General features: G+C 42.1%; 2 protein-coding genes across 4 annotated transcripts; both read right to left on the bottom strand.

Annotated features, from left to right (window-relative positions):
- Nucleotides 1-5,782: 5,782 nt before the first annotated feature.
- LOC136951830 (dentin sialophosphoprotein) lies at nt 5,783-20,252 on the bottom strand. The gene is made up of 2 exons (XM_067246446.1): nt 17,521-20,252; nt 5,783-6,396 (listed from the first exon to the last, which is right to left on the bottom strand). Exons 1-2 carry the CDS (start codon nt 19,516-19,518, stop codon nt 6,196-6,198), a joined length of 2,199 nt encoding a protein of 732 aa, XP_067102547.1. The 5' UTR covers nt 19,519-20,252; the 3' UTR covers nt 5,783-6,195.
- An 8,480-nt stretch (nt 20,253-28,732) lies between these two features.
- Nucleotides 28,733-132,355, bottom strand: pik3c2b (phosphatidylinositol-4-phosphate 3-kinase, catalytic subunit type 2 beta). 3 transcript variants are annotated; one of them, XR_010877788.1, is made up of 35 exons: nt 132,136-132,355; nt 117,432-118,272; nt 116,985-117,085; nt 116,402-116,562; nt 115,353-115,473; nt 104,379-104,490; nt 103,956-104,035; nt 103,041-103,104; nt 102,711-102,857; nt 102,507-102,540; nt 101,419-101,614; nt 97,816-97,938; nt 94,835-95,002; nt 80,960-81,071; nt 78,803-78,945; nt 72,239-72,427; nt 71,681-71,774; nt 71,211-71,305; nt 70,624-70,804; nt 70,337-70,444; nt 68,907-68,999; nt 50,348-50,477; nt 50,054-50,190; nt 49,698-49,867; nt 45,896-46,052; nt 45,602-45,711; nt 44,868-45,069; nt 44,602-44,726; nt 44,334-44,451; nt 33,259-33,346; nt 32,658-32,764; nt 32,427-32,555; nt 31,280-32,078; nt 29,980-31,119; nt 28,733-29,724 (listed from the first exon to the last, which is right to left on the bottom strand). XR_010877788.1 is itself a non-coding variant. In XM_067246430.1 (33 exons), exons 2-33 carry the CDS (start codon nt 118,242-118,244, stop codon nt 31,887-31,889), a joined length of 4,800 nt encoding a protein of 1,599 aa, XP_067102531.1. In that variant the 5' UTR covers nt 118,245-118,272; nt 132,136-132,355; the 3' UTR covers nt 31,232-31,886. The 3 variants fall into 3 exon arrangements, 1 of the variants encoding a protein (XP_067102531.1); XR_010877790.1 differs by having other exon boundaries at nt 68,907-68,948; XM_067246430.1 differs by lacking the exons at nt 28,733-29,724; nt 29,980-31,119 and having other exon boundaries at nt 31,232-32,078.
- Nucleotides 132,356-144,179: the final 11,824 nt, after the last annotated feature.

Raw genomic sequence — 144,179 nt, 5'->3', positions numbered from 1 at the left:
GCCCTAGTCCTAGTCCAAGTCCCAACCCAGTACCAGTCTCAGCCACAGGTCACCAGCCCCAACCCCAGGCCCCTGCCCAGCGCAGTTCCAGTTCCCAAGCCCCAGTCCAGTTCAGTCCCAAAAACACACCATTAGTTGACATTAGTAGCATGACACAGTTAACGGCATCACATCAGAGCATGTTCTGAAACATAAATGTCAGATCAATAGCCAGACAGACAAGACGACACATGCAAGTTTATCTGCCAGCCCAACAAACATATTCATCCACTGCATACACACACACATACGTGTCACCTACCAGCCACCCACTGACGCCGATTCTCACCATCCAGTGTGTGTGTGTCAGACAGCCTGACGTCCAGATATCAGAAAGCCAGGTTGGAAGCAGACTGGAAGCAAAAACAGAACGACGACTCTATCCTCCTCTTCTTCTCCCCACCACTAACAAGGAGAAACAACCACCTCCTACAACCCAGACAGAGGGATAGAGAGACACAGAAGGAGACTGGAAAGAGGTTGAGGGAGGCTGCACAGCTCCTAGCACTGTCAGTGACTGGGAAGAGGAGACAGGATAACACTAGCCATCCCTGTGTCAGGAAGGGACAGATAAAGGAGGGAGGAAGAGAGGGAGAGGGTGGGTGGGGGAGCGTGATGCTACGGAGCATGCTCAGTAGCACCAGAATATTTAAATGTCACATGACCACTCTTGCCTGTCAGTCACACTGTAAGCAGTAGAGATGGAGGAAGAGACAGAAAGAGGGGGGAAGGGAGGTGGGGGAAGGGAGTGATGGAGAGTGCACCGTGACTGGAGGGTGGAGACATAACAGCTGGTCCTCACCATTTTCATTAGAGAGAGATAGGAAGACCTGTAATCGCCCTCAGGGCACACAGTCAGCCAATGGCAGGGCCGTAATGGCCAGTAGCTGATTAACCCTTTCCAGGAAGGCGTGTACCTGCAAGAATAGCACAATACCACAGAGGAAGAATACAACACAAACAAGAGAAGAAGTCTGGACAACAGCCCTTACTGCACAACAGGGGAACAACAACTTTAGATTTACAAGTTTTTGTCCCAAATAACGTGAAGGCAAATAATTTTGGTAGTATGTAAATCATGTTTTGTCTTTACAGTAATACAAATTAATAATTAAAAAAATACATGGGTAGAAAGCCTTTGCAACCAAGCAAAATAAACAGCTGTTTTGGAAATACCGTCTTCAGATTATTATGTAAACATTTTTATTTATTTATAATCCGTACAAAAATACCATTAAAATCTAAATACATATAGAGACAGAGAAATAAAGAATATATGAGATATATACCTTAAATACATTCTTCCACAGCTGCAGTACACTACCTTTTGGCCAAAAGTCAAGTCATTACTAGAGCAAAGCATTTACACAGCTGTAAGACTTAAAATAACACCATTTGATTGCAAGGCCCCTGCACTAACAGTACAAGGCCTCTACTCTTCTGAAGTGTAGATCTGTACATAGGGTTAGGGTTAGCGCATATGAAACGGTCATAGCTGTTTACCACAGACCGAGGAGTGCTACAGAGACCGATCTAGCAGGTTGGATCTCGATATATACAAACCGTCTGCCATTCAATGTGAGCCAACAGCACACCCTAGTTGTGACATTGGAAAAATACAAAAAAAGAATATTGAAGTCAGCATCCCTCTGTGGCCATTTAACAAATACTGTTTTTCAATGTATTTTAACACCAGGGAACCAACCAACACACAGCAGATACTGGTTTAAGGATTACTACTGTTGAAACTGTAGACCCAGGATGTCAAAGACATTTACATTTATGCATTTAGAAACACGCTTTTATCCAAAGCGACTTCCAAGAGAGTTTTACAAACGTGCATATGTCACTGACCATAACAACGAGATAGCCCCAAACATTGCGGGTAGCCAAACATGAAGCATACATTGTGAAAACCAAATAAGTCCCAAAGGGAAGAACAATAAGAGCATGTAGTTAGACAAGTTACAATTAAACAGCAAGAACCTCAAAAGTGCAAGAGTGTACCTGTGGAAAAAAAAGCAAGCAACAATGATATATTTCACGGCGAGTACAATAATTTTAAGACAGTTACAACAAACCAACAAGTCTCTCAATAAGAGACATTGTGATCCTGGAGGAAACTAACATCAGGTCCAGCCAATCATTCCTAAGTGCCGTTATACTCCCGGAACAAGTGTGTCTTGAGCCTTTTCTTGAAGGTGGGGAGACAGTCAGTGTCCCTGATGGAGGTGGGGAGTTGATTCCACCATTGGGGGGCCAGACAGGAGAAAAGCTTGTGTTGGGACCGAGCGCTCTTGAGCAGTAGGACCACCAGACGGTTGTCAGAAGAAGACGGTAGGTGGTGGGTGGGGGTGTAAGGCTGAAGGAGAGACTTGATGTAGTCGGGTGCAGTCCCGTTCACCGCTCAGAAGGTCAGTACGGAGTCTTGAATCTGATACGGGCCGTGATGGGAAGCCAGTGGCGGGAGATGAGGAGCGGGGTAACATGGGAGCGTCTGGGTAGATTGAAGACCAGGCGGGCTGCCGCGTTTTGAATCCTCTGGAGGGCGGGTTGCGCATGCTGGGAGACCGGCGAGCAGCGAGTTGCAGTAGTCCAACTTTGACAAACAACAAAGACAAACTCAACATCTATTTATTGAGTTTCTTGAAGACTGTAAGATAAACTCTTTTGATAGTGCTTCTGAATAGGATAGTCCAAGGTTAGTGTATGGACCTCACTTTGTGCATAGGAACCAAAACAGGAAAATACCTTCCCCAAAATGTTGCCACAAAGTTTGAAGCACAGAATTGTCTAGAGTAACAATTTATGCTTCAGCATGAATACATCCATCAGTAGATCTAAGGCACTTCCCCCCCCAAAAAAAAATTTGCTTAATTTGAACAAAATGAACAAAGCGAGGTCCGAACAGTAATGTTTAGTTGACTTTGGTGTGGAAAAACTTTATTGGCCTGCACAGACCCCTGACCTAAACACCATCAAACACATTTAGGATGAATTCTAACGCCATCTGCAAGCCAGGTGTAATCACCCAGTGCACAAACTCCTTAAACACACACCAAAATCTTGTAGACAGCCTTCACTGAAGAGAGGCAGCTGTTATAGCCACATGGGCAACAACTCCATATTATTGCCAATGCCTATGGATCTAGAATGGGATGTCATAAAATGTCCTCAAGGTGTAATGTCTACATGTCCCAATACGTGTCTATATAGTATATAGTCACTATATAATATGTATATCGGTATTCATTTGGAGATGTTGAGATTAACAGATGTTCAAATCCTCAAAAGAAGACAGAAACAAGTCATTTCCCAATAGTGATTTAATTCCACAGAATACTTATTCCATTTTGTGAGGCGCAGCTATCAAACAGGACAACTAACCCAACCTAAAATGTTTTTACAAAAATAAAACAATTTTGTTGTTAATTGCATTGATTAAAATAACACAGAACGATATTTATATATATGTGGATGTTGTTTAACAATCTGAGCACATCTTAGCACCTCAGTCACATGCATCCCTGCTTTTCTTTTCAGCCACCTCGATACGGTAACTCCATGGCCACTACCTAGTCTGTAGAAGGGGTTAATGAGGAAGAAGGGTCTAGGGCGGGGGTACTCAATAGGCGGACTCCGGTCCAGATCCGGACCCAGACGCAATACAATTTGGACCGAAGACAAAATCAACATTCTAATATAGTCATGATCCAAGCGAGTTTTCATTGGTGCGGGATTTTGTGCTATAGCCTATATATTTTTTTCCTACTAGATGTGGTTTCTATCTTCCGTGTCCAATCCAAAGGTCCAATCAGGAGCTGTAATAACTGTGGGCCACGCAGGTTGTGTGTGTCATTCGCAACAACGCAGGCTAACGATTTGCTAACGGTACCCGTTTCTTCCTTAGCGAAAATCATGGCGTGACAAAACCCATGATTCCGAAAATCGCAAATTTCAGACAGAGTGGACTGACAAGTATGTATTTGTGCTGCCGGTGGGGAGCACAAAACCGATGTTTAATCTGCAATGAGACGGTTGCCCTTGTCAAAAGTGGTAACGTGAAACGTCACTATGACACAAAGCATAGACACTTTGAACAAAATTCCCACCCCCAGAACTCTGAGGTAAGGGCCAGAAAAATAAACCATCACTGTTCCGGACCCTGGACTGAATGGAAATTTGGTGAGTGGACCTTTTGGGTTTCTAATTGAGTACCCCTGTTCTAGGGTCTATAATTAGACATGGGCCCTGTAGTCCCCACAGATTCAGCAAGCTTCCTTCCCTGTCTGCTTCCCTGGATGGCCTCTAATCATCCTGGATGTGGACCAGGTGACAGCATCTAGGAGAATGGACCAGGTGACGGCGCATCGAGAGGGGACCAAGGTACAGAGCGTCTAGGAGGGACCAGGTGACAGCGCGTCTACAGGGGACCAGGTGTTGAATGTTAGGACACATGTTAGAGTAACACAAACACTTACACTCAAAACCCATGCCCATAATCCTTTGCTTCAGACCAGAAATACAACTGGCGAGGGAGGAGCTTGGTTGTTTCGGTAAAAAATACCTGGACAGCTTGAAATATAGAAAGGGAACAGACTGGTAGACTGGTTAGGTGTGTGGTGGTAGACTGGTTAGATGTGTTTATACTGCTGACCCACACTTTGTGGGAGGGTGGTGCTCCTATTTATAATACTGCTGCAGAACTGGGTCCGTTCTCTGTACGTCGCTAACTCAGTTAGCTGAGTTGTGCTGCGACAACTTTACCCAATACAAAAACAAATAAAAAGCATTTTCTTTTAACCATGCGCTTCGGGGGGTGTGAGACGGTCCGACGGTTAAAATATATATTTTTTTTTTGTATGAGGTAAAGTTGTCGCAATACGTGGGGGGGGTTCACAATGACCCGAAGATAACACAAGGGTTAAATCGTCAAATTTGGAGTAACGAAGCAACAGCAAAGCAGGTTGGGGAACTCATATTACAGAGCAACAGCAAGCTGTTGGCTCTGTTGCAGACAAAAACGGGTCGCTGTTTTTGGCCACGGTGAGCAGCCAATAGCGGCGTTGCTGATCAAGGTTTCTAATATCAATACATACCCCCTTTTAGACCAACGCATAACTCAATCCAGCTTGACTAATTATAAACAACATGGGTGTTCGAAGAACCAAATTAGCCAGATCATGATTAGCAAGATGATGTCATCTTGGATGTGTCATTTGATCTTGGATGTAATAAGCGACATACGGAGAACCGGCCCCTTGACTAGATAGTCCAGGACCACAGCTGGCTTATCTTTGGTGTTAGCAAACACAGGAGTTGGCAGAAGACCCGGTTCAAGGGGCTGAACCCTTGTTATACAAAAGAAATGAGTGAGGAGTCTTTTTAGACTAGACAAGGTTTCTGGGTAAACCACAAGCATTCAACGACTAAAGGCCTTTCCAAACCTTTGTTTCTGCAATTAAAAATAACAAATCGAATACAGGAGAAGGTAGTTTGTCAGTATTTTCCTTGTGAGGGTTTCCTGGAGTCTGGTCCTGTTGGAACTTTACCATGAGAGGGGGAGGTGCAAGAATGTGTGTTCTGAAACTGTCTGTGAGCCAACACCAGATGGTATGCAGATGCTCTTGTAGCTCAGCTGCTTGCTGAGTCTGTGTGTGTGAGACAATGTATGTGTGTGTGTGTGTGTGTGTGTGAGGGAGGAATCACCAGCAGCGCTGCATTAAAAGGAGCAGACATTGGGGAAATGAAAAACATTTAAAACAAAACTGTATAGCCAGTTCTTCCTGAACAAATCAGACCATGGAGCCCATAGGGTCCCTCTCTATGACTATGTCTCTTCAGAGGAACATTCCTGTTTGATTTAATGATTAGACTGGCTCATGTTATAACTGAGGTTTCACCACAGTACTGTAGGTTCAAACACACAACAGCAAAACAAGGTGGAGAACATGGGGTTTGTATGAGTCTGGGTGAACACTGAAATATTTCATCTCACGAACACAAAGGGGAAAGGGGGGGGGAATCTCCTCTCTGCAGTATCGATGCAGTCTGCTGTGACCCAACCAGGAGGGTCCTGAGGGCCGAATGGAGATGAGCTCAGAGGAGGAGCTGGGCTACAAGTCAGAAGTGAAGCAGTCTGGATCCTCCTGCTCCTCAACTGTGCTCACGCTGCTGCTGGCCCAGTCTCTGATAGGCCAGCAAGCGGGAGGCGGGCACCAACACATGACCGATGGCCTCCTCCACTTCTTGTACGCGGCGCAGAAAGCGGCAACGGTCACGGGCCAGCTGCTCCCAGGGGCTGCGCCGGTCCTCCGGGCCGCTGTAGAACTCCTCCACCTGCTCGCAGAAACGCACCTGGAGAGGCGACACCAGGGTCAGGGTTGGGAGGTCCAGTCACTCAAACACACTGCACAGATCCTGCTGTTAACACTACCGTGAAACACTTTGCCTTCAACCATAGCTGTTCTGCAGAGCAGCCGAGACCTGCTAAAGCTTTTGCAGTTACACACAAGCATCTACTTGGACATCTTTTACTTTAATTCAAGAACCACTCAATTAGATATACACAGTAATTGGTTAATGATGTGTCTATTGGTTATTCAACCTGGTAATAGTTAGGATGTATGGAAAACAAGATCACCGCTGTTATATCAAAAGCTGGCAGACCATTGTCAGTTTGCAGGTGAAGAAATTGAGTGCATAGTTGTATTAAATCCTGTGTTTTCACCAATGATGTGGGTTGGTTGACTGCAGCTTGTGTTGTACGGTCTGGAGTTTATGATACTTGAAATAAATTTTCCATCATAAGATGGGTTTGAGACAACAGGGCTGTGTGTTTCATGTTCAGAAATGTTTTTCTACCAAGTCCTGAAAAATTGTAATGTAAACATCAAACAGATGAATTTTCATCCGTTTCATCCATTTACCCAGATGTTAGAACGGTTTCATTAATTCACCAACAACCATGAAATTAATGTGGGGTGTAACCAAGTCCGCTCAATGCAATGACAACGTGGCTTAATTAAAGCGGGGGTTGGTAGCTGGTTCCGAGTATGCCTGTGGAGCTCAGCAACACTGAGGGCCCTGGATTAAGGGAACGTAATGAGATTATTGCAAAAGCACTGAGACTAAACACTCGGAGGCAGAAAGTGTCATGGAAAAGTCCGTCTGTGAAATTTTATTTTCTTCCCTCTCAAGGCCGAAATATGCTTCTGCGTCTCCGTTTACGGATGGGCGGGCGCACGGATAGACTTCGTTTATGGTTCTCCGTAGGCTGTGAGTGCTGAAAACAATTCACCGGCAGAAGAGTAGGTGGTGCAACGTTTTTTTGTAAGTCGTTGTCGAGTGTTTATTTATCTAGGTTATCGAGAAGTCAGAGCAAATTGAAAAATTAGCCGTTTCATCAATAAAATACGCACATTTTCAGCAACTACACTGCCCATTTCTCGTCACATTTTTATTCAGATGTTGATTTACATGTACTGTACCTAATCCCACTTAGTACTGCTAGTTTATGTACCCTTAGTATAGATAGTCACATATTTAAATTTTAGGTATATGTTTATTGTATGCACCTTCCTGCCAAAGCAAATTCCTTGTCTGTGCAAACTGTCATGGCGAATAAATCCCATTCTGATTCTGATTCTTCTGTTTAGCTGAAATATGAATTCTAAAAACTTACAGCAATGGCGGTCAAAGGATTCTGTTGGTCCTGTTTATCACGGCAACCCCGCCCCCGACGCAAGTGGTTCTTAATACTGACCAATCACAGCTCCGTAGCTCTCCGAAATTACGACGGACAGTTAGAAAATTCAGGAGGTGCACGTCAAGGTGTCCGAGGGCTGACGGAGAGCTCGTAGAGGGCGTTCCACGGAGACGAGGGCGTTCCCATGTGTCCGTTTTTCGAAAAACGCAGAAGCATATATTGGACTTCAGTCTTTCTTCTCCCAGGTCATTGTCTGTTGCTAAGTAACAGAAGCGGGTGTGTACTGGGGGCTGTGATGCAGGAGGCTGGTTGGCTCAAATGACTCTGAATGACACCGCACACTGGAGAATTCTCTTTCCATTTCAGTGGAAGTGAAATGCCTCATATTTCTACCAAACAGACTGCCAAATCTGACAGCTACACTAAGTTGACCTTTTTCATGCGTGCTCTTGAGAATCAGTTTTGGGGGGGGGGGGGGAAATGTATCCTGTGTACAATGCAATGTCCGAGATTAGCCGATTCATTCTATTTAGTCCGTGGATGTAGGCTAAAAGGAACGTATGACAAAAATGTACGGCAAACACGCAGAAGGCATGCTTGGAAGTTGACACAACTACATATGAAACATTATATTTAAAGATACTTTACAGACAAACATAGCCTACATACGGCTGCACATTATGCAAATTATGAGTATTTAGTGATCCTTAACATGTTGTTTATTATATTGAGTGGCTTCTTCAACAATACGGGATGCCGACAACGTACCCTTTTGACTGGACTGTCACATATGACGCAACAATTTTGATTGGCTTCATCGGACAAACTCTTTCGAAAATCAAAAAACCATGTGATAACTTCAGTGAGGCTTGGTCTGAAGATAATCTCTCCCAAATTTGGTGAACATTGGACATACTTTGTAGGAGTAGTGAAAAACAGTTTGTGAATTCTAAATTGCGGCCGCATCAATTCGGCTGGTATCACAAGTTATCATGTGTCAGACATGGGATCTCCCAAGATATCACGAGACAAAGGAATCACTTAATAAAAGGCTAACAAATCAACAATTATTGGCCAAAACGCATTTTCGCTTTCTGCGGACAGTTTGGTGGTAGCCAAAGCCATATGCCAAAACCTGTAATTTAGCGTTTGTGTTAAGACGACACATCTGTCCGTTTTAGGATGAAAGAAATTGCCGTCTTAACACGGCCGTTTCAAATGTCTTAAGACGTTTGGACCATCTATGCTTCCAATTGGTTGCCGTCTTTTCTTTCCATATTCCACAGATGTGTCCCTTAGTACACGCATACACACTCACACACAGTATAAATATTCACATGTAGACTGGAGAATAGTTTCTTCCCAAGGGCCATCAGGCTTCTGAATGGAAACTGATACATTCTCGCCACTTTCTCACTTGCCACTTTACACACTGTCACTTTCAGCTACTGTTTGCACTATCTGCATTATTGCACTAATTGCTCCCCACTTGTCTTTAGGTCACTTGTCTTTAGGTTAGTATAGGTCAGGAGTGGCTAACCAGTCCAGCATAAAGATCCCCCCCAAAAAAAACGCACCATAGGAAAGAGCCACACATGCACGCCCGCACTACAACAGCGGCTTACATATCTAATGACAGTCATACTACAAAGCATAACAGTTTTTATACGACCGCCCAGGGCCTTGTGCCACTGGGGGCCTCGTGCCTGCTAGGTTTGCAATCACAAAGTTTTTGTATTTTTTCTACTTTCAAACATTTTTTTATTCCTGTTCTTGACTGGATATGCTCTAAAATGACATTCCCGTTTGTTAAAAAACCATATATATATATTTTTTTTTTTTGTGCTGTCAGTTAAATGCGTTATTAACGGCGTTAACGCAAACCCATTTTAACGGCGTATATTTTTTTTGCGCAAGATTAATGTTCTTTTTGGCCTAGCAAACTCAGTTGTTTTTTTCACATGCTGTTGCAACGACTACTGAAGTTAGAAAAACTACAACACCACACCGGATCTAGCTAGACCGGAAACAAAACAACAGGCACACACTTGTTTGGGCTTGCGAGCCGGCTAAAGAGTAGTAGCAGAGCCTGTTTAAAGATCCTGTAAAGTGGACCTGGAAACGAGTTTTAAGTTCGCCACACCACAGAATAATGTGTTATTAACTACCCATCCAAATTTGAATGAAAAAATAACACCGACAAGTATGTTAAATTAGGCTTTGAAATCGTGAAAAAAAATCAGCAGTCTTCTCTGCTTGAGACTGGGGGGGGTGTGTCGCCTGAAGGAGCTGAAGCTCCGCCCCTCGCTGCCTAGTGCCTACCTCCGACCCAGATAATGGACTATGTCAAGCCGAACCAAAACGTATAGAATTAGAATTTATTTGTTCAATGAGTGAAACATACAGATGCATATAAATGAAATGTTCCCCTGAGCTGTAACAGAAAAATGGACACCAGAGACAGCAGACAGTGAGCTCTCCAACTAGGCTACTTTAACACATTAGCTACCATTTCACCAAAATATCATTCTACACTGAGTAGCCTAATATCAATTTAGTGGTTTGCACTAACTCATAGCAGAGATACCTATGGAAAAATTATCTAGTTTAATTATAACAAGCACACAGAACTGAGTGATGAACTGCTGTGGCGGTGGATGGTCCAGGTGCGACCGGAGGATGAACGGCCGGAGGGGCGATGCTCGGTACGGCTCCGCGCTGCAAGCGAAGCCGTGTGTTGGTGAACCCTGTCTGTCTCTGGTCCATGTTAAAACTGTCCGCCGTGAAATGGTCAGTGCAGAGGCGGCTGTTGGAGTTTATCCAAAGCTTTCCATGAGCGTGGCTCTTCACAAAATCTATCCACCTATTTTTCCTTTCATTATCAATAGGGAACTTAAATGGCGTTGCAGCGCAGCTGGAGTTCTTGCATCCAGGGAAGATGCAGTTGTGGGTGGTGGGAGACATCCTGAAGCTAGCTAGCTAGCTGATGTAGGCTACAATAACAGTACAGCAGGAGGAGCCAAGCAGTGATCTGACGTAGATAGGGGGAAATGACGTAGATAGGGCATTTTTTGGCTCCGCCCATTAATACCTGATCTGAAAACAGAAGAGAAACTGTTCTTCGGTTTACTCCACATTTCAGATTGACAAAGTTTTAGCGCTTTGCACATGCTTTCAGGAACTCATTTCACACGTATATAATGTACTTAGAAGCAAAACATGGAATTTACTTTACAGGATCTTTAAGGTATATTAGACATCAGGGCTCAACATTAACATTTTTTGGCACTGGCCCCACCGGGCCAGTGGGTTTGAAACTTACTGGCCCCAAGACAATTTTTACTGGCCCCCCCTCCAAAAGTTGTAATTGAGTGTGCTTTGCCTCCGGCAAGGGCACAACCTTTGTTTTCTCACATGTATCTTATTATTATTTTCCCATCCCTAAGGATCAGTCAATATTTGGACTACATAGACAACGTCGGTGTCAAAATGTTCGTCTTGGTCACGATTGCGTTGCTTTTATTGGGATTTACGTTCCGTTGCATGGTTTAGGCTGAACTTTGTGGCAAAAAGTGCCTTGTGTCAACAAAGGGTACTCAGTGCTAGCCTACGTCACAACGTCAGCACACGTTAGCAACGACGCATGGATACAACGTGCATAGATGTGCTGTTGCACAGCGAGTATCGTGCCGTGGTGTACTAGCAGCATCATACATGTACATTTAAGCAAATCAAGACTTGCATGTACAGTAAGTAATGTAACATTAAATAATGTATTTAAACTCAAGCTTGTGTGGTGTGTCGCTGGCTTCAGTGCCACAGCCTGAACTTTATGTCAAAAGAAACATTCTCATTTCCGGCACTTTCAAACAATCCCCTCACTCAGTGAAGTTTGGCTAGCCACCGCAACTAGCTTGCTCGTAGCAAACCTCTTTTGAATTAGCCAATTCTCCCTAAATAGATGTCAAGCTTATTTACGTTTTTGGGGGCATATTTTCAGTTAGCAGATGGTACTGTTTGAATCGCGATTCCATCTAAAATACTGCCGGTGACAATGTTGTTACAGTAGTTTGTTTCAAAGGGGGTTCTTAATGAATTGTGCAATATGAGTAGGCTAAATGCTTGAAAAGTTTCACTAGAAGAGAAAAACTTAAGGGGACGGACCCACCTGCAAACGACGCAAGCAAGCACACCCTACAATTTCCCCAGAAATTGTACCCTCTCTAGTTTATCAACCAAAGACTTATAAGTTGTGTTATTCTGTTAACATGTTTAACCATTTATTAAACACATCCTGGATATAAAAAGAACAAAAATGAAATCACATTTCTAGTGATAAAAAATAAAAAGGTAATAGTCAGCAAAACAATTGACTTTTAACCTCAAACGTGACGTGCTCTCTTCCCTGCTGACAGCCATCTCTGCACAACTGAAACCTCTGGTCCCTCAATGCTAATATATAAAAGCTTCCATAGCATTTCATCAGTATGATACTAAGTACCCAAGTCGACACCATTCTTCTGCTGCAGTTCAATAGCCTGGGGGAACGAGGCGAACGGCTGGCCCGTCTTAATTACGTGATATGCCGTTGTTATAAATCGTGCAACAACACGATGGGCATCTACATTTAAATTCCTGACCAGCATAGTCAACGGCCTGGAAGATGGATTGTCAACCATCCGCTTAGCTGTCACGCAAACCAGGTGCTGTCTGCTACTGCTTACATGGCTGGTCAGGTATTGTTTTCGAAAATTGTCGGTGCCTGTGTAAAATGTAAAAATATCCACTTTTGTCTGCTTTAGACGGGAACATACGACAAACGACACAGTGCATCTTCATTCCATAAAAAAAGTTGCTCCCGTTTGAGCTCGTAGCTCTACTTTGCTGCCATCTTAACTTTATTTTCTCGCACCAGTCTTGCGCCAGTTGTAAAAAAAAATATAGAGATTACAGAATTACAATTTGACAACCACTCGTCACTCCTCAACTCTTGATTTGCCAACTGTGCGCCCCACGAGCTGCAAAGTTATTTATGCATTTAGCAGATAGCAAAACATATGAAGGATGTTAACTTTTACAATGCGAATTTTTTTTTCAATCAATAATTTGCAGTGGCCCGATCGGGCCAGTGAGTTGCTAGTTTAACTGTCCCGACGTTACTTTTTACTGGCCCTGGGCCATAGTTTTGTCGAGCCCTGGACATTCTCTGGTGGTAGGCTAACGTTACGTTTTGAGTGGATAGCGAGCGCGAGACGCCGAAATGGATGCCAATAAGATTCTGAATGGAAAGGTTACTTTTAAAAAGTTGCCAAATGGTTCCATTGACAAGACCAAATTGATCTGTTTGTTTTGTCGTTGTGAACTGAGCCATCATCGCAGCACGTCCAGTCTGAAATACCACTTGATGGATACATTAAAATGATAATGCAAGGTTGCCGATGTCGTCAGTGTCCCTGGTGTGTTTTTATACTTTGAATTCAGTCTCGTCACATTAAGTGACTGTTCTGTGCCACTGCTAGCTCGCTATCCCAGCCGACACATGACTGGGTTGAGTGACCGGTGGCGTAACATGTACTGTAATCTTGCACTAGTAAAATATTGTGCATTTTTTACATAAATATTGTGTAAAAGTGGTATTTTGATCGATATTGTGAGTACATGAACCCAAGTCTGCACGATTGGCCATGACTACAACACTCAGTGACCTTAGAGAACTACAACTCTGTATTAACCTGTCGGACACGCCCCCGAGCGTGATGTACTGTGGGAAGGCAAGCGGTGCAGAGCGTTAAACGCTGTAGTGCACACGTACCGTTAGGCTGTCACTCATAATTCCACGCCCCTCTGAGTTGAAGCCACGCCCCCTACGCAAAATCGGGGCCAAAAGTCTGAAACTGAAAATAACTGATCTGAAACTGAAAAACAAATCTGACACTGAGAAAAAATGTTTTGAAGCCGTACAAAAATAAGCTTTGAATCTGAAAACATGAAATGTGGAACTGACAACAAATAAAGTTAAAAATGAAAATGTATAATTTATTCAAAATAATTCCAGAATTTTATCAAAGTTTTATTCAAACTGAAAGAAAAGTGTGTTTAGTTTGAATACAGGGTTTTATTTTTCAAGTTTTAGACCAAAACCTAAATATATATATTTCAAATTAACAAAACATTTGGCCCTGATTAAGATCCATAATATTAGAGGTTTAGTATACTGTATTGTATATTATTTTGTATATTTAGGAGGTTCATTATATTTTTGCTTATCATAGGTGTAATTTATGTTGTGTCATTTATGTTCTGAGTTCGTATTAGGGGTGGGCGATATGGCCAAAATCTATCACGGTATGAGTCATTTTATATCACGGTTACGGTATATATCACGGTATAGTAATTGTTCTGTAAATTCAATTAAGAAATGGTACAAAATAACCATACCATACTTCATCATCACACTCGATTATTTATTACAAACAACAACTGCCGCACATGAGACAACATGAGTTAAAAACAAAAAACTCCAAAAAGTTACGAGTACGAGCGTTCTGATTGGCTGATGCGCAGTCATGCCATCTGTGTGGTGACCTACTCACAGCTCAATACGGATCCGTAATGCCCTCCGACGAAAATTTGTAAATGAGCGAAAGCGATCAGTCTGAGTTTTACTATCCATATCTAACTTCGGTTTCGGCGTATCAACCTCGTTAAAGCTCGGTCGATATGTTAAAGCCTCAGTTTGATATTTCCCGGCATGACCTCACTCTCATTTAGTAAGTCTTCACTAGTCATCCTAGATCAAGAATGCTAGCAACGCCACCAGTGTAATTTTACAACAATAATTTTACAGCACGAGACATAAAACTTGAACAACAAATCGAATTGGTTACCTGCAGAATGGGTCATCAAATATATAATTAATTAGCATCGGCATGAATGTGGTCCGCTTAGACAAAATACTATAAATAATAGCCAAATCTCTCCCGGTAGACACATTTCTACCGTCGCACGGTATATACCGTCATACAGCCCAGCCCTAGTACCTATACGTTATAGTCTGACTTCATGCTGTTCTGTGCATCTGACAATAAAAGACTTGAACTAGTATGTTGGCTTGACAGTCAACGCAATCATCAATCAGGATTTTTTTTATTTTTTTATTTTTTTAAATGTTGAGAATTGATCGGATATAGTTTTTATTGGGGTAAACACCTGGTTGGCTGTTTGTTACCAGCGTAGTGAAGTTGGGTGTTAAGTGATAGGCTATAGCCTACAACTAACGTAATAAAATCTAAACGTTTGTTTATCCAAATAGATCATATAATATGGTGCATTTTATCATCTTGCAGCCGAATTTGCAAGCGGCTTGCGGATAAAATTGGCCAGCTGCCAAAACAATCTATACAGAGCGCGAGTTGTGTTGCGGCGCTTCACAGCCTGTGTGGCCGGTCCAATTGGATAACATGGGCGGCGAAAGGAAAAGTAGTCAGGCTGAAAAGTATTTCATGAGTTTGAGGAGTGACTTTTAAGGGAGGGGTGGGATATTTTGGTTTCAATCCATTCATTCTCTTGCTAAAATTGCTAGGTTCACAAAACTTGCCTATCCTGCCTTTTAGATCGTAGTGTATGTATGCATACATTTTTTCAGCCAACGAAGTAGGCTACATTTGAAAAAGTCTGTAAATGTGTAATAGAGTGAGTCATCCTAGTATAAAGCTGGAGACGTCTGTTCCTCATGGTTAACCTCCAGATACGGTTCCCTGATTACAGTCACAAGCAGGTGACCGTGTCCAAGGTCAGTATATTCATACAGTAAAGGAAAACTAGATCAAAAGTGAAACGGAGTACCCCTCAGGGCATTGAACTCAGCACAGAATAACTATATAACTAGTTCAATTTACAACAAATGAAGAAACCATAAACATAAGTTAACAGATATGTAGAATAATACTGATGCCTGCTTTCTTCTTCTGAGATCCTTATTCCAGTGTTTCCTATGCATTTTGCAGCAGCTACAAAATCATTGCAGCCGCTGCTTCAGAATTCTATGAAATATCACGAAGTCTAGGGCTGTCCCCACTCAGTCGACTAGTCGATTTTCTGGTCGATATGCTCTTGGTCGACTAAGATTTTTTTAGTCGAGCTGCCGTATGGCAGTGTGAGACCTGATTCCCGCTTGTGTCATCATTGCTGAATTAACGAAATGTTCTACAGAAATTGTAGATTATATTATTTAAGACAAATAAAGCAACTCTAAAAATATATAATTTAAAAGAAGGTGTTACTGTTTTCCCTTTCGTTAATCTGCGCTTTGTTTTGGTTTGGTATTTTGCACACGGCACGAGCACAATTGGCTGCCGAACTACAAACTCTGCCATAGCCTACTTTGTCGGTGTTATTAGTCAAAATGGCAAAGAAATCTGTGGTATGGCAGCATTTCATTAAAGTACATTTACATTTACAAAGTACCGGGTGACTCGAAAAACATTGAATGCAAACTCTGCCAACAACGGTTTATTTTTCATAGTTCAACGTCGAATATGATGTAGCCTACCACCTGAAAAACGTAAGTTGGCCTAGCCCTACTTCGCTCATGCTAACGCGCTGGGTTGAAAAATGAATATGCCTATTATAAGAATCACATCCAAATCGAATTACATTATCTTCTCCGGCCAAGACAACAAAATCTTTCTCTGTTGCACCGTTCCCCACTCAGCTTCTACGTAAGTTCGCATGCAGCAAGTTTTCAGGCAGTGATAAGCGCGCTCTGATGATTTGCATGTTAAACAAACAATATTTTTTATTTGTAGTACATTGTAAGAGATACTAAATACCATCGGCATTCGGTTACAACAGGACTGGTGATACGAGTCTTATTATTAGTAGGCTATTAGCGGCTGAATCTGCAATGTCCAGCAGCCATTGAGTCAGATCGAGAAAATGTTTAGACGTTTTTTTTGTGGGAAAAAAAGCGTTTCAAATTTAGATTAGTCGATTTTCAGACGTTTTAGTAGAGTCTTGGTCGACCAAAGAAAATCTTAGTCGGGGACAGCCCTAACGAAGTCGCAATTAAATGGTCTTTTGCTGCGCTCTCTCCCATTAGAGGATGAGCAGTGACGTCAATCACTCAAAAAGTAATGACAACTGAAAAAAACTACATAAAAAAACTAAAGTACAGCGGAGCACTTTCTCATCTCCACTCAGCCTGGCAGTGACAAACAGGGCAGAGGATAGATCCTTCAAATAGCGTAAGAGAAAACGCACATTTAATTAGCTAAATAACCTTACGTTAGATATATTTGAGTTTAAATTAATATTCGCAATGTAATGTTTGTGATGTTGTTGGCCAACTAATTATTAGGCTATTATTTAATTAATTGTGAAATAATGTTCCAGCTAGTCTAGTCACTTTAGCTAGAGCTAGATCTGTAGGCTACTCAAGCTAGCTAGACTAGCGAACTCAGTGAATATACCGGTAACGTAACTTCAGTAAAGAAAATACATTCCAAAAACGTTTAGGCCACTTAAGCTAGGTAGCCTATGTGTTAAAATATTCTTGATTGTATTGTCAGATAAGTTTGTTAGCTACAATGTTTTCTCCCAGAAGAGACAGATGCCTGATTGCTTCAATGAAGAAGATAGCACTAGTACATTACGATTCAGATAGCAGCCACACCCCCCAAAAGAAACACTGAGACACTTCTCTCTTTTGCTCTGGAAATGAGGTTCATGGCGCAGCCTGAGTATGTGTATCAATACCATCAGACCATACTGACCTTCTTCATAGCCACACAGCAGTGGCTGGTGATGGTGGTGGCTGGGAGTGCGTTGCCCAGGGTCTCAGAGAAGCCGCTGTCCAGTCTCTCCTCAGCCTCGCTGGTCTTGTCCTGGGGCGATGACGAGGGGCCATGACGGTGACCCATCCGGGCCTTCCTGCCCTGGCCCCCTTCCCCCTGGCGAGGCACTTGAGTCCTGAGGGGGGCCTGGAAGTTCAGGGGGCTGTAGGGGTCCGAGGAGGCGGTGAAGGAGTTCCACAGATGAAGACTCTCGGCATCGTCCATCTCGCTGGCACTGGACTCATCCCAGGACTCCAGAGGTGCTGGGGAGGGGGGGGAGGAGGACAGGGGCGAGGGGGAGAGGGGCTGGTTGAGGGGTGAGGCATGAGGCGAGCAGGTAGCGCTGCTGGAGGTGGGGGGGCGGACCGTCCTAGGTGGGCTGGCAGTGGTAGTTCTGATGGTGGCTGTGAAGTTGTGGAGGTTGTAGGGGTCTTTGTTTTGGCACAGCGAGTTCCACAGGCGTTCGGCCTCCGCCTGCTCCGAGTTGGATTCATCGTCTTGATCGTCATCTTCGTCGTCTAGGCCCTCTGAGTCCGATGAGTCAGAGCAGCCCTCGCTGTCAAAACCATCGTCGTCCTCTTCATCTTCGCTGAGAGAGTCATCTGATTGGTTGTCGTCGCTAAAGGTGCTGCCCATAATGTAGGCAATGGCCCTGTTTTGGCAGGTGGGGGTGGGGAGGGGACAGGCATGGGGGCCTGCTGGGGACGGAGGTTCCTCCTCATCTTCTGATTCAGAGAGGTCGGAGTTCACCCTCCCCTGCTCCTCTTCTCCTCCGTCCATGTCACCAGATGCTGCAGTTTCTCCCTGCTCCTCCCTTTCTCTCCCACCTGCACTCATCGTAGCAGAGCTAATACTGTCTCCATTCATCTTTACCATGTAAAGTCGACTGGTTGTGTGCTCTTCTTCCAGACTAGAATAGCCATGATCTTGGTCAGGGGTCAGAACTGCCACCTCACTGCAGGCAGTGGCAGCACCGGTGCTAACAAGTCGGCTACTGATAGCGGTAGCTGGCCAGTGTTCTAATGGGAGACCTTGTGAGCTCTGGAGCGATTCAGGACGGGTTGTTTGAAGGTTGGCATTGTACAGAAGTTCCTCTTTGTGGCGCGGTGGTCCAGCGCTTTCGCCGTGCATTGATTCTACATTATGCCACTGGGAAAACAGCTCCGTTGGTTTGGCAACAGCGGCCTTTGTGCCCATCTCCGACTGAATATAATGCTTGCTGCTGTTTTGAGCGCTGGTTCCCGTCACCTCTTTACTCCAAGACAAATTTGAAAGCCAACTTTGAGACTTATCTTCGCTGCCCCAAAACCCGCCCCACCAGTTGCTGGTACTCTTTGACGGGGAAGTCACAGCGGACGACCAAGTTTCCCCGCCGATTAATTGTCCTGTTTCAGCGTGTCTCATTTCCTGAGCCGACGCCGTATTCAACACAACTTGACTAAGCAAACTCCGTACGGTTTCCAAATACCCAACAGAAGTTTGTGGTTGAATGTTTACATTAATTTCTGCAGCATTTTCAATCCCTAACTCGCTCAAAGAATCGGCAGTTAACCAATTGAATGTGCCTGCACAGTCTGATTGTAGCTCTGCGGCACACTCCTGCTGACAATGCAGGTAAGCCATGTGAGTTGAACGCTGAGTTACGGGGATAATGTTGTCTAGCTGTCCTAAAAACACACTTTCTGCGTCAACTAGGTTCTGCTTAAAATCTCCACTAGAAAACCCTGAAATACAGTCTGAAAGGGCAGGGGTACGAGTGCGTCCGGGTAAAACCTTTTGAAGCAATGACAGTGCGGGCCTAGAGACCAAAGATAACATGCTAACCCACGAGCTACCCTGGCTGTCTTGCCCGAGAGAGGCCACATCATGACCGGTGGGAGAGACGGGAGGCGTCTTCGCCCCTAAGAAGTGATCCTCGTGATTCGCGTTCTTAAACATTTTACCAACACTTTATCAAATACTATATATATGTATCCAACACAATTGTGCAATAAATATTGAGATATATGTAATACAACTTCTACTAAAGGTGACACATTCACTACTTAGTGGAAATAGGCACCGGGTGCTAAATGCTATGCTAGTTTGACAGCTGCAGGCTTGGACAGCGCGGAATTTTAGTTCCGTTCCCTTGCAAGCTTGCAAATGCAGATACTCAAACGGTTCAGTTCAGTGCACTGTCCCTAGTTACTTGTGTAGACCTGTAAGCCATATTCCTTAAACCGAATGGCTAACATACCGGCAGTTTCTCCTTGGGATCCAGTGAATAGCATCGTCCATATTGTCCGCGACTCTCGCGGCGCTCATAGTGGTACCGGGGACATTTTGCTGAGAATGGTGATTCGACTTCTTACGGGCAGTAAGCTTCGTAAAAACGGGTGTCGTGAAGAGAGGAAATAAGTTACGTACTTCGAAATCCTGGTCAAACGTAGCCATTTTGTCTTCTCGGTGAACAAAAATGGTTAAACAGAAGAACCTTCCCACACGGTGAAGCTCGCCTTAGCTTAGCAATAAATACGAATACTGAAATTCGGCTTCTACAACCTTTCAAAAAGACTACAAATGCGAAACAAGTAGGCTAGTCAGTTAAAATGACTGACATGAAACGATCACAAGGATAAGTAGAACTAGCTTAAAAGGCTAGTGAAAATAACTAAGGTTCCCTCAATTAGATTTTTAGTCGTTTTGTTTCCTTGTACGGTATGAGTCGGTTAGTCTCGTTTTACAAGAGGAGGATTTCATCAGAAACTCAAGGGAGCGTTGTCAAAGAGTAGGCTATGTTGCGGACATAAATCGAGCTAGGGGGCGTCGTTTTTAATAATCTGGACAAAAACGTGTTCCTGTTATGTAATGGAAGTGAATTCAATTTCTGGACTGGACCCTTGAGTCACTGTAAAGGAAAATAGTGACATGTGTTTATCAGTTTATGCTTTCCCACTTAAAAGAATTAGACTAATTGTCACCACAATCCAGGGTCGGCTCCAAGGGGGGGCATTTGGGGTCAATGCCCCCCCAAATGGAATGTTGTGCCCCCTCAAAAAATAATTTTGTTAAAGTATAAATAAGAAATACTGGCATTGGTTATATAATAAATATCAAGATGGCTACACTTTCCTGCAGAATATGCAGGTCTGCTCTTATTTTGACTCTCATACATGCTTTGTAAATGCGTGCCCCCCTTGTGAAAAAAAATGCCACCCCATTTAATTTGTTTTGGAGCCGAGTCTGCACAATCAGCCTAAAGTCCCTAACACCAGACACTGTTCTTTAATCCTCAAAAAATACGTCAATTACTGTCTACTGGCTGATTTACTAATTTACAGCTGCTACATTTATTCCTGTATACAACCACGATAGAGCAGCCATTAATTTAGTATGCATGTGTCCTCCTTTTCTGTGTCTACTGCTGTATGAAATATCCATGAGAGGAGTACGTTCCATTTCCTCTTTTACAAACGAATCAAACAACGAGAGGCAGCCCTCTAGCTGTGGCTGCTCTCGGTGTGAGCAAAGAGTATTTGATATCTATATCTGCTTAAAGCGTCCAATTAGTTTGGTTGTTAATTCACAGTCTCCCTATCTTGGCCCTTAAAGGGGCGATTGATTGCAGAACCGAATTTACCTTGTCACAGTTGAATAACGACAGTTCAGTGGGTAAAATGGACATACAGTGAACCTCAAAGTCCATTGACACCTCTTTCCTATGTAAATCTCACAATAAAAAAATGTAGCTGTGAAACAGTAGTTCTTGAAAAATCCCCCGCTGTGACGTCACAACGGGGCTCCACCTTTTTTGGCTCTGGTTTGTACCCTTGTCACGCCCAAAAATTTGCTGCGCGCAGCAAATTCTTCTTTGTAGTTGTTCTTTGTAATTCTGTGGAAGAAATTCCACAGAATTACAAAGAAGAACGTTTTTCTAGCATATTAAAAATGGACTACGGGAATAAATGCAGTGTTCCAGACTGTACAGGGAATGCTGACACTTTTCAGAGTCTTCCTACTGAACCAAACACTCAATGGGCTGTGTCATGTTTGTCTATATGAGAAGATCCCTGTGCAGTTCGACCCTCAATTACACATTTGCTCGAACCATTTCACCGAGGACAGTTTTGAATGAAAACCTTGGACAATTTAAAGAAGGATTTGCCACGCCGCTGTTGCTGAAAAGAGGTGCTGTTCCAACCGTATGCTCATCACAAACGTAAGCTGTAAGTAAGTATGTAAGTATGATTTTGTCGCTAACAGTTACCCTATTAGCAATGCTAACATCTCCTGTATCTAGGCAGGTGCTAGATACAGGATACGTTAGCATTGCTAATAACCGTACCGACAAAATCATCTATACTGCGGTTGTGATGAACATAACTAAGGTTGGAACGCACCTCTTCTCAGCAACAGCTTCAAAGCAAATCCTGCTTTGCATTGTCCCAGTTTTCAAAACCGTCCTTGGTGAAAAGGTTCGAGCAAATGTGTAATTGAGGGTCGAACTGCACAGGGATCTTCTACACTAGAGCTACGGTATAGACAAACATTAGCCATGCCCGTCGAGTCAATGTTAGCGAAACTCTAGCTCATCTGCTTTTTATTAACTCTGATTTTCAAGGAATGCAAGAACAGCTCGATAGCAAAAACACTTAGCTAGACTGTGATCACGATGCATGTTTGTCCAGATCTTTGTCAGGTTATTTTTCAGCAAGATATCTAGAGCTAGCTAACTGAAGCTGAGTTGAATCACGATATAGTTTGGTTGCTAAGCTGTAACGTTCTACCCACCTAAGTCAATCCAGTTTGCTTCGACAACAGTGGAAACAACTAACGTTATCATTTCAAATGATGTCAATCTGTTGAAACCAGTGTTGTGTAGACACAATAGATTTATTTGCTCGTTTTTATGACAGGTCTCCACCTTCGGTGAGTGCTGTTAGCCGTGTTGCGTTTTTGCTCCGCAGCTTCACTCGTTGAAAACCAACCAATCAGCGCGCAGCTTATCTAAATATTAATGAGCATACCATAAAAGGAGAAAAGCTAGTGTTTTTTCCCGGGAACATTTCAGAGGATCTATCAGGGGGCATAGAACAACACCCAGGCCATTTTCAACCCAACCAATGTTACATACCCTATTCGGAGACCTTAAGGAACAGTGTGAAATACCCCAAAAACCCAGTCAATCACCCCTTTAAAGATGCTGTTTAGCAGAATGCTAGCGTGTTATGGGCAACAACGACTCACCCTGTAAGAAATCGAAAGGACATAATAGTAGTAATACTTCTGGAGTCAGGTGGCTGCGCGGTTAGGGAAGCGGGCTAGTAATCTGAAGGTTGCCAGTTCGATTCCCGGCCGTGCAAAATGACGTTGTGTCCTTGGGCAAGGCACTTCACCTACTTGCCTCGGGGAGAATGTCCCTGTACTTACTGCAAGTCGCTCTGGATAAGAGCGTCTGCTGAATGACTAAATGTAAGTACTCGTTCATTCAAATTTTGACCTATAATCCATGTTAAACATGCAAAAACTACAATAAAATCTGAGATTTATCAACGACAATCAGGTGAAAGAGACAAATTTAGCCGTTTAGCTCCATAGACTCCCATTCATTTTGCACTCGACCTCGATCACTCCCAGTGGAACTCTTGTGGAACTGCAACAAAATTCGGTACAATGGGGCTTAATAGGGAGTGGGCAGGCCTCCTTAAACAGGTTCTGATGCAACTGTCTATGATCTGACATAGATAGGTCGCTGTGACGTAGATAGAGGGGCGGACTTACCCATTAGGCAAAGTAGGCAACCGCCTGACCCCAGCTGCCAGGGTTGCCCTTGAAAGACTCCATAAAAATACTATATGATAAATAATAACTATATTAATAATTCAAATCGATTAAAAGTCATAACCTTCTCCAAAAGTATGAACAAAGATACCAACAGAGCGTTTATTCTATTTGTGTCAACGCAGGCTTCCCCTCCCACCCGATACTACTGTGGACTATTCCATCGATTGCAGCAACTGCGCAGCAAAGCACGTCATATCAGTTGGTTAAGAAAACATATTATGTTATTTTTATGTCAGTCGATCAGCTTTTCGTTTTTTCCTCTCACCTGATTGTCTGTCTCCCCCAGGGCTTACTGCTTTTCACATCAATGCCCCCTTTTTTGACAAAAATAAGTGTTTGTCAAAAATAATTCAAATAATACAACACTTATTACGGATGCAAAACTATTTCTGCTCCTGCAAGTCGGTCCAAATCGTTTTCTGCTCCTGCAAATTGTTTTCTGCTCATGCAAATTATTTTCTGCTCCTGCTAATCGTTTTCTGCGACTGTGAATCTTTTGCTGCGACTGCAAATTATTATTGACCCTAATTTGACTCCATACATTTCTCCTTAAATTAATGTGAAGCTTACCGGTATTTAGGTTTTTGGGGGCATATTTTCAGTTAGCAGATGGTACTGTTCAGGGGTGGAGCAAGGGTTGTGTCTCAGGGGGGGCGGAAACTGATTGGGGGCCCCCGTTATAACATTTTGCAGTGCAATAAAATATAACAATAAAAAGTAACCAATGGCAACCTCTATTGTGAACAGCACATATTAGCCTATATAATAAATGTGTTCAGTCATCATAGGCCCTAATGTGCGAACAAAATGTAGGCCTAGGCCATTAGCCTTGCATTCAGCATTCATTAGAATCTTTCACACACAGTAAGCCTACACAAATCCATGCATAACATGGGTTTAATGATCTGTCCATTTACCAAATACACTATATTCAAATTCAACTATAAGAGGTCATAAGCCCCCCAAAATGAAGTTAAAGACAGTTGCCTATAGTCATCCTAACAGTGACAACTAATAATAAACAAACAGGCCTATGTAACAATTCTTTCAGCAACAATTTGGGCAACCTATACGCGAAACCAAGCCCCCATGGAAAAAAAATTAGTGTGCAACTCACACACACGTGACGCGCACTGCAGTTGACCACCTACTGGCATGCTACGATTGAACTAAAATTCCACTAGACTATAATCATTTTCTTTTCCGAACTGACATGTATTGTGCATCTCTCAAAACCAGCAAACTCATAGCCTACACACAGGTCAAAACACAAACACATTATTTATAAATTTCAGACGGCTGAAAGTCCTCTCTGCCTTAGCACTGTTTATCGGAATTGTCAAATGCGATAAAGAATGGCAAGGTTGGGGAAAGCACGGTCCATGTTGTTGTCAATGAGAAATGGTAGGATGCTGTGTGTTTAGTTCATTATTTTCCATGCTCAGCTCACGGTACATAGTACGAAGTGTAACAAATTCATCAACCACATAATCGGCTTTAGACACATATTCCGAATAGAACTCCGCAAGCGCTCTAACTTTCCGAGCAGCATCAGGGTGACAAAAAAAATTCGGGTTCATCACAGCAAATTTCTCAGCCATTCTCCTGAAATCAGCAAAGCAAACTGCGAAAGTTTACTCAACGTCTATCCTGTCTACTACGTCATGTAAACAAATTGAAAATGTATATATATTTAGTAAAATTGTCTTTTAGTTAATCCCCATGCTTGATGCAGTAACAGGAATGAATGAGACACTAAAATCACCTGATGATCACGATAATACTTGTTCATACTACAACTAGCCCAGGAACACTGCGCCACAATAATAATCTCACCTACAAAGAAGGAATCTGATATATTTGCTAAGAGATTGCACACAACTATATGGAAAAACTATATTTTGTAAAATTGTCTACCATGGATACAATCAACGTTTTGTTGCCAAAGAGAAATTATGAAAAAAGAAAAACTAAATCATAGATCACGGGGCCCCCTCGGGTGCGGGGCCCGGGGTTTACGGTGCCCCCGCCCCCACCCCCCCTCCCCTCCGCTACTGGTACTGTTTGAATTGCGATTCCATCTGAAATACTGCCGGTGACAATTACAATAGCTTGTTTCAAAGGGGGTTCTTAATGAATTTATGTAATATGAGTAGGCTAAATGCTTGGAAATATCACTAGAAAGGAAAACCTTAAGGTGACAGAGTCATAGAGTTTAGGACCGTTTTACACCGGATTGCCCAATATCTTCGTTTGATCCAACTTTTCAACTGAGGCTGCTATACAGTTAGGTCCATAAATATTTGGACATTGACACAATTTTCATCATTTTGGCTCTGTATACCACCACAATGGATTTGAAATGAAACAATCAAGATGTGCTTTAAGTGCAGACTTTCAGCTTTAATTTCAGGGTATTTACATCCAAATCAGGTGAACGGTGTAGGAATTACAACACATTTGATATGTGGCCCCCCCCTTTTTAAGGGACCAAAAGTAATTGGACAATTGGCTGCTCAGCTGTTCCATGGCCAGGTGTATGTTATTCCCTCATGGGAGTTCGTTATTTCATTGACAAGGAGCAGATAAAAGGTTTAGAGTTCATTTCAAGTATGATATTTGTGTTTGGAATCTGTTGCTGTCAACTCTCAATATGAAGTCCAAAGAGCTGTCACCATCAGTGAAGCAAGCCATCGTTATGCTGAAAAATCAAAACAAACCTAGACAGATAGCAAAAACATTAGGTGTGGCAAAATCAACTGTTTGGTACAATCTTAAAAAGAAAGAACGCACTGGTGAGCTCAGCAACACCAAAAGACCCGGAAGACCACGGAAAACAACTGTGGTGGATGACAGAAGAATTATTTCCCTGGTGAAGAAAAACCCCTTCACAACAGTTGGCCAGATCAAGAACACTCTCCAGGAGGTAGGCGTATCTGTGTCAAAGTCAACAATTAAGAGAAGACTTCACCAGAGTAAATACAGAGGGTTCACCACAAGATGTAAACCATTGGTGAGTCTCAAAAACAGGAAGACCAGATTAGAGTTTGCCAAAAAACATCTAAAAGAGCCTGTACAGTTCTGGAACAACATCCTATGGACAAATGAGACCAAGATCAAGTTGTACCAGAATGATGGGAAGAGAAGAGTATGGAGAAGGGAAGGAACTGCTCATGATCCAAAGCATACCACCTCATCAGTGAAGCATGGTGGAGGTAGTGTTATGGCGTGGGCTTGTATGGCTGCCAATGGAACTGGTTCCCTTGTATTTATCGATGATGTGACTGCTGACAAAAGCAGTAGTATGAATTCTGAAGTGTTTCGGGCAATATTATCTGCTCAGATTCAGCCAAATGCTTCAGAACTCATAGGACGGCGCTTCACAGTGCAGATGGACAATGACCCGAAGCATACTGCGAAAGCAACCAAAGAGTTTTTTAAGGCAAAGAAGTGGAATGTTCTGCAATGGGCAAGTCAATCACCTGACCTAAATCCAATTGAGCATGCATGTCACTTGCTAAAGACAAAACTGAAGGGAAAATGCCCCAAGAACAAGCAGGAACTGAAGACAGTTGCAGTAGAGGCCTGGCAGAGCATCACCGGGGACGAAACCCAGCGTCTGGTGATGTCTATGGGTTCCAGACTTCAGGCTGTCATTGACTGCAAAGGATTTGCAACCAAGTATTAAAAGTGACAATTAGATTTATGATTATGTTAGTTTGTCCAATTATTTTTGGTCCCTTAAAAAGGGGGGGGGGGGCCACATATAAAATGTGTTGTAATTCCTACACCGTTCACCTGATTTGGATGTAAATACCCTGAAATTAAAGCTGAAAGTCTGCACTTATAGCACATCTTGATTGTTTCATTTCAAATCCATTGTGGTGGTATACAGAGCCAAAATGATGAAAATTGTGTCAATGTCCAAATATTTATGGACCTAACTGTAGCTATATCAATATTCCCTCTTGCAGGGTAAATGAAAACACAACCGTTTCATTCTACACTTCACTTTTTGAATTATATTTTTAATTGTAAATGAGCAGCAACATGTATGCTTTTTAATCTATGCAATCTTCATAAATAGTAAGTACGCATTTTAATATAAAATATAGGCTACAAAAATAGCCTATCAGTTGTAAAAATGACAGTTAATAAACGGACCTATCTGCATCCGACGCTAGCAAGCACCCTACAATTTACCCAGAAATTGTACCTAGTATCTAGTTATTATTTATAGGCTATATTATATATTAATAATTATTATATGGATTGAAAAGAGTGAGAATAGGAGTTAAGGGGCCCCCAAATCACTAGGTTGGGTTTTTGCCACGCCTATAAAAAACCTGAGCTGAAAACAGGAAAGAAACTTTTCAACGGTCTAACTATTTCACACATACCGGTATATAATGTACTGAGAAGCAAATCATGGAATTTGCTTCACAGCATCTTTAATATCTTTATCCAAATGTGTAAAAAATGACAATATACAATTTGTACATTGAAGAGTTTGTAAAACTGTGCATTATTTATATTAAATGATTACATTATTATAAATGCTACTTCATAAGCAAGACCACGCACAGATTATTACACACATCATCCCATAGCGTAGCCTATCCATAAAGTCTTCCACAATTGAACTGTGGTGTCTTGGTTGTCACGTTTGTTGAGTAACACACATGTGATACGATGAGCTTTGTTTCCAAAGTAGAGGCTGTGAACCCAGGGTAATGTAGCCTGATGCAAGTCTTACATGTAGATATTGCTTTGGGTGTGGCACACATTGTAGTCATAAAGGTACGCAGATAGTGTGGATGTGCGCACACACACACTTAAGAGGATTAGCAAGGACAATCTACATAGAGCTATAACAATGAGTTTAGCAGCATATACAGTAAGTCAGTTGAAACTGTTTTAAATCTGAAATGGGAAGCCAATCAGGACAATACCAGTATGTGTCTTCCTATGGATGAAGAATGCTTTCTGGTACAGGCTATATCAAGTTGTATCTGCTTATGTTGACTCCACAAACGCACTCGTAGGTCCAAAAGGGTGCCTATACATTTTTTACCTTTGTGTAGTGTTGTGTTACTTGCCCAGTGTTCCCAGGTCTGATGAACACACACTATTACTGGGGTTTTAAATAATACAATACAACACTTTCCCTAAACTAATACTACATTTGCACATTGTATATGAGTGTTTTTTCACAGCTATGGACTGTGTTCCAGAAAATGGATGGTGCAACAGTAAGACGTGATGACTAATGCATTTGCAATCTCAACATCTGACACAGTTCTTTCATAAGACACACAGATAACTTTAGATTCAAGTTTATTGTTATTATTTAGTGCAAATAATATTACAAAATCATGGATCAAAAAATTTAAGTAAAGTAACAGTAACAGCTTTTTTTAAATCACAAGCATCAAAAGTGGGGTCAAACTCTAATGAAGTGATTCATGAAAGTGAAAATCACATGAATGATATTCTCAGTATTTACAGTACTCAAGATTCAGTTCATTTTGAACTTACATTCTGTTTTATTTCCCCAACATCAGATCCCTAGTTGTCTCAGAGCCCAGTCCCATTCCTACTCGTCCTTGTCTCCTTTCCTGAGGGACACACCTTTCTGGGCTAACTTCATGAAAGGTCCTAGCAGAGTAATGCATTAAGCTTCTAAGTCAGATGAGCAGAAGCATATGATTGGTATGAGGATTTGACACAATCTCTGGAGGTCCTAAAGGTAAGGAGACCAGGGTAAGACATTGTAATATTTGGGACACAGAACCCATATTTCCCAGAATCGCCTGTAAATCAGACACTTTTACTTCAATGTCTCTCATAAGGTTAGCACGTAAACACAAACAGGGTGTAACTTCAACTATGTCTGTCTATTTTCATTGATATATTTCTGCCCTTTCAGCTGGGATTACCAGGCATCAAAACACACCTGATTGAAACAAAATGTCCCTAATATATATAGACGTGACAAGTCATGACCAGATACAACTGACATAAATCAGAAATAATTAATTAGTCGAATCACACTTCAGCCATGCCACAATGCAGGCAAACCAGACTAAATTGTTGGTCAAAATATGGTAGCCAATATTGTTAACCAGTCCTGTGGTCATGACAACCTGCCCCCCAGTGACTGTTGGAAAGATTCAAATCCAAGATATCCTTTCCCAATAACTTTTTAACCCTTGTGCTGCCTTCGGGTCACATGACCCAAAGGTTCACAACGAACCATCGTTGTGTTTAACCAATTTTACCCAATACAAAAACAATAAATAGCATTTTCTTTTAACCCTCGTGCTGCCTTCGGGTCACATGAACCAAAGGTTCATAACGAACCATTGTTGTGTTTACCCAATTTTACCCAATACAAAAACAAATACAAATAATTTTCTTTTAACCATTCCAATGTGGGGGGTCTGAGACAGCCCGACAGTTAAAAGAAAATGCTTCACTTTGTTTTTGTATGAGGTAAATTTGTCACAATACGACGGTGGGTCACAATGACTGATGGGTCAGAATGACCCGAAGATAACACAAGGGTTAAACTTCGCAATGTGGGGGGTCTGAGACAGCCCGACGGTTAAAAGAAAATTCCTCACTTTGTTTTTGTATGCAGTAAAGTTGTCGCAATACGACGGTGGGTCACAATGACTGATGGGTCAGAATGACCCGAAGATAACACAAGGGTTAAAGACTTTTCATTTACTTTGCTTGCGTAAACCAATTATCTCGATGAACTAGGACAAATCTAGATTGAATGTGGAAGTCACACACAAGAACGACAACAGTATGGATCGAGTCCCTTCAGGTAGTACAGCAGACAGTTTCATGATACTGTCAAATGTGTATAACTCCCACCCAGTAGTAACTAACTGCTTGCACTGTAACATTGTTGTGAGGAGCAGAACAAATGGAAGTACATGTTTGACTAGTAAAACTGTTCTCATAAGGTTACCACATAAACATAAAGTCTGTAACTACTATGTTGATGTCTTTTGAATGTGAACTTTACAAAACAATCTACACACGTTTTCTCCAGCACACACTCAACACATACACTCAGAGCTGTGGGAAGGCTCATGCAAAACAATATTAGTGGATGCATTTATGTTTTAAGCAAACATGTTTGCTTAAAAAGAACTATAATAAAATATGTCAATGTGTGGATTTTCCCCTAAAACGCAAAATGTGTTACACCTGTGTAATCTCAATGTACAATACTACATTTGAAACACAAACAACTAAGGGTTATAGCAACAGTGTCTGTGCTTGGATAGATCAGCTATTAGCATTAGCATCAAACTGGTAAGGGAGCTCAACTGTACAGCTGAAATGCAGTGACTATATGACAACAGGACACTCCTGTGTTCTCTAGGACACACGCTTCCTCTCCTGTATTCTCTAGGACACACACTCCTGTGTTCACATCTTGTCAGTCTGAATGGTCTCCACTCTAATGTTCGGTTCACTGAAATATCTGAGGTAATCCAGGTATTCCTAACTTCCTGTGTTCATCCGCCCAGCTCAATCTAGAACAGATCACCTCATACCAGCTAACTCTAGAGCAGATCACTTTAGACCAGCTAACTTTAGAGCCGATTACTTCCTATCGGGGGAAGAGAAGATAGAAGGAGGAGACAGTTCAGAGATGGAGATACTTGTGACCTCAAGGACAGACAGGAGACACTCAAAGACACCTGGGCCAGTGAACCAGGCCACTGTCTGTAATGTGATAGGCTAGGGCCATACCATAGGCAGGTCAGGTGACTAAATATCTACCATATCATACAAGGCAACTATTTCTTAGATCTTACCTTCTCTAAAAGCTTAAAGCAAGGACCCCAACCAATTAATCAAATGTAATATTAACATATAGTTGCATGTTTCTACAGCACATCAATGCGAGTAAGCCTACATACACAGTTATCAATTCATACACACACACCACAACCAGGCAATCCAACTGAGCTTGGCAATCTAGCCGCATTAAACAAAAGAAATAACTTATTATAAATGTTCTCTATAAAAAAAAATACATTTTCCATCAGACTTGTCGACGGACGGCTTGTGTGGTCCTAGGAAGGCCCCCACGAAGTAGGGAAGGTCCCATAGTCATGGTAACTAGCGAGGCATCTCTGTGCAACACAGTTTTCATACACGTCTTACCCTTTTTGTGCTGGTTTCAGATTGGTACATTTTATACTTCTGAAACTTCTAGAGGTTGAAACCCTATGGAATACAGTGTCCAGTACTAAACGTCTTCATCTTTGAAGCTGTCTATACACAAACACACCTCGCTCGGGATGAGTCACACACACACACAGACACACAGTCACATAGGCATCCACTCAGGAAACCCACACCCCCACTGGGAGAAAAGTCTGGAAAGACTGTGACACTGTCATGCTGACACAAACACACACTCCTTCTGTCTCACACATCCAAATACACTGTCAGCGGGGGACATCGGTGCCGGGCGTGCCCAGCGCGTGCCAGTCCACCCAGTGCTGGCCAGGCGCCAGGCTCTTCAGGGGGATGAAGGTCTCGCCCAGCAGCGTGTTCTCCCAGAACGCCCCGTCACCCAGAACGCGCAGGTGGATCACACGCTGCTGCAGGTCCCCCCGAGGAATACGTTCATACACCAGCTGTGAGAAGGAGGGGGAGAGGAGGTAGAGAGCGAGGAGGTAAAGAAAGGGGAAGAGGAGGTAGAGAGCAAGGAGGTAAAGAAAGAAGGGGAGGAGATAGAGTGAGGTAGAGAGAGGGAGAGACGAGGCAGGGAGAGGTGAGAAATGTAAAGAGCAAGGGGGAGGGGAGAACAAGGAGAATAAGGGAAAATATCAATGTTGTCCCCATTCTAGCGTACATGAACAGAAGTGCAGAAGTAGGTCTGCCTGGTGTTGTGTGAGTTTCGTTTAATGCGGATAGCTAGCTAGCTTAGCCCCACATGCATCTCTGCCAGGTGTAACTTGGCTGGTGACGGGAACCCTTCTCACCATCTCGTTGTATGTGGGGTTGCAGGTGCGTCGCGCCGCCTTGGTCTTCCTCTTGCTGGTCTTCTGGGGGTCGGGGAGGAGGTAAAGTTTCACGTAGGGGTCCGGGTCTGACCCGTCCTGCAACGGTTGCTGAACACACACACGGACAATCACCATGATAACACATACAAAAAGTGTTTATGAATCAAATCCCTTTAAACATACAAATCTCTCTCTGTCACACATGCTCACCAGGCCTCGGATATGCATCACCATGATGAAGAGCTTGTCACTCTTGAAGGAGATGGAGAGTTTGACCTCCCCCACCACCCTGCCTGAGACCGGAGCCCACAACATCTCTGGAGGGGGGGGTCAAACAGTGTTAATGTTTCCTTAGGCAGGTGGACAGAGACCGAACACCTGTGTGTGTGTGGCTGTGTGTGTGTGTGTGTGTGTGTGTGGCTGTGTGTGTGTGTGACATGCCATGTCACTTTAGACACGTTCAAACATATGATAAGAGTCTGCCCTGTGATTGGCTGTAGGGGTCGTAAAGTATCTCCGTTGTCAAGGACATGAGCTGGGCTGATGCTGGTGAATAAACTGGACTCTAACCCTGTGTGTGTGTGTTTGTGTGTGTGTGTGAACTTTGACCCTGCACCAACATGCTGTGTAGTGGGACTCATTCAGTGAGTTGTCTTGATGATCTGAATCGATTGCCTGAATAAGTCACGTGTATGTGTGCATGGTGTTCGTGTATATGTGTGCGTGTTTGTATCTGTGTTTGTGTGTGTATCGGTCCGTGTGTACAGTATGTGTGTGCGCCCATGTATATATGCTTGAGCGTGTGTGTTACCGGCAGGTCTGCTATGAAGTGCGTTCACCACTGTCCCTGGTCTCTCATCCCTTGGCAGAGGATGGAAGAAAGTGTAGATGAGGTCACACTGGAAAGAGAGGGAAAGAGAGAGAGAGTGTGGTTGAGTGAGAGTGTGTGTGTGCGTGCGAGAGAGAGAGAGAGAGAGAGAGAGAGAGAGAGAGAGAGAGAGAGAGAGAGAGAGAGAGAGAGAGAGAGAGAGAGAGAGAGAGAGAGAGAGAGAGAGAGAGAGAGAGAGAGAGAGAGAGAGAGAGAGAGAGAGAGAGAGAAAAGGGAATGAGAACCGTTATCAGTTATCAGAGAACGAGAGAATCACCAGGGGTCTCATTTATAAAACTGTGCGTAGGATTGTTACTAAAAGTGTACGTACGCCCAAAAGCCTAAAATGGCGTACGCACACACAAATTCAGATTTATAAAACCGTGCGTACGCACACCTGTACGCAATGTTCCCTTTATAAATCACAGATTACCCACAAGTGTGCGTACGTGAATCAGCATTGTACCCCGCCCTGAACACGCCCATTTTAACCATAAATAGTCAATGCAAAGCACCTCATGAATGCTAATCTAGTATCTCATCATGACCCTGGCATGCGATTGTTCTTTACGGTGAATCATAGCGCATGACAACTTCTCAGACACTGTTAGCCTATTGGTGGAGCCCGAAAACTCAGAGAATTTGGTGGCCGGTAGATCACCAATTAAAAAAAACTGTGCGAGTGGCGTCAACTGTGCCAGTGATACCACGAGTCGAGATACAATTTGAAAACAAGCGTTTTGTTATGAACAGTAATTTATTAAAGCCTGGACTGATAACGATGACGTGGAGTGTAGCGATTGCGCGGGAGCTTAACGACTGTATTTCCAGTTTTTGACATATGATGATATATGCACAGTATTAAATAAATATATTTAGTTATACACTGTATTCTGCAGTTATTTAAAGGTAGGATATGTGATGTTATCTGCATTCCATGCAGTCGGGCATTTCCCCCTCCTGCACTCCAGTAGTGGACAATATGATGGTGAGACAGCGCTGAATTAAAAAAATATAAAATTTGAGTTCGATTGTACAAGGTGTTTATGGAACAATTATCACTCAGTACAAACGCAAGTGACACTGCTGGATTTAATCTTCATGATAATGATGAAATCGAGTGAAAAAACGTGTGTGAGGAAAACAAAATATATAAATATTACGAGTAATCGTTCTTCCCACATTTACTTTCTGCAGTCTGACTACAGTACGGTCATCTGCGTCGCCGATTCCAACTGTTTCCAAAATGTGCGTAGGCCTACGGGAGGGTCAGCGTTTGCGTGGAGGACTGCACATTCTCCCATCAAGTTTGTTTTTTATAAATCACAACCTTTGCGTGGAAAGTGGCGTACGCACATTTTCAGCCCCGTTTTGTGCGTACGCAAGCTTTATAAATGAGACCCCAGGACTCCCAAGTCTGATGTTCTGGGGCTTCACAGTCAGTGGGGGCAGAGGTCATAGACTCAACAACTACCATCTCCAGAAGTGGCTGTGTGGTTTTATACAACACTGACCATGTATCCCCCAAAAAATAAGGGTAGCTTACAAGCTTGAACTAATTGTCAGAGTGTGACTCGTTTGTCAGTGTGAGAGTATTTATTAAAGTGCCTTGTTGGTGAGTGAGAGAGAAATATCCTGTTGAGGTTGGTGAAATATAACCACCCTGGTAGCAAGGCTGTAGCTGCTCAGATATCAGACTCTCTCCACCCTGAGAGAGAGAGAGAGAGAGAGAGAGAGAGAGAGAGAGAGAGAGAGAGAGAGAGAGAGAGAGAGAGAGAGAGAGAGAGAGAGAGAGAGAGAGAGAGAGAGAGAGAGAGAGAGAGAGAGAGAGAGAGAGAGAGAGAGAGAGAGAGAGAGAGAGAGAGAGGAGGGGGCGGAGGTAGGGAGACAGACACAGAGAGAAAAGCATAGAGAGAAAAAGGGAGAAAGACACAGAAAGAGGGAGAAGGGGGGAGAAAGGGAGAGAGAGACAGAGATACCACTCACCAAGGAGGGGCTCAATTCTAAGATTTTGGCCGAATCCCATTTCTCTGTTTTACCCCTTCCCCTGTCCCTCGAACCCGAGTAGTAAGGGCTAGGGGTGAAAATATACCCCTATGAAATGAGACACCACTTGGTTACGGTTACGTCATCATACATCGTCGTCTGCTGGCTGCTACAGTGGTGTGAAAAAGTTTTTGCCCCCTACAACCTAATAACTGGTTGGGCCACCCTTAGCAGCAACAACTGCAATCAAGCGTTTGCGATAACTTGCAATGAGTCTTGTACAGCGCTGTGGAGGAATTTTGGCCCACTCATCTTTGCAGAATTGTTGTATTCAGCCACATTGGAGGGTTTCAAGCATGAATTGCCTTTTTAAGGTCATGCCACAGCATCTCAATAGGATTCAGGTCAGGACTTTGACTAGGCCACTCCAAAGTCTTCATTTTGTTTTTATTGAGCCATTCCAGGGCTCAACATTAACATTTTTTGGCACTGGCCCGGTTTGAAACTTACTGGCCCCAAGACAATTTTTACTGGCCCCCCCTCCAAAAGTTGTAATTGGGTGTGCTTTGCCTCCGGCAAGGGCACAACCTTTGTTTTCTCACATTTATCTTATTATTATTTTCCCATCCCTAAGGATCAGTCAATATTTGGACTACATAGACAACGTCGGTGTCAAAATGTTCGTCTTGGTCACGATTGCGTTGCTTTTATTGGGATTTATGTTCCGTTGCACGGTTTAGGCTGAACTTAAGCTTTTGTGGCAAAAAGTGCCTTGTGTCAACAAAGGGTACTCAGTGCTAGCCTACTATGGAAGCAAATCGTTACCAAAATTCAAATGCAAATGCATTTCCAGAAATGCATTTGCATTTTAAGAATGTGGCTGCATTATTTGACTCATAAATGAAATTAGTAATCAATCATCCTATTTGCATTTTAATTTTCTTCTTCAAGAGTGCTCAATCTTTCACTTAATTAAAATGAAAAAGAAATAGACATTTGAGATTTAATTTTCAAAAAATGCCCCAGCAAATAGATACCAAAATTCAATTTGAAATGTAAAATTTGAAAATTAAAATGCATTTCCAGAAATGCATTTTCATTTTAAGAACGTGGCTGCAAAATCGTGACCACAATTCAAATTCAAATGCATTTCCAGAAATGCATTTTCATTTTAAGAATGTGGCTGCAAAATCGTGACAACAATTCAAATTAAAATGCATTTCCAGAAATGCATTTTCATTTTAAGAAAGTGGCTGCAAAATCGTAACCACAATTCAAATTCAAATGCATTTCCAGAAATGCATTTTCATTTTAAGAACGTGGCTGCAAAATCGTGACCACAATTCAAATTCAAATGCATTTTCATTTTAAGAACGTGGCTGCAAAATCGTGACCACAATTCAAATTCAAATGCATTTCCAGAAATGCATTTTCATTTTAAGAACGTGGCTGTAAAATCGTGACCACAATTCAAATTCAAATGCATTTGCAGAAATGCATTTTCATTTTAAGAACGTGGCTGCAAAATCGTGACCACAATTCAAATTAAAATGCATTTCCAGAAATGCATTTTCATTTTAAGAACGTGGCTGTAAAATCGTGACCACAATTCAAATTCAAATGCATTTGCAGAAATGCAAAATGAACGAAAAAGCATTCTGAGCGGCGCAGCAGAGTGACGTCAGTAGCCGTTCTTCTTCAATCTCTGCCGTCACAGATTTACACATTAATAGTAGCTCTGCCACTGTTTTAGTCATTGTTTGACATCAAGTTGCTCAGTCTGTGATGCGTCCTCTAAAGACCCGGCAATTCAATCAATTTGAATTGTGGTCACGATTTTGCAGCCACGTTCTTAAAATGAAAATGCATTTCTGGAAATGCATTTTAATTTTCAAATTTTACATTTCAAATAGAATTTTGGTATCTATTTGCTGGGGCATTTTTTGAAAATTAAATCTCAAATGTCTATTTCTTTTTCATTTTAATTAAGTGAAAGATTGAGCACTCAAGAAGAAAATTAAAATGCAAATAGGATGATTGATTACTAATTTCATTTATGAGTCAAATAATGCAGCCACATTCTTAAAATGCAAATGTATTTCTGGAAATGCATTTGCATTTGAATTTTGGTAACGATTTGCTTCCATAGCCTACGTCACAACGTCAGCACACGTTAGCAACGACGCATGGATACAACGTGCATAGATGTGCTGTTGCACAGCGAGTATCGTGCCGTGGTGTACTAGCAGCATGTACATTTAAGCAAATCAAGACTTGCATGTACAGTAAGTAATGTAACATTAAATAATGTATTTAAACTCAAGCTTGTGTGGTGTGTCGCTGGCTTCAGTGCCACAGCCTGAACTTTATGTCAAAAGAAACATTCTCATTTCCGGCGCTTTCAAACAATCCCCTCACTCAGTGAAGTTTGGCTAGCCACCGCAACTAGCTTGCTCGTAGCAAACCTCTTTTGAATTAGCCAATTCTCCCTAAATAGATGTCAAGCTTATTTACGTTTTTGGGGGCATATTTTCAGTTAGCAGATGGTACTGTTTGAATCGCGATTCAATCTAAAATACTGCCGGTGACAATGTTGTTACAGTAGTTTGTTTCAAAGGGGGTTCTTAATGAATTGCGCAATATGAGTAGGCTAAATGCTTGAAAAGTTTCACTAGAAGAGAAAAACTTAAGGGGACGGACCCACCTGCAAACGACGCAAGCAAGCACACCCTACAATTTCCCCAGAAATTGTACCCTCTCTAGTTTATCAACCAAAGACTTATAAGTTGTGTTATTCTGTCAACATGTTTAACCATTTATTAAACACATCCTGGATATAAAAAGACCAAAAATGAAATCACATTTCTAGTGATAAAAAATAAAAAGGTAATAGTCAGCAAAACAATTGACTTTTAACCTCAAACGTGACGTGCTCTCTTCCCTGCTGACAGCCATCTCTGTACAACTGAAACCTCTGGTCCCTCAATGCTAATATATAAAAGCTTCCATAGCATTTCATCAGTATGATACTAAGTACCCAAGTCGACACCATTCTTCTTGTGCAGTTCAATAGCCTGGGGGAATGAGGCGAACGGCTGGCCCGTCTTGATTACGTGATATGCCGTTGTTATAAATCGTGCAATAACACGATGGGCATCTACATTTAAATTCCTGACCAGCATAGTCAACGGCCTGGAAGATGGATTGTCAACCATCCGCTTAGCTGTCACGCAAACCAGGTGCTGTCTGCTACTGCTAACATGGCTGGTCAGGTATTGTTTTCGAAAATTGTCGGTGCCTGTGTAAAATGTAAAAATATCCACTTTTGTCTGCTTTAGACGGGAACATACGACAAACGACACAGTGCATCTTCGTTCCATTAAAAAAGTTGCTTCCGTTTGAGCTCGTAGCTCTACTTTGCTGCCATCTTCACTTTATTTTCTCGCGCTAGTCTCGCGCCAGTTGTTAAAATTTTTATTGAGATTAGAGAATTACAATTTGACAACCACTCGTCACTCCTCAACTCTTGATTTGCCAACTGTGCGCCCCACGAGCTGCAAAGTTATTTATGCATTTAGCAGATAGCAAAACATATGAAGGATGTTAACTTTTACAATGCGAATCTTTTGTTCAATCAATAATTTGCAGTGACCCGATCGGGCCAGTGAGTTGCTAGTTTAACTGTCCCGACGTTACTTTTTACTGGCCCCGGGCCATCGGGCCATCGTTATTGTCGAGCCCTGCATTCAGTGGTGGACTTGCTGGTGTGTTTTGGATCATTGTCCTGCTGCAGAACCCAAGTTCGCTTCAGCTTGAGGTCACAAACAGATGGACATTCTCCTTCAGGAATTTTTAGTAGACAGCAGAATTCATGGTTCCATTTATCACAGCAAGTCTTCCAGGTCCTGAAGCAGCAAAACAGCCCCAGACCATCACACTACCACCACCATATTTTACTATTGGTATGATGTTCTTTTTCTGAAATGCTGTTTCTTTTACGCCAGATGTAATGGGACACACACACTTTCCAACTGACTCGTCACTCCATAGAGTATTTACCCAAAAGTCTTGGGGATCATCAAGATGTTTTCTGGCAAAAATGAGACCAGCCTTAATGTTCTTTTTGCTCAGCAAACATGCAAAAAAAAAAAATCTGGAAGGGGGCAAACACTTTTTCACACCACTGTATGTCACCAGAGGCGACAAGTGTTGATCACAATACGATACGTGTGTTGATTACACACGTATCGATGTCTCCAAATAAAGTAGTGTTATGCACTGATATCAAACTAAATTAGCTGATAATGGAGTTTAGTTAAAAATGTATACATGCATGGAGTCCATTCAAGGCTAGTCAGAGAAATGCGCGACTGTTGTGCAAATCAGCAATGTAACGTTAGCGTAGCAAACTAGCGATTTTTTTTAAACGTTTCGATTAAGAACATAGTTGCAAATATATATGTACAGGACTGTGTAGAGCACAAAACAAAACTGTCGTAATCTTTAAATCAATTATATAAGCCGAAAATACATTTATGGGACTCTGGATGATCTGGCTGCCATTGTTGCCGGTTGCGCAGTGTATTCTGGGTACGTCATGGTTTCAAGTAAGCTCACGAAAATACTTGGTTTTAAGGGGTATCTACCCCTTCCCCTTAGCCCTACCCCTCGATCAAAACGAGAATTGGGATAGACCTTACTCTCACGTGAACGTACAAAACTAAGGGGAAGTGGTAAGGGGAAGGGGTAAGACAGAGAAATGGGATTCGGCCTTATCGTTGAGTCTGTGGAGGAAAATGGGATTTCCTGTGCACTAATTAACAGAGCTCTCACTAATCAATATAACTAGTCATTGGATACTAGCTAGTATGTTCTTATGCGAGTTTGCTGTTGATAAGAGTAGATTGTGAATATTTGTCAGGTTGAAAGAATGTTCAGGGTCAGGAGAAAGTACTGGGTAAATGTCCTTTGTGATGACTACGGGGAGTTCCATCTATGATCTCTCTCTGCCCTGAGAGTGGTCATGGGCTGGGAATCTCCTTTTCTGACTGTTGTAACACCATTACTGCCTGACTGTCACTATCTATGTTTACTTTCTTGTGCCCTATAAAAGATGGTCCTCCTGCCTTCAGAGCTGAGAGAGACATGATTGAGACTAGTGATGGGTCGTTCGCGAACGATCCGGCTCTAAGAGCTGGCTCTTGAAGGTGAACGTCGGGAGCTGGCTCGCATATCTGAAGAGCCGACTCTATTTTTAATAGATTAATACAGCCTATAAAAACTAAATGATTATGAAATAATGAATTTTAATTGTATTTAAAATAATTGACTAATTCAAAGAACAACAAAAAAATACTTGTAGGCTTAAAGGCGCACACAATCATCCTCACATTCTGTTCCTGTCAATCCTGCATGAGGGAGGGCCGAGCCAACTCACACACAGTCAGAGAGTAGTATATTATATATAATATATTATTATTATTCTTTTTGACCCCCTAAAACTCAGTCAATATTTGGCCTACATAGACAACCTATGTGTCAAAAGTTTCGTCTTGGTAGCGATTGAGTTGCTTCTATTGGGATTTACGTTCCGTTGTATGGTTTAAGTGGAAATTAAGTTTTTGTGGCGAAAAGTGAAGCTAACGGTGGCTAACTTGCTAGCCACAGTCAATGACGCTACTTACGTCACTAACGTCATGAAAACTCGCGTGACTACCTCTAGCAGAACATTAGTTTAGCAGCTCGTTAACTTCTGGGAGATAGCTAAGTTAACTGCTTTACTGCAAGGCAGCTGCAGAAACGCCACAAGCAAAGAGGCCAGGGTGATAACTATTTACTAATTTTACTTTGTGATATGACACACAATTGTGACGTGTAATGTACAATATAAGCTGATTTTATTAAGGAAGTACATCTACTTTCGGAAGTATTAGCATCATGACATTAGCCTCTGTTGCCCGGGCAACACATACTACAGTGGTCTATGATGCATCTGTTTTCAATCGTTAAAATAAACATTCCTCACAAATAAATTTTCGTTGTAGGATTTATTATGACATTACATTACAAGTAAACGATTTGTGGGTGAAATTATCATTACCCGTGGTTTCAAACCAGTGTTGCTCACTGCAACGCTGTAGCCTACGCGAGACACTACAAAAACATCGACACAGCTGTATGAAGTCAAACGGCGACAGAACATGTTCGGCAACTCCCCTTACTTAAACCAAAAGTCTATGTAACTACTAACCTTAACTTCATTGCCACAGCCTAAACTTTGTCAATCTGTTCATGAAAATAATTAATTTCAGCCTAAACCGTACAACGGAACGTTGAATCCAATTCAACCAACGCAATCGCTACCAAGACGAACGAACACAGCAGTAGTCGAGTACTATACCGTAGTAGTACAATTTACCGGGGAAGCTTCTCCACACAGGGCTATATCGCACTTGGCGTTGTTACTGACAATGATCGCTACCAGTGAGCTTTTTATGAAAGCGATTTTCCACTAAATAAATGTCAAGTTTATTTACGTTTTTGAGGGCATATTTTCAGTTAGCAGATGGTACTGTTTGAATCGCGATTCCATCTTCTACTGCCGGTAACGTCGTAGAATAATCTTCAAAGGGGGTTCTTTATTCATGAATGAATGCAATATGAGTAGGCTAAATTCCTTAAAATATCACGAGAAGGGAAACACTTAAAATGACGTTTAAGTCATAGAGATTAGGTAAATTTTTACACCGGTCTGCCAAATTTATTCGTTTTGATTCAACGATGAGGCTGCCTCTTGCAGGAGAAATGAGAAGACATTTATTTCATTCTACACTTCACTCGTATTTTCAGTTGTAAATGAGCAGCAAAAAAAAATGCTTTTAAATCTATGTAATCTTTATAAATAATAAGTATGCATTTTTATATAAAATATACAGAAATATCAGTTGTAAAAATGTCATTCAAAAACGGACCCCTGTGCAACCGACGCAAGCAAGCACACCCTACAATTTCCCCAGAAATTGTACCCTCTCTAGTTCAAATTGTTTTCACACCCATCATAGTCAAATTCATAGTTAAAACATGTCTTTTTTTAAGAGCCGTTCGGGAGCCAAAAGAGCCGGTTCTTTTTGGTGAGCTGAGCCATACGAGCCGGCTCACGAAAAAGAGCCGGAATGCCCATCACTAATTGAGACCTAAGCCTGGTGTTGTGTTACTTGTCAGAGGTCTGGTTCTCTCCCAATCTGCAGATTGATAATACTTAAATCCAGAACTCAACTGAACTTAGTCACAGGAGGCTGTTAAAGAATATATTGTGCTTATTAAAGTTATGCATTGTGCTTATTAAAGTTATGAACTTATAAGTGTGCTCAGGCTTAAACATTGGGTCTCACACTGGGTGTGGGAAGCAGGCTGTTCTTTGTGTCTCTATCTCTTCATTTCCAGAAACAACCTTGAAACCGGGTGGAGACGGTACCCGAGCAGGTGGGACGCGTAGGCAAGAACAACTCCCTGATGCACGAGAGAACAAGCTCAACCCTTTTTTGATACTTGTGTTTCAATTGCACTGTATAAATATATGCTGGGGAGGGACAGATAGCCAGTTGGACTTCGTGAACCAGCCAAAACTCTGTTGCGGGTAGGGAAACTTAGACAACCCCAGAGCTCTGTACTTGTTGATTTCCAACTGCTGCATTAAAGCTGATATTATCGGACCTCTGCGACTCCAGACCACTCTTTCTAGAATACAGATTTGTGTCATTGAATACCATCATTACATATTGGAATAGACACACAATATTTAAATCCTTCACTGTGTGTCACAGGAGGCTGTGGAGGAGTGTGTGTGTGTGTGAGAGAGAGAGAGGGAGGGTTGAGTGTGTGTGGAAGCAGGGCTGAGTGTGTGTGGAAGCAGGGCTGAGTGTGTGTGTGTGTGTGTGTGAGGGGAGGGTTGATTGTGTGTGTGTGTGACGGAAGGGTTGTGTGTGTGTGTGAGGGGAGGATTTAGTGTTTGTGTGAGAGGGGAGGATTGAGTGTGTGTGAGGGAAGGGTTGAGTGTGTGTGGGAGGAGAGTTGAGTGTGAGTTAGGGCTGGGCGGTATGACGGTATATACCGTGCGACGGTAGAAATGTGTCTACCGGGAGAGATTTGGCTATACCGTTTCAACCGCGGTATACTTTTATACTATATTTTTGTATTACATGTGTCAATTTAATGTCTGGTTGTTGTATTGTATATAAGCCATCATATAAATCGCATTCTTGCGATATTTAGAATTGTAGTTTAACTTTTATTTGATTTGCTATTTTCGTTTGACCTTGAAGCACATTTGCATTGGTCTGACGGAACGGAGTGTATTTTGTCTAAGCGGACCACATTCATACCGATGCTAATTAATTATATATTTGATGACCCATTCTGCAGGTAACCAATTTGATTTGTTGTTCAAGTTTTATGTCTCGTGCTGTAAAATTATTGTTGTAAAATTGCACTGGTGGCATTGCTAGCATTCTTGATCTAGGATGACTAGTGAAGACTTACTAACTGAGAGTGAGGTCATGCCGGGAAATATAAAACTGAGGCTTTAACATATCGACCGAGCTTTAACGAGGTTGATAAGCCGAAACCGAAGTTAGATATGGATAGTAAAACTCAGACTGATCGCTTTCGCTCATTTTGACATTTTTGTCGGAGGGCATTACGGATCCGTATTGAGCTGTGAGTAGGTCACCACACGGATGGCATGACTGCGCATCAGCCAATCAGAACGCTCGTACTCGTAACTTTTTGGAGTCTTTTGTTTTTAACTCAAGTGTTGTCTCATGTGAGGCAGTTGTTTTTGTTTGTAATAAATAATCGAGTGTGATGATGAAGTACGGTATGGTTATTTTGTACCATTTCTTAATTGAATTTACGGAACAATTACTATACCGTGATATATACCGTAACCGTGATATAAAATGACTCATACCGTGATAGAAGATTTTGGCCATATCGCCCACCCCTAGTGTGAGTGTGAAAGTACTGGGGGTTACCTGGGAGACGTCCGGGCTTGTGTGCACCAGATGCCAGACGTATCCATTCAGCTCATCTTTCCTCCGGTCAGCCATGGCCTCCCCCCGTCCACGGCCAATCACGAAGCGGCTGGGAAAGCTGAGGAGGGAGAAGGGAAGGGGAGAGGAGGAGGGAGGGGGAGGATGGAGGGCAGTGGTTAGCGGTGACACAGTGAGTGACTGTACAAGTGGTTGTATTGTATGTGCGTCTGTGTGTGTGTGTGTGTAAAAGTGAATGCGTGTGGATTACCTGGGGAGCTTGGAGGAGGGGAAGAGGAGGCGGAGTTTGCTGTGTAGCTCGTGGAACTCCTCGAAGCTCCTCTGGACCAACACTGCCACTTGCTGGCCCTCCCTCTCCACCTTCACCACGTACGCCTGCATGGCACACACACACACACACACACACGTGTCATGTCATACTACAAGGTAATGTCGCAGACAAGTATTGCGTTGCCACAAACACATTTAACACATTCAAACACATCCCCTGTGCTGGTCTGTGGAGGGACAGCGTACCGTGCCCTTGCTGGGTGTGTAGGTGCGGACGTGGCGACACACATAGAGGTTGCGGATGGCGCCGTCGCTCTTCAGCGTGTGGACACGCGGCGCGAAGGACAGCACGGGCCGCTCCTCAGATGAGGAGAACTTCATCTGGGCCAGGTTGTGGATGAAGAAGTTCAGCTTGGTGGCCACACTGCCTAGACTGGACTCTATCAGTCTGGGGGGGGGGGGGGGGGGGAGTGGGAGATCAGAGCAGAGGAAGAGAGGAAGGGGATAGAAGGAGAGACAGAGGGAGGAGGAGTAGAGGGAGAATGGGGCAGAGGGAGTGAGGAAGGGGAGAGGAGGAGAGACAGAGGGAGGAGGAGTAGAGGGAGAATAGGGATGAGGGAGTGAGGAAGGGGAGAGGGACAAAGAGGGAGGAGGTGTAAAATGGGAGAATGGGGCAAAGGGAGTGTGGAAAGGGAGAGAAGGGAGAGATAGGGAGTGTAAAATAAGAAAGAGGAAGATCTAGAATGTGCGTGTCTGTGAGTGTGTGTCAGTGTGTATGAGTGCATGTGTATGTGTAGTTTATGTATGTCTGTGTAGTTTCTGTGCATGTGAGTGTGTGTGTTTTGGGAGCATGTGTGACACAAGTGTGAAGTACATGGTGGCGTCTGCCTCAGATTCGTGGGGTTTTGAGTTTTTTGTGTGTGTGTGTGTTTGTGTAGATTGTGTGTGAGTGTAGTTTGTGTGTGTGTGTAGTGTGTTACCTGGTGAAATACATGGTGGCGTCTGCCTCTGACTCGTGAGGTCTCAGGGCGTCGTATACGTACTTCAGGTCGTCCAGGTCTGAGAGCTCCGGGATCCCACATGACAACATCTACACAGGGGTGAGGGGCATGTGTATGTTTGTGTGCGCTGACCAGTCCATACAGGTCTAGGAACAGGTATGTGTAGATGGTGTGTAGGTGTGTGTGTGTGTGTGTGTACGCTCACCAGTGCCAGCAGGTTGAGTAACAAGTGTATGTGTATGTGTGTAGAAGTGTGTGTTTGTGTATGCTCACCAGGCCCAGCAGATTGAGGAACAGGTGTGTGTGTTTGCGTATCAGGTTGTAGGCCTCACAGCAGAGGTCTACAAAGTCGTGGAAGCGGCTGGACGGCTTGTCTCCTCCATTGATCACGTACGCCATGTCAGAGGTGAACACAAACGGAGCCCGGTCCCTGCCAACCACAATACGCCGCACACACAGACCAATCAGATCACAGGACCAATCAGATTTCTTGGAGCAGGCCACTTCTGCTCATATTGACTTGTTAGTGAGAATTCAGTGAGAATTATTTTAAATGCAGTATAAATATACATATTAAAGTGTATTCATTATATTTTATGTCATCTATCTATAGGTCCAGTAATCTTTGCCTTTGTGTGTGTTCAAAGTTTTTGAGGCGTGCGGTGCCTTGAGTTACATTATTCGAATGAGCTGTTTGTGAAAAATAAATAGACCAATAAATATGAGCAAGTTCCTTCAAAGGATGTACCCATGGATCTTGCAAACCCCTCAGCCAATCAGTATCCTACAGGGCTCGACAATAACGATGGCCCGATGGCCCGGGGCCAGTAAAAAGTAACGTCGGGACAGTTAAACTAGCAACTCACTGGCCCGATCGGGCCACTGCAAATTATTGATTGGAAAAAAATATTCGCATTGTAAAAGTTAACATCCTTCATATGTTTTGCTATCTGCTAAATGCATAAATAACTTTGCAGCTCGTGGGGCGCACAGTTGGCAAATCAAGAGTTGAGGAGTGACGAGTGGTTGTCAAATTGTAATTCTGTAATCTCGATAAATTTTTTAACAACTGGCGCGAGGAAATAAAGTGAAGATGGCAGCAAAGTAGAGCTACGAGCTGAAACGGATGCAACTTTTTTAATGGAACGAAGATGCACTGTGTCGTTTGTCGTATGTTCCCGTCTAAAGCAGACAAAATATTGTGGATATTTTTACATTTTACAGATGCACCGACAATTTTCGAAAACAATACCTGACCAGCCATGCTAGCAGTAGCAGACAGCACCTGGTGTGCGTGACAGCTAAGCGGATGGTTGACAATCCATCTTCCAGACCATCTCCACACCCAATTACAACTTTTGGAGGGGGGGCCAGTAAAAATTGGCTTGGGGCCAGTAAGTTTCAAACCCACTGGCCCAGTGGGGCCAGTGCCAAAAAATGTTAATGTTGAGCCCTGACTCCTTAGTCTCAGCTCGCAATGGTGATAGAAAAGGCTGCTCAACATTAATGTGTGTAGTTATTTCTCGCAAACATTCACATGTGACATTGTATGAAGTTGAAATGGGGTAGGCCTAAGTGTATTGCTGATGAACGGTTTGCATTGAAATTATATAGGCCTATGAAGTGCAAAGCTTTCTACTCATTAAAGACCAGGTGGACTCTGCAAAAGATGGCCTCGTGAACAGTACAACAGGCCACCGGACTCCACACCCCCGGAATCAAATTCCGGGGGTTTTTCCCAAATTAGGCACTTTTCACTCGCATAAATGCTCCTAAATATATTTTGAGGTCGCACAGACACAGTTGATTACAGTCGGGAGGCAATTTCAAGCCCTGGCTCAGTAGAAACACTGTGAGGGCCCAGTAAGCTGAGTTAGTGTGTCTCCTCCAGGGAGTCTGGTGCACATCCATTTAGTTAGAGACATGACAACCCTGAGAAACTAACCTGCTTCCATATCTCTATCTCTCTGCCTAATTTGGTTGGCTACCTTAACAGCAAGACAATAAAAAGTGGTTAATTTAAACCAGTAATTATTCTTTGATTAGATATGTGTAGGGATATGTACAAGAGAAAACACATTCTGCCTGTTTATGTAGAATAACTAGCAACCAGTCACAGTCTGAAATAAATACCATGGGCCCTGCAATAGTATATAGGTAATTTCAAAATTACAAATCTATTCTGCTGAAACAAAATGCGTACTTTTTATTGTCATGTATTTTTATTAAACTGTCCTATCAGATTCTACATCTTGTTATAAGACCATGCATTCTTCTCAGTCCCCAACCACACAGTAATATATTGATTACAATATACAGTTAGGTCCATAAGTATTTGGACATTGACACAATTTTCATCATTTTGGCTCTGTATACCACCACAATGGATTTGAAATTAAACAATCAAAATGTGCTTTAAGTGCAGACTTTCAGCTTTAATTTCAGGGTATTTACATCCAAATCAGGTGAACGGTGTAGGAATTACAACACATTTTATATGTGGCCCCACCCTTTTTAAGGGACCAAAAATAATTGGACAAACTAACATAATCATAAATCTAATTGTCACTTTTAATACTTGGTTGCAAATCCTTTGCAGTCAATGACAGCCTGAAGTCTGGAACCCATAGACATCACCAGACGCTGGGTTTCGTCCCTGGTGATGGTCTGCCAGGCCTCTACTGCAACTGTCTTCAGTTCCTGCTTGTTCTTGGGGCATTTTCCCTTCAGTTTTGTCTTTAGCAAGTGAAATGCATGCTCAATTGGATTTAGGTCAGGTGATTGACTTGCCCATTGCAGAACATTCCACTTCTTTGCCTTAAAAAACTCTTTGGTTGCTTTCGCAGTATGCTTCGGGTCATTGTCCATCTGCACTGTGAAGCGCCGTCCTATGAGTTCTGAAGCATTTGGCTGAATCTGAGCAGATAATGTTACTCGAAACACTTCAGAATTCATCCTACTGCTTTTGTCAGCAGTCACATCATCGATAAATACAAGGGAACCAGTTCCATTGGCAGCCATACATGCCCGCGCCATAACACTACCTCCACCATGCTTCACTGATGAGGTGGTATGCTTTGGATCATGAGCAGTTCCTTCCCTTTTCCATACTCTTCTCTTCCCATCATTCTGGTACAAGTTGATCTTGATCTCATCTGTCCATAGGATGTTGTTCCAGAACTGTACAGGCTCTTTTAGATGTTTTTTGGCAAACTCTAATCTGGTCTTCCTGTTTTTGAGACTCACCAATGGTTTACATCTTGTGGTGAACCCTCTGTATTTACTCTGGTGAAGTCTTCTTTTAATTGTTGACTTTGACACAGATACGCCTACCTCCTGGAGAGTGTTCTTGATCTGGCCAACTGTTGTGAAGGGGTTTTTCTTCACCAGGGAAATAATTCTTCTGTCATCCACCACAGTTGTTTTCCGTGGTCTTCCGGGTCTTTTGGTGTTGCTGAGCTCACCAGTGCGTTCTTTCTTTTTAATAATGTACCAAACAGTTGATTTGGCCACACCTAATGTTTTTGCTATCTCTCTGATAGGTTTGTTTTGATTTTTCAGCCTAACGATGGCTTGCTTCACTGATGGTGACAGCTCTTTGGACTTCATATTGAGAGTTGACAGCAACAGATTCCAAACACAAATACCATACTTGAAATGAACTCTAGACCTTTTATCTGCTCCTTGTCAATGAAATAACGAACTCCCTTTATGAGGGAATAACATACACCTGGCCATGGAACAGCCAATTGTCCAATTACTTTTGGTCCCTTAAAAAGGGGGGGGGGGGCACATATAAAATGTATTGTAATTCCTACACCGTTCAACTGATTTGGATGTAAATACCCTGAAATTTAAGCTGAAAGTCTGCACTTAAAGCACATCTTGATTGTTTCATTTCAAATCCATTGTGGTGGTATACAGAGCCAAAATGATGAAAATTGTGTCAATGTCCAAATACTTATGGACCTAACTGTATATGTACGGCTAGGCCTACATTTCCCAGAATCCTATCTCCTAACCCTAACCTGCGAGCCTGAGAGGTGTCTGGGCATGTGTTTCCCAGGGTCCTTACCGTTTGATGTTGCCGAACATCTGAGCGTGGCCCAGGAACTTGCCAAAGTCAATGTGGAACATGTGTCCGCTGGTCCTGAGCATGATGTTGTCATTGTGGCGATCGCAGATCCCCAGGATGTATGTGGCCACGCAGCAGCCTGCACACGAGTAGATGAAGTTCTCCACCGCCTGACAGGATTCAAGTCAGAGTTCAGGGTTCAGAGTTTAGGGTCAGGGTTTAGGTTCAGGGTTTGGGATTCAGAGTTTAGGTTCGGGTTTATGATTCAGGCTTTGGGGTCAGGGTTTAGGATCAGGGTTCAGGATTCAGGTTTAGGGTTCAGGGTTTAGGTTCAGGGTTTGCTAGTGTTGTTGTACCTTCTCATACTCATCCTCGGTGGGGTTGTGTTTCTGCAGCCAGTCCGCCAGGGGGCGGTCCTTAAAGGAGCCCGTCACCCCATGCTCTCCCTGGATCTTCCTCAGGGTATCCGCCTGGGGGATCATCTCCACCATGCCTTAAAAGATGGATCCATCAATCCTACCATCCTCCTCTTCTTCCTTCCATCTCTCTACTATATCCCTCCCTCTCACTCCTACTCAGCTCCCCCTACACCCTCCCTCATCCTCCTCACTTTCCCTTCCTCCAGCCTCCCTCCTCCTCCCCCTCTTTACCTCGCCCCCTCCCAGTAGAGAAGCATCTGAAGATGACCATCCTCATGTCCAGTCCTTCCTGGATCCAGATCTTGTTCATCACACGGATGATCTGCAGTGTCAGCATGTCCTGCCGTAGGTCGTCCCCCGACTGGGGGAGGACAAAGGGAGAGAGATAGAGATATGGAAGCAGGTTAGTTTCTCAGGGTTGTCATGTCTCTAACTAAATGGATGTGCACCAGACTCCCTGGAGGAGACACACTAACTCAGCTTACTGGGCCCTCACAGTGTTTCTACTGAGTCAGGGCTTGAAATTGCGACCATTTTGGTCGCATATCCTCCCGACTGTAATCAACTGTGTCTGTGCGACCTCAAAATATATTTAGGAGCATTTATGCGAGTGAAAGTAATCAGTATGAAATTGCATAATTTCTTTACAAAACGCTCGCTAATTAGCCTACTGCACAGTATGTGCAGTAGGAGTCAGGTGGCTGAGCGGTGAGGGAATCGGGCTAGTAATCCGAAGGTTGCCTGTTCGATTCCCGGTCATGCCAACTGACGTTGTGTCCTTGGGCAAGCCACTTCACCCTACTTGCCTCGGGGGAATGTCCCTGTACTTACTGTAAGTCGCTCTGGATAAGAGCGTCTGCTAAATGACTAAATGTAATGTGCCTGCAGTGAGCTGATACAGTTTCAGTTTAAAGTTGAACGTTAGCAATAGGCATGCGTAAAGATGGTTTACATTGCGGGTAGCTGGATTTGATCTCTGACGAGTGATAAATGGGTTGCATAACTCAAAAAACCTCTTCACAGAGCCCCTTGAGTGTTTTTCTAGTTTAAGAAAATATAGCACATCTTCAATCTAGTGTGTAAAAGTGGGAGGATGGGGATCTTTCCACTTGAGTCAGATTTAAACGTCTGGCAATAAAATTCCCAAAAGCAATGCAATCTGACTGTGTTTTTGACCATTTAAGATGGTCTGGGGAGTAGTGTTGTTTTTGGCGGCCTGTTTTACTTATAGTTTTAGTCTAATCTTTGTGTCAAGCTGTCATTTGAGTTGTTATTCGTTTTAGTCACATTCATACTCTTTTTAGTCTAGTCAAGTTTCAGTCGACAAAAAGTCTGAGCATTTTAGTCTTATTTTAGTCAGAATTATCCCTAAAATACGAGTGAAGTGTAGAATTAAATAGATGTCTTCTCATTTCCCCTGCAAGAGGCAGCCTCATCGTTGACTCAAAACGAATACATTTGTCAGACCGGTGTAAAAATTTACCTAATCTCTATGACTTAAACGTCATTTTAAGTTTTTCCCTTCTCATGATATTTTCAGGCATTTAGCCACCTCATTGCATTCATTCATTAATAAACCCCCTTTGAAGATTATTCTACGACGTTAACCGGCAGTAGAAGATGGAATCGCGATTCAAACAGTACCATCTGCTAACTGAAAATATGCCCCCCAAAACGTAAATAAGCTTGACATTTATTTAGTGGAAAATCGCTCATTCATAAAAAGCTCACTGGTAGCGATCATTGTCAGTAACAACGCAAAATGCGATATAGCCCTGTGTGGAGAAGCTGCCCCGGTAAATTGTACTACTACGGTACAGTACTAGACTACTGCTGTGTTCGTCTTGGTAGCGATTGCGTTGCTTGAATTGGATTTAACGTTCCGTTGTACGGTTTAGGCTGAAATTAATTATTTTCATGAACAGATTGACAACGTTTAGGCTGTGGCAATGAAGTTCAGGTTAGTAGTTAGATAGACTTTTGATTTAAGTAAGGGGAGTGCCGAACATGTTCTGTCGCCGTTTGACTTCCTAAACAGCTGTGTAGATGTTTTTGTAGTGTGTCTCGCGTAGGCTACAGCGTTGCAATGAGCAACACTGGTTTGAAACCACAGGTAATGATAATTTCACCAACAAATCGTTTACTTGTAATGTAATGTCATAGTAAATCCTACAAAGAAAATGTATTTGTGAGGAATGTTTATTTTAACGATTGAAAACAGATGCATCATAGACCACTGTGGTATGTGTTGCCCGGGCAACAGAGGCTAATGTCATGCTAATGCTTCAGTGAAATAGTATACTACCATTTCCGAAAGTAGATGTGGGCCTACTTCCTTAATAATATCAGCTAATATTGTACATTACATTTCATAATTGTGTTTCACATCACAAAGTAAAATGAGTAAATAGTTATCACCCTGGCCTCTTTTCTTGTGGCGTTTCTGCAGCTGCCTTGCAGTAAAGCTATAGTTAGCCTAGCTATCCCCCAAGTTAACAGATGCGAAACGAATGTTCTGCCAAAGGTAGTCACGCGTGTTTTCGTGACGTTAGTGACGTTAGTAACGTCAGTGACTGTGGCTAGCAAATTAGCCACCGTTAGCTTCACTTTTCGCCACAAAAACTTAACTTAAGCCCAAACCATGCAACGGAACGTAAATTCCAATAGAGGCAACTCAATCGCTACCAAGACGAAACTTTTGACACCTACGTTGTCTATGTAGGCCAAATATTGACTGAGTTTTAGGGGGGCAAAAAAATAAATAAAAAATAATAATAATAATAATATATATGTGACAGAACAAAGGTTGTGCCCTTGCCGAAGGCAAAGCACACCCAATAATATATATGTGAGAGAACAAAGGTTGAGCCCTTGCCGAAGGCAAAGCACACCCAATTATAACGTTAGTTGTTTCCACTTCTGTTGTCGAAGCAAACTGGATTGACTTAGGTGGGTAGAACGTTACAGCTTAGCAACCAAACTACATCGTTATTCAACTCAGCTTCAGTTAGCTTGCTCTAGAATCAGAATCAGAATCAGAAAGGGATTTATTCGCCATGAAAGTTTGCACAGACAAGGAATTTGCTTTGGCAGGAAGGTGCATACAATAAACATATACCTAAAATTTTAATATGTGGACTAACTATACTAAGGGTACATAAACTAGCAGTACTAAGTGGGATAAATATAAGTTGCCGTAAATTACAATATAAAAATACAAAAATACAAATATTACAAAAAATACAAATGTACAAGTTACCATGTTGTGGTGCAGTGCAAAAAGCAGACTCTAGACATCTTGCTGTAAAATAACCTGACAAAGATCTGGACAAACATGCATCGTGAATTGTAGATTTACATAACAACACAGGTTATTTATTTGAATGAAACAGTCAGGAACATGAAACAACGTTAGCCCCATTGCCAATAAATTAGGCTAAATCATTCTACCTATGCTCTTGCGTTAGCAAGCTAAACTAGTTTACATGCCTACAGTCTAGGTGTTTTCGGTATCTAGCTGTTCTTGCATTCCTTGCAAATCAGCATTAATAAAAAGCAGATGAGCTAGAGTCTAGCTAACATTGACTAGACGGGCATGGCTGATGTTTGTCTATACCGAAGCGTAGAAGATCCCTGTGCAGTTCGACCCTGGACACATTTGCGCGAACCATTTCACCAAGGACGGTTTTGAAAACCTGGGACAATGTAGCTAAAGCAGGATTTGCTATGAAGCTGTTGCTGAAAAGAGGTGCGTTCCGACCTTACGTTCATCACAACCGCAAGCTGTAGTATGATTTTGTCGGTAACAGTTATTAGCAATGCTAACGTATCCTGTATCTAGCACCTGCCTTTCTCCAGTTCTTTCAAATAGATAATCTAGACAGGCGTTAGCAATAGGCCAGACTGCTATTTGTTTTCTGGCTATTTTTTCGGAAGCTTCCCTTCTAATGCTGACTACTAGTGATGTGTCGTTCGTGAACGATTCGTTCATTTTGAATGAATCCTTACAAGGACTCGGGAGTAACGAGTCCTCTCAAAGAGTTATTCGTTCATTTTCTCGTGGCCGCGCATCGGGACTGTTGCATAGGCTCGTCCAAGTAAACAGAAATTATTCGTTCAGTTCCCGACTCGGTCTTTCTACGAGTCTTTGGATCATTTTCCACGTGACCTGCATAGGCTCTGTAGTGGTAGCTAGAGGAAACACTAGAGGGAACGATTCGTTCATTTCCCGACTCGGTCTTTCTACGAGTCTTTGGATCATTTTTCACGTGACCTGCATAGGCTCTGTAGTGGTAGTTAGAGGAAACGAACGATTCGTTCATTTCCCGACTCGGTCTTTCTACAAGTCTTTGGATCCTTTTTTCACGTGACCGCATTGTATTTTTTAGTAGAGGAAACAGTTTCCCCATTCCCTTTCGCGTGGCCGCTGCTTTAGTAAGACGTGAATGATATTCGCTCAAGTCATCATACTGACTGGTTTTGTTATTTTCACTTTACATTTACACACAGTGTAGTGCAGTGTAATTGTTTGCTGTGATAATTAAATGCTAGTGTGATAATAAATGACCAAATCATACAAACTGTCATGATACATTATTTTAATGCAAACATTTCTTTTAAAATAGTATCTGCTGGTGCACATGTCATGCACTAACCTACATGAGAATATGATACGTGTTTGCAGTGGACGGATACACCCCCCCCCCCCCCCCCCGTTGAAATGAACGAATGACTCGAAAAAGATTCATTCATTTTACTGAACGATATTCAAAGAACAGAATCAGTAAAATGATCCGAACTTCCCATCACTACTGACTAGCTAGTCATTTGCTAAGTAAAGTATATTGATGTGTTTAGAAACGTATTTAGCATTCTACCTATGCTAGATACAGGAGACGTTAGCATTGCTAATAACTGTTACAGTAGCAACAAAATCATACTGTAGCCTACTTACAGCTTGCGGTTGCGATGAGCGTACGGTCGGAACAGCACATCTTTTCAGGTTCAGCTTCTTAGCAAATCCTGCTTGAAATTGTCCAAGGTTGTCAAAACTGTCTTGGGTGAAATGTTCAGAGCAAATTAATAATTGAGGGTCGAACTAAGCCAGGATCTTCTCATGGACAAACAGCAGCCATGCCTGTCGAATGTTTGGCTCCTTGGGAAGACTATGAGTATTAGCCTTCCCTTTACAGCCTGGAACACAGCATTTACGACCGTGGTCCATTTTCAATATCCTTGTTATACTTCAAAACGTTATTCTTTGTATTTGCTTAGAAGTAGCCTACACAGAGCAGCGCGCAGCTAAACTAGCATTGGAGATCTACGCTACCTCGGACTGGGCAGGAACACCAGTGAAGTGGGCTGGCCTGGATGTAAATTTTGGGGCATGACAAAGATACAGACCAGAGCCAAAAAGGGCGGTCCCCCGTCCTACGTCACTCCGGTGGCTTTGTTTTAGTGGCTTTGTTTTTGTCTAGCGTTTTACAGCCAAATTTTTTCATTTTGAGATTTGCATAGGAAAGAGGTGTCAATGGACTTTGATATTCACTGTATGTTCATTTTACCCACCGAACTGTCATTATTCAACTATGACAAGGTAAAATCGGTTTTGCAATAAATCGCCCCTTTAAACATGCATCTTAAAAGTAACATATACATTTGGTTCACCCCTGGTTTGTATATATAAAACCATACACTCTGTTAACAGATCCTTTCCCCAGGTCAAGAGTATGGGCCGTATTCTCTGTTAACAGATCCTTTGCCTCAGATCAAGAATACAGATTGTTTTTCATATTTGTTTAAATACTTCACGCGACCACAGTTCTTTTACGCTATCAGAGTTCGCCAACTCTGACCTAGACAAAGTAAAATTAGCAAGTCAAATAATTACCCAAATTTACTAAACCAAGATTCTACAATAATATAACTAATAAAAGTAGGAAAACCCTTTTGAGATAAAATTACTTAAATGCTTCGGTAAAAAGGTAGGTTTTAAGCTGTCTTTTAAAAATGTCTAGAGTGTTTGCTTCCCTAATATTTATGGGTAATTTGTTCCATAGTTTTGGGGCGTAATTGACAAAGGCCGAATCACCAATCTTCTTATGACTGCTTCTGGTGACCTCTAATAGGCCTGCATTTGATGATCGCAGTGTTCTAGCTGGTGTGTAGTTTATAAAGGAGTTAGCAATGTAGCTGGGTCCTTGTCCGTGTAGAGCTTTGTATGTGAGGAAAAGGACCTTAAAGTCAATTCTGAAGGTAACAGGGAGCCAGTGTAAAGTAGCTAGGACAGGACTAATGTGTTCTCTCCTTTTAGTTTTGGTTAATAATCTAGCTGCAGAATTTTGAATGAGCTGTAGTCTTTCAGTGGTTTTCTTGGGAAGACCAGTGAAAAGTGCGTTACAGTAGTCCAGCCGGCTGGATAAAAAAGCATGAATTAACTTCTCTGCATCATTTTGGTTTATGAATGGTCGTACCTTTGCTATATTCCTCAGGTGAAAGAAAGCTGTTTTGGTCACTTTATTAATGTGAGAGTTGAAATTCAAATCTGAGTCCAGGATTACACAGAGACTCGTCACCTCTGGTTTAAGACAGGGGGTTAAGCCTCCAAGATTCTTAATAAGCATCTCTCTTTTGGATTTGGGGCCACATAGTAGGACTTCTTTCTTCATTTAATTTAAGAAAGTTATCATTCATCCATTTGTTTATTGCCAACAGGCAGTTGGTAATGTAATTGATGGCCGTTGCATCATTGGGTTCAGTGGATATATATAGTTGTGTGTCATCCGCATAGCTATGGAAATCTATGTTATGTTCTCTGATTATGTCGCCGAGTGGTAACATATAAAGAGAAAAAAGTAATGGACCTAAGCAGCTTCCTTGAGCAACACCGTAGCAGTTCTCATGTTTCTTGGACCTATGGTCACCTAAACTAACATAAAACTTCCTTCCTGTGATATATGATTTCATCCAGTTCAATACACTATCTGTGAACCCAATAAGCTTTTCCAGTCTATTGATTAGGATGTCGTGATCAATTGTATCAAATGCTGCACTGAGATCTAACAGAATAAGGATAGAGACTTTATTTGCATCAGAGTTTAGTCTGAGGTCGCTAATTATTTTGGTGAGAGCAGTTTCAGTACTGTGATATTTCCTGAAACCTGACTGCGAGGCTTCCAGGATGTTATTTTCTTCAAGAAAAGAATTTAATTGGACTAAAACTATCTTTTCCAGTACTTTACTAATAAATGGAAGGTTTGATATTGGTCTGTAATTTGCAAGTAGACTGTTATCCAATTTGGGTTTCTTTAATAGGGGCTTTACAACAGCTGTTTTGAAGGCATCTGAGAAGACACCAGTTCTAAGGGATGTGTTTATAATCTCTAGCACCGGACCTGAGACACTATCAAACACTCGCTTAAAGAATGTTGTGGATATAGGATCAATATCTGAGGTTGTGGAGTTAGATTCGTTGACAATTTTGGAAAGTTCACTAAGTGTGATACAGGTAAATGTGCTCATGGTTATGTTGCAGAATCTACTGATGTCAGTTTCGACCCCACTATTAATAATACTAGCTCTGATCAAAGTTATTTTGTTCTTGAAGAACAAAGCAAGCTCTTCACATTTAACTGCTGAGGATGGAGGTGGGGCAGGGACAGTGTTTAGCAGCTGCTCAATGGTGGAGAAAAGAACTGGAATTTCTGGCATTTTCTGTAATAATGTTGGAGAAATATTCTCTCCTTGCTAGACGGATGGTTTTGTTATAGGTGGTTAGTGTATCTTTGTAGATAATGTAGTGGATAGTGATCTTTGTTTTCCTCCATTTTCTCTCTGCTGCACGGCATTTTCTTTTCGTTTCACTAACATTTTGATTTCTCAGCCATGGGGAGGTTCTGCTTGTGTACTTCTTTTTGGTTTTCAGTGGCGCAACAGAGTCTGACAGAGATAATAGTGCATCATTGAGGTTCTCTACCATTTCATTCAGAGAGCAATCATGATTAGTCGACTCATATAGAGCAAATTGTTCAGAAAATGTCATCACAGCTGTATCATCTAAATATCTTCTATGGACTAAGAATTCTTTTTTGTTTTTTGTTAGGATAATTTCCACATTAAAAAGTATATAATGATGGTCTGAGAGGGGTAGATCAGTTATTGAAATATTATTGATATTTAGTCCAGTTGTTATCACTAGATATAGTGTGTTTCCGTGCCGGTGTGTTGGGTCTGTTATGTGTTGAGTTAGATTAAAACTGTCGAGGAGATTTAAGAGCTCAATAGTTCTTGGGTCTGCTTTTTTATTTACTTGGATATTTAAATCTCTGTTTAAAACTACTTTGTCATATCTAGTGACACATAGTGATAATAGTTCAGAGAATTCTTGTATGAATATTGGCGAGTGCTTGGGTGGCCGATATATAATAACAAAAAGTATTGATTCGGTTTTGAGCTCTATAGCAAGATATTCATATGATGTGAATTCACCTAGCTCAGTGATTTTGAACAACAGTTTAGAGGAGAAAATAGCTGCGACTCCTCCACCTTTTTTTGATTTCCTAGAAACTTGGTGAAAGCTGTAATCGGGCGGACACGCTTCTATCAAAGTTGCTGTTGCCGTGTCATTGTTTAGCCAGGTTTCTGTTAGACAGATGCAGTCTAAGTTGTTTTCATTGACCAGATCATTAACTAGAAATGTTTTGTTATTTAGTGATCTGACATCTAGAAGGGCCAGTTTCATCTGTGGGCTATTAACAGATAAAACAGGGGTAGATAAATCTGTTGGAAGAATATGGATAGTTCTGTGACTTCAAACACTAGTTTCAGGTTTGTAACCATGCATTTTACCATGCAATTTTCTGTTTGTGATGATGACCGGTATGTCTAATGAAATAGCATGGTGGCTGTCCTAGCGTAGCTTTTCTTTGGGAAGGTCTATGTCACTGAGCTGTTCCATCACAAGGGAATTCATCCGGGGGGTGCAGATCTGTGCAGGGCCCATGTCCTTGCAGGAGGCTGTTTGAATGTTCTGTTCTGTTCCATGGGAGGTTGTTTGGGGTGCGTCAGTCAGCTTAGACACAACAGGGATAGGGAGAGAAGCTTGATTTCTGGTCAGGAGCACGTGACTGATGTTTGCTGTTAGTAGTCGAGATCCTCTACGGTTTGGGTGGAGTCCGTCAGCTTGAAAACGGTCTGCACAGTTCCAGAACACATTGAAATTATCGATAAATCTTGTTGTATGTCAGCAAAAATTTTACAAGGACAACGTAGATAAGGATCAATTCTGGGATATAGCCAATGCCATGTTTATGTACCAGTTCAGCGTAAAGGAAAGCTCAGAGTAGCTGAAAGGCTTGGTGACCGGCGCGGAGAAATGCGCGTCTGGTGTGAACAGCTTTTGCTCAGTCGTAGCCGATCGTAGCCGATCGTGGCGCTGCGCGGCGCGTCCAGGCGCTTTGCAGCCAGTGTGTCCCAGGCGTAAGTCGTATAATTTATGTTGTCATTTCATTTAAGCTTGTTATTGTATAAGTCTATAGTTCTTGCAAATTTAAATTAAGTTAACTGGTGATTTTCATTGTTTGTATTCTTCCCCTGCTAGCTAAATTGCATGTCTGTTGATTCGATAGCGATTGCTGCCCTTGCTCACGTTTGTATTTTAGGTGCATTATTATGCTGAAGTAGTTTTAATGAATAAATAGTGGGTTTATTGTTATTATTTGCTACAGAATGCTATCAAGATCAAATGAAGCAGACAGTGTACATGCTTTCGAGTACCTTAAATTGACAGGCTACTGACCATTTACAATAACTTGTTACGTCAATTATTAATTGGCAGCATTTATGCCATTTAGAACATACTTTATGAGTGGAAGGTGTCTTTAAGTAGCCTAACCTTATTGCTTTAGGTAAAATAGGACGAACATATGTGCAATATTTCATTAGGTATTAGATTATTACATTAACCTGCTCCGAGATATAGGGTTAGAACTTTGTTTCAGCGGGGGGTGGGGGGGGGGGTGGGGGGTTTGGACAGACCTGCCCCCACTGTTAAAAAAAATCCTAGAGGAAACACTGCGTATAGTTTCAAAGCACTGAAAAAAACTGTTCAAAGCAGACACATTGAAGTCCATGGATGCTGGGCTTCAACAGGGAAATGCACTGTGACGCTACAGGAAAGTATGAGAAGGAAATCGAGTCAGTCGACCTGCTATGTAGCTGATTCTGAACGAACTCGTCTTTGAGATGAACGTGTTCTAACGCATTTAAAATGTTAACACAATAGTAAATATTTGACCATATTTTTTTTTTTCATTTTAGGGGAAGCCGAGCTTCCCTTGCAGTCTTAAAGAAATCCCCACTGGTTAGGGCCATATACATTGTCTAGTATCAGTGGAGTCTCATATAACGTTCCTGTAACAATGACATAGCGCCCATCACGGTTTGCTATGACATTTGATTAAACAAAAGGTAGATAACAATGAATCAAAATAGCAACACCTCTGGCTCTACTATTAAAGAGATGCACTTGCCAAATAACAATCAGGCATGAAAACGGGTCAGGGGTGAAAAAGGTGAGAAGGATATTACCCCTCTAAGGGGGTCCGGGTGCATGCTCCCCGGGAGAAATTGCCTCTTCACTTCTCTTATCACATTTCCCAATACATATAATCCTTTGGTTTTCATGCCCAGCCCAGGGTCATGTTGGAAATGATTAAGGCCTCTAACTGAAAAGCACTGCAGGGGCAGCTGACTTCATACAGAAGTTATGCTGACTTCACACAGAAGCATAGGCAGGTAGCATTGGCTATCTTACAGTAACAAGTAGGCCTAGAACAATCAATTATTTGAACAGCACAAACGTAACACAAACGATTGAGACTATTTTTATGAGATTTGGACGTTGACGGGGGGGCTGAGTGACGTCATGTGTGAAAAATAAAACGGTAATAAAACCATAATAGCACAAATATTTATTTTGACAGCACAAACCAGCACAAACGTATCACAAACGATTGCGACTATTTACAATCAGTTTGGAGCAAGTGGGGGGGCTGGTGACGTCATCGGCCATAATTAAATGTCTGATATAAAAAATACAGCTGCAGCGCAAACGAAAATGTTTACGGCACAAACCAGCACAAACAAAGCACAAACGATTGAGACTATTCTGAGTTCCTCCGGAATATGTGGGGGGGCTGAGTGACCTCAGGATGACATATAAAACATTCTTTAATATCTAAAAAATGATAGAAGCACAAACTAAAATGTTAACGGCACAAACCAGCACAAACGGAGCACAAACGATTGAGACTTTTGACGATGTTTTGCGTTTGGTGGGGGGCCAACTTCACACAGGTATTTGAAATAACAGGAGAAAGGCAGGTGCTAGATACAGGATAAGTTAGCATTGCTAATAACTGTTACTGACAAAATCATACTACAGCTTGCGGTTGTCGGAATGCACCTCTTTTTAGCAAAAGCAACAAATACTGCTTTACATTGTCCCAGGTTTTCTAAACCGTCCTTGGTAAAATGGTTCGCGCGAATGTGTCGAGGGTCGAACTGCACATGGATCTTCTACGCTACGGTATAGACAACAGTGATGTGTCGTTCGTGAACGATTCGTTCATTTTGAACAAATCCTTACAAGGACTCGGGAGTAACGAGCCCTGTCAAAGAGTGATTCGTTCATTTTCTCGTGGCCGCGCATCGGGGCTGTTGCATAGGCTCGTCCAAGTAAACATAAATTATTCGTTCATTTCCCGACTCGGTCTTCGGGTACGAGTATTTGGATCATTTTTCAAGTGACCTGCATAGGCTCTGTAGTGGAAGCTAGAGGAAACGCTAGAGGGAACGATTCGTTCATTTCCCGACTCGGTCTTTCTACGAGTCTTTGGATCATTTTTCACGTGACCTGCATAGGCTCTGTAGTGGAGGAAACGAACGATTCGTTCATTTCCCAACTCGGTCTTTCTACGAGTCTTTGGATCCTTTTTTCACGTGACCCGCATTGTATTTTTTTAGTAGAGGAAACAGTTTCCTCATTCCCTTTCGTGTGGCCGCTGTTTTAGTAAGACGTGAATGATATTCGCTCCAGTCATCATACAGAGTGGATTTGTTATTTTCACTTTACATTTACACACAGTTTAGTGCAGTGTAGTTGTTTGCCGTGATAATTAAATGCTAGTGTGATAATAAATGACCAAATCATACAAACTGTCATGATACATTATTTTAATGCAGAAATTTCTTTCAAAATAGTATCTGCTGGTGCACATGTCATGCACTAACCTACTTGAGAATATGATACGTGTTTGCAGTGGACAGATAGCAGCCCCCCCCCCCCCGTTGAAATGAACGAATGACTCAAAAAAAGATTTGTTCATTTTACTGAACGAGATTCAAAGAACCAAATCAGTAAAATGATCCGAACTTCCCATCACTAATAGACAAACATCATGCCCGTCTAGTCAATGTTAGCTAGACTCTAGCTCATCTGCTTTTTATTAACGCTGATTTGCAAGGAATACAAGAACAGCTAGATAGCGAAAACACCTAGACTGTAAACTAGTTTAGCTTGCTAACGCAAGAGCATAGGTAGAATGTGTGATGACTTAGCCTAACCCTAACCCATGAAATAAGGTTAATGGGGCTAACGTTATTTCATGTTCCTGACTGTTTCATTGAAATAAGGAAAACGTGTTGTCATGTAAATCTACAATTCAAGATGCATGTTTGTCCAGATCTATTTTTGAGCAATATAGCTAGAGCTAACTGAAGCTGAGTTGAATCACGATAGTTTGTTTGCTAAGCTGTAGTGCTAACGTTACCCACCTAAGGCGATCCTGTTTGCTTGGACAACAGAAGTGGAAACAACTAACGTAATAATTTCAAATGATATCTAGTCAATCTGTTGAAAATAGTGTTGTGTAGACACAATAGATTTATTTGTACGTTTTTATTTCAAGTCTCCACCTTCATGTTTCAGTGAGTGTTGGTAGTGTTGCATCTTTGCTCCACAGCTTCATTCGTTGTAAACCAACCAATCAGCGCGCAGCTCATGTATATATTCATGAGCATACCATAAAGAAAACCTAGCGTTTTTTTCCGGGAAAATTTCACTGGATGTATAAGGGGGCATAGAACAGCACCCGGGCCATTTTCAGCCCAACCAATGTTACTTACCCTATTCGGAGACCTTAAGGAACAGTGTGAAATACCCCAAAAACCCAGTCAATCACCCCTTTAAGAGCTGAAGAGACAACATATACCCCTTTTCCACCAACACATAGGGTTAACCCTATGGCTAACCCTATGGTACTGGTTCGGAGCCAGTGATTAATCTCGAACCAGTTCTTTCTCTTTCGACAGCCTAAGAACCGGCTCCGAACCAGGGAAAGTGGTTTGCAAGTACCACCACATCAGAGCTGGGCCAAAGTGGGAACCAAGTAAGTTGTTGGTACCCTGACCAACAAGACAAACAAATCCTTTGACCGCCATTGCTGTACGTTTTTACAATTCAGATATCAGCTAAACGGTATGTGTAAATCAGCATCTAAATTAAAATGTGAGAAGAAGTGGGCAGTGTAGTTGCTGAAAATTTGCTTATTTTATTGATGGAACGGCCAATTTGTAAATTTGCTCCGACTTTTTGATAACCTAGCTAGCATCGCAGTGCAGTGCAGACACTAGTTGCTGCATTTTATTATAATCCTATCAAATGAGTGAAATGACAAACACAAATTTTGAGTTTGTTATAACCTTAATTAAGTATGATTCTACTATATTTAGTGTCTTACTGAGTGTACTTTGTGACTGCCATCTGACTGTAAGTAACCAGAGTTTGTTTCATTCATTTGTGTTTTGCTAAAACGTTGCCTCTTGGACAGAGGGTAAGGGTATAGCAGCTAAATTGGTCAATAGGTAGCTAGCTAGAGATCGAGTTTCAGGGTACTTGCCGCCGAGTGAGACCCTGGCTTTGTTTACATAATTAGGGCCATTGTCAGCTGCGCCTTTAGCATATTTAGGCGATTAGCACTGCAGAGGCAGCCTCTTCTGGCAGCCTCGGTGCACGAAGACTCGGTCGAACAAAGACAGGGAGTCTACCTGCCGGAGTCCACCGAGGATGGCCGACGAGGTGGATAACCTCTTCTGATAAGTATCACCCTATTTGTATTCTAATCCACCTAGAACATATTCATAGCTAGCATATGTTTCTTCAGCATTCCCGTTCATTACACTACTCGTAGACGTAGATATATCACAAAGTATATACGGTCAACTTCTAACCTTCACTACCTATCCAGATCTTCTCCACCTGCCCTCTCTCTTTCTATAGGGCTCTGGAACTGCCAGTCTGCTGTGAACAAGGCAGACTTCATCCCAGCGTTTGCATCTCATGCTTCTCTTCATGCCCTGGCACTGACAGAGACATGGATCCGCCCTGAGAACACTGCAACTCCAGCTGCTCTCTCCGTCAACCACTCCTTCACTCACTCACCCCGCTCAACCGGGCGTGGTGGTGGGACAGGGTTGCTTCTTTCCCCACATATTAAATAAACATCCACACCACTCCCTGTTACTGCCAAATCATTTGAACACCATTATGCGATGCTAACTGATCCTATCAAGGCATGCTTAATTGTTCTTTATCGCCCACCAGGCCCGCTAGCCGACTTTGTGGAGGAGCTGGACATGCTCCTCAGCGTCCTCCCGGATGATGGAACCCCCCTGATAGTCCTTGGGGACTTCAACATCCACCTCCAAGGAACGCAGGCCGTCGACTTCTTGTCTCTCCTGACCTCCTTCGACCTGACGCTGCTGAGCACACCGGCGACCCACAAGGCAGGCAAACAGCTAGACCTCATCCTGACACGTAACTGTATCACTGACTTAACCTGTGTAACCCCACTGCATATTTCTGATCACTACTTTATCCAATTCTCTATCTCTCTCCCTCCAACTCCTTCTACCTCCCCTCCCCTTGTAACTTTCCGGCACAACCTCCGCTCCCTATCACCCTCCCATTTCTCCTCTATTGTAACATCCTCCCTCCCCCCCATTGACGAGTTCTCGTCCCACCCCACTAACACAGACACCTTGTTAACCACTTTAACTGCATCACTTGACTCTCTCTGTCCCTTGTCAACCAGGCCTGCACGATCTTCTCCCTCCTGCCCGTGGCTTACGGATGTTATTCGTGAAGAACGGTCCACCCTTCGGGCAGCTGAGAGGAGATGGCGCAAGTCCAAAGGCGGTCTGGACCTTGATAAGTATCACTCCCTCCTGAAATCCTTCTCTTCTCACATAACTGGTGCTAAAACCCTCTACTTTCTGAACAAAATCAACTCCGCTTCAAACCCCCACAAACTTTTTTCTACCTTCTCCACCCTTCTTAACCCACCTCCCCCACCCCCTCCCTCCACCCTGACAGCAGACGACTTCTCCTCCTTCTTTGAGGAAAAAGTCGCCGTCATTAGCAGTCGGTTCCCTAAACCCACCTTTCCTACCCTCTCACCCTCCATGACTGACCCAACTAAATGTCTAAACTCTTTTTCTCCCCTGTCTGAGGCAGAGATCTCTGACCTCATCTCTCATCGCCCCACCTCCTGTCCCCTTGATCCTATCCCCTCACCTCTCTTTCAAACCATCTCCCCCTCCATCATAACTTTTCTTCTCCATGTCCTAAACTCCTCTCTTACCTCTGGCACCTTCCCCTCTGCCTTCAAACAGGCTAGAGTTACCCCTCTACTCAAAAAACCCTCCCTTAACCCTGCCGTCCTCCAGAACTACAGACCAGAACTCCTTTCAAAAACAATTGAATGTGCTGTATCTAACCAACTGTCTAACTTTCTCTCTCAGAACAACCTGCTTGACCCCAACCAATCGGGCTTCAAGACTGGCCACTCCACAGAGACTGCCCTCCTTTCAGTCACCACTGCCCTCCAGTCTGCCAGAGCGGCTTCCAGGTCATCCGTCATCATTCTGCTGGACCTTTCTGCAGCGTTTGATACGGTTAACCACCAGATCCTGCTCGCCAGACTTTCTGAGATGGGCATCACTGGCACTGCACTCCAGTGGATCTCATCCTACCTGTCGGGAAGATCCTACCAGGTTTCCTGGGGAGGCAAACTGTCAGGACCTCGCCAGCTCTCCACTGGCGTCCCACAGGGCTCCGTCCTTGGACCCCTCCTCTTCTCTCTGTACACCACCTCACTTGGACCAATCATCACCTCCCATGGCTTCTCCTACCACTGCTACGCTGACGACACGCAGCTGTACCTGTCGTTCCCCCCGACCGATCCGGGGATCTCAGCTAGGATTGAGGCCTGCCTCACAGACATCTCCGCCTGGATGACCGAGCACCACCTCCAGCTGAACCTCGCCAAAACAGAACTTCTCATCATCCCGGCTAAACCCTCCATCTCCCACGATCTCTCAATCACCCTGGGATCTGCGACGGTGACCCCTTCTTCCTCTGCCAGGAACCTTAGGGTTACCATGGACGACGAGCTCTCCCTCACGGCCCACATTGCTGCGGTCTCCCGGTCGTGTAGATTCACCCTCTACAACATCCGGAAGATCAGGAGATACCTGTCTGAGCACTCCACCCAGCTGCTAGTCCAAGCACTTGTCCTCTCCAAGTTGGACTATTGCAACTCGCTGCTCGCTGGTCTCCCAGCATGTGCAACCCGCCCTCTTCAGAGGATTCAGAACGCAGCGGCCCGCCTGGTCTACAATCTACCCAGACGCTCCCATGTTACCCCGCTCCTCGTCTCTCTCCACTGGCTACCTATCATGGCCTGTATCAGATTCAAGACCCTGGTATTGACCTTCCGAGCAGTGAACGGGACTGCACCCGTCTACATCAAGTCTCTCCTGCAGCCTTACACCCCCACCCGTCACCTACGGTCTTCTTCAGACAACCGCCTGGTGGTCCCACCGCTCAAGACCGCCCGGTCCCAACACAAGCTCTTCTCCTGTCTGGCCCCCCAGTGGTGGAATCAACTCCCCACCTCCATCAGAGATACTGACTGTCTCTCCACCTTCAGGAAAAGGCTCAAGACGCACTTGTTCCGGGAGTACAACGGTACTCAGGAATGGTTCGCTTGACCCGATGTTAGTTTCCTCAAGGATCACAATGACTCTTGCTTAGAGACTTGTTGCTCTTGTGGTTAGTGGTAACTGTTTTAAATTTTTGTTCTCGCTGTGATATATTGTTTTTATTACTGTTGCTTGCTTTTTTCCACAGGTACACTTGCACTTATAGCGGTTCATGTTGTTTAATTGTAACTTGTTTAACTACATGCTCTTATGGTTCTTCCCTTTGGCACTTACTTTGGTTGTTCATAATGTGTGCTTCATGTTTTGGCTACTCGCGATGTTTGGGGCTATCTTGTTGTTATGATCAGTGACCTATGCACTTTGTAAAGCTCTCTCTTGGAAGTTGCTTTGGATAAAAGCGTCTGCTAAATGAATAAATGTAAATGTAAATATTTAACACAAATGTAATACACAAGCACTATACAGCAAAAGTTTATAAAATGTTGCGCTGATAATGCCAGTGCTGTCATACTGCTGCGAGTCCAGGGTATTGCGCAATAGCCAAGAAAACACGCATCTCAAGCTCGCGTTCTTCGGATTGATAAACAGCCTTTAGACGGGCTCTGCTTTGTGTTTGGCGCTGCCGCGCTAGCTTTGCTGGGAAAGATGAGACGTATACAGTGACGTAATGACGTGGCTCTGTGGTGGCTCTCTAGCCTGTGGAAAAACAAACCGGTTCTTAGAAGGCTCGCAAATTGAACCAGCTCCGAACCAGCTCTAGCACCAGCTCTGAACTAGCTCCCCATTCACTTTGGTGGAAAGGGGGTTTCAAACATTTTCGGTGGGTGCTCCTAAATCGGGGGTACTCAATAGGCGGACTCAGGTCCGGATCCGGACCCATACACAATACAATTTGGACCGAAGACAAAATCAACATTCTAATTTAGTCATGATCCAAGCGAGTTTTCATTGGTGCGGGATTTTGTGCTATAGCCTATATTTTTTTCCTACTAGATGTGGTTTCTATCTTCCGTGTCCAATCCAAAGGTCCAATCAAGAGCTGTAATAACTGTGGGCCACACAGGTTGTGTGTGTCATTCCCAACAACGCAGGCTAACGATTTGCTAACGGTACCCGTTTCTTCCTTACCGAAAATCATGGTGTGACAAAACCTGACAAAAAGCGAAAAGTTGATTCTGAAAATCGCAAATTACAGACCGAGTGGACTGACAAGTATGCATTTGTGCTGCCGGTGGGGAGCACAAAACCGATGTGTTTAATCTGCAATGAGACGGTTGCCCTTGTCAAAAGTGGTAACGTGAAACGTCACTATGACACAAAGCATAGACACTTTGAACAAAATTCCTACCCCCAGAACTCTGAGGGCCAGAAAAATAAACCATCACTGTTCCGGACCCTGGACTGAATGGAAATTTGGTGAGTTGACCTTTTGGGTTTCTAATTGAGTACCCCTGTCCTAAATGTTTGTTGGTGCTCCTAACTTTTCAAAGTTGGGAGCACCAATGCTACCAAGGAAAAAAGTAAAATTCAAGCCCTGTCTCACTGTGTTTCTACTGGGCCCTATCTGTGTTTCTACTGACAGTGTTTCTACTGGAACTGTGTTTCTACTGGGCCCTCACTGTGTTTGTACTGAGATGGTGTTTCTACAGGGGTGCTCAATGTGTTTCTACTGCGGTGCAGTATGCCTGTGACCCAGAGGTGTTGTAGGACTGTGACCCTGACGTACCTTGAAGATGACGTTGACGTTGTCTCCTCTGGGGTCTAGAGTCTGGAAGGACAGTTTCAGGGGCACAGCGTTGGAGTTGAAGTAGGAGCATGACTATCCCAGGGGAGAGGGAGAAATTAATAGACATCAGGAGATGATGAAGATGACTTGCATTTACAAAAACGATGGAGCCCCGCCCAACACAAACACATACAAACAGTGGTGTAGTGGTAGAATTAGAGGTGGTTAAAATTATGAATTTTCTTATATATTTATTTATTTATTATTACCTTTCATTAGGCCTATTTAGATGGAACCGGTAAGGTTGGCTTGTACCTGCATCATCGTATTTGAAAGCACGTTATTAGGCAAGCCGCTAGCGTTTGTCCCTGTCTTAATGCGAGGTTGTGCGAACCAAAACAAAGTTTACAAACGTGAATTGATCTTACTCTGTACTTGAGGCCTTTTGCGGGCATCTGTGGGAGCACTCGATGGTCTCTTCAAAAATCGGCTGATATCCATGGTTTATTAATCCATTCCGAACAGGTAGGCTAATCCACAACGTGTATGTGTTTACATACTTCGTGGATCCTGATTGGTGTCGCCGCCGCAACGTATTGATTGGAGGGTCACAGACCATATACCAGTCCCCCCAGGAATTCGTGGGACTTTTTTGTGATAGTTGCGGGCTAAAACCGCGGGGGCTTTTCCAAAAAGTTGCGATGAAAGTTGCGGTGTTTTTTAGGTGTTTGTTGCGATGAAATTGCGGGAGCAAGTGAAAGTTACGATAAAAAGTAGCGAATTTCCCTCTTTGTAATTTTAATTGAGTTATTGGTTGAAAATTAAGTAATTAACAAACATTCATCAAAGAATAAAACCATTGAGAAATGGTCCCCTAAATAACCTTACCAACATGCCAATTTTCATCATATCCCATTTTTTATCCTTATCCAACCAGGATTTACATTTGCATGCATTGAAGGGAGGAATCTCAGTTTTTTTTACAAAAAAGATTGAAATCTCTGTCTGCAATACCGCGCTCTGCCTCTATGCAACTCGGCGTTGAATTCGCGGGGAATCGTTGAATTCGCGTGAATTGGTGGAGGGTCTGATACACAGCGCAGATGAAATTATTCAGACTACAGCGTTTATATGTTCAACAATATGAAATTTAGTCTTTGGTGTTTTAAAATTACACCAAATTTATTTTGGATTATTCCAACGGCAGATTACGAGGCGCAGGGAACTTGGATGTGCGTAAACGAGCATAAACGCTATTTAGAGGTGGATAAACGCAATTTCCGCAATTTAGAATTGGATAAACGCTATTTCCAAATTTCGGGAGGTGCGTAAACGACGTTTACGTGCGTTTAGCCTCCACTACATCCCTGCATACAAACAACAATAAACATTCAAGACAAAAGTCTTCAAGTGCAGACAAACACACTGACCTGGATGTTGATGGCTTTGACCAGCAAGGCTGGGTTGAGGGGCAGACGACAGCTGCTGCTGACAGAGAAGAAGTGTTTCACCTCCTCCAGGCCCTCTCGCAGGATGGCCTGGAAACACACACACACAAGCTAGGCAAAACAAGATTCCCAGCAGCCAAATGTAAGCTACAAGTGAGAGGTATGAATTATCACCACCCTCCCTAATCACCAGCCCCCAAAACCACACCAATACACCTGACACACACACACACACCTGACACACAATAACATTCCTGACACACACACACCTGTCGGCTGGACGGTGAGGCATCACGGACGCGCTGCGCCAGTGTGGCCAGGATGGACACCAGCCAGCTCTGGCGGTCAAACTCGTCCCTCAGACCACGACCCACGCAGCACAGCAGTGCCGCCAGCAGGTGCTGGTAACGCCCACTGAACTGGCTGTCCTGAAGGGCATCCTTCAGTAACCTGGGGGAGGGAGGAGGGGGATTAGAGGAAGAAGGGGGGTGAGGGGAAGGTGAGGAAATAGGACGGGGAAGGGAGTTGGGGGCGGGGGGGAGGTGAGGAGAGAGGGATTTCATGTTTCCAAGCTTCACATAGTGAAAGTTTGGCATTTGCAGTTCCTCATCTTTCCAACAGGGGGCATGTGGCATCGCTGCGTTCAAAGGATTCATTGTCTGACACATGCTGTGTTTACATTTCAATAACTTAGTTGTGGGTCTGAGTAAAGGTGCGGTAAAGGTGTGTGCTTTTATGTGCGACAATACTCTGGTGTTTGACTTGACTGTGTGAGTGAGCATGTGTGTGTGAATTAGTGAGTGCGTGTGTGAGAGTTAGTGAGCATGTGTATTTGTGGGCAGGTGGGGAGGCTCACCAGAAGAAGTAGTGAGCTATGCGGATGTCTCCTATGGCTCTACGGAGCAGGAAACGAACCAGGGGGCTGTCCAGGTAACACTCATACTTTAAAGCCTGGGGGGGGGGGGGGAGAGAGAGAGAGAGAGAGAGAGAGAGAGAGAGAGAGAGAGAGAGAGAGAGAGAGAGAGAGAGAGAGAGAGAGAGAGAGAGAGAGAGAGAGAGAGAGAGAGAGAGAGAGAGAGGGAAGGAGGGAGGGAGGGATGGAGAGGTAGTTGGAGGGAGGGACAAGGAGGGAGAGACAAAGGGAGAAAAGAACAAACACAGAAAGAGAGAGGGGGAGGAAAGGAGAGAGAGACAGAGGGTTACTAGAAATATATTTTCTGTAGGATCTTAACAGGCTTTACAGGTGACAGACTGGATAGGGGTGGTTAGGGTTGCAGTGGTCTACCCCCAGGGTAGGGCAGGGGGTGCTCTATCTCCAGGGGGTACCTGCACCAGCTGAGGCAGGAAGTCGAGAAGTTCTGAGTCTGAGATGGAGTCCATCCACTGGACAGCTGTCCGCCGCAACTCCTGGTCTGGAAACCTGGTCCACACACATACGAACACTCATTAGGACAGTGTATACTGTCACTGAATTGCTTATAACCCTCAGACACACACACACACACACACACACCCTCTCCACTGCTTAGCTAAGATATGGCTTCAAGGTCCAGTTCGTTGGTCAGCATGGTAGATTCACCAGGCTGAGCTCTCTCTCTAGCCTCTAGTAAACCTTGCGTCCCTCTCACATCACACCCAATAACACAACTTGACAAGGTGCACTGACATTGCCATGCGCCTGGCTGCAACAGTTGCCCCTGGTGACCGTTACTCTGGGGGAGTCGGTTGCCGGGGTTACTGTTGCTTCGGTGACAAGCAGAAGATCAGTGTGGTCTTTTCCATTTTACTCATTGAGGGTGTGTTGATATGGGATTGGTGGATGATTGTAGGTGTGGCCTGGTGATTCTACATCTGTGTGTGCCTGTGTGTGTGTGTGTGTCTTACGAGGCGTGCAGCAGTCCGAGGGCATCCAGATGGTTGAGGCAGGCCCACTGGCGCAGCAGAGCGTAGATGTCGGACAGGCAGGCCCACTCCCAGCAGGGGGCGCTGGCCAGCACCAGGGGCAGGGCTCCACTCTGGGCCTGGCAGAACGCTCTCTTCTCCCACAGCAGGCGCCGGTCCTCCAGGGTCAACCTGGGGAGAGAGGGGCTACCAATCATTCTGAAGACACACACACACCACCCCTACCCACCAAAACACACAGACACACACACCACCCCTAACCACCAACACACACACACACCACCCCTAACCACCAACACACACAAACAAACAAACACATCACCCCTGACCACCAACACACACATAACCCCTGACCACCAACACACACACACACCACCTCTAACCACCAACACACACAAATCACACACAACCCCTCACCACTGTAACAGACACACACACCCTAACTACTGTAACACGTACACACCAACCCTAACTACAGTGACACACATCATCCCTAACTACTATATAGACCTGGGGACAGTTTCATCTGTTGGGATTGGCTGTCCTCTTGCTATTGTCTATTGGCCAGGCCCAGGTGTCTTTGTTAGGATTGGCTGATCTTGCCGGATCTGGCTACTGCTATAGGACAGTTATGTTGGCTCAAATTGTGAATTGTCAAGTTCTTAAATTTTACGAGTTCTGTAATTCAGTTTGAATGATCTGAAGTTGGTTTCTTTGGAAATACTCAAAGTATAACACAACCATAACACACACACAAGATCCTCACCTACACTTATATACACACATCTCTCTAATAATCTCTTTAATAATGACAGAAAACTGTGTGTGTGTGTGTACAAATTACAATGGGTTTCCCACGCTCAACTAAAGAACCGGACACTGCAAAGTTCATATTCTGCATACGTCCTCTTTATAACCCAACGGAGTGCAGTGCCGGGATTGACGTTGTTTGGATAAGCATTTAGACTTCAAATAATTTAAACATTATTTGCCGCAGCTTGGCTTGCTCTCCGCGTCACAGCCCCTTCACTCTGGTCCTCTGGTCTGCTGCGAGTCTGATCTGAGATTTAGAGAACCGGGCACTCAGCATTCTGCAAAGTTAATATTTTGCAGGTGTCCTTTTTATAATCCAACGGAGTGCAGTTGGCTACCGCGATTGAACTAATGCAATTAACAAAGGCATTCGCAATTAAATAAAACTAAGCGTATAGGAAAATAGGGAATAGGCTACAATATTCAGCTGCTTTCAAAGGGGCTGGTTAGCTAACAGAACGACAATATTTAATGTATACTTTCAGTATCAGTTAATTTTGTTACATAAATGTGTTTACTGGTGTCAAAACTGCCTAAGTAGCCTACCACGATTGAACTAATGCGATCAATACGATTAATTATTTAGATTCAAATTCGCGTTTAGGCTACAACCGATAATCAGCTGCTTTCAAAGGGGCTGGTAAAGAATGTATAATACATTACAACACATATTCTAGAACTGTAATCACCAGCTGCATATCAGGCACAACACTAACTATGATCCCAGTTATTAATATGTGTGGCATTTTAATCACTGAATGCATCATGGGCACTGTGCACGAGTGAATATAACAACAGGATTTATGAAGGAGGCATGTCTTAAAGTTATGTATTGTGCTTATTAAAGTTATGCATTGTGCTTATTAAAGTTATGAAACTTAGAAGTGTGCTCAGGCTTAAACATTGGGTCTCACACTGAGTGTGGGAAGCAGGCTGTTCTTTGTGTCTCTATCTTTTCATTTTCAGAAACAACCTTGAATCTGGGTGGAGATGGCACCCGAGCAGGTGGGACGCGGAGGCAAGAACAACTCCCTGATGCACGAGAGAACAAGCTCAACCCTCTTTTCATCTTTCTGTTTTAATTGCACTGTATATTATATGCTGGGGCAGGGAAAGATAGCCAGTTGGACTTCGTGAACCAGCCCAAACTCTGTTGCGGGTAGGGAAACTTAGACAACTCCAGAGCTCTGTACTTGTTGATTACCAACTGCTGCATTAAAGCTGATATTATCGGACCTCTGCGACTCCAGACCACTCTTTCTAGAACACAGATTTGTGTCATAGAATACCATCATTACATATTGGAATAGACACAAAGATTTTGAATCCTTCACTGGCTAGCGAACAAAACGACAATATTGAAGCGTCCCCGACGAGAGTTGTTTTAAGTCGGAGACCAGGCGTGATATTTTACGGTTAAGGCTTTTATTGTCTCAATAACAGGCAGCTATTTAGGCTACTGCCCACGCCCAAACTAATCCCCCTTACTTAATAGAACTTGTTAGCAACAGGCTAACACAGCAGTTTACAACAGTTGCTAATAGCAGTGGAACACAGGTTCACCACAACAGCCACAACACAAAAGCCCCGAACCCGCCCAAAACCTCCCCTTATAACACCTATTGGCACCCGGAACTTCAAGGTGACCCCCCTGTAATCCACCAATAATGTCCTGATCATTTATTAGTCCACTTCCTACAGCGCAGGGTCGCCACATTATAAACATTCAGATGTATAGACAGTGTTGTGCATTGAACATGTTCATTTTTATGAGAACGATGAACTGAACAAAACTTAATGACAAATAATGAATTGGAACGGTGAACACGTTCATATTGTGACGACCCTGTGTTATTGGACATTCATTTAAGTGTGTTTGTAAATGTTCAGTTTCTTATTGGAGGCTCTGGGGGAGTTGTGGGCAGTGTTGGGGTAGTTACTCAAATAAAGTAATAGATTATGCATTACTAGTTACTTTTTGCTTTACTTTACTAGATTACTCACTGCTGAAAGTAACTGACACTACTAGTTACATTACTTTTGGATTACTCCGTAACATCACCTGAGATGCACTTGCCAAATAACAATATGCCCAAATCAACTCAAATTCTTATTATAATGAGGACAGATCTCTCTTTTATGCTTTTTAATACCACAAAGCTGACAAAAAAGTTGTGAACATCAACCTAAAAGTTGTCAAGCATAACAAGGCTACAGTACTGGCAGTAAGCAAAATGTCTCAAAATAAAATAATGCTTAAAACTTTAAATGGCAACATTTCCTCTACTATGTATGCTGCTACAAGCCTGTTTATCTCTGCTTTGGTAACCAGTGGCGGAACTAGAGTTTTATACATGGGGTGGCCAAGGGGTGGCAAAGGCTACTTCAGGGGGTCCAGAGTCCAGAGTCTTGGGTCACTGTTTTCATTAATATATATACAGTATAATCTGGGTCTATAAGTGCTGGAACATCCAAAATATTTTTTTTTTTTTTTAACTCAAGCACCAGGGACATTTCTGTGTTACAGAAATAACACAGTGCATAGTTTATTTACAAAACAAAGTGAATTTACACACCCCAAAAAACACTGCAATTTGACTTGACAGGTAGCAGATAACTTAATATAAATAACTTAAAATAAATAAAATAACCAACAACATGACAAATTTACAGTATAATATTTATGTTCATATATGTTAACTAATAGCAAAGAAAAGTTTTGGAATTAATTTAATTTGGTCTTGAAACAAGACCAAATTAAATCTGTGTGATAAGAAACCCTTTGGATGTATACTTTTAGAATGTCAGTGTACAAGCTAGTACACAGTGCAGGTATTATTTATTATACCTACTAGCTAACACAGATGTAAACACAATGTTAGGTTAAATTGGGAACCGATCTCTCCTATATCTGATTACCCTATTTTTCGGAAAATAAGCCGCATTGTGTATAACGCGCACCACCCCCAGAATGAGCACTTTGTGGAATATAAGACGCACTTTGAAAGGAAACAACGTTACCGTTGCGCCTGTTAACGTTGAGCGGACCACTGCTCACGATTGATTACTTGCCATCTAACTAGACAACATTCCCAATCAGGGTGAACACTTTCCTCCCCCCCCCCCCCCCCCCCCCCCCCCCCGTTGAAATGAACTATACTCTGCAATGCAGAGTATAGGCGATCTACAGCATTGTGTAACACACTTCGATTGTGGATAGTATGTCCAGAAATAAAGCGAAGTCACTCATTTAGTGGCAGAATCCATTATTATGTCTACAAAATTATTTTAGATATAGTATAAGTTTAGCTAACTTGCAAATCCTGAGGATAGCCTACTGTAGCAGACCTTTCTATGTGACAACGGACAAGGGTGTTTTGTCCCTCGGGAGTTGCCGTAGGCTTGATGCTGAAAGCATTTGTGAAATCAGTGAGGGCTGTTCGAATCGCGATGTCAAGAAGAGCAGTGGTAAAATACAAGTTATGAAAAGAGACCACGTCCGTGTCTTATTGTCCACACGATCATATACAATTAGATCTAAAACAAACTTACAAAGAGCTCGGTTACACTACCAAAGTTGAATTAGTAATGTTGTTAGCGATGCTAGCGTTATTTTTGCTAGAGCTAGCTAGCCTATAACATTTCACTGGGTCTTGCAGCTGTTTGATCAACTGAAATTATTATGAAATGTTATGTTCTACTAGCCATTTGCCTACTTTAGCAAGTCACTGTATTATCAAGCCCTGATAGTGTAACTGAGAAAACACAGTAGCCTAAATAATTCCTCTTTCAAGTAATAAGCCCCCGTTCAAGTGTTGAGCATTAGATTAGCTGCACGGTCTGTAGAGATCTTGAGAAGAAGCCACTTTTTTGTTCTAAAACCGGATTATAAACTGCTTCGAAATATAAACTGCACAAGCACACTATAAAATCGGAGTACAGCCTACTGACTGTCTCAGTTGGTCAGAAATTGTTTTTCTAAATGACTAAATATTATGTAGAATGAACCTAACTTACTTAAACGTCACCTTAAGTTTTTCCCCTCTACAGTAGTGATATTTTCAAGCATTTAGCCCACTCATATTGCATTCATTCATTAAGAACCACCTTTGAAACAAGCTGAACCCCCTTGAAACAAGCTATTCTAAGTAACAACGTTGTCATCGGCAGTATTAGATAGAATTGCGATTGAAACAGTACCATCTGCTAACTGAAAATATGCCCCCAAAAAACATAAATAAGCTTGACATTTATTTTGGGGGAAATGGCTTTTTCAAAAGAACATTGCTGGAAGCGATCATTGTCAGTAACAATGCCAAATAAGACCATTTGATCTTAAACTAGAGCCCTGCACGGTGGAGAAGCTGCCCTCGGTAAATTGTGCTAAGCTAGCCTACTGTAGCTGCTGTTGCTAGCAAAACATAAGGGGATTGTTTGAATGCGCCGTCAATGAAAAACGTTTCTTTTGACATCAAGTTTAGGCTGTGGCATTGAAGACAGCGACACACCACACAAGCTTGAGTTTAAATACATTATTTAATGTGAAATTACTTACGGTACATGCAAGTCTTGAATTACTTAAATGTATGATGCTGCCAGTAGCCTACTGTGCGCAACAGTCTTACTACATCTATGCACGTTGTAGTTATGCGTCGTTGCTAACGTGTGCTGACGTTGTGACGTTGGGGGATTTTTACACACAGTAAACACACGCCTTAAAACTATGAAATGAACTGAACTATGAACTAGTTCAGAATTTAAATGGCTAACTATGAACGTGAACTATTCATGTTTACTTGTATGAACTGAACTTTGAACGAGTTCATGAGAGGTATGAACGTGCACAACACTATATATAGATCAGTGAATTGTTACATTAATTAATGTGCTTATAACTGATGTCAAAACTGCCAGCACATTGCAAATGTACAAGCGCTGTATGGCGAATTAGGCCTACAATTATGACAACTGGCTCAACCATTGTGTATGATGTAATGACTTCTGTTATGAACTAAATGTTTGTGCTGGCAAGGCAATTTAACCAATATAGTACATTTTGATCAATAAAAGCAATTTATAACGTAGGAAACAGCAGACAAATGAAGGGTACATAATCATTTACATGAATGTAGGATACCACAGCGTTGGCAATTTGACTAGAATAGATGTGGAGATTGAACAAGTACTTGAGTGATGACAGAGAATTTCAATTGTGATCTGACAAATATTGGTACCAAAACCACTGAGAAGAAATGTCCTCACCAGCTGCATCACGGGCACTGCACTATCTATAATTCCAGAAATCTGTGTGTGTCACTGACATCATCGCGGGCACTGTGCCCTATCTATAATTCCAGGAAACTGTGTGTGTGTGCCACCAATTTTATCACTATGCACTAGTATATACAAACACACCCATGCAGACACACGCACACGCTTTCTTCTTTCCAATGCTTCTGCTGAAACATCCCTCACCAAAGACATAAAATAAAATAATAATAATAAACGCAACAAAAATGTAATAAAATAGAATAAAGACATGCAACATAAATGCATTTTAATAATAAATAATGAACACGGAGCTGAGCACTGAGGTAGTACCAGCCTTATCCTAAACCCCAGGGGACAAACAGACAGAGAGACAGGAAGACAGAGAGGCAGACATACAGACAGTCAGTCAGACAGCTAGAAAGGCAGACAGTCAGACAGACAGGCAGGCAGGCACGCACTCACCAGAAGAGGGACTTCTTGTGAAGCACGTTCTGAAGCTGGACCTGGCTGATGGTGTCCAGACGAGAGAACTCATACTGGGGACAGAAGTCAGCGGGTGGGGGGGTGCTGAAGCGCACCTCGAAGGCTGAGGTGGGAAAATCCACCTTGTTGGGGAGAGGTGGGGGTCATGTTTAGTCTGCTGGTTTGTTGACCACCAGAGAAAAGGGTACAGTCAGGGTCTATCATAGAGGAGATTAAGACATTATCACCTGGCCGACACCCCCCCCCCCCCCGCAAACACACACACACCTAAACACCTATGTAAGCACAGACACACACCCAAACATACGCTCACCCGCCCACATTCACTCACAGACACACACACACACCCAAACACATACAGCTAGTATCCAGATGTGAGACATATCCTGCTTGATGTGGAACAAAGAGGAGAGACAGAGAGAAAGAGAGGAGGGGAAAAAAAGAGCCAAAAAGAGGAGAGACAGAGGAGAGAAAACGAGAAATAAAGAGGGGGAGAGGGAGGAGGGGGGTTGAAATGGAGAGATATGTGACAGATATAAGGAAAACCATATGAAATGCCGTAGGAGATGATATTCCTGGCTAGCAGAGAGAGATTAAAGAAAGGGTGATGCAAAAAACGAGGCCAGGAAGAGTTAGGCCGAATCCCGTGAGAGTAAGTGGTGTCCCAATACTCGTTTTGATCGAGGGCTAGGGCTAAGACGAAGGGGTATACACCCCTTAAAACCAAGTGAGCTTGACAGATCATCCAGAGAGTCCCATAAATGTAATATTTCCGTCTTAAATAATTGATTAAAAAATTATGACAGTCTTGTTTTGTGCTCTACACAGTCCTATATATGTATTTGCAACCATGTTCTTCATTGAAATGTTTTTTTTAAATCGCTGATTTGCACAACAGTCCCGCATTTCTCTGATTAGCCTTGAATGGACTCCATGCATGTCTACAGTTTTAATTAAACTCCATTAGCAGCGAATTTCAAACGAATTTCGATTGATAGTGCATAACACTACTTGCTTTGGAGTCATCGATATACGTAACCGTAACCAAGAGGTGTCTCATTTCATAGGGCTATGTAGCCCTTACCCCTCAGTTTCGAGACACAAGGGCTAGGGGTAAACTAAGGGGTAGGGGTAAGACAGAGTATTGGGATTCGGCCTAAGAGGTTTGATGGTGTGTGTTTGTATAAGTTTGTGTATGAGTGCATGAGTGTGTGTGAGTGAGCGTGAGCGCGTGAATGTTTATGAAGGGGCTCGATGTAGGTTAATTAAGGGCAGATGTACATTGGGCCCCAGAAGTGGTTCATACAGGATGAGGGAAGTGTGTGCGCATGTGTGTGTGAGTGAGTGTGTGTATGTGCACAAGACCCTATTCCCTCTACGTGCAAATAGCAATTAAGTGGCTAATGAGGTAACAAGCCAGCACACACACACTCACACACATTGAGACACAGGCCAGTGCACTAAAACAAAGGGTGCCTGTAGGATCCAGTGGTCTGGAAGCAAAGACTGTCAAAGTTTGGTATTACTGAGACAATGTGTGTCTGCGTATGTGTGTCTATGAATGAATGTCTCTATGTGTGTCTTGGTGTGTGAGTGAACTTCTCCATCTGTGTTTACATTACATGGTCGTTCCTCCTGTGAACTCACTGTGTACCTGGGTATAACAAATGTGACACCTGGGTCAGTCACACACAGATGCCTTACAGACACCTGTGAAAACCAAACCCGAGTCATCACTCTAGCCTGGCCATGCAGACACCTGAATCTTTCATAGAAAGTCCATACTATATATCTCTTCCAACGCCATTCTTACCAGCTGAAGAGATAGATGAAAGATAAAACTGGTGTGTTAATTGCTGGGCGTTTGGGGGTGTATCTGTGTGTATCCGTGTGTGTATCTGTATGTGCATTGTGTGTATCTGTGTGTGTATGTCTGTGTGTATCTGTGCAAATTGTGTGTGTCTTTATGCGTGTGTATTTGTGTGTATCTATTTGTGTATCTGTGTGTATGTCTGTGTGTATCTGTGCAAATTGTGTGTGTCTTTATGCGTTTGTATTTGTGTGTATCTATTTGTGTATCTGTGTGTATTTTATGCATATATGCGCATGTACATATGTGTGCTGTGTATTCCCTACCTGCAGGATGACGCTGTCCGGCTGGCTGAAGTTGGGTGAGCTGGAACGGGCGTTCCCACTTCCTGGCGTGGACGGCCACAGGCCCAGTAACTTCCTGCCACAAGTCAAGATTCTGTGGAGCAGAAGGCTAATGTTCACCTTTTGCCCTGAACTACTCTAAACAAGTACCTAACAGCCAATATAAACCTCTAAAAAGGCATCTACATTTGTAATAATATTTCCTAACCTTGATGAGCTACTATAAGCTGGGAACCCAACCAGGGTTCTGCGAGCTCAGGGTTTATTTGCTCGGCAGATGTGTGAGCAATCAACACTGGCAGCAGATTAGGGGAATATATATACAGTTACAATACATAATTAAATATTTTACAGTAGAAGTGCCGATGGATATGTTAATTAAATAGATTAAGGTTGAAGCTTGATGCCCTAGCCTAGGGAAATAACTGTTACCGTATTTTTCGGAAATAAAGCCGCGGCTTGTACCCCAATTTTACAGTTTTCTTGTGGTTGTACGGCTTATATTTCGAAGCGGTTTATAGCCCAGTTTTAGAACAAAAAAGTGGCTTCGTCCCAAGATCTCTACAGACCGTGCAGCTAATTTAATGCTCAACACTTGAACGGAGGCTTATTACTTGAAAGAGGAATTATTTCTACTGTGTCAGTTACACTATCAGGGCTTGGAAATAGCCTACAGTGACTTGCAAATGGCTAGTAGAACATAACATTTCATAATTATTTCAGTAAATCAAACAGCTGCTAGACCTAGTGAAATGTTAGCAAACTAATGCTAGCATCGCTAACGACATTGGCTAATTCAACTTCGGTAATGTAACCGAGCGCTTTGTAGGTTCGTTTTAGATATAATTGTAGCTCTATATGGTCGTGTGGACAAAAACACACGGACGCGGCCTCATTTCACAACTATATTTTCCCACTGCTCTTCTTGACATCGCCATTCGAACCAGAGCCATAGAAAAAGAGAGTTGCAACACTTCCATAGACTCCCATTGTTATCCAGGAATGCGGAAGTAATACGTGTCATATGCGACCTATAGTTCCAAACATTGTATTTTCCACCGTTCAACCCCATTCATTTTCAGTGTCTCCGAAGCAAGTTAGCTGGTAAATTGATGAAAATCCAGAATTTTTCCATATTTCTACTACCACATATCAATTGTTATTAGTAGTATTTTATATAGTATATATTATATATTATATATATTACCCAGACGCTCCCATGTTACCCCGCTCCTCATCTCTCTCCACTGGCTACCTATCATGGCCCGTATCAGATTCAAGACCCTGGTATTGACCTTCCGAGCAGTGAACGGGACTGCACCCGTCTACATTAAGTCTCTCCTGCAGCCTTACACCCCCACCCGTCACCTACGGTCTTCTTCAGACAACCGCCTGGTGGTCCCACCGCTCAAGTCCGCCCGGTCCCAACACAAGCTATTCTCCTGTCTGGCCCCCCAGTGGTGGAATCAACTCCCCACCTCCATCAGAGACACTGACTGTCTCTCCACCTTCAAGAAAAGGCTCAAGACGCACTTGTTCCGGGAGTACAACGGTACTTAGGAATGGTTTGCTTGACCCGATGTTAGTTTCCTCAAGGATCACAATGACTCTTGCTCAGAGACTTGTTGCTCTTGTGGTTAGTGGTAACTGATTTAAAATGGTTTGTACTCGCTGTGATATATTGTTTTTTTATTATTGTTGCCTGTTTTTTGTTGTTGTTTGTTTTTCACAGGTACACTTGCACTTATAGCGGTTCATGTTGTTTAATTGTAACTTGTTTAACTACATGCTCTTATGGTTCTTCCCTTTGGCACTTACTTTGGTTGTTCACAATGTGTGCTTCATGTTTTGGCTACTCGCAATGTTTTGTGGCTATCTCGTTGTTATGATCAGTGACCTATGCACTTTGTAAAGCTCTCTCTTGGAAGTCGCTTTGGATAAAAGCGTCTGCTAAATGAATAAATGTAAATGTAAATATAGCCATCTTTAGATAACGTTTATCGTAAGATTATAGCTTGTTAGATTCTAAATGCAGTTAAAGCTAGACTGTAGGTCTAGTATCTAACGTAAGTAACACTTTACTGAAGCTAGCTAGAGAGCACGTGTATCATAACCAGAAGTCAGTTGGTTTATAGTCTGTCAAATTAGTTCTAGTTATTGGTGTTCGTTAGCATACAAAGTTAGTTTTCACTTATTAGCCTAGTACATCTGATTAGAGCTAGCAACAATGAATTGCAGATTAAGGGGTCCCCTATCGTCCAGCTAGCTCTCAACGCTCGGCAGGAATTGCAGGTCCACTCACTAAAAACAAACTTGACCCTCTCACTGGACATATTTTATAATAAAAAAAAATATTGAATGCAATTGGTTGCCTTGTATATTCTGTTCTATTTACCAAACTCCTCGTCTTAAATTGATCAGTTGCTGGTGCTATTGCTATCTAGATTAGATTCAACTTGCATCAAGTACAACAAATATAAATAAAATAAAAATATTAACGTAGTCAATTGTAAGTGGGCTGATGAATAAAAAAACGTGTTTAACAAGTCCTATTTCAGGGCTCGATATTAAGGCTTGTCTGCTTGTCCAGGACAAGTGGATTTTTTTGTAAGGCAAGTGGAAGAGAAATGTACTTGTCCCGCTGGACAAGGTAAACCTCAAACAAAATAAAATGCCATGTTACTTAACGTTATGTGCCACTCATTAGGCTTTGTCTATTTAACCGATTTTAAAGTAGCTAGCTAGCTTTTTTACATTTACATTTTTTAGTCATTTTTTCCTCTGTTTCGGTGAAGTTAGTACTTTCATCTTGGTGAGTTCTGCAGCAAAAAGGTTGAGGAGGACAACCATTAAGAGAGAAAGCGATTCCCCATTGATCTGTCGAATCATAATTTTGATTTGGGTCACGAAAGTCTTGAAATTTGAGTGAGAATGCGTCGCCCGCATAGTCTTAGGCGGCAGTCATGTCTTGGCCCCAGTTACACTGTTTTGATGTGAGCCTCAGTCAGACTCGGGTCACTCACTGGCAGTGAGTGTGTTCACAATGTTGTATTTCACTCCATTTTACACCAAAAACGTCAGGGAGGACTGCTTTTTGTAGATACGAGCCTGCTGAAGATAGTCAGAATATCGGATTCTGTAAGATAATACGAAAAAGTAGCTACTTTTTTGCAATGAGTCTTCTTACATTTACATTTAGTCATTTAGCAGACGCTCTTATCCAGAGCAACTGACATTCTCCCCGGGCCAAGTAGGGTGAAGTGCCTTGCCCAAAGACACAACGTAATTTTGCACGGCCGGGAATGGAACCAACAACCTTCTGATTAATAGCCCGACTCCCTAACCGCTCAGCAATCTTTCCCCCACAATGCATAGCTGATGAAAATTTGTTTCCCGGTTTATGTACACCTATACCTGATACGCCCTTGAAAAGCCCAAATCCCAAGAAGATCTGCATGAAAGAAGATGTAACGGTATCAAATGCCGACATCCTAAAAGCCATTAATGGCTTGAATGACCGTTTTTTTAAGTTTGAAGAAATCGTAATGAAAAATACAGCTGAGATTGCTAGAGTGCAGGACAATGTGAAAGGGCTGGAAATCCAGTGGAAAGGGACTGATGACACAGTGAAGAAGATGAGTGACCAGATGACAATCCTGTGGGAGAAACAAGAAGAGTCGGAGAGGTACAGTAGAAGATGGAATCTTCATCTTCTGAATCTTCCCGAAAGCAGCAACAAGGATGTGAGGAAGGAGGTGCTGGAGATAATCGCTGAACTCATCCCAGAGGAAAAAAGCAAGCTTGGATTCATGGTGGATACCGTGCACAGGGTTGGACGCCCAAGAGAGGATAAAAGCGGTCGTCCCATCATCATTCAGTTCACTATGCGCACCTTTAGATTCAAAATATGGAGAGCTTCTTTCAACGCTGACGTCATCAAGAAGAAGAACCTCCGGATGGCTGAGGATTTAACCCAACAGGAGAGAGAGTGCAGAAATAAACTGTGACCTCTTGTGCAGCAAGCGCGCGCTGACGGAAAGAAAACTAAATGGCAGGCTCCTGTTGTCATCATTAACGGTGTGAGACACACCGCATGACTTGTTAAACTTCTCTTAATGTGAGGTAAACTTATAAATATACCCAAGCTTAATGGGTTAATTCGCTCTCCCTGTATAAAATTAAAAGAGCAATATGTTCACTCCAATAGCTAAAATAAGAATTTCAGGAGTTAATGTAGGTAGGTAATTTAGGGAGTCAGGTGGCTGAGCGGTGAGGGAATCGGGCTAGTAATCCGAAGGTTGCCAGTTTGATTCCCGGTCATGCCAACTGATGTTGTGTCCTTGGGCAAGGCACTTCACCCTACTTGCCTCGGGGGAATGTCCCTGTACTTACTGTAAGTCGCTCTGGATAAGAGCGTCTGCTAAATGTAATGTAAAAATGTACTCGTGTTCAGAACTTTCTACTTGGCGATAAGCTAATCTCTGATATTTTCTATCTCAGAGTGTTTTTTTCTTTAACTAGTCCCTATAACCTTACAGACATCCAGTTCAAACGTATTCTTTTCTTTCATTATGACAGACTTCCATTTTAGTTCCTTAAAAATAATATATTTTAATGTCAGAGGTATCCGTGACAGCACCAAAAGGAAATCAATGTTTTTGTTCAGTAGACGAAAGAATGCTGATTTGATATTTTTTCAAGAGACTCATTCGGTGGGAAGTGATGTGAAGTTTTGGAAAGCACAATGGGGCGATCAATGTTATTTTTCTCATGCCTCTCAACAATCAGTGGTGTCGCCATTCTTCTTAACAAGTTTAAAGGAGATATAGTTGAATCAGTGATCTCAAATTAGGGTAGATGGATAATCCTGGTTTTCAAATTAGACAATTCCTTCTTTATAGTTTGCAATTGATTATAACAATTCAGCTCTGGCCAAAATAAGGTTTTCACAACTTTGTATGAAACTTGACACCTTTAAAAACAAATATAAGGATGCACACTTTATTATTGGAGGGGATTATAATGATGCTCCAGATGATCTTGTAGATAGAGTACCTGTAAAATCAATCCCATGTTCAAGATTCAAAAGTACTGAATATATTTGTGAACAACTGTCAATTATAGATGTTTGACGATTTTTAAACCCTGACATTAACAAATTCACCTGGAGCAACGTCAGTGGATCCTTACAATCTAGGATCGATCAAATAGTTATGCCCCACTTTCTGATCACAAATTAATTTCAATCCATTTAGCAGGAACAAAACAACAGAGGGGTAATATACGTGGTTATTGGAAACTAAATAATAACTTATCAAAAGACTATGAGTTTTGTGATTTAGTCAAAGAAACAGCAAAAAGCATATTTGGTAATAACGGAATGAATCACATACAAAAATGGGAATATTTCAAGTTTAAAATCTGAGAAATGGCAATAAAAACGAAGTGAAGTAATAAAAGAAAATAACATAGCCAAAGAAATCAGTATTATGGATAAATTAAATGCGTCAATGAATAAGGGTAATCTTTCAGTGGAAGAAGAAACGGCAATGAAAAAATTTAAAGAGGAAATAGATAATATGTATATTGAAATGGCTAAAGGGGCATTTGTAAGGTCCCGAGCAAAATGGCTGGAACAAGGGGAAAGAAATTTGAGTTATTTCTTTGCGTTAGAGAAGCGAAATCGCAAGAGAAATAATTTAACTACACTTAAAATTAATGATAACATCACCTCTAATTCTTTAGAAATTTCAAGATATGTTGGTACATTTTGTAGCAATATATACAAGTCAAATATTCAATTTAGTGATTGTGATAGATTTATTGAGTCAGTTAAAGAATTTACACCAACTATATCTGAACATTTTAAGATGAAATGCGAACGTCCCATTACTAATGCAGAAATCTCAGAGGCTGTTAGTTCAATGAAAAAAGGGAAATCTCCGGGTATTGATGGGCTTTCAGTCGAATTTTATTTGCATTTTTGGGAAAACATTGAAACCCTTCTATTTGATTTATTCAAGGAATGCACTTTAAAAAAGGAAATGGCCACAACTATGAAGCATGTCTTCTCCCTAAACCTGATAAAGATCACTTAATGATCGAAAATATTGGAGACCTATTACACTCCTAAATATTGACTAAACTGTTAAAAACAGGTCTTCATTAGATAATAAATGAAACACAAACAGGTTTTATGTCTAACCGTCACATTAGCTCTAATATAAGACTTGTTCTTGACCTGTTGGACTATTCTGATAATATCAATACTGATGCACTGGTAGTATTTCTTGACTTTTATAAAGCATTTGATACGGTAGAACTTTTTACTCAAAACTTTACTTTTTTGATTTCGGACAACATTTTATATCTGCAGTAGAAATCCTTTATAAAAATATTGACAGCTCTGTGATATTATATACAAACACCACAAAAGGATTTCCTGTAATATTCAACATAATCCTATCATTAAAGGTTTGTCCATTTTTGGTAAGGAAATTAGATTAACTCAACTAGCGGATGATACAGCTCTCTTTTTGAGTGACAAACATCAGATTGAATATGCTATAACCCTAATTGACCAATTTTCAGCTGCTTCGGGTTTAACACTTAACAAATCTAAATGTGAAATTTTATGTTTGTATCAGACTGAAGAGGGAAAAATTAATAATATACCTGTTAAGAAATGTGTTAAATATTTAGGTATTCATATCTGCAAGGACCACATGGAATGTCAACAGCTTAATTTTTCATCTAAATTGAAGAAGACTAAAACAATACTGAATTTATGGCTTCAAAGAGACATTTCTATTTTGGGAAGGATTCTTTTGACTAAAGCAGAAGGGATTTCAAGATTTGTCTACCCTGCACTTTCTCTCAATGTTCATGATTCAGCATGCAAAGACATAAATACCATGTTTACGAACTTCGTATGGAAAAACAGACACCATCATTTAAAAAAAGCGGTGCTCTCTGGTTCTAAGGATGAAGGAGGATTTGAACTTCTGAACTTTTGGGACTTGAATTACACCTTTAAGATGAAATGGTTGAAGGAATGTCTGAGAGCACCGGCGTCTTTATGGTACTTTATCCCCAATAACATTTTTCGCAGTATAGGAGGTCTTAAATTTGTATTGAAATGTAACTACAGTATTACAAGATTGCCGTTAAAACTATCACAATTTTATCAACAAGCTCTTTTGGCTTGGAAGCTGTGTCATTCTCACAACTTTTCTCCACACAAATCTATTTTATGGAATAATGAATGCATCACTAGGAGGAACAAGTCACTCTATCTGCAGAATTGGATTGATAGAGATATTATCTTCTTAAAAGACCTTTTTGATTGTAATGGCCAATTACTTAAATATGAATCCTTTCTCAGAGAGAAGGCATTCCCGATAACGTTTAAAGAATATAGCTCGGTTTTCAAATCTATACCTAATGGCATATTAGAATTAATGAAAGGTTATAAAAAACAAAATGAAGTTTCTGGATTAAATTTTACTCTTTATATAAACGGTATTGATATTATGAGCAGCAAATGTACTAATAAGCAAATTAGAAAATGCTTCCTAAAGAATCGTTAACCCATCTTTTTTATGGATGTTCATTCTGTATTACATTCTGGAAAAGTTTTGAAGATTATATTGTATCTAAAACGACACATACAATCTCACTTGAATGGAAACATATTATTACTTATTTTGAATGTACAGATAGCAATTTGTGTAATATTGTTAACCTATTTATTTTATTAGGTGAGTTCCATATTCACAAAGCAAAGTTTTCCAAATCGACCCCATGTTTTAAACTATTCCGAATTGAAACTGACATGTACTTTGAGTCTCTTAAATAGTTAACAAATAAAAAAGGTATTTTAATAATGGATATCTACTCAAAACTATTCAATTAAGAACTCTTGCTGTCAATGTTTTTTAATTATTTTTTTAAGTCTGTCACCTTGTTACTTATTTTTATTTTATTTGTTTACATTCTTATGTTTGCAAAATGTGAAAACGGATTATTTGTAAACTGAATACAAATTAATACTTTTTTTTAAAGCCACTTTGAGACCCTTGAAATCAATTAGAAATAAACACTTGGCTAGTACCAGAGAATGTCTAATATGGGCTCTGTTAGAATCATCAAAACGTGGGACATCTAATCGGAAATGTGTTTACAACGTCGGGGAAAAGATTTAATCAGGGATGATCTTGGAGGGATTTTACAGGCGGGACTGGCAAGTTAGCCCATAGCTAGCCCATAGCTAGCATGAGGTCTTCTATTTCTAGATCTAGATAGGTTTACCGGTAGTACTAGTCTACTTATCTGAACTAGAGCTAACAAAGTGGATTTTTTTGTAGGGAAAGTGGAAGAGAAATTTACTTGCCCCACTGGACAAGTTAAAACTCAAACAAAATAAAAAGCCATGTTACTTGCACTGGCCAGCTTGCAAATACTGAGGAAGCCTACCGAAGCCAATGTCGTTAGCGATGCTAGCTAACATTAGTTTGCTAGCTGTATATAACATTTCACTGGGTCTTGCAGCTGTTTTATTGACTGAAATTATTAAGAAATGTTATGTTCTACTAGCCATTTGCCTACTTTAGCAAGTCACAGTATTTCCAAGCCCTGATAGTGTAACTGAGACGACGCAGTAATTAATTCCTCTTTCAAGTAATAAGCCCCCATGGTCAAGTGTTGAGCATTAGATTAGCTGCATGGTCTGTAGAGATCTTGGGATGGAGCTGCAATACAGTACATAACAGAAAGTGTTTCATTCAGCAGAAATAGTGTAAATGTTTTATGTAACATTTTTTTTTTTTTTTATAACACCTCAATTGTTATCATTTGTATAATATTACAGCTCATCTTCAAGGGTTCTAGTACTAGGCTGAGGCTACTCCTCCACGACTCCCCAACGTGACGTCATCACCAAATTGCGCTAATATGCTAATGCTAACACCAAAAACTACAAAAACTGGTCTTTAACACCATTTGGAGACACCATTTGAAGATATTTTAAATGATATACATATCTTGAGTGCTTCATGTACTCATTAATCAACAGTGGTGTTTAACCTGCAATATGGCCTTTAACCTAATTCCCACATTTCCTTCGAGTGTAATATTGTTTCGTTGGATCGTTCGTTCATTCATTCATCCATTCATTTATACAGTAGGCTTGGCTAGTATCGTAGGGGTTAACCAGAGCCAAAAAGAGAGTTGCGACACGCTTTGGTCTCGCTGACACGTGATCACGTGGTTCAAGTAGCTCGCTGTAGTTCCAAAAAACCCACTGCTGTCAACCTGTTTGAATGGTTTTCGAATAGCCTGGCTGATGGAAGTCGCTTTCTCAGGCAAATGACATATGAAACAGGCTTGGTTAAAGAAATCCGAGATTCTGGCTATCTTCAGCAGGCTTGTATCTACAAAAAGCAGTCCTCCCTGACGTTTTTGGTGTAGAATGGAGTGAATTCTTGGTACCCAGAATGCCCCGCCGCATCCTGAAAAGCTATGAAGGGCATTAGCTTAGTTAGCATTGTTTGGAGTTCTATTGTTGTGTTCGTTCTGTTTTGATATGTGTAATGCTATGGTCTGTAGTTACAGTTTTTCTCCATTGCTTTGGCTCAATTCTTGAAACAGAAATGACATTCTCAAAGCTCTAAGTGCATTTGACAAAATAGCCTATATGGTTCAGCACAAATACATAGATCACCTTCAAAAGGTCATATCTCACCCAAAACAGTTAACTCATGCTTCAAAACCAAATCATTTTCTCATATAAATAGTCAGTGCCCCCAACATGAAAAGTTCCTTCTCGATTGATTTGGCCCATCTCTCGAGAAAAAAGTGGACATTCTCAAAGCTTTAAATACATTTGCCAAAATAACCTAGATGGTTCAGCAAAACACCATGGCACACCTGCAAAGGGTCATCTTTCTCCTAAAACAGACAACTCATCAGTCAAAACTAAATCCTTTTCTCATACAAATAGTCAGTGACCCCAAAATGAAAAGTCCCTTTGGCATTGTGTAAACACTGCAGGTCAAAATGATTAGATGTTTTGTCAGTATGGCAGTGGACCTTAAAAATATCCCTCATGTGCACTGTGCTACAGTTACTGTAGTAGATGTTTTCTTTCCAGAATACTATGTGTCTTCAATCTACCCAGACGCTCCCATGTTACCCCGCTCCTCATCTCCCTCCACTGGCTTCCCATCACGGCCCGTATCAGATTCAAGACCCTGGTACTGACCTTCCGAGTGGTGAATGGGACTGCACCCGACAACATCAAGTCTCTCCTTCAGCCTTACACCCCCACCCACCACCTACGGTCTTCTTCTGACAACCGTCTGGTGGTCCCACCTCTCAAGAGTGCCCGCTCCCAACCCAAGCTCTTCTCCTGTCTGGCCGCCCAATGGTGGAATCACCTCCCCACCTCCACCTTCAAGAACTATGTTTCTTCCCATTGGCACTTATTTGCTTTTCACAATGTATGCTTCATGTTTTGGCTACCCACAATGTTTTTGGGGCTACCTCATTGTTTATGATCATTGACCTTATGCACTTTTGTAAAGTTCTCTCTTGGAAGTCGCTTTGGATAAAAGTGTCTGGTAAATGAATAAATTTAAAATGTAAATGTGTATCTAACAGAAAAAAGATTACAGTAATTCAAAGTAGCCTACAAGGTTTCACATCACATACTGCACTCACACTGCTTTGGAAATTGTTACTGTAATTGCCATACATTGTGGTTACTGTAACATGAAATGTGTACAGCACAATATAATGTCATACAATAAGCACATCAAAACTAACATTATGTATAACCTACACTACCAACACATACAGTAAGAAAGTAAAGCAAAGCTGGAGTTTCACTAGTTGTCGTCCTCACTTTCCTGCTCATCCTCACGCTCCTGTCTGTCTGGCCACAGATTTCATCGACATTACATCTGATGTTCTCCCTTGCGATGCAACAGGAGAAGAATCATTGTGCATGCCGCAACCATCCCCTACACTGATCTGCTGTGACATGATCACAAGCAGCATCCATTGCCTGGAGCAGGGACCTCTGGTTTTGAGCCCAATGCTCATAGACCCTCCACCTACATGCAGAAAAAAACTCCTCGATAGGATTGAGGAATGGGGAGTAAGGTGATGAGCACCATAAGCATTCTTGGATGGGCAGTGAACCCTGATGAGTGGGCCACGGTGGAAGCTTACATTGTCCCACACAATGACAAATGTAAGCAAGTGAGGCCCTACCAAACCGCTCTCATGTAGAGGGATAAGATCGGAGTGCAGGTGGTCCAAGAACACCAGGTGCTTCTGGGTATTGTATGGGCCAAGACTGGGAATGTGGGTGACTACACCATTCTCTAAAAAGGCAGCACACATGGTGATGTTGCCCCCGAGCTGGCCTGGGACAAGCTCTATATATTTGATGGAAGCATTTATACTCCTGGATAGCTCCTGTAAGCTAACTAAACTTACTGTGTGATTGGTGATCGGATGTGTCCCCTTGTTTAGTAAAGTTCTAGTTGCACCTGACAATGACTGTAACCAGTTGATCCAAGAGATCCATATTACAGTATATACCATGATGTTTTTCATGGTATTATGTGCCTGAATGATTTTGACAGTGGAGTGAACTATTGTGCAGGTGATGATGTATACAAGGAAATTATGCCAATATGTTTTGCAGCGAATAACCACTTGACTGAGAAGTTTAGACCAGCAAGATATATTCAATTAGTAATTGGCCTAACTGAAGGCAATTGTACTTAACCATTTCAAAGATGTGCTAAATCATTTGAAATGTGTGCAAACTGTAGGCAATTGCACTTGTCATTTACGAGGATGTGCTAATACAATTGCAATTTGATTAAAGGAATGAAAAATTCCAATCGTTTGTGAACAACTGCCCAGTGGTTTGGAGGTTTGCACGTGTTGTTTTGAGAATGTCATTTCTGTTTTGTGAAATGAGCCAAAGCAATGGGGAAAAACTGTAAGATAATTTGAGTGTTCACCCTGATTGGGAATGTTGTCTAGTTAGATATGGAGGACTAAAAGTGCCAAAATGAATGAAATAAATACACCATTGAATAATTACTTAAATGTGTAATTAATTAAATAAAATAGGAATTGAATACATAAATGTGTTATTAAATGTGTCATGAATTCATTAAAATACCAATTCATTTTATGTAAAATACATATATTATTTCACTATTTAGTTAAGTATTTCATGGTCCTGTAACACTGTGTGGACAATATTCAAATGCAATACATTTACATATACAAAACGCTAAACAGCGCCCCCAGTCTATTGCATTTTCATTTTCATGTCACAATGTGTTGCAGTGCTTCATGAATTATTTTATCTGTCAAACTCGCCCATCAAAGTCAGTGGGTGGGGCTAACGTGAATCTAGTCTGATCCATTGCGTTGGTCTGAAGTAGAGTGCCTGGATAGAGACGATGGAGGATCTTCATGAACTTTCTAGAGAGTTCGTGAGAGACATTTTAGACTCAGCTGAGGATGTGGAAGCAGGACCTGCTGATCCAGAGCATGTAGCGAATAAAGCAGAGGAACTTATTGAAGTTCTTGGCGTTAGCCCCACCCACTGACTTTGATGGGCGAGTTTGACAGATAAAATAATTCATGAAGCACTGCAACACGTTGTTAGCCTGGTCCTATCCAGACTCTCGTACATTTCATTTGTACAGAGAGTCTGGGCTCGCTCCATTGACAAGCATTAACTTCCTTGAAGGCGGGTACTCTGTTGAAGTTTAAAACTATTGGATCTGCCCAGAGCCACTCTAGATCTGCCATAACCAATCGCTAGTGTTCGCCTTAGCCAACTCTTTCACGACTAATGGAGCGAGCTTGAAAATCAAACGAACCCCATGGGGATCAAAAATTGTTCTTGCTCCGGCTTTAACTTCTGGATATTCGGCAGCATTGCCACAACGGACCGAATGGCTTCACTCGCATCTTTCTCTGCCGCCATTCCGGAACTACAACACAAACTAGCGCACGACATCAACGTCATCGTTCTCAGCCACTCCCTCTGTTCGCTGATTGGACAGGTAGAGTAATTAACCGAAGACATCTGACTTACGTACCTCAAGCCCAAACCTAGTACAGAAGCAAAATAAAAATTGAGCGGAAGTACGTAGGAGGGCAGCGCCAGGCTAACACGTTGTGACATGAAAATGAAAATGCAATCGACTGGGGGTGCTGTTTAGCGTTTTGGAAATGTAACTGTATTCCCTGCGACTGTTCCTTCATGTGCTAGCCAGCTAGCTATATGGTACCAGTCCCCTGCGACTGTTCCTTCATGTGCTAGCCAGCTAGCTACTTGGTACCAGTCCCCTGCAACTGTTCCTTCATGTGCTAGCCAGCTAGCTACATGGTACCAGTCCCCTGCAACTGTTCCTTCATGTGCTAGCCAGCTAGCTACTTGGTACCAGTCCCCTGCAACTGTTCCTTCATGGGCTAACCAGCTAGCTACATGGTACCAGTCCCCTGCAACTGTTCCTTCATGGGCTAGCCAGCTAGCTACATGGTACCAGTCCCCTGCAACTGTTCCTTCCAACAGAAGCTGGAATGTCTGTTTTTGCAGGGTCAGGGATCATGTGATTATGCTAAGTTTATTTATGTCAACAGTTATCTAAGTGCTATGCATGTCAATTTGGTACTTTTTCTTTGTGTCAGCCATTAGTCCCACTACAGTGAGAGAAGTATGTTTTGACGAAATGAGCATAATCCTAGTGTCGTATCTTATTGCACTGTAAATAACTTGTCCGTTAGCCTTTTGCTAGCTATCTGGTCCTGCTGACTCACTGTCTGAAGTTGAAGAGGGGCATGGTGACCCAGCCCAGGGCCTCGATGCTGCGGCGCTGCTTGCCCTTCTCCTCCGCCCCTCCAGGTGGTGGCAGCGCGCTGGCATACAGGGTCACAGTCAGCTGGGTCTCCCGCGGCAACTGGTTGATCTGAACTGGGAAGCATATTCTTGGGAGGGAAAGAGGGAGGGGAGGAAAGGAGAAGAGGAAAGAGGGAGGGGAGAAAAGGAGGAGGAAAAAGGAGAAGAAGGGGAGGAAAGGAGGATAGGAATGAGTGATGCAAGGCTGATAAGGGTGGTGTGTAGGAAAATCTGACAGGAAAACGAGACTGCCAACATTCACTAATGTACTCATCATTGTGACCTTTTAATGTACAGTTAAATCCAATATTGAGGTATTACATAGTGTCTGAAAACAATGTATATAGAGAGATGTTATATCGGTCGATTATTCCTGCTCTTCAGTAATACCAATTGGTATTGTATTTTATATCTTTGGAAAGCCTGATTAGTCACCTTTACAACGAGGTACAACTGTGGGTACCGTGTGGGTAAGGGCCCCCAGAAATTGCCAAAATCCCCTTCAATATTCTTCTGTTGGTATTCACTCTCATTTTGAGCTTCAAGTAGGATCAGCTTGGGCCTGCTGTACGTGCCAGAGTGACCAACGCAAACATGTTGGCTGATTTGCGACAAATCCTGGTTGAGGAATGGGAGGCCATCCCACAGCAGTGTGTGACCAGGCTGGTGACCAGCATGAGGAGGAGGTTCCAAGCTGTTGTGGCTGCGTATGGCTCTTCCACATGCTACTGAGGTCCCTGACAGTGTAAAATGAATAAAGTGTAAAAATGGCCAATATGTGTTGTTTTTTCCTTATTACTGTGACAGAGTGCAAATCATCCAATCCACCAAGCAACTCATTTACATTACATTTACATGTATTCATTTAGCAGACGCTTTTATCCAAAGCGACTTCCAAGAGAGAGCTTTACAAAGTGCATAGGTCACTGATCATAACAACAAGATAGCCAAAAAAACATCGCGAGTAGCCAAAACATGAAGCACACATTGTGAACAACCAAAGTAAGTGCCAAAGGGAAGAACCATAAGAGCATGTAGTTAAACAAGTTACAATTTAACAACATGAACCGCTATAAGTGCAAGTGTACCTGTGGAAAAAAGCAAGCAACAGTAGTAAAAACTATATATCACAGCGAGAACAAAAATTTAAAACAATTACCACTAACCACAAGAGCAACAAGTCTCTAAGCAAGAGTCATTGTGATCCTTGAGGAAACTGACATCGGGTCAAGCGAACCATTCCTAAGTACCGTTGTACTCCCGGAACAAGTGAGTCTTGAGCCTTTTCTTGAAGGTGGAGAGACAGTCAGTATCTCTGATGGAGGTGGGGAGTTGATTCCACCACTGGGGGGCCAGACAGGAGAAGAGCTTGTGTTGGGACCGGGCGGTCTTGAGCGGTGGGACCACCAGGCGGTTGTCTGAAGAAGACCGTAGGTGACGGGTGGGGGTGTAAGGCTGCAGGAGACACTTGATGTAGACGGGTGCAGTCCCGTTCACTGCTCGGAAGGTCAATACCAGGGTCTTGAATCTGATACGGGCCATGATAGGTAGCCAGTGGAGAGAGATGAGGAGCGGGGTAACATGGGAGCGTCTGGGTAGATTGTAGACCAGGCGGGCCGCTGCGTTCTGAATCCTCTGAAGAGGGCGGGTTGCACATGCTGGGAGACCAGCGAGCAGCTAGTTGCAATAACTCAAAACGATAGTGAATACCAACAGAAGAATACTGCAGGGGATTTTAGCACATTTTTTTTGGCCGCTACCCACACGGTTAGCTGTGTTGCTCGTTCCACGATTGCACGATCCTTACAAGTTGTACCTCGTTGTAAAGGTGACTAATCAGGCTTTCCAACGATGTCAAATACAATAAATCAAATCAAATTTATTTGTATAGCCCTTTTTACACGCAAGCATGTCACAGAGGGCTTCACATATGCCCATAGAACTGCCCCTCAACCAACCTAAACCCTCAAGGAAGACAAGGAAAAACTCCCAAAAAACTCTCAACAGGAGAAAAATGGAAGAAACCTTGGGAGGAGCAATTCAGAGAGGGATCCCCTCCTCCAGAGACGGTTGGTGAGAGAGAGGAGCAGAACACAGGCTAAACATAGTCATACAGTGTAGGTGGGTTTTTAAAACACCAAAATCCATTGTTCAACTTTATAGATGTAGGACAGGAGCGGGAGACTCGCGACATAACCAATAATAACCGAAATAACTCGCGAAATAACCCCCGACAATACCAATTGGTATTATTGAAGGGGAGGAATAATCGACCGAAATAATGTTTCAGAACTTTTTTTGAGGAGTTTAGGTCACATGGGGAAGAGCTATAGCTCAGCATTAGACAGCAGATTATGAGGTTGCAGGTTCAAAACTGGACATCTCTTTGAATAAAACCATCTTCTAAATAAATACATTACATTATTATATTGTATATGGTATTGTTATGTATACAGATCTATAAATGTAAAACATGTTGATGTATATATAACATATACTGAATGAACATGTTTGTTGTATAGAGTTTACTATATCCATATATAGATACATTTAATATATACTGTATGTACATGTTACATATACATTTACATTTAGTCATTTAGCAGACACTCTTATCCAGAGCGACTTATAGTAAGTACAGGGACATTCTCCCCGAGGCAAGTAGGGTGAAGTGCCTTGCCCAAGGACACAACGTAATTTTGCTTGTTCATCCATCCGTCCATCCATCCATCCGCCTATCTGTTAGTATGCTTGCCTTTTGCATGCAACAGAACGTGCTTTGGAAGGGCAGCCAGCAGCTGCAGTATGTACTTCCTATCTGTGCCTTGGATAAGCGTTGTGTACACAACTTTCCATGTGTAAGGTGTGTTGTGATTGGTGCAGGCCTCTGAGGCTTGCCTACCTCTGGTCCCACACCACCAGGTGGAAGAGATGCTTGCTGACAGCCTGCTTGCTGGTGTGCTGAGGGGCGCAGAGCTCCACCCCTCCGTGGGTCAGGGAGCACGACAGGAAGAAGCCTTCATAGCTGACAGGAAGAGGAAGCAGAGGTCAGCCAACAGGGTCACATGGGGTAGGAAATGTAACCAAAGACCGCCCTTTAAAAACTGTGATAATGCATGCTAATTTAAATCTAATACAAATATATCTCAGCGGTTGGAAATGTGCTAGGAGAAGTTGTTGTCAGTTAACCTCCATGAGAAAGCTAACCTTGTCATGGCAACAGCTTTCATTCATGAAAGGGAGCATGAAAGGGAGCGAATCCAAATGCACATTGGAATCATGTGACTCTTCGAGTGACCGTTACAACAAAACACTCCTCAGAGCAAGGCTTTTCTGACTGTGGGAAAACAGACAGGAGCTCTGACGTGAGTGTGTGAGTGTGTATGAGTGTGTGAAAGTGTGTATGTGTGGGAGTGTGGCTAATTTCCCACAGTCAGAAAGTCTGGTGATTATGTCCTAGCCCCTGTACTAATCTTCTCTCTGCCTATTTTTCTCCTACTCACGGAAAATGAGTCTTGTTGCCAAAAACAGTGGCAGTGATAGCCATGGCGAGGGAGCAATTTCCAATGAATAAATTATTGATAAAAAGGGTTTGTTTTCTTCAGTTATTTGGAAGTGGTTTGGCTTTTTGAAATATGACAAAGAGCAGAGCAATGTTAGGTGGAAATTGTGTCGTAAACAGGTGGCTACCAAGTCTGGTAATACGACAAACCTTTTTTTTACCACCTGAAGCAAAATCACTCATTGGAACATGCAGAAAGTGTGAGTTTGCACCAAGGTATTGATAAAAAGCAAGGTTTTAAAAAGCTTACGTTACTTGACCCCAGGTATGTGCTCCCTGGCCGCAAACATTTCTCTCACACCGCGCTGCCTAAACTTTATTGCCGAGTGTAGGGAAAAAGTTGAGGAAGAGACTTATTTTGCTACTACTACGGATCTGTGGTCTATCGTCTTAATTATCGTTATCGAATGGAAATATAAATATCTATCGTGATAATTGTTTACCCATATCGCCCAGCCCTATTTCAGAACTAAAGTAAAAGTCTGGAAATCAGGATTGTTATATTTCACTATAAAGAGAATGTCCCAGTTACCTGGAATAATAAATTAAGTGGTTTCTAAGCATGCTTATCCCTTGTGAAAACCCAACTTTTGCCACACACATACACTCCTCCATTCCTCTCTACCACACAGATGGCATGTGAACACCCCTGCCGGACAGGTGCCTCGTGACCGACAACCCAGCTCCCTGGCCCCGCCCCCTGGGGTCAGGAGGTTAGGCAGGGTTCCCAGGCTGTCAGCCAGCCTGGTACCATTCTTGACAGCGACAAATCATGTTGCAGTTTCAAGGGGGATACAAAGAGACGGGTGACTAAAGGAAAAGTGGTGTGTGTGTGTGTGTTGGGTGGGGGGAGGGGAGGGGCAACAAAGCTGGAGCAAGATTCTAGAGTATAGTGGAGGACATGTGAGAGTGGTCTGGTCTGAGATTAGTGTGTGTGTGTGTGTGTGTGTGTATGTGTGTGAAGTGAGCGTGGTCTGGTATGGGCTGAGATTAGTGTGCATGTGTGTGAGGTGACATCTGCCAGTTGATGTGGAATCATGCCAGTACAGTGAAGAGAGAGGGGCAGTTGTTCAGTTAGGATAAATGAACGGAGAGAGGAGGGGGACAACAGAGAGAGGGAGAAGGAGAGGAGGGAGCAAGGCTGAGTACACAAACAGGAGATAAGCCATGTGGAAGGAGGAACAGGGTGATAGAAGAGAGAAGTAGAAAAGGGGGATGAAAAATAGACATAAGAGAGCACAGCAGGGGCGTAGCCAATTTGATCTAAGGCCTATCCAAAAACTAAAATATCTCCGAAAGATTATGCACCGGGTGCACATCACAAAGTAAATAAGTACAAAAACTGAAAAGATGCCTATCCATATTTTTCTAAGCCTACCCAAAAAGATTATTCTGCCTACTCCCCTGGAGCACAGGCAGTTTGAAAACCAGAGAAAAGGAAATAGGGAGGAGTGTGGAGGAGGAAGGAAACAGGAGAGAAGGATAGAGAGAGGGAAGTAGGGAGGAGGGCAGTGGAGGAGGAGAGAAACAGGAGAGAATGATAGAGGGAAGTAGGGAGGAGGGGAAGAGTGGAGGAGGAAAACAGGAGAGAAGAATAGAGAGGGAAGTAGGGAGGAGAAGAGTGGATGGGAAGAGTGGAGAAGAGTAGAGGGGTATGGAAACCAGAGAGAAGGGTAGAGAGAGGGAAGTAGGGAGGAGGGGTTGTCAGGGTTCTCTCCCCTCTATACAACGATGTAATCCTTCATGATTATACATCTGCATATCCAGCATGAACAGCTGGTGTGTGTGTGTGTGTATCTATGCGTGTTTATGGGGGGAGGGAGTGTGTGTTTGTATTGGTGTGTTTATGTATGTGTGTGTGTATATGTATGTGTGTGTGGGTGGCCAGTGTGCATGACCTCATAAATATTTGGTCCTCTGGAGACTTCACAGTGGACAGAAATGGAGGCTTGTGTGCATGTGCAATGTGTACATGTCCACGGCTTTAATGTCAGGCCAGCGTGTTTGCACTAAGGTATGTGTATATGTGTGAGCAGTGTTGAAAAAGCTACTTGGAAAATGTAATGAGCTAAGCTACCAGTTACTCTATAGTAAATGAAGCTTCACTACACTGATACCCTTCAGTTCTCCTGGGGGGAAGTGTATCAAGCTAAGCTACAGCAACATGGCAAAAGTAGTGTACATTTAGTCATTTGTAGTGTACTACATCTAATATATTTAAAAATATATATATTAATAATAATAATTCATTCAAAATCTCAGTGATCAATAAAACTGTCAGTCAAACAGATAGGCAGGCAAAATTGTTCAGTTCAATGGTTTATTATGGTTTGTACGGTTTGTAAGGTACGGCCTCGGTGACTCCCTCAGGATCAATTCCTCTACGTTATCACCCTCTGCCATCTCTCCATTAAGTAAATTCAATCTCACGTCTCTTTATTCCCCTGCAGCAAAATTGCAGGCATCTGCCCAAGGATTGATACGTGATGTCACTGTCCTATGAAGTGTTTCTGTTGGCTACACATACAGGTCCGTGTATGGCGGTGGCATCATACTCATACGTCCTACTTTACTGATCCTTAGCAGTTGTATTTCAGACTTGAGCTTAAGAAATGCTTGTGAAAATATTGCAAGCACTACTTGATCAATAAAATTGGTTCGCCACTGAAAAGTGATTTGATTCAGAAAACAACAATGCTACCACCATAATACTGAGAAATGTAGTTAACGGTGCTGCTTGTAGCAACGCTACTGCCCAACACTGCATGGGAGCATGTATTTGTGTGCATGTTGATGTCTGTGAAGCCTTATGTTTGTGTCAGGACAGTGTATGTTTATTTAGGATGGAAAAACAAACCTGTATGTGTGTGTGTGTGTGTGGGGTGTGTATATGTGTGTGAGTGTATTTGTGTGTGTGTGTGTGAGAGCGTGAGTGTGTGCTACCTGGCAGCCCAGGTGATGGGGACACGGTGCGCTGCATAGACGCTGAAGGAGAGGACGTTGGTGACCAGGCCAGCCTCCTGGCTGGGCGTGGCTGGGCGTCTGCCCTGCGGCGCCGGATGGAAGTTTGCGTTGAACGTGCTGCAGTACAGATCCACCAGATCCAAGATGGCCGCCGTCAGCTTCTCCACCACGGAGTCTTAGAATACATCAAAAATATAAACATTAAGCATTAACTTCCTAATTCAGCTTTTAAAAACATTTTCAATTTTACTTTTGAAATATCTAATGATTCTTCATCTTACTTAAGTTCTGAAGAACAAAAAATATCTAAAGATAGCAAACATTCAAGAATCAAGGAAGTCATAATAGTTTCTACAAAGTCTACATGCCTCGATAAATAACAGTAAAACTAAACAAACCAAGTCCTTAAATACTCCATTATGTTACTCCATAAAGCCACATGCCGCAACCTAGAGCTGTAATCGGGCCTTAAAAGTTAGGCCCGACAAGGCTCGAGCCCAACAGAATTTGGCCCGACCCCGACAAGTACATTTTGATAGACAGCTTTTTAAAAGCCCGAACCCGTTTACAGCCCGACATTATTCAAATGTGTGCACACACACAGCTCTTTTGCCTTTTGTCAAGAATGAGTAATTTATAAAAAACATGAGTGTGTGTGTTGGTGTTTCTCTGTATGTGAGTGTTCATGTGTCTCTGTGTGTTTGTTTGTGTGTCAGTGTGTGTTCGTGTTTCTCTGTGTGTGTGTGTTCATGTGTCTTTAAGTGTGTGTATGTGTGTGCACGTCCTGTTCACAGACCAGTCTCTTTCCTGTTGTTGCAAAGGATGTTAAGATGGCAATGACAGTACGGACATCCGTGGTGGTTCAAGGACGCCACACGTAGTGAATGTGAGGCATGGTGACCCTGTGGCCACCTCCTCCTCTCTCTGTCCCTTCTCCACTCTCCCTCCTCCTCCTCCTCTCTGGCCCTCCTCTCTTCTTCTTCATTCTTTGACTCTTCCATCGGCCTCTCTCCCCCACTAGAGGTTTCGCAGCTCACTATAGTAGACCGTTTCCATAGATAGCCTACCTCTGTTCTCTCTCCTGGCCAGCACAGACACATCCTGGAGGAAGGAACACACACACACACATTCTTAATTCTTACAATACAATCATCAGAGGTGAGCAACCAACAGCAGTTATCTTTTCAACTTAAAAGGTCATACCATGTGGTCATGTCTAAAAGTGACCTAGGACAAGGGAGAAACAATGGTGGTTTGCTGCCTGTGTTTACCTTCAGAACTCTGGGATGCAGGCGACATGGACATGCTGGCAGCTGGTTGAGGGCGGCTGTGATGTCTGGCGTTTCCACAGCCGCCAGAGAGCTGCAGAGTGCTTTCACTGATTGGACGAGGCGCTCCACGTGCAGTGGAAGCTCACCCTAGACAGAACAGACAGGTCAGGGCTTCATTTTGTCAACGTCAACACTGGTGCAAAAAGAGAGAGAGAGAGAGAGAGAGAGAGAGAGAGAGAGAGAGAGAGAGAGAGAGAGAGAGAGAGAGAGAGAGAGAGAGAGAGAGAGAGAGAGAGAGAGAGAGAATGTCTGTGTGTGCACGTAGGTTACCTCAGAAAGGAGAAAGGATTCTGCCTCATTGTGGAAGGTATCCAGGAGCAAAGTCAAAGCTTCCCTGTTCAAAAACACATCCACATCCTGAATATTAAGTTAAAGTACAAACAAATAACAATACTGTATTTTAACTACCTTAGCAGTAAAATGGATGCTCTCCTGTTCACATTCCCTGATTTAATCACATTTCCTTATTTCCTCCTTCTCATTCCGTATTACCAGAGCCCGTCTACGGAGACTGTCCATTCCCTATTAAGCCCCATTGTACAGAATTTGGTTGCAGTTCCACCAGAGTTCCACTGGGGGTGATCGCGGGCGAGTGGAAAATGAATGGGAGTCTATGGAGCTAGACGGCTACATTTGTCTCTTTCGCCTGATTGTCATTGAGAAATCTCAGATTTGATTGTAGTTTTTGCAAGTTCAACACGGATTATAGGTCGAAAGTTGAATGAACGAGTACTTATGTCCTTTCGATTTCTTACAGGGTGAGTCGTTGTTGCCCATAACAGGCTAGCATTCTGCTAATGAATGCTGATTGTATGATGTCATTGACATTTAAAAGGCTTTTTAGAACAAAAAAGCAACAAAAATTTTTTTGAACACCCAGCAGTGTGTATTTTCTTTGCCTCCCCTTTCGAAAGCAACGTTCACATTACTAAAGACAAAAAATGATATCCTGAGAAAAGTGATGAGATTTTGAGCGGTATAGCTCCATAGACCTCCATTCATTCTGCACTCGCCGGTGAGCACCCTCATATAGAACCTCGAGTGTAACTGCAACCAGTTCAGAAGCCGGAAGTTTCCCGAGAGTGGTAGTTCTCCCCTTATTAGACATTCTCTGGTATTACATAGGTCAGCTTTCTGGTTCAACCAATGATGTCTGACAGAGACTGCATAGTCCTGCCCTCTCACCTGGTGACAGTCTGTTTGATTGGTCGCTCCTGGAGCAGGATGTTGTGGTTCATAGTGGAGGCAGTCTCATCATCTTCCTCCTGTCAATGATCATGGGATGATGGGAGTTAGAGATTTATAGTCAAAATGCATCTGCAAAAAAACATGAATGTAGGCTTGTTTGTGTGTGTATCTGTATGTGTGTGTGTATGTGTGAGTACGTGCTTGCGAGTGAAAGCCTGTGTGTGTGTAAGACCATGTACGTGTGTGCGTGAGTCTGTGTGCGTGTGTGAGGCTGTATGCGTGTGTTGAGGCTGTGCCTGTATGTGTGTGTGAGAGAGTCTCTCTGTGTGTGTGTGTGTGTGCGTGTGTGTGTGTGTGTGTGTGTGTGTGTGTGTGTGTGTGAGAAAGAGAGAGAGAGTGTGTGTCTGTGTGTGTGTTCACCACGCGGGCTAGCTCTGTGTTGACAGTGCTTCTCTTGGTGAGGAAGAGACGAATGTCCCAGTCAAACTTCAGACACTGTTGGATGTACTCAAGACTTGCTAGAGGCTGATCACTGGAGCAGAGAGAATAAGAGATGGAGTTGGAGGCGAAAGAGACAGGAGGTAAGAAGAGGACAAAGACACAAAACAAGAGAATATACAGTGCCTTTCAAAAGTTTGGAAACACCTAGCATTTTGTCATTGTTGAGAAAGACATGCACCACCTGTTTTTAATTGTTTTGAATGCATGGTCTCTATTTAACCTACATAATGAGTTAGCATGTTCTCCAACAATTGCCTAAGGTAACATCTTTTTAGGGTTCCTCCGGTAGGAAGGAACCTATTGTTTTAGTTAGTATTCCTATTATTAGGGTTCCTCCGGTAGGAGGGAGCCTATTGTTTTTGTTAGGGTTCCTCTGGTAGGAGGGAACCTATTGTTTTTGTTAGTATTCTTATTCTTATTCTTATTATTAAGGTTCCTCCGGTAGGAGGGAACCTATTGTTTTTGTTAGTATTCTTATTATTAGGGTTCCTCCGGTAGGAGGGAACCTATTGTTTTTGTCAGCATTCTTATTGGGTGTGCTTTGCCTTCGGCAAGGGCACAACCTTTGTTCTCTCACATATATATTATTATTATTATTATTCTTTTTGCCCCCCTAAAACTCAGTCAATATTTGGCCTACATAGACAACGTAGGTGTCAAAAGTTTCGTCTTGGTAGCGATTGAGTTGCTTCTATTGGAATTTACGTTCCGTTGCATGGTTTGGGCTTAAGTTAAGTTTTTGTGGCGAAAAGTGAAGCTAACGGTGGCTAATTTGCTAGCCACAGTCACTGACGTTACTAACGTCACTGCGTCACTAACGTCACGAAAACACGCGTGACTACCTTTGGCAGAACATTCGTTTCGCATCTGTTAACTTGGGGGATAGCTAGGCTAACTATAGCTTTACTGCAAGGCAGCTGCAGAAACGCCACAAGAAAAGAGGCCAGGGTGATAAATATTTACTCATTTTACTTTGTGATATGACACACAATTGTGATGTGTAATGTACAATATAAGCTGATATTATTAAGGAAGTACATCTACTTTCGGAAACAGTAGTCTACTATTTCACTGAAGTATTAGCATCATGACATTAGCCTGTGTTGCCCGGGCAACACATACTACAGTGGTCTATGATGTATCTGTTTTCAATCGTTAAAATAAACATTCCTCACATATACATTTTCGTTGTATGATTTATTCTGACATTAGTAAACGATTTGTTGGTGAAATTACCATTACCTGTGGTTTCAAACCAGTGTAGCTCACTGCAACGCTGTAGCCTACCCGAGACACTAGTGTGAGTAGCTAACAAAAACTCCTCAGCTGTTTAAGTCAAACGGCGACAGAACATGTTCGGCACTCCCCTTACTCAAAAGTCTTTCAATAGGGAAACTATCTGACTACTAAACTGAACTTCATTGCCACAGCCTAAACTTTGTCAATCTGTTCATGAAAATAATTAATTTCAGCCTAAACCGTACAACAGAACGTTAAATCCAATTCAACCAACGCAATCGCTACCGAGACGAATACAGCAGTAGTCTAGTACTGTACTGTAGTAGTAGAATTTACCGTTGCAGCTTCTCCACACAGGGCTATATCGCATTTTGCGTTGTTACTGACAATGATCGCTACCAGTGAGCTTTTTATGAATGAGCGATTTTCCACTAAATAAATGTCAAGCTTATTTACGTTTTTGGGGGCATATTTTCAGTTAGCAGATGGTACTGTTTGAATCGCGATTCTATCTTCTGCCGGTAAAGTCGTAGAATAATCTTCAAAGGGGGTTCTTTATTAATTAATGAATGCAATATGAGTAGGCTAAATGCCTGAAAATATCACGTGAAGGGACAACTTAAAAGGACGTTTAAGTCATAGAGATTAGGTCCATTTTTACACCGGTCTGCCAAATGTATTCTTTTTGATTCAGCCTGTCAGCTGCCTCTTGCAGGGGAAATGAGAAGACATCATATTTCATTCTACACTTCACTCGTATTTTGAGTTGTAAATGAGCAGCAAAAAAAAGATGCTTTTAAATCTATGTAATCTTTATAAATAATAAGTAGGCCCGATGCATTTTTATATAAAATATACAGACCCCTGTGCAACCGACGCAAGCAAGCACACCCTACAATTTCCCCAGAAATTGTATCCTCTCTAGTTATTATTACAATGCTGGTTCCATGGGAGTCAATGGCAGCCCCTAGACCAGAACTGTAAAAAGTTGTGAAATTTGGCATGTTGAAACTGCAGACCATTAGTAACTACCATACCAAACATGGGTCACTTTAGACAATAGGTGGCGCTACAGGCCACGCCCCAATATGTCAATTTTCAAAGTGATGCCGGCCATAGTGATGCAGGCCATAAGTCCCAAAATTCTGAAATGCATTACATTTGCCTTATTTCTCATGAGGAACAAAAATGCCTCAAGGAACCATAAGGTCCGCCATGATGGATTTTGCTGTACTGTCCAAATTTGGTACAACCTTCAAAAATCTTCTCCTCATGAACCATAGATCCAATCGACTTGAAATGTGTTACAGATGTGTAGAATACATGTCTTTATATAGGGTGAAATGGAATAAGAAATGCAATACAAAATGGCTGAAAAGGGTGTATTTATGTAAATGTGTGGCGCTACAGGCCACGCCCCAATATGTCAATTTGACAAATTGATGCCATTTGCAGTAGCCTGGTCCTAACCAGACCCTCATACATTTCATTTGTACACAGGGTCTGGGATTGCTCCATTGACAAGCGTTAACTTCCTTGAAGGCGGGTACTCTGTTGAAGTTTAAAACTATTGGATCTGCTCAGAGCCACTCTGATCTGCCATAACCAATCGCTAGCGTTCACCTTAGCCAAGTCCTTCACCACTACTGTAACGGAGCCAGCTGCCGTAGCTGGAAAATCAAACTTTTCCCGAACCCCGTGGGGAGGAGGGCCACAACATCATGGCCACCAACAGAACTCAGCAAGGATTGTTCTTGCTCCGGCTTTAATTTATGGATATTCGGCAGCGTTGCCACAACAAACCGAATAGCTTCGCTCGCATCTTTCTCCGCCGCCATTACTGAACTAAAACTAATGCACAACATCAACGTCATCGTTCTCAGCCACTCCCTCTGTTCGCTGATTGGACCTACAAAAAATGTGTTTCTGAAAACCGACTAATACACCGAAATCCCAGACCTAGTACAGAAGCAAAATCAAAATTGAGCAGAAGTACGTAGGAGGGCAGAGCCAGGCTAATTTGCAGGCCATAAGTCCCAAAATTCTGAAATTCATTACATAAGCCTTATTTCTCATGAAGAACAAAAAAGTCTCAAGAACCTATAACGCCCGCCATATTGGATTTTTCTGTACAATAAAGATTAAGGAAACACATTTTTTCGCTACTCCTCCTTCATATTTGGTCAAATGCTAAAATAATACTTTACACATCCGCTGGTCAAAAAGTGATACTTTGATTCAATCACAAGTTCAAATGAAGACTCTTGAAAATGTTTAGTACACAAATCTGAGAAAAAGTTGAATGTAAGATGAAAAGTAGATTTATTATGAATATTTCAAATATGCATGCTTGGCTAATTGCTAGGGATTTTCCCCCAAATCCTCTCTCCCTCTGCTCCTCAGCATGTGCGCTCCAAATTCTCACACACACACAAGGGGCCAGAACCCTTGACACACGCGTGAGCTTGGGGAGACACACACACACAACATTTCAGGACATTGTGGGCTGACCAAGCCCCCACCTTCACTCCTTGGCCTAATAGCCAAGGAGTGAAGGACGAGTAAAAAATAGAGAGTAAATGTGCTAATGGTTGTTGAAACTCATTGCTCTGAGTTGGTGCATGTCAATTTAGGCAGAAGTCCATGAGTGGTGATATTTGACAACCTCAAACAGCATGAGTCTGCCACTGGGCCTAATGAAAAGGCTCTTGTCTTGATTTGCAATGCAGCTATGGGAGTTTCTAGACCATTGGGGTGCCAAGCTGGGGCCAGTTGTACTGTTAGAAAGGCCAGTTACATTAAACATTATTGTTGTCATATAGTTTTCTTCCCAGCATTGCAGGCACTAACAGGCAAAAGCAGTGGTGCCCAGAAATGTTTCATAGAAGTGGTGAAAAAGAGAAGCAGAACAGTGGAACACCATCCCACTACCATTATCTCTTATTCACTCTCATCTGTGTTGTATATCTGTAACTGCTATAGTATGGGCCTACATGAAAGTTTCAAAGTCAAAGTGTAGTAGTGCAGAATAGAGGAACTGAGAAATGGGTGCTGATGTGGAAAACTGTGCAGAATGGGCAGAAAATATTTGATTTTAGATTAGATTGTATCAAGGACCAATTGGAGAAGAGGCCGAAGGATATTTACAATTGTAGTAGGCCATTGATATGTTTTAAAAGTTTAGGGGTGTAATTTGTTGGACAAGAAGCCCCCACCCCCCACTCCAGAGACAATTGATGACAGACAGGTGCTGACATTAAGCTAAACAGTCATGTGCTAAGAGTAGAGTAAAAAATAGAAACAAAATGTGTAAATGTTGAAATGTTGAAACTCGGTGCTCTGAGTTGGTGCATGTCAGTTTAGGAAAAGGTAGACTTTTAAACCTCTAGGTTATAAAAAAATCTAATTTGATTGGAACTCTCTTTTAGTTGGATTTGACATTTAACAGACATTTAATTCATTTAGCAAGTTCTTTGACTCCATAACACAGTAGCCTACATGGTGTCAAAAGAACTGCAGTCAGATTTGCCAAAATTGCCAGCTTGGATGTTATCTTTACATATATATGGACATTAGCTCTACCTTGCTCCAGTTGCCCGCATGACTATTGAAATTCCCTTCCATAACAAGTTATGGCACTCCAAACAACCTTTAAAAAAAACTATGAGTAAGTTATTCTTTACAGCAGCAACCCAGTCATCCCGTTGTCCTGTTTTTATAGGAAATGTACAAGCAGTTTCAACGTTGGCTGAATCTAACAATGCTTACCACAGGAGAAACAGCTTAATTTTTTATACAGTAACTGAACATGACAATATTCAACACTGAGAATAGCTCAATGGGCTGGGATGGTGATCTGTAAAGTATAAGGTCGTAGGTTGGAATCCAGCCATAGTCTTTTGGCCTGTCATAATTTTGATTATCTGTTCATTCAACAGGATGACATCATTCTGAAGTACCACAAACAATTTTACCTTGGTATGTCAAAATATGATTGAATTAGAGCAGTTTCAACATTGGCTGAATCTAACAACGCTTACCACAGGAGAAACAGCTTACTTTTTTATACAGTAACTGAACATGACAATATTCAACACTGAGAATAGCTGAATGGGCTGGGATGGTGACCTGTAAAGTATAAGGTAATAGGTGGGAATCCAGCCATTATCTTTTGGCCTGTCATAATTTTGATTATCTGTTTAGCTAAACAGGATGACATCATTCTGAAATACCATGCACAATTTCATGCAATTTCACCTTTTTCTTCTCCTTGCGCCCCAATATCTCAAAAAGTCCCTTGTCATAAATTTTTGTGGGTACCCCCACACCAAATATGGGCCACATCGGACCATAGGGGGCGCCACAGGCCACGCCCAAAAGTCCTATTTTCAAAGTGATGGCATTCCCACCCCATTGCTCCAATTCTTCTGAAACTTGGTGCGCATGCCTCATTTTTCATGAGGAACAAAAAAGCCTCAAGGACCCATAAGGTCCGCCATGATGGATCTTCCTGTACAGTGATAATTTTGGAAAACGTTAAAAATTCCTCTTCTCTTGAACCAAAGTTCAAATTGACTTGAAATTTTGTACAGATATGTATCCTTGACATATTTAAAAACGTTACTTAAGACAATTGAATTAAATACAAAATGGCTGAAAGGGGTGTATTTATGTAAATGTCCACATTGCCTCAATATGTTTGTGTCACTAAGTCAAATGTATTTTCGAAGGATGGTTCAAACCTAATAGGCTTTAAGGTGACACAGGAAGTTTCACCTTGAAATGTCAAAATATTACTGAATTACAGCTGTTTGAACTGGGACCAAATCTGACAATGCTCGCCATTGGAGAAACTGCTTTTTTTATTATCAAGTTACTGAACTTTGTGTAATCCATGTCTGGGAATGGCTCAATTGGCTGAGACGTTGTGCTGGTAAGCAAAGGGTTGTAGGTTCAAAAATGTTCATCAAAAAAGGTCTATAGGCATTCTATACAAATTCAAAGTTTTACACATTGCCGGTAACATTTAGCCTACAATCTTTCTATGTCACAGTAGCCTAGGCTATGTCACGGTCTAGCTATCTAGCTGATAGGCTATACATTGTGAATTTGGTCTCTATGTTGCAATTGAGTAATGACGTTTTGTTTGAAGAAGGAGAGAGTCTACGAATTAAGACAATTATTGAAGTAAAGGAGCTTTTTTTAATCTTTTAACATTTACATCAACGGCCTAGTTTGTGTTTCTGTGCAATACCACAAACTTCATGTCCTCAACAGTAGGTGGTGCATCACCTTTTTCAACATCCGGCAAAGCCTGACTGAATTACAGCTGTTTGAACTTTAACCAAACCTGACAATGCTTGCCATTGGAGAAACGGCTTATTTTCTGATACAAAAACTGAATAGTCTAATGTCTAAGTCTGTGAATGGCTTAGCAGGATGAGATACAATGTGGATGTGCAAAGGGTTGTAGGTTCTAATCTAGTCAGAGTTATATATAATTTTGGGGGGATTCTGACAGAAATTACAGTTTCAAGTCTTCTCGTTAATCCCAGTGTAACTATCTATTATATCAATTTTACAACATTTTGCCATTTTGAGGGAGGAATCCGCCATTGCTGCTTGCAGCTAAATTTATAGCAATTAATTGTCCACAATATCACAGCATATGATTGAAAAATGTCCCATTTAATTCCATTTACATCCCAACACATTGAAACAGTTTCTTCCATTTGAACTGGATAGCAGCAGACTAATTGCTGATGTAATAGTGTTACAAGAACAAACAGTAATTGTGTTAGACTGGGTAACAAAGCCTGCTCTCTTCCCTACACACTGCCACAACACACACAATAACACTGCACACACACAATAACACAGCCACACAAACACACACAAAAACACAGCGCACAAAAACAATAACACAGCACAGACACAATAACACAGCACACAAACACACACACAATAACACAGCACACACAGACACATGCAATAACACAGCAGACACACAGTAACACACACAGACACACAATATAACACAGCCGAGGCCGGGACTCACTCCACTAACTCTGGACAGCAGAACACTGTAGGACCATTGTGAGGGAAAGAGAGAGGAGAGTGAAGGAAAGACAGAGGGTGAGTGTGGGAGAGGAGAGAGAGAGGGTGAGGAGAGAGACGGTAAAAGGAGGAAGAGAGAGAGGAGGGTGGAGAGAGCGTGAGAGGGTGAGAGGAGAGAAAGAAGGAGAGGGTGAGAGGAGAGAGAGGTGGTGAGGAAGATTATAAAGAGAGAAGTAGTCCCTTTATCTTTATACAGGTGGTGGTTATCAGGGGTAACACACTTCCTGTGGCACACAGAGTGCACCCAAACACACACATCCATACACACACACACAAACACAGCTGCAACTACTAACACCGGAAACAGTCTTGCTGTTGAACCAGTCTGTTTCCCAGTGAGGTCTATAGAGTGGGAAGTGTGTGATGGATGGGGAAGTGTGTGTGTGTGTTCCATATTAAGGGGGGGAAGCCCATTGTGGCTAGACCTGTCAACATACAGAAGTACTGCTTGTTTGAAAAGGCCACAATTGAGGCATTTTTTCATTTGAGACGCGTGTACATCCAGACACATCCTCAAACATTCTTTCCCATTCCAATACTTCAGAAGAAGAAGCTGACCACTGACTCTGAATGGTTGAATGGTGTTATTCCTATAAGGCTCAGATAGACAAGTAATACTTACTGGATATACACACACCAGGTTTGGATACACCCACACAGCAGGTCTGGATATACACATGGCTCCATGGAGAGGGGGGGGGGGGGGGGGGGGCAGTATGCTCTCTGCTTGGTGGGGGGAGGGGGGGGCAGTCTGCACTCTGAGCTGGGCTCCAGAGTGGTGGGAGGGCAGCCTATGCTCTTCCCAGCCAGGGTAAGCCCTGCCCCTCCTGGCACAGAGCGATGGGGTGGGTACAGAGCCCAGGAAGAGACGGGGAATATGAGGGAGATGGAGATGGTGCAGGAGGGAGAGAAAGGGGTAGGGAGACTGAGGAGGAGGGGGAGAATGATTCTCCTGTAATCATGCCAAAAGCAGTTTCCATGGTGGACATTTGGACTGTGCTGTGTGTGTGCTTCTCAGCGTGTCTGTGTGTGTGCTTCTCTGTGTGTGAATTATGTGTGTGTTGTGTGTGCTTCTGTGTGTGTGCTTCTGTGTGTGTTGTGTGTCTGTATCGCAACTGTATAGTACATGGCTTCTTGTGCATCAAAAGTGGAACGAAAAAACACTTTTCCGTTCCTTATCAAGAAATAACTCCCAAAACTCAGATAACCACAACCCCCTGCAGCAGCTGTCTGAGCGCCATCAATTCGCTGTCCCGGTAACGAGGGTGGCACTGCAGCAAACACTGTCTTGGCGAATCAATCCTGATTTTGTTTACCAGCTGAATGGTTATCAGCCTTTTGGTTAGTACCAGCTGACTAGTTACTATTAACTGACTGGTCAACTGCTGACTGGTTGGGGTGAAAGGAGGAGGGGGGGTGAGAGGAGCAGAGGGGGGTTGACAGGTGGGTGACAGGAAGAGAGGGCGGGGTGACAGGAGGGGAGGATTGAAAAGGTTCTTCCAGCTATTTAGTCAAGGCTGGTGAGCACACAAAGATAAATACAGGGCACCTATGGCCGCAAACTACTGTATAGAAATGACCTTGTTTAGGGGAGAATTTGTGCTTTTGGGAATTTAGTTTAAATCAACATTTTCTTTTGAATTGTATTAACGAAGGAATCAAATTGACACCAAAGAAAAGTATGCGGTTGTTCATTTTCATTTGGATTCCACTGCAAAAAAGGTGAAAGAGAGAGAGAGAGAGAGAGATAGAGAAAGAACTAAAAACAGAGGGAGAGACTGGGGAAGCAGGGTGGGAAAGGAAAGTGAGGTAAATAGGCTGCAAGGTGAACCACGAAAAGTCTTTTAGAAAATGATTCCCGCTCCACAGTCTGGCATCTACACAATCTTTAGCTCATAAAAAAGAACGATTCGTGCTAAGCTACCAAAAAAAAGTTTGTTTCGCTGAAATTCCAGTCGATTATCGTTGCGTCTATGTTTTATGCAGAACTAGTTTCTTCAGAGCGTAATAGGATTTTGGTGGCACGGTTCGACACGTGATCGTTCTACACCAATAAGGTAGCTGCTTTTAGTCAACATGGATGGATATGTTTGGCAAATAGAGGATGGGACCTTGCACGTAACAGAAATTCGGCCCCTGACAGTGTTTTGCATGTGATACACTGCGGCTGCAAAAGTGCATGTGAGACAAGCAGATGTTCATGTTTTTCTGCAGGACTGTGTTGCACAGACTTATGTCGTTGTAATTGTGCCAACACAAAAGAAACTGAGGAACTGGAAGATAACTGTCCTGACACTGACAGTGAGGACTGAGTGTCCTTAATCTGTTATTCCTTATTCTGTTTTGTACAGTTTTATATATCATATTTCATATTTTTCATTAAGATTGTTTTTTTGGTTGATCAGTGTTTTCATTTGTGGAAGAATGAATGAATGAATGTTACAACAACGACATAAGTCTGTCTGTCTGCCCCCCCCCCCAGTTTAATGTAATAGTCTAGTTTAATAACTAATGTAATATTGCACATATTTTCGTACTATTTCCCCTAAAGCAATAAGGTTAGGCTACTTAGAGACCTTCCACTCATAAAGTATGTTCTAAATGGCATAAATGCTGCCAATTATTAATTGACGTATTAATAATTGAAGTTGGTCAGTAGCCTAGCCTATCGATTAAGGTACTCGAAAGCATGTACCCTGTCTGCTTCATTTGAGCTTGATAGGCATTCTGTAGCAAATAATAACAATAAACCCACTATTTATTAATTAAAAATACTTCTGCATAGTAATGCACCGAAAATACAAACGTAAGCAAAGGCAGCAATTGCTATCGAATCAACAGACATGTGCAATTTAGCTAGCAGGGGAATAATACAAACAACGAAGATCACCAGTTAACTTAACTTAAATTAGCAAGAATATAGACTAATACAATAACAGGCTTAAATTAACTGACAAGTTAATTTAAGGCACAATCTCAACTGCGGTGTGAAGCGCGTATCCATGCTATTCTCCGACATGCACTCTAACAATCACATAGACGTCCTAAGATTTTGTACAACCCTATTTCTGATACCATGGCGGCAGAAATTTAGTCGTGGCGGGCCGCCACGGCAAAATTAACATAGGAAACACTGTAACGTGCAAGGTCCCATCCTCTATTTGACAACCATATCCATCCATGTTGACAAAAAGCAGCTACCTTATTGGTGTAGAAGGATCACGTGTCGATCCATGCCACCAAAATCCTATTACGCTCTGAAGAAACTAGTTCTGCATAAAACATAGATGCATCGACAATCGAATGGAATTTCAGCGACAAACTTTTTTTTGGTAGCTTAGCAGGACTCGTTCTTTTTTATGAGCTAAAGATTGTGTAGATGCCAGACTGTGGAGCGGGTTGAAACGATAACAGGGTTCACCTTACGGCCTAAAATGAGGAAAAAGAGAGTTAGAGATTGATAGAGTGAGATGAGTGTGAGAAAAAGAGAGAGTGAGGTGAGTGAAAAATATCCTATAGAGAGGGACATAAACTTACTTGTTGAGGAACTCGGCCTGCCCACAGATTTTGAGCACATAATCATCCATGTCGATGTGGTCCAGGTCATCCTGAGTGTAGCACAGAGTCTGGTAGATAAGCAGGTCTGTGGTGGACGAGCCTGAGGGATCAGAGACAGGAGTCAGACAGTTCAGAGACCAGAGGACAGAGATCAGAGGACAGGACTCAGATAGCACAAAGTCCAGAAAACAAAGACCAGAGACAGGAGTCAGACAGGACAGAAACTATGGGTTAGGGTTATCACGGTAGATATATTGCTATGCAAAAAGGTTAGAATATGTATCGTAGAGTTATGGCGATTTCTTTACAATATGACATGCATTTTATCCTATAGGTTGAGGTACCAACATGCAAACTATTCTGCACCTGCGTCACACATGCATTCACTGCACAATTCACTGCAGGCCAAAATGAGTTCGGCTGAAACTGAATTTCTGTTTCACAATTTTTTTTATCGTGTCATGTATCGTATCGTTACACCCCTAACAGAGACGAGAGGACAGACACCAGAGGACAGAGGCCAGAAGACAAGGACCAGAGGACATCGACCAGAGGACAGGAGTCAGACAGGACAGAGTCCAAAGGAAAGGACTCAGACAGGACAGGGACCAGAGGACAGTGTGTGTGTGAGAGTGTGTGTATGTGCGTGTGAATGAGCAAGATAAGTGAAGTGTGTTGCCGAACTTGAAACAGGAGGACCAGCATGTCTGTGCACAGAGTTACTGGTGGTAACATATGCACACACACACACACACACACACACACACAGGGGTGGTTTTAGCTTGTATGGCTCCCTGGGCGAACAACCCACCAGCAACCCCCCCGCTGGCGACCCCCTCCGCCAAATGTCGACATCCATAACTGAGGTCAAATTATGGCCTTGATTAGCCTGCACCAACCTGCACCAACATTTGTTTGGTGCAGGCGCCCTGTGCCACCCCCGGCAAGATGACGCCTTGGGCTGCCCATGTCGCTTATGCCTAAATCCACCACTGCACACACAAAAGTAGACACACACCAAGTCTCACCATCGCAGGTGAAGGTAAGAGGTTCTGTGAAGTGGTCACTGATGACTGTGACCTTGATGCTGATCCCCAGACCATGCTGTAGCTGGTCCGGGCCCACACATGCTGACCACACCAGCCCCGCGTTCCTGGAGCGCTCGTTGCAGGGGTACGCTGACCGCAACCTGACCACAACATGAACACAACTATATTACAATCATGTTACGACCACTGCACGACCACAGCCCACATCAGAATATTGAAACACAGATGGCATTCAACAGCAAATACAGTGTGTGGGTGTGTCCTTTCGTGTGTATGTGTTTGTGTGTAAGGACTCCCCACATTCTTGCTTGTGTTAGAGATAAGCCTTAAAACGCTTATGCTTTTCATAAACCCCCAGGTTAGCTAATTAGGGAGTAATTACACTCACTAATCACTTTACAATTAATCACCTTATCACTTGGCAGTTTATATTAGATGATTAACACAATTGCTCAATAGCACCTTTAAACCCTGTAAAATCACGTTGTAGCTCTATAACACAAACTCTACACCCCTCCACAGATTATGTTACAAGGAGCTTTCGGTTGTGTGTGCCACTCACACATCCAGCATGTGACAGAAGGCAGCCACCTCCTCGTCCCTTTCCTCGGACACCTGGAACAGCTCGTAGCCAAAACCGTTCACCCTGGAGCCCAGAGACACCTAGCACACACACAGACAGAGACGGAGAGAGACAGAGAGAGAGGTGTGTCATAAGGAACAACATAAGGGTTATTATCATTCTGTAATACGGGTTATCATGATATTATCTGTGTCATAACAATTAGCATACTACCATGAGGGTTATCATTATAATGTTATCATTCTGTCAAAGATTGTCATTGTGTCATAAGGATTATCATTATAATGTCATCAGGCTGTCATAAGGGTTATCATTATGAGATCATAATGCTGTCATAGGGGTTATCGTTATAATGCCATCATGCTGTCAAAATAGTTATCTTTATGACGTAATAATGCTGTCATAAGGGTTTTCATCATGATGTACCGGGTCAGCTGACACCCTGCGCTGGTTTTTGTTGCTCTTCTGAAGGGGCGTGTACGTCCTGGGAGGGACCTGGGGGGGGAGGGTCTTACTGCGTGCCACAGGCTTCCCTGATTGGTCCCCATTGACTCGCCTCCCCCTGGGTGCCAGCCAGTCCCCGTTGAGCCTGGAGAGGGCATCGTTCAGGCTGTCATAGTTCAGCGATTCCCCTGTGGTAATCTTGGGCAGCTCCTCCTCTGGGGTGAACAAGTTGACATCGCGGGGCACAGGGGCAGAGCTCCTGGGGGGCAGGATGGGGTTATCTGAGGATGATGATGGGGGGAGGGGGTTCCTGGGGGGGATGGCTGGAGGGGGGTCATCCGGAGGGAGGGGAAACCCTTTGGAAAGACTCAGAGCAGAGCCTGAGTCCATGGAGTCCCCGTAGCTAGAACCAAAGTAGTCCTCTTTCCCTGGAGTCTCCAGGATGTAAAGGGGATCCTTGCTGTAGCTCCCCCGGGAAGTGCTAGCCCTGGCTGGGGAGGGCCGGGGCATCTGTGCCCCCCCAGGCTGGAGGTGGTTGAGAGAGGGGTCCGAGCTTGAGAGGCCCCTCAACATGCTGCTTCCTCCGGGGGGGCTGGGGATGGGGCGGCAGGGGGAGGAGCGTTCCTTAGGAGGTGTGGGGGCTTTCCCACTGTCACCCGGGGGGACCCCCTTGTCCTGTTTGAGGCGAGAGAGGGCATCATACTCCATTTGCAGGGCCTCGGCCAGTACCAGCTCCTTCTGGGACAGACCCAGGGCCTCTAGGCAGCTCCACTCCTTCTGGGTCTGCGCCGACATGCTGTACCCTAACAGGGGGCGCCACGGCCTGGATATGGGGGGGGGGGGGGGCAAGGAGGGGTGAGGGGGGAGAGCAAAAGAAATCTCAGTATCAGATACCTGATTCCCCATGGGCATGATTAACCCTTTATTTACACACTACATATACACACAAAGCTGTAACTTATGTCCCTGTACTTACTGTAAGTCGCTCTGGATAAGAGCGTCTGCTAAAATGACTAAATGTAACCCATATTCACACAGGACGTGCTGTATGCTGGCTACAGTCTGGGTCAGCATTCTCTAGACCCTCCAACTCTCTCTTTGACTGAGCGTTTGAACCCTTATACAATGTGCACACACACACACACATTTAGAAAAGGGACCAGGCAGCTCATCCACACATTCCTGTATAAGCAGTAGTGCTGACTAGTTGGGTGTGCTTTGCCTTCGGCAAGGGCACAACCTTTTTCTCTCACATGTATATTATTATTAGTGCGTTTGCTGCAAGCAAAAACACTATTGTTTTCCTTGTTTCTCTTTATTATTGTTGGAATGCTGCTTCAGCATTCCAAGTATTGTTCTTTGAATCTTTATTCAACTTATTATTTGTATTATTGTGAGAATGCTGCTAAGCATTCTCACTATTGTTTTCCTGTTTCTCTTTATTATTATTATATCAACTTCTTAGTTCTTCCGCCGTTATTTGGCCTTTAACTAGTTCTGCATACTTTCACCGATTCCTACAATTTTTGTATCAAAACGTTCAGCTCCTTCAGGAGATGTTGGCTATGACTTTTGGTATTTCTCACTTTTATACTTTTTAAGACATTAAGGTTTTTGTGCAAATTATTCTCCCATTAAAAGTAATGGTAAATCCTTTCAAATCATTAAAAAGCAAAGCTTCCTCCTCTTTCAAACGTAACTACTTCAGCATACTTTCAGCTTGAGACACCATTCAACCTTTAAAATGTTCACAAGACATTCAGCTATTCCCACATGATTCAGCTTTTTCAAATATTCAGCCAATTTTGAATTATGACCGTTTGAAATACATGAAAATGTTTGCTCCTTCTTGATTTTTATGAATGAGCAGAGCCAGCAGCTGGCTGCTCTTTTTCTGATATTCAACTAAATTGTCAAACATTCCTCTAACGTTCGTATAGTTTAACGTACAGAAACAAGTTATACCTTAAAATGTAGGAAGAATTGTCCTCTTTCAGCCAATGTAACTACTAAAGAGCTCACATTTACAGATTTTCAGCTATGGGCCTTGAAGCGAGAGCAGCCTTTCAAATTCTCTCACTAACTTCAATGGAGAGGTGGGTAAAATCTGTCAGAGAAAGCAGGAAGGAAGACGATTTCGAAACTGCCGGTAGAGACATATTTCTGACCGCACATATATATAAAGGCCATCTCTAGTTTCGGCAGAGTCTTGGGTCTCGGAAAATATCCTCATTTTATTGATTGGACGTGTAGTTTTGCGTCTAGGTCAACTTGTTCGAGGTGTGGATGCTAGGTAAATGTTCGTTTTTCTCTCTGCCTAGCTCGTTAGCGATCACAGCTGCTCCATCGCCGTGGCAACCAAACAAACACGCACCAGGAAAGCAAAAGGAACACGTTTTTGAAACTGCAGGTAGAGTCGTATTTCTGACTGCACAGACATATAAAGAATATCTCTGGTTTCGGCAGAGTCTTGGGTCTCGGAAAATATCCTTATATTTTGGATTGGACGTACAGTTTTGCGTCTAGGTTATCTTGTTTGAGGTGTGGATTCTAGCTACATTTCTCTTATTCTCTGCCCTCAGCGCGTTAGCAATCATAGCTGCACCATCACCGTAACGACAGACACGCACCACTCAGTCTCTCACACAGGTGATTGGTACGTTTACTTGACCATGAGAAACCCGATTACTAGCAATTGTCGGTTTATACCAATAATACGATTACTCCGTTTACATGTGTAATTAGTTATGCGATTACTCAATAAACGCGTCTACATGATTCTTTTTTTATTAATCGTTGTATGCTCCACGGCCAAAACTTGCACCATCATCCTTCTGCAACAAAGTGTCGCCGTGTCTTCCTGTATCGGCTCTACTGCTGTATGTTTCATTCCATCAACACATTGAATCCTACTAAGAAAGACGAGTAAACACACTCAATGGTAGGCTACATCTGCTACTGCTATTACTATCAAAACTATAATTTCAGCTGTTAAAACGATAATATTCTTGTTACGACTAGCTAGCCTACTTCTTCTGTTTAACAGTTCAGCTTTCAGCTTCTCCCGCATTGTAGGCTATTTTAGCTGTTAGCGTTGTTAGATGATGCAGTTCAGATTCCACACTGCCTCTTTTGTGTGACTCACACATTTTTGAAATTAATTTCAGCTTTCAGCTTGCGGGTATTTTCTCATTTATCACTTTTATACTTTTTTAAATATTAAGGTTTTTGTGCAAATTATTCTCCCTTTAAAAGTAATGGTAAATCCTTTCAAATCATTGTTGGAATGCTGCTCCAGCCCCTTTCAAAAATACCTTTCGGTTGCTTTGAAGCTTCAGCTTATAACTTTCTACTAAAGTTTCACAATTTTCCGCTTTTTTAGCATGGTCAGCTATCCCCATTCAGGTTTTCAGCATTCTCACTGCTGTTTCGCAGGAACAGCCGTTTCTAGTTATTATTTATCTTCTATTTCTTCTGTGGCACCTTTCAGCGCCTTCAAATCTTCAGCTATTAAAACCGTTCAGCTATCAAAATATTCAGCCGTTTCAGGCCATGGGTGCTATGACTTTTCAGCTTTGTACCTCTTACGCTTGAATTAATATAAATCAATATTCATAATATTTTTAACATGGGTTTCCAATAGAGTTTTCTTTCAAATCCTCTCAAACTTCTTTAAACTTCTTCAACTTCCAAATCCTTCTTCTTCCTCAATCTTTCAGCTAAAGCCACCATTTAAACTTTAAAATGTTGACAAAACCCTAAACTATTTTTAAATAATTCAGCTTTTTGATATTTATTCAACTTTTTTCAATATCACTGATTATGTTTCATGACTTTTTCAAGCCGTTTCTGAGATTTACATGGGTGTTTACGTGAAACCCTAGAGTGCAGACTGAAACGCTTAGAGTGGAGGGCAGCTTCGGATGTCGTTGAAAAAATATTTTTAGTTTGCCAGCATTGCCACAATTTTCGCTCTTCATGCTTCTTTTTGGATCAATAGATAGCTAATTTTGTGCTGGTCGTAGACAGTTGTCTGTTGAATCCAACAGACGTACACATTTGTTCAGAGCCCCACTAAAGCGAGACAAAGTCCAACTCTCGCCCCATAGAGACCAATGCAAATCCGGTGACAAGATCGTCAGAGAAAGCAAAAAGAACAAGATTTTGAAACTGCCGGTAGAGTCGTATTTCTGAACGCACAGAAACATAAAGGACATCTCTGGTTTCGGCAGAGTCTTGGGTCTCGGAAATCGGAATATCCTTATTTTTTGTATTGGACGTATAGTTTTGCGTCTAGGTCAACTTGTTTGAGGTGTGGATGCTAGGTAAATGTTCGTTTTTCTCTCTGCCTAGCTCGTTAGCCATCACAGCTGCGCCATCACCGTGGCAACCAAACAAACACGCACCAGGAAAGCAAAAGGAACACGTTTTCGAAACTGCAGGTAGAGTCATATTTCTGACTGCACAGACATATAAAGAATATCTCTGGTTTAGGCAGAGTCTTTGGTCTCGGAAAATATCCTTATTTTTTGGATTGGACGTACAGTTTTGCGTCTCGGTTAACTTGTGTGTGGTGTGGATTCTAGCTACATTTCTGTTATTCTCTCCTATAATTGAGCTAGCGCGATGGCTCTCCATAACTAAAAACGGTTCGACTTTTTCCCCACAATCAACCAAATTCAAACAAGGTATGTACATTGATCTTAAAGTGTACATAATCTAGCTAGATCGTTTTTATTTTAGCAAGTTTCACAGAAATCTGCAAAAATCGAGGTTCAAGACTGTCATAGCTGACCGTCACGAACAGCCAAAAACCGGGGCTGGGGCATTTGTTTGCTGCAGCTGGCGTTAATCCTACGAACAAACGCTTCGTAACTGGAAAGTTTTTACTTTTAATTGACGATATTGAACACAGATGCTAAGTAAATTGTCTTTACTCTAAATATCTTCTCCGTTTTCAATTTGAAGCAGTAAATCTAACACAGTAGGAATTCTCCCACGACATCCGCTCGCTCTGCTTTGACTAACAAATATGTTCTCAGTCCACCATACATTAGACGAGCTAATTTTCGAGCACTTTCGATACAAGATACAGGCCATGTTAGAGTTGAATTGTGTGGGCAATGTAGAACAGCAGACAGATTTGAAATATGATCTTTTGTTATGGCCATTCTAGTGACACTACAACTGTCGTCATACGGCGAAACCAGGTCACATAGCTAGCTACGTTTTTCCAGACATAATATTCGTTACCTAGCTACAAACAAAGTGTTTACAGAGTATTTACTTTTTATTGGCGATATTGAGTTAAGTTAACTCTGTTTTCAATTTGAAGCAGTAGATCTAGCTAGCTTATGTAGGAATTTGTTTCCATTGCATCCTCTCTAGCTTCACGCCTTCGGATATTATTCAAGCCTACGGTGTTAATACAGTCTTTAAAAATACCACTGACCCTTGCAAGAAATTATCCGCTGGTTAGATCTGGTTAGAAGTTAGAAACTTTGTCGCACTGAAATGTGGAGTTAAACCGAAGAACAGTTTCTCTTCCGTTTTCAGATCAGGTTTTAATGGGCGGAGCCAAAAAATGCCCTATCTACGTCATTTCGCCCTATCTACGTCAGATCACTGAATGGCTCGTCCTGCTGTACTGTTATTGTAGCCTACATCAGCTAGCTAGCTAGCTTCAGGATGTCTCCCACCAACCGCAACTGCATCTTCCCTGGATGCAAGAACTCCAGCTGCGCTGCAACGCAATTTAAGTTCCCTATTGATAATGAAAGGAAAAATAGGTGGATAGATTTTGTGAAGAGCCACGCTGATGGAAAGCTTCGGATAAACTCCAACAGCTGCCTCTGCAGTGGATAAGAGAGTCTGCTAAATGAGTAAATGCAGTGACCATTTCACATCGGATAGTTTTAACATGGACCAGAGACAGACGGGGTTCGCGGACACACGGCTTCTTTTGCAGCGCGGAGCCGTACCGAGCATCGTCCTCCCGGCCGTTCCTCCTCCCGGTCGCACCTGGACAATCCACCGCTGCCAGCAGTTCATCACCCTGTTCTGTGTGCTTGTTATGATTATACTAAATAACTTTTCCAGAGGTATCTCTGCTATGAGTTAGTGCAAACCGCTAAATTGATAGGCTACTCGGTGTAGAATGATGGTATTTTGGTAAAATGGTAGCTAATGTGTTAGAAGTAGCCTAGTTGAAGAGCTCACTGTCTGCTGTCTCTGGTGTCCATTTTTACTGTTACAGCTCAGGGGAACATTTCATTTATATGCATCTGTATGTTTCACTCATTGAACAAATAAATTCTAATTCTAGCCTATATGGTTTTGTTCGGCTTGACATAGCGTCTATTATCTGGGTCGGAGGTAGGCACTAGGCAGCGAGGGGCGGAGCTTCAGCTCCTTCAGGCGACACGCTCCCCCAGTCTCAAGCAGAGAAGACTGCTGATTTTTTCACGATTTCAAAGCCTAATTTAACATACTTGTCGGTGTTATTTTTTCATTCAAATTTGGATGGGTAGTTAATAACACATTATTCTGTGGTGTGGCGAACTTGTTTTCAGGTCCACTTTACAGGATCTTTAAAGTACGTGTCTGAACAGGACTGGGTGTGCAGGCACACATGATTAGTTTCTCCTCCGTCTTGAACCTGAAACCTAGATTCTAGGTTAGAAATGTTGCCAGTCTGTTGCCAATGACCAACGGTTGCTATGTTTTTCCAGCAAGTTCAAGTCATTCCAGTGTTGTCCTTTTACCTTCAAATTTGTTCAACCCAGACTTCAGCAACTGGTTTTCTGCTAAATTTTCACATTTTCCTGCAGCTCATCTTTCTGAATTTTTGCCCTTATTGTTTTGCATTTTTCTTCTTTTTTTCTTCTCTTTTCTTCTGTTTTCTGCCTTCATCTTGCTCCAGGTCCTTTCAAAAATACCTTTCACAGCAGTACCTTCCAACTGCCAGTACTTTTGCATTTTTCTTCTCTTTTCTGTACTTTTCTGCCTTCATCTTGCTGCAGGTCCTTTCTAACATACATTTCAGGCCTTTTGAAACTCCAGCAAATAATTTTCTGCTAAATTTTCAAATTCTTCAGAATTATTTCTCTTTTTGCATTTTTCTTCTCTTTTCGGTAGTGTTATACCTTCGTCCAGCTCCAGCCCCTTTCAAAAATACCTTTCAGGCGCTTCAGCTTATAACTTTCTACAACATTTTCACAATTTTCCACTTTTTTAGCATGGTCAGCTATCCCCATTCAGGTTTTCAGCAATCTCACTGCTGTTTCGCAGGAACAGCCGTTTCTAGTTTTTATTCTTTTTGCCCCCCTAAAACTCAGTCAATATTTGGCCTACATAGACAACCTAGGTGTCAAAAGTTTCGTCTTGGTAGCGATTGAGTTGCTTCTATTGGGATTTACGTTCCGTTGCATGGTTTAAGTAGAAATTAAGGTTTTGTGGTGAAAAGTGAAGCTAACGGTGGCTAACTTGCTAGCCACAGTCAATGACACTACTTACGTCACTAACGTCACGAAAAATCGCGTGACTACCTCTAGCAGAACATTAGTTTAGCAGCTTGTTAACTTCTGGGAGATAGCTAAGCTAACTGCTTTACTGCAAGGCAGCTGCAGAAACTCCACAAGCAAAGAGGCCAGGGTGATAACTATTTACTAATTTTACTTTGTGATATGACATACAATTGTGACGTGTAATGTACAATATAAGCTGATTTTATTAAGGAAGTACATCTACTTTCGGAAACAGTAGTCTACTATTTCACTGAAGCATTAGCATCATGACATTAGCCTCTGTTGCCCGGGCAACACATACTACAGTGGTCTATGATGCATCTGTTTTCAATCGTTAAAATAAACATTCCTCACAAATACATTTTCGTTGTAGGATTTATTATGACATTAGATTACAAGTAAACGATTTGTGGCTGAAATTATCATTACCTGTGGTTTCAAACCAGTGTATCACTGCAACGCTGTAGCCTACGCGAGACACTACAAAAACATCTACACAGCTGTTTAGGAAGTCAAACGGCGACAGAACATGTTCGGCACTCCCCTTACTTAAATCAAAAGTCTATCTAACTACTAACCTGAACTTCATTGCCACAGCCTAAACTTTGTCAATCTGTTCATGAAAATAATTAATTTCAGCCTAAACCGTACAACGGAACGTTAAATCCAATTCAACCAACGCAATCGCTACCAAGACGAACACAGCAGTAGTCTAGTACTGTACCGTAGTAGTACAATTTACCGGGGCAGCTTCTCCACACAGGGCTATATCGCATTTTGCGTTGTTACTGACAATGATCGCTATCAGCGAGCTTTTTATGAATGAGCGATTTTCCACGAAATAAATGTCAAGCTTATTTACGTTTTGGGGGGCATATTTTCAGTTAGCAGATGGTACTGTTTGAATCGCGATTCCATCTGCCGGTAACGTCGTAGAATAATCTTCAAAGGGGGTTCTTTATTAATGAATGAATGCAATGAGTAGGCTAAATGCCTGAAAATATCACGAGAAGGGAAAAACTTAAAATGACGTTTAAGTCATAGAGATTAGGTCAATTTTTACACCGGTCTGCCAAATTTATTCGTTTTGATTCAACGATGAGGCTGCCTCTTGCAGGGGAAATGAGAAGACATCTATTTCATTCTACACTTCACTCGTATTTTGAGTTGTAAATGAGCAGCAAAAGAGCTTTCAAAGCTTTTAAATCTATGTAATCTTTATAAATAATAAGTATGCATTTTTATATAAAATATACAGAAATATAAGTTGTAAAAATGTCATTAAAAAACAGACCCCTGTGCAACCGACGCAAGCAAGCACACCCTACAATTTCCCCAGAAATTATATCCTCTCTAGTTGAAGTTGAGTTTGCTACTAGAACTAAAACATGACTGTTTGAACAGTTAATGATAATGTGTAACTAATTGACAGTCTGTCAATCATAGATACATTTAATGAATTTCTTTAAATATAAGTCCCCGGTGTTTGTATTTGACATGTCTAGTTACAAGCTCTTTTCAACTGAATGGTTGAGGTTACAAGTCAGCAGAATTGATACCAAAGGGTGAAACACTGCAGACTACTGATTGGCCAAAGAATCGCGACACGGGATACTGCACAAATCTGCCATTTTTAAATAGCCAAGCTTCTGTTCTAGCAGCATTTAATAGCAACGTTCGTACGGCAGATTTTTTAAGCGTCACTATGATGACCAGCTACATTGCATGGTATCAGCAGAAAACAAACATAGCTAGTAGAGTTGAGCCGGTATCATGCAGTGGAAAAGCAGCTTAATAGACGTAGTAGCCTATAGATATACTGTTGTTATTTCCCTGGCTGGCTGGTAGTGGCGGTGTTATTAATATTGTTGTGTGTCTGTTAAAATATGGTCTGTCTGCACTTACACAGACAGAACTTTGAGGTTGTATTTGATGATCTGCGACACTTAATACAAACATAAAATAAGTAGTATCTTATTAACAACTATTAATTAATTATAATAATATAGTAGTATATTATGTGATAAGTAGTAGCTTTAAATCTGTGCTGTGTTTTAGAGTGCTTTTTGAAAGCCTTCCCAGAATGTTAATGCCAGCTGTGTCTCCATCTCATTGCCCCAAGGAAGCTCACAACCTTTTCTGACCTCCTGGTTGCCATGACGACTAGGGCTTCCACCCCCACTGTGCTCACCGGAGCAGTCTTCTCCTGGTTTAGTCTGCCCTCGCTGTCTGTGTGTGTGTCTGTCTGTGTTTGTATGTCTGTGTGTGACTATGTGTGTCTGTAAATGTTTTATGTTTGTCTGTGTGTGCGTGTCTACATGTGTGTGTCCATTTGCAAGAGAGAATGAGAGAGAAGAAAAGAGAGAGGGAAACCATCCATGGAGGAAGAAAAGTGAATGTGTGCCAAAATGAGAAGAAGGAGGATGACTGGAGACAGGAGAGGGTGAGGAAGACCTAACGGAGGAGAACAAGCAAGCGAGGGTCCTTGGTGATGATGACTTAACTTTGACCTCAGCCATCCACACCATTCAGGAGGGGAACACTGTGTCGACTGGGGTCTCTGGCTATGAGTGTAAGACTCCAGGCTGGCTGTATAGAGGCTCCAGGCTGGGTCTAAGGAGGTTCTAGGCTGGGTCTAAGGAGACTCCAGGCTGGGGCTGTGCTCTGTGACCCAGAGCAGCCTGAACTGGGGATAGTTAGTTGGGAGGGTGGAAGTATAGATTAAGGCAGGGTGATATTGTTGGAGAGGGATTTAGGGAGAGAGATGGATGGAGGGATTGATAGTGGAAGAGGGGGGCTATATTCCAGACCCCTGGAATGTACCCCCACTGGGATATAATCCTATTCAATTAGGGACAGGGGGAGGTGTCCCAGTGAAAGAACAAAGGTCTGGGGGATGAGAGTGTGTGTGGGTGTTTTTGTGTATGTGTGTGTCACGTGAGAAGGGTCAGTCTCCGACACCTTCACACGGCTGCAGTACAGAGACAAAGGGCTGCCGTCATCCACACACGCCCTCCATTTACCCATCTACTCATCAACACACACACCAACAAACACACTCTCTCTTTTCCACCCCCACTATTGCCAGGTGATGCCACGTTGATGATGAAGTGATCTGTCACATTCATTCATCGCTGCACCTCTCTCTGTCATCTTGTTTATATGTATTTGCATGTTTGTATTGTATTTGTGTGTATGCATGTTTGTATTGTGTGTATGTGTGTGCATTAGGGCTGGGCGGTATGACGGTATATACCGTGCGACGGTAGAAATGTGTCTACCGGGAGAGATTTGGCTATACCGTTTCAACCGCGGTATACTTTAAAAAAATTATGTATTTCATACTTTCTTATTAAGCATATATGTCATAACCCCCCACCCACATTAGATATATTCATATAACAAATTTATACTCTTATTTTGAAAACAAATTCACACAGTAGTTGCATGTTGTTGTTGTTCTGCAGCAGAGAAGACGATAACTGCAGCAGGTTGGGCAAAAAGGGCTCGCATTCAAAGTCTTTACAAATTTGTGATATTTTTGTATTACACGTGTCAATTAAATGTCTGGTTGTTGTGTTGTATATAAGCCATCCTATAAATCGCATTCTTGCGATATTTAGAATTGTAGTTTAACTTTTATTTGATTTGCTATTTTCGTTTGACCTTGAAACACATTTGCGTTGGTCTGACGGAACGGAGTGTATTTTGTCTAAGCCACATTCATGCCGATGCTAATTAATTATATATTTGATGACCCATTCTGCAGGTAACCAATTCGATTTGTTGTTCAAGTTTTATGTCTCGTGCTGTAAAATTACACTGGTGGCGTTGCTAGCATTCTTGATCTAGGATGACTAGTGAAGGCTAACTACTTAGCCTACTAACTGAGAGTGAGGTCATGCCGGGAAATATCAAACTGGGGATTTAACGTATCGACCGAGCTTTAATGAGGTTGATACGCCGAAACCGAAGTTAGATATGGATAGTAAAACGCAGACTGATCGCTTTCGCTCATTTTGAAATTTTCGTCGGAGGGCATTACGGATCCGTATTGAGCGGTGAGTAGGTCACGCGGGTGGCATGACTGCGCATCAGCCAATCGGAACGCTCGTACTACATACTGTGATATATACCGTAACCGTGATATAAAATTACTCATACGGTGATAGAAGATTTTGGCCATATCGCCCACCCCTAGTGTGCATGTCTGTATTGTGTATATGCATCAGATGGCTGAGCGGTTAGGGATTCGGGCTATTAATCAGAAGGTTGTTGGTTCGATTCCTGGCTGTGAAAAATGATGTTGTGTCCTTGGGCAAGGCACTTAACCCTACTTGCCTCGGGGAGAATGTCCCTGTACTTACTGTAAGTCGCTCTGGATCTGTATTGTATGTGTGTATGCATGTTTGTATTGTGTATATGTGTGTGCATATCTGTATATGCATCCTTGTAGTGTGTTTATGTCTGTATTGTATATGCATGTTTGTATTGTGTATATGTCTGTGTGTGTATGTATGTGTAGATCGGTTAAACTCAGGTAAGTATAAAGGCCACCCGTGCCAGCAAATCGCTAGCTTTTCGTTGGAGTAGTTGGTAGTGGTCTAACCTCACTTGAGATGTCGATGGCGCATTCGATCTCGGGTGCAGGCGTACCTTCGACGGGGGCGCAGTCGTGCATGTTTGTATTGCAGGGCTCTCAAGTTTAGAAGACAGGCAAGAGTGACATTTCCCCTCCCCCAGCCCCACCTAAAAATTTATTAATTAATTGCTTTTTACCTGACATCTTTGAAAGGCAGCAATGATTAATGCTTCCATGGCCAGGATATAATGATAAAGTATGACATGATTTTAAAAGTGTAAAAACATTGACTATGCAAAACACTTAAATGTATTTAGTGCTAATAAAATTATTAAGCCTATTTTGAAAAATATGTTTATAATGTGACAATATGTCAGTCATCGTGTGATAATGAAAATATGACTAGGCCTAGACTCGGGCGATTCTAGGATCAGACCTTTAGGGGTGCTCAGCCCCCAATGACAATGTGACATGAATACAGTGCCTTGCAAACGTGCAAAAAACCCTTGCTAATAAAAGGTGAGAAGGATACGGTGAACCCCCGACCCTCTAGGGGGGTCCGGGGGCATTCTCCCCCAGAAGAAAATTAATTAAATTTTAAAGTTAAACGCATGAATCTGGTGCACTTCGAGAGAAAAATTAAGAGGCTAGATCTATGTAGAATCTGTGCTCTTGTAAACAATGTCATGTTCTTTTAACCATAAAGACATTTTTTGTATAGCATTGGTTCCAGAGCCAGTTGTAAAGTTGGGAAGCACGGGTAAAATCCTGTGTTGGCAACGGCCACAAACGTAGGTTATTTTGGTTTCAAAAAGGTGAGGAGTTTGCATGCCTATAAATCCCTAATTTCACTGGATAACAATTCATACATTTATGTATTAATATGCAAAATATTGAATGAATGAAAAAACTAAAGATGTCCCTTTCTTCATGAACTTTTTAATTATTATTAATTTTAGGGGTGCTGAGATTAAATTTAGGGTTGCTTGAGCAATAGTGCTATTTTCTGATTAGCTATTGTGTAGACCTTTTCTTTTTTTTGATTGTGTGTGTGCATATCTGAATTGTAGAGTGGGGGCCGTATGTTGACAGTTAACCAATAGAGACTACTTGTCTGCAATTTTAGACTTCTGAATAAATAATTTGAAATACTACAGGGAGGGTGGCAAGCTAGCTCTTTACAACATTGATACCATGCCTGTCTGTAATGACTCAAACTCAACTGTCATCAACTCAGACTTGTCTACTGACTGCGACGTCATGGTTCAGGTAGCTACAGAAAGCCAGCACATGCAGGTCCCTCACACATAGGCCTACATGGTTCCTGGTCACATAAAACTAGACGATTGTGAATCACATTGTCACATCGGAGCAACAAGATCACCGGTAAGACCAGTTTGTTTAACTGTGATCACGCTATGACGCGCCTTTAATTAGGCTACTAGCAACTCCTGAGCACTGCAAGAGACAACACACGCACCAATTCACAATTTTAAGTATAGCAAAAAATTGTGCAACAGTCACAGTAAAACCTTAAATTAGTCCACATTATTAAGTTAAGATTCGATTTATGTCGAGCTATTGTCGACTTGTAGCTACATTTTTAGCAGAAGTGTGTTTATCGGTTTCCTATATGCTACAAAGGTCACACGTGTTAAACAGAAATTACCGGTGGTCACCATAAAGTTGATCGTATATTTAATGAATGTGCAAAGATTTGTGACTTCTCCTCTGAATACAGTTGATGTCAGCCTAATGTTTTTATGGGCCGTGAAGTAGCCCAAGTGTTTGTTAAAATATGAAGACTGCTTTTAAAGTTGTTTCTTGGGCAGAGCCTGTCATAACATTTACACGATAGGCCTGTAACAGAAATAAACTGTCTTTGAATAAAAAAAATATAGAAACCATGCCATTCAAGTCAACATTAACTTGGACAATTGGAAGCCAATCGTGCACTAAAGATAAGAATGTAGGCCGAAATGTTAGGCTAGGCTACTCAAAACACCTGCATCGTCGGAAATGATTCATTTTTCGTAGGCTAAGACTATGACAATCAAACAAGAGACAACTTCAACTTGAATAATGGCATACTAGTCGCGTCAAAGGATATCCTGACGAGACTGGAAACAAGCAGACGGAAATAGTGACTATTTACAAATACAGTGACTGAGTATTGGCTCCTAAAAGCTTGCTGGGGCAGTTCAGACTGGTTGCTTGGCTACGTTTGTAACGCGTATATTGTCTTATTTAGCTATTTTAACCAACCATAGCCTCAACTGTAACATTATTGCGACATATTCAAACAAGGCTACAAAAGTGATTGATATAGGCTATATATTTATATGTAGGCTAATTGGCATTTGCCAATTCTGTAAAACGTAGTCGCTGGTGGTGGCTCGCTGCTAAGGAAACGAAGGCTACTGCTGAAGCTAGGGTCTCTACACACACTGCGCTAGTCGGTATTTCACAGCAAGTGGACACCAACTTCACGGATCACAAAATGAATCATGCATCAAAATATAAAGTGTAGACTACAAACCGTTTTTGATCATTTATATACCAAGTGAAAATGACATACCTGTTTTTCCTATGGCCGCCACCAACGTACTGGTTCCATAATATCCCCTATATTTTCCTTACAGAGCGTAAAAATATTGATTAAAATATCATTGTTTCTGGACTGTAACCAGCAATTTCAAGACTTTCCAGCCTTTGGTATTGTAAATAAACCAATCATTAATCACGTCGAAACCAGTAACCCGCCTCCCAGTTTCATGCAGTAATTGTGGAACAATGTCCCCTCTACCACGTCCCGGTTATTTTGTTAGCGAGTTGATGAGGTTTTCGGGTTTGCTGTTTGGCTGCGCATCGTTCTCTCCTTAGCGTCCGGGGCTTGGGGCTGGAGGGGCACGGCAAGGGAATAACATGGGATGCAACGACATCTACCGGCTGTATCACTTACCTGCGTCCGTGAGAAAAAGTAATGCACACTTCATCTGGTGATAGATCAGAAGATATAACTAAAAATATTAAAAGGCATGGGAATGCATCGATCTCGATATATTAAATCCTTAAATCGATAAACATAGAGAGAGATTTTCAGACATAATGTCTTTTCATTTAAGCTTTATATTAGCTAGTGTGTAGAGGCCAATTAAACAGACTAAATAATAAATTCATGCCCTATACTGACCAGAAAAAACTATATAATTTTCAGTATATAGTTATAGGTAACAAAAAGTCTATAGTTAACTATATGTAGGCCACCATCTAGGCCTCAGCCTGAAAATGAACTAAAGTATAGACTGATCATATTCTCTCTAGGCGGACTGCCCATTTAGTACCTTAATGTAGTACCCATTTTAATATGTTATGTGTCATAATTCTAACCTTCCTCTGCCTAAACAATAGCTTTTCACTTTGCCATCTGTTTGGAATGGTGGTTTTAATGTCAGAAAAGTGGGCCATCTCCATTTAGTTCCCATTGTCTTGATTATATTTAATTATTTTTTCCCTTTCACCCTTTCCATTAAAACGTGGAATATTCCAGAAATAAGAAATGATGTAATCAGGCCCAACCAAAATCGGTATTAAGGACAGAAGCACAGATGTGACAGGATGAGTCCCTTGGGAACTTCTCTCTCTCCCCATCTTTCTAGTCCTCATTTACCCCTCCCTTGTGTTCTCCACTAATTCAATCCTCTAATTTGAATACAGGACTGTGTCCTATAACTCCTCTTTTCGACGATCGCCTGATCTGGGCTGCACAATCTAAGTTTATTGAGGTCTAGCTTGAATTAGCGTTGCCTGTTAGTGGAACGGAACGTTAGTGGAACGGCTTGAGGCTTAAGTCTAAGTTGACGTTTACCCAAGTGAGACTTATTCGTGTTAGCGCGACTTGTGTTAGCGACGTTGATGGAACACCCCCCAGGTCATGCAGGTCTGCCTCTTTGATCAGATCGATTCTGTCTGTTGGCATTGTCATGCAGTTACAACAAGTAGCTAGCTACAAGTACACCACTCGGTGTTGTTCAACCTGTCAGTGTTAACTATATTTATATCTTCCGACAAAACCACATATTCTGCATCATATGGAACAACTGTGGTCCTGCGGGTACATAATTACGTATTGGTTCGAAAGCATACGCCATAGGATGAACAGGGATAGGTATGATGGGTCGATTTTCTTCAGTTTTTAATGCAGTTTGGTGGGTTGAAATTGAGCGCAACCATTCTCGTGACGTCAGATGTATACGCCCTTGTGTTATCTTCGGGTCATTCTGACCATAGTTAATATTACTAGAGGAAGCAACTTTTGTCTTCCAAGATGGCGTCCCCATTCATTTCTATGAAAAGTGCTCAGTGGCGCAGTGAGGCAAGCGAGAGCACGAAACTGGACCGCGCCATCTTTCCACTTCCGACTCTTCCGGTCTAGCTTTAAACAGTGGCTGTTTATCAATCCGAAGAACGCTGAGAACGCAAGTACATTCTTTTGAAGAATGTTCTTGCAAGCGTCCTTGCGAGAATGGTCTTGCAAGTCCGCAAGGACTTCTGGGAAATCAGAAGCGTTCTCGCTGGTCAAGTCACCATCCAATGCATCCTTGATAAAAGGGGTGGATCAGGAACATTTCAGGGTATTTTTGGCGTTCTTGGTGACTTGTGTTCTTTGGATTGGAACTGTACTTGGGCAATGAAAGATGACGTCAAACGAGTTCGCAAGAACGGAAAAAAACGTGGATTGATAAACAGCCACTGGCTCTTTTTTTCCCTAGCTCCGAGACCTCGTGCACGCTTGCAACTAGCTGTACACGTCATACTTTGCGACAACCAGTTGCGAGCATAGATTTATATGGTTGCGAGCGTGTGAGCTAAGGCATTGGTGATGGGCATTCCGGCTCTTTTTCATGAGCCGGCTCGTATGGCTCAGCTCACTAAAAAGAGCCGGCTCTTTTGGCTCCCGAACGGCTCTTTAAAAAATACATGTTTTAACTATGAATTTGACTATGATAGGTGTGAAAACACAATTTGAATTAAATTATGAAATGAAATCATACTCGACCGTAAACACATATCTTAAAAAATGCATTGATTTGTCGTGGCTCTCCTCCGAGTTTTGACTACTCTCTGACTGTGTGTGAGTTGGCTCGGCCCTCCCTCATGCAGGATTGACAGGAACAGAATGTGAGGATGATCGTGTGCGCCTTTAAGCCTACAAGTATTTTTTTGTTGTTCTTTGAATTAGTCAATTATTTTAAATACAATTAAAATTCCTTATTTCATAATTATTTAGTTTTTATAGGCTGTATTAATCTATTAAAAATAGAGTCGGCTCTTCAGATATGCGAGCCAGCTCCCGACGTTCACCTTCAAGAGCCGGCTCTTAGAGCCGGATCGTTCGCGAACGACCCATCACTATAAGGCATTGCATTTACATTTAGCAGACGCTCTTATCCAGAGCGACTTACAGTAAGTACAGGGACATTCCCCCCGGAGCAAGTAGGGTGAAGTGCCTTGCCCAAGGACACAACGTCACTTGACACGGCAGGGAATCGAACTGGCAACCTTCAGATTACTAGCCTGACTCCCTCACCGCTCAGCCATCTGACTCCCAATTTCTGAACCCCATTGCAGTGGCAGAATGGGGTACAAGTCCGATAAGAATCAGAGACATGATGCAAACTTTACGGAAATGCATGCTGTCACTGTATAGTATTCCTTTCACTTGGTTTTTAGAAATAGGCTATAGGGCTAAATAGGCTATAGGGCTATTCTACATGGAACTCATCACATATGTTGCTTTTTTTCTTTGTGATATGAGTATGATTTCCAACGCCTTGTATCGCATTAAATAAACTGTTAACATGAACACTTAGCTCCGTCGTTGTTCTCGCCAGGCAAAGAAAGCTTAATAGTTATTTTTGTAACAGAAATCTTCCATAATGCAGACTTACCATAGCTTACTGTCAACTTTATATTCAAACGAAATGCCACGAAATTCACACTGCCTTCAATTTAACATCAGTGTAGAAATGTGGCCTGTGTTTTATATGTTCAACCTACAAAACCAATGGCCTATTAATGGATATAACGTGATCTAACAAGACTTGGTAATAATGTAATAAATTGAGAAGTGTGTCTAAAATATAGTATACTTTATTGAACATGTGCTTTTGAAAGGGGCATATTAACAGAACTATATACAAGACGTTTCTATCAGATATAAGTGGGGGTGAAACAGACTCACTGAGGACCTTCATTGTCCCACAAAAGCAGTCTGGCTTGATGACACAATCAAAAAAAGAATAATGAGTGTGTTTAACAAAAGCTTCTTAAGGCAAGACTAATATTATTTAAATATATATCATTTCCTATTGTGGTTATCAGTTAAAGTATTAATCTTCGTCTTTGCTCCAGATAGACATGTCAACAATCTATGCTCACGCTTAACATAATATAATATTAGTTTTTACGAAAAATATAATCTGTTTTAAAATAATGGGAATAAACTATATTAACAACATTTCATGTATGTGTGACAACCATTTGCTAAACTTGCTACAACAGGGCAGGCAACTCAAGCCATTTCTTTCAGCTCCAGGTAAATCGGCTATCGGCAAATGTGAACTTTTGTGCTCGTGCCCTGTTAGTATCCGCGAGCACATTTTCAGGCAACTTTTATTGACGTATGCAAATACATGGGGTGCTAGTTTACCCATTTCGGATTGGTTTCAAACTTAGCAAAAAGCCGAGGGGCGAGGGCTTGATTCTGACCCATCAGTCATTGTGACCCACCGTCGTATGGTGACAACTTTACCGCATACAAAAACAAAGTGAAGCATTTTCTTTTAACCGTTGGGATGTCTCAGACGCCCCACATTGCGAAGGTTAAAAGAAAATTATTTTTATTTGTTTTTGTATTGGGTAAAATTTACATTTAGTCATTTAGCAGACGCTCTTATCCAGAGCGACTTACAGTAAGTACAGGGACATTCCCCCGAGGCAAGTAGGGTGAAGTGCCTTGCCCAAGGACACAACGTCATTTGGCACGGCCGGGAATCGAACTGGCAACCTTCAGATTACTAGCCCGATTCCCTAACCGCTCAGCCACCTGACTCCCACAAATTGGGTAAACACAACGATGGTTCGTTATGAACCTTTTGGGTCATGTGACCCGAAGGCAGCACAAGGGTTAAACATGGCGGCGCCCAGTTCTTTTTAAGTACATCATTTACACACTAGAGATTTCGATTATTTATCGAATATGGAATACAGTTGTATGTTATATATTTTTTTTATGTCATTAAATGTATATACTATTATAATATCACTGTGTCTAATCGCAGTTCAGTTCCACTTTAAGTGATGTCAGAGTTGTATGTTCTATCATGGTTTGCTGTAAAATGTATTAATTATACATTTTAAGATCCAGTATTAATTTTTAGCATGTTTTTGCACCCCCAGTTTTAAAACCTAGAATCGCCTCTAGCCTGTAGTATGCTAATTGTTTGTAGGCTATTCACATTTTGTTGGTGTTCCTTTGTCCTATTGTTGCAGTGGATTTAACAATTATACATTGATATGTGGATATAATAATTCAAACCTTTCAAAGTGCCAATACACACATCTGTATAAGCCCAGCATGAGGTGTGTAGCCAACCAGTGCTTGTTTAAAGCTGTCATAACCGGTGTAGTGGCCGCTTGTCACTAACAAAATATCAATTAAACTTAAATTAATACTTCAAACGACGACTTCTAGCACCCTGGGCAGGTGACGCAGGCCAGACAAAAATATATTCCAGGCTGGATTCAGAGGTTGTGGCTGATTTATTTGTTCCAACTGAGCAAAACAAAACGTTATCTCTCACACTGTTAAAAAACCATATGCCCATCACCCAGGTGCAACAGGCCACCTCCTACTTCCTACCTATATACACCTTCACCTGTGCCCACCAGAGCCATAGAAAAAGAGAGTTGCGACACTTCCATAGACTCCCATTGTTATCGAGGAATGCGGAAGTAAAGCGTGTCACATGCGACCTGTAGTTCCAAACATTGCATTTTCCACCGTTCAACCCCATTCATTTTCAGTGTCTCCGAAGCAAGTTAGCTGGTAAATTGATGAAAATCCTTCATTTTTTAATATTTTTACCACCACATATAAATTGTTATTAGTAGTATTTCATATAGCTAGCTTTATATAAAGTTTATCGTAAGATTATAGCTTGTTTGATTCGAAACGCAGTTAGAGCTAGACTGTAGGTCTAGCTAGTATCTAACATAAGCAACACTTTTACTGAAGCTAGCTAGAGAGCATGTGTATCATAACCAGAAGTCAGTTGGCTTATAGTCTGTCAAATTAGTTCTAATTATTGGCGTTCATTGGCATACAAAGTAAGTCTTCTATATATAGCTCTTATTAGCGTAGTTAGTAGAGCTAGCAACAATGAATTGCAAATTAAGTGGTCAGAAGCAAGTTAGCTGGTAAATTCACGAAAATCCTGAATTTTTTCATATTTTGACCACCACATATCAATTGTTATTAGTAGTATTTTATATAGCCAGCTTAAGTTAAAGTTTATCGTAAGCTTGTTAGATTCTAAATGCAGTTGGAGCTAGACTGTAGGTCTACGTAAGCAACACTTTTACTCTAGCTAGCTGTACATGTATCATAGCCAGAAGATCACCGGATCACTACAAACAAAAGGAGTGGAAGAACACAGGACATATTGTACAATAAAATGTTTTATTGAATGCAGTTGGTTGCCATGTTTATTCTGTTCTATTTACCAAACTCCTTTCTTGTCTTAAATTGAGCAGTTGCTGGTGATGATGGTTAGATTCAACTTGCATCAAGTACTACAAATATAAGTGTTGTTAATGTGGTAGGCTAAATTGTAAGTGGGCTGATGAATAAAAAAACGTTTAACAAGACCCATTTACTTCAACCGTCTAAGGTTAAACGTTAAGTGGAACAATATAGTCCTCATTAGGCTACTGTTTGGTATGTACAGTATGGTACAGTACCGTTTGTACAGTATGGTAGCTAGCATAGCCATTTCTAGCTCTGCTTCACAATATTGCGTTATGTATAAGTTCATGTAATACATACATGTTAATAAAGTATCAGACATACATGATACAACACACCAGTAACCAATTGACATTATGTGTTAATATACCGAAAATGTCCGTGAATCGAGATGGTGCTGCCGTCTGTCCCGTCGAAAACCATTCAAATAGGTTGACAGCAGTGGGGGTTTTGTTTAACTACAGGGAGCTACCGGAACCACGTGACAAAAAAGCTCTAACTTTTTTCCTGTGTTTCACTGGCAGTGAGCGTTCACAATGTTGTATTTCACTCCATTCTACACCAAACACGTCAGGGAGGACTGCCTTTTGTAGATACGAGTCTGCTGAAGATAGCCAGAATATCGGATTTCTTTAACCGAGCCTGTTTCATTCATCATTTGCCTGAGAAAGCGACTTCCGTTGGCCAGCTTCATTGAAAACCATTCAAACCGGTTGACAGCAGTGGGTTTTTTTTTGGAACTACAGCGAGCTACATGAACCACGTGATCACGTGTCGGCGAGATCACAACTCTCTTCTATGGCTCTGGTGCCCACTACTGCCCTCAAGTGTCTAATTCAAACATTGTATTTATTAAACTACATTACCAAAATACATATGTAAACAAAATCATAATAATAAACAATTTAATTAACAAATCACCACTAACTAATGTAGCTCCAACACAACTGGGTTCATAGGAAGAATATATAGATACGTAGGAACTTCAGGCAGTGACAAGCCACAGAAATAAGGATAACAGTGTATTTATTCAATAAAAAGTGCTTACAAAGAAACAGTTGGATGTGAGGGTCATGTAAATTAGTAGTGTAGGGAGTGGATGTGGGATCAGTGCAAGTGTAGAGTGTGTAGAGAATCATTACTAACTAAAAAGCAAACAGTGATGATGTTCCTGCTAGTAATGAAAGACCAAGCTTGTTAGGGCACAGCTTATTAAGAACCGAGGCACAGATCACAGGTGTACCCTTGAAGCAATCACAGCTCCTCTGCCTGCCTGCCATCCTGCAACAGAAACAAAGACACAGAAACAGACAGGGAGAGGAGAACCAAACAATGCACATAGAGCCAACAATCTAACATGGTTTATGCCATCATCAGAACAGGCATAACCTCCCGATCAATACAAGTCATTCAGGTAATGGTAATGTCCTATTGACATCTATGAACAGTATGCTTTCTCAAGTAGGATTTAACAATTATAGCCTACTGAAGAAGCCATGCTTTCACTGAACCACGACCTAGAATAGTCTAGGTGACCACAATACAGTGTGTTTCATGCTTGTAAAGTTTGCATTCATTACATTTGTTATATTGCTTGTATTTGGTTAATTCATGTAGCAACAGTGCAGTTTAATTATATTGAGTTTGTCTGATGTGTTTGCTAACTTGTTGTTGCTCATGAGTTACTAATGAATGTAGCCTATTGCTAATGGAGTTTTAATTTATAATTTGGCCTTCTGACTACACTTTTCTGTTTAGCACTGGTGTAGAAGTGCAAGACAGCAAATTAAACATCTTCAGACCATCAGTGGTTTCCATTTTTTGTGTGGACGCTACACTAACAGAAACCAGCAGACTGTTATAACATGATACAAAAGTGTATTTGTCACTAGCCTATTGATATTGCTCATAATATTAAGCTTTAACACATGATTCTATATCATTGAATTACAACTGCAGACAAACTTACAGGGTTAATACTGAAGATGTATTACATAGTACCCAATTGCTGTAAAAGTACCAAGTCAATGAAGTGAATCATCAAGTACCAGTTCAAAACAAAATCATTATTTATTATAGATCTATAAAGTGCAGGTGTCTGATACACTCAAGTTGAGCATCTCAGAAGACTGGACAAAAAATACAGGAATCAGGGTAGTTATATAGTATCACAATATGGGGAGTTTTACTCTCACAAGAAACGTCAGGGGGTGAAAATCAACATAGCCTTTGCAAGCACAGAAAGAGGATGCTGCATGCTAGTCTAAATAGCTTTTGTTTAGGCCTTTAGACAGGGCTCCTAGAAATGGCCTTGACGCTCCTTCTATTTTCCTTGTTCAAAGTTGCATGGCATTATACACTTTGGTAATATTGTGACCTCTGACCTACACTAGTGTCACAGGCATTTCCTAGTCACACCTCACAAAGAACTAACTTATGGCTATGCAGGCATAAGCAAACAGCAAAATGTCAGTTTATCAATGATACAAGCAGAATAATCCATAGATTATATTTCTCTACTGAACATGACCATGGGTTCTGTTCTCATTAGCTTGATATAGCAGGGTATAGATCAAACATTTTTTATTATATTCCAAACAGTATAAAAGTAATAAAATAATCATTATATTTAATTATTGTTAACTGAGCAGTGGTTAAGGACAAACCTCTTCAATACACAGTAGCCTAGGGGTGTAGGGTCAGAGGCTACACCTCCAAAACAAAATGTAAGGCTGTATCAAAAATGGGGAAAAGATCAAAGTTAATAACATGTAGACTACATATTAATCTATTTTCAGTCTTTAAAAATGCAGTGTTTTGGCTACACAAAGGATAGAATGAAAGTGGCATAGGCTACAAAAAAAAGATATTAAGATATTATCCACTGCCTGTCTTGTCCTTCTGAAAGTTGTTAAATTTAATAGGCTGAACATCAACATGTAACATCAAGTATAGCCTATAATGTGTATGCCTTGGACCATGTCCTGACAATACATAAAGAACATTAGGCTACATGTTTTGCCAGGATAACTGCCACTAGACCATTGAATGTTTATGATGTTCCTGTGTGTTAATTCCTTTGACTGGGTACAACAACGCGATCAGTCAACCGACTCTAAAATATTTTTTATGTCGGGCTACGCATTTATAGCACAACATCTGTCTGATACGCAACGTGTGTGGCATCCTATAGCGGCCAAATAATTAGCCTACATTTTGCTGAGAGATTCAAGGGCTAGACAACAAATGTTGTAATGAATCACCGACTAACTACTAACAACACGGAAATGAATGAAACATTGAGAAGGCAAGTCATCTTCTGACATTGCCTTAATTTGCTCCGTGTTAAAAGCTCCAAAATGATGAACTGGCAAAAACTTTATAACTATAAATTTACTCCAAAAGGGTGATAGACTATGGAGGACCAAACCTGCCATATTTACAAATGAATGAATAAATAAATGTCCACATCCATGCATTTAGACAGAAATAAACAAATATATGTATTAATTAATGCACAATTGTCAATCAATAGTTACATATATTTTACATGTATGTATGTATGTATTTTTGTATTCATTTATTTATTCATTTATTGATTTATTCATTCATTTATTTATTCATTAATTTATTCATTAATTTATTCATTGTTCCCAATACGATAATGAGAGGAGGCCAGTAGGCGTGGAAACCGACGTTCAGACATTGCAATCAATCCAGAGCCATAGATTCAATCTAGCTAACGCCTGGGACACACTGGCTGCGAAGCGCCCTGAAGCGCCACAATCTGCTACGAATGGCGCGATGCTGTTCACACTAGACGCGCATTTCTCCACGCCGGTCACCAAGCCTTTCACCTTCTCTGAGCTTTCCTTTTATACATGTAAAGCTGACATGGTACATAAACATGGCATAGGCTACAGGCTAATTAGGCAACTTGTTGCTCCAACAACCGTCGCAACAGCATCCCATTCCCAACATAACGTGGCAACGTTTGGCTTTTGTTGCCGTAGTCTTTGTAAAATACGTGCTGTGGGGCATACAACTCCATGTAGGACTAAGCTACATTTAATCTTCGATGATTAACTTTGTATCATCAATCTTCACAAATTTCTCTTCTGCTTGATTGGGGGCTATGACAGATCGTCTATCTCGCTCTTACACACAGGACAAAAATGTTGGTTTGACAATCAACAATCAGCATTTTTATTTTTAAATGTTTACATTTTGAGAATTGATCGGATATCGTTGGTGACCGGCGTGGAGAAATGCACGTCTAGTGTGAACAGCATCGCGCCATTCGGAGCAGATTGTGGCGCTTCAGGGCGCTTCGCAGCCAGTGTGTCCCAGGCGTTAGCTAGATTGAATCTATGGCTCTGGATTGATTGCAATGTCTGAACGTCAGTTTCCACGCCTACTGGCCTCCTCATTATCATATTGGGAACAATGAATGAATGAATGAATGAATAAATGAATATATAAATCAATCAATCAATGAATGAATATATAAATCAATCAATCAATGAATAAATAAATGAATAAATAAATAAATACATACATAAATGTAAAATATGTAACTATTGATTGACAATTGTGCATTAATTAATACATATATTCGTTGATTTCTGTCTAAATGCATGGATGTGGACATTTATTTATTCATTCATTCATTTGTAAATATGGCAGGTTTGGTCCTCCATAATTGACTGTTTTTTTGGGGGTATTTCACACTGTTCCTTAAGGTCTCCGAATAGGGTATGTAACATTGGTTGGATGAAAATGGCCTGGGTGCTGTTCTATGCCCCCTGATACATCCATTGAAATTTTCCCGGCAAAAAGTCAGGTGGCAGAGCGGTTAGGGAAGTGGGCTTGTAATCAGATGGTTGCTGGTTCGATCCCCGGCTCTGCAAGATGACGTTGTGTCCTTGGGTAAGGCACTTCACCCTACTTGCCTCGGGGGAATGTCCCTGTACTTACTGTAAGTCGCTCTGGATAAGAGCGTCTGCTAAATGACTAAATGTAAAAACCGCTAGGTTTTCTCCTTTTATGGTATGCTCATGAATATATGAGCTGCGCGCTGATTGGTTGGTTTACAACGAGTGAAGCTGCGGCGCAAAGACGCAACACGGCCAACAGCACTCTCCCCCCCAGGCGAGTTTACACGGCTGTTTGCGTGTCAATGATGCTTCACTCCATTAACCTGCGCCTCGTTCGTTACTGTTTACAACGTTAGCTTGGCTACTTGTTTGGCGTTGCCTTTTCAGCGTGAGATATACAATGTGTGGCGTGAGAGCGTGAGAAATGGTTGAAATGCGTGTGTCACACGGCGAAACCGTGAGAGTTGGCAGCTCTGTAAATATATTGTGTCTACACAACACTGTTTTCAACAGATTGACTAGATGTCATTTGAAATGATTACGTTAGTTGTTTCCACTTCTGTTGTCGAAGCAAACAGGATTGACTTAGGTGGGTAACGTTAGCACTACAGCTTAGCAAACAAACTATCGTGATTCAACTCAGCTTCAGTTACATTTACATTTATTCATTTAGCAGACGCTTTTATCCAGTGACTTCCAAGAGAGAGCTTTACAAAGTGCATAGGTCACTGATCATAACAACAAGATAGCCAAAAAACATCGCGAGTAGCCAAAACATGAAGCACACATTGTGAACAACCAAAGTAAGTACCAAAGGGTAGAACCATAAGAGCATGTAGTTAAACAAGTTACAATTAAACAACATGAACCGCTATAAGTGCAAGTGTACCTGTGAAAAAAAGCAAGCAACAGTAGTAAAAACAATATATCACAGCG

Source organism: Osmerus mordax, chromosome 1, assembly GCF_038355195.1.
Source record: "Osmerus mordax isolate fOsmMor3 chromosome 1, fOsmMor3.pri, whole genome shotgun sequence".
Classification (NCBI taxonomy): Eukaryota; Metazoa; Chordata; class Actinopteri; order Osmeriformes; family Osmeridae; genus Osmerus; species Osmerus mordax.
The sequence above is the reverse complement of the archived record's forward strand: the minus strand, read 5'-3'. Positions and strand labels throughout refer to the sequence as shown.

Coding starts and splice junctions, on each gene's coding strand:
- LOC136951830 (XM_067246446.1), bottom strand. CDS start 19,518: ATGTTTAAGAACGCGAATCACGAGGATCACTTCTTAGGGGCGAAGACG. Junction 6,397..17,520: donor GCTGTGTGGCTATGAAGAAG/GTCAGTATGGTC, acceptor TCGCCTCTCCAG/GTGCGTTTCTGCGAGCAGGT.
- pik3c2b (XM_067246430.1), bottom strand. CDS start 118,244: ATGTCGGCGCAGACCCAGAAGGAGTGGAGCTGCCTAGAGGCCCTGGGT. Junction 69,000..70,336: donor TCAAAGCCATCAACATCCAG/GTCAGTGTGTTT, acceptor CCCCTGGGATAG/TCATGCTCCTACTTCAACTC. Junction 32,765..33,258: donor ACTTCATAGCAGACCTGCCG/GTAACACACACG, acceptor CCCCCCCTCCAG/AGATGTTGTGGGCTCCGGTC.